Source organism: Pristis pectinata, chromosome 16, assembly GCF_009764475.1.
Source record: "Pristis pectinata isolate sPriPec2 chromosome 16, sPriPec2.1.pri, whole genome shotgun sequence".
NCBI lineage: Eukaryota > Metazoa > Chordata > Chondrichthyes > Rhinopristiformes > Pristidae > Pristis > Pristis pectinata.
The window spans coordinates 24281485-24425663 of record NC_067420.1 but is presented as its reverse complement, the minus strand read 5'-3'; the positions used below and the strand labels follow the sequence as shown (position 1 = coordinate 24425663).

At 40.0% G+C, this 144179-nt stretch overlaps 1 protein-coding gene across 4 annotated transcripts; it reads right to left on the bottom strand.

Annotated features, from left to right (window-relative positions):
* Window positions 1–37794: 37794 nt before the first annotated feature.
* On the bottom strand, window positions 37795–136554 carry LOC127578788 (uridine-cytidine kinase-like 1). Of its 4 annotated transcripts, none has more exons than XM_052031237.1 (15): window positions 136479–136554; window positions 95462–95655; window positions 88156–88262; window positions 87534–87704; window positions 85729–85800; window positions 82770–82959; window positions 78939–79000; window positions 65367–65383; window positions 53813–53911; window positions 49666–49759; window positions 45598–45660; window positions 43491–43613; window positions 43227–43334; window positions 41459–41615; window positions 37795–38731 (listed from the first exon to the last, which is right to left on the bottom strand). In XM_052031237.1, exons 1-15 carry the CDS (start codon window positions 136550–136552, stop codon window positions 38655–38657), a joined length of 1608 nt encoding a protein of 535 aa, XP_051887197.1. In that variant the 5' UTR covers window positions 136553–136554; the 3' UTR covers window positions 37795–38654. The 4 variants fall into 4 exon arrangements, with proteins under 4 accessions (XP_051887197.1, XP_051887196.1, XP_051887199.1 ...); XM_052031236.1 differs by lacking the exon at window positions 65367–65383 and adding an exon at window positions 64465–64484; XM_052031239.1 differs by lacking the exon at window positions 136479–136554 and adding an exon at window positions 108597–108703.
* Window positions 136555–144179: the final 7625 nt, after the last annotated feature.

The window sequence follows — 144179 nt, the reverse complement described above, 5'->3', positions numbered from 1 at the left end:
ATGAAACTATCGTTCTTTAAGCAGTGTTGAAATTACTGCACATGATGTTGATCCATGGTTTCCTCTACTCCCCCATTTGCTCTCATTTTACCCCTGTTTTAATTTCTCATTCCTTAATCTCCATGAAAAATGTGTAAAATTAGTACACTGAACTTGGTGTGAGGTTTATTACATAACTCTGAATAATTATGATATTATAACAAATGAATAATTCGTAATTAAACGGAATATTTTAACATGAAATCTAAGATTCATTTCACTGAATTAACTAGCTGGGCAGCAGAGAGGCAGAAAAATTAAAAGCAGTGCTTTGGTGCTAAGAACATAAGAATGTAAATAGAGACAATAATAGGCCATTTGGCTTCTTGTACCTGCTCTGCTGGTCAATAAAATCATGGCTGATCTTTGCCTTCAGCACCACTTTCTCAAACTAACTACATATCTCTTGAGCCACTTGGTATCTAAAAACCTATTGATCTGCATCTTGAATGTAGTCAGTTACTGGACTGTCCCAGCCCTCCTGGGTTTAAAAATAATCCAAAGCTTCATTATTGTCTGGTGGAAATTTCTCTCAGCTCTGCCCTCTGTGGCTGACCACTTATTTTGAGATTGGTCCCTGGTTCTAGCCACCTCAGCCAGAGAAAATATCAGCCCTACATCTACCCTGTCAAGCTCCTTTTTTAGAAAAACTGTAAACATTTCAATAAAATTGCCTCTCGTCCTTTTAAACTCAAATACGAGCCAAGTCTGCTTAAGCACTCCTCAAACAACAAATCTACCATCCAGGATTCGATAATTTTCATAACGTTTCATGATCACTTGGTGATCTTACATTGTTGTACCTCACCTCACCAAATATTCCAAGCCCTGTTGGTAACTCAGTTAAAGTTCCCTCTGAACTTTGAATCAATTTGCAATTGTGACTGAACCATTTTGTTCAATAGCCAGGACAAACATTGTCCAGAAAGCTAGAATCATCATGATACTAAGCCAGTCCCATGAACACAGATGGAACTCAAAAGGTTCTTTATCTTTCCAGAAAGGATGATCACTTTTTATATTTATTTCAAGTGATTCCAACTTTTGTTCCGAAATTTTTTTTTTGACACTCGATTCTAAAATTCTTTCATATATCTGGCAGAATAAAAACCCAAGGCTAAGTAAGAAATATTTACAAAAACTAAAAAAGGATGGTGGTATGGTCTTGCCTAACTTTAGATTATATTATTGGGCAATCAATATTAGATATTTAATTTTTTGGATACAAGATTCAGATGTAATTCAACGCCGCAAATGGGTACACCTTGAGCCCCAATCAGTACTTGAATTTTCATTAGTTTCTATTTTAGGAGCTCCACTCCCTTTTTCACTTACCAAATTAAGTAAACATATGATTAACCCAGTTGTTAAACATACAATATGAATATGGTTTCAATTTCATAAATTTTTTGGATTGAATAAATTTAATCTATCAAGTCCCATTCAATCTAATTTTTTCTTTCATCCTTCCAGAATTGACACAGCTTTTTCCATATGGAAAAGGAAGGGAATAGTATGTTTTCATGATTTATTCATTGATAACTGTTTTTCATCTTTTGAATAATTGTCTAACAAATACAATTTGCCTAGATCACACTTTTTTCGATATTTGCAAATTAGAAATTTTTATAAGCTACTATACCCTCTTTTCCCACACCTTACAAAACTGAAATTACGGAGAAAAATTTTGGTTTTAATCCCTGTCAGAAGGGCTTGATAGCAATAATTTATGATTTAATTACGAAAATTCATTCAGAACCACTGGACAAAATTAAGAATGAATGGGAAAGTGAACTCCAGACGTCTATACCTACAGAGACTTGGAAGAAAATTCTTCATTTAGTTAATACATCTTCAATGTGTGCCAGACATTCTTTGATACAGTTTAAGGTAGTTCACAGGACCCATATGTCAAAATATAAGCTAGCTCGTTTTTATCAGCATATAAATCCTATATGTGACAAATGTAAATCGAATGTGGCTTCTTTAACACATGTTTTGGTCCTGTCCTTTTTTGGAAAAATATTGGAAAGATATTTTTAACATTATTTCAAATATATTGAAGATTGATTTATAACCTCATCCTATCACTGCAATTTTTGGTTTACCAAGGATAGAATCTGGCCATCTATCTGCCTCCGCTAACCCTATGATTGCCTTTTACACATTAATGGCCAAATGATCCATTTTGCTTAAATGGAAGGATCCAATACCCCCTACTACTTTTCAATGGTTCTCTCAAACTATATCATGTTTAAACTTGGAAGAAATTAGGAGTGGTACTGTTGATCCTTCGCTTAAATTTGAGGAAGTTTGGAGTCCATTTATTCAATATTTTCACATGATATAGATCCACTTATAATAACCTTTCAATTTAGAGGAACGGAGTTGACGCCATAATATTGCTCTGTTTCTATTAAGAAATTTTAGTTCAGTTTATTTTTGGGTTTTTTTTGAATTTTTTTTCCTTAGCTTAGTTTGGTTTGATATATTGTTTATAATTTTTCTTATTGTTTTGGGGATTTTTTTCTTTCTTTTATATTTTATAATCTTTTTCCTTTATATTATATTCATTCACTAACAGATCGTTGGATCTACAGATTTTTATACTTTATTGTTCTTCTATGATTATCCATGTCATGATTGTTCTCCTGATCTCTTTGTATTACATGTATAAATATTGATATATTGATCTGTATTAATTTGAAAACTAATAAAAAGATTGAAAAAGAAAGAAAGGATGATCACAACTTGCAGTTACCTGAGCATAGATGCCTAAACTGATTGATTGCTCTGATCTGATCCAGTCAGCATTGAGTTACATTCAGTTTCTAACACAAAAAACAGTATTTGGCCCCAGTGATCTATACTGTATTAATTTTCCACCTAAACATCATTCCTCACAAATTAACTGACCACAACAACATATCTTTCTATTCCTTCACCCTTAATGTACTTCTCTAGCTTTCCCTATTGTGTATCTATTCTATTTGTCTCATCTTCTCCTTTATGGTAGCTAGTTTCAGCCTCTTCTTGCAAAATTAATTTCTCCTGAATTTGCAATTAAAATTATTAGTAATTTTCTATATTTATGACCCCCTGGTTTTGGGTTCTTTCACTATTTCTGGGCATAGAGGGCAGAAGCTGGATTGTTCTTTCAGAGCACAGAAAGTTGTAAGTTAATAGAAGAATTCAGAACCAACGGTTATTCAACATGGTGAATAATGAGAAATTATTTCTAGTTACTGCAAGTTCAAGAACCAAAAAAACACAAGTATAAGGTGATTGGCAAAAAGGTCAAGGGTAGCATAGTGAGGAGTCGTGATCTGAAATTCACTCCCTGGAAGGGGAGAGGAAATATGGAATGGTAGTCTGGGAATGCTCAAGCTGAGGTCCAGATCTCCTTGGCAATAATAAGGAAGTTGAAGGGACTTTTACCGGACAGTGATGGCCTGATCCCCCTTTTTAGGATTGCAGAAGTGACGATGTAATTATGAGATATGAGAATCTTATTTTGTGGGAAATATGACAGATAAGGTTGAATTGGATGCTTTTCCAGCTTGTGATTGCTTTGACAAGAGTTTCAACAACTGGAGAAGCAAGCAGTCTGATAACTGGGTCCAGATGGCACATCAGATAATATAGGTAAATTACTTTAAGAACATCGTTAGCTTGAGTAATTAGGTAAAGAGTTTTATTCCTTTTTAAATAGTCCAATTTCATCAGTGCCTTGCTTTTAAGAAAGCTATTCATCCCTCACGAAAGGCAATCTAGTCCTTTTAAAAATAAATCAGATGGACATTTGGAAGGAGAAAACAAACACAGAAAAGAATTGAGGCAGGGGACCATATGGATTACACTTACAGGGATCTCAATGGTCTCCTTCCATACCATTATACTGAAGAGAATTGTGGACTCAGCTCAGCACATTATGAAAACCAGCCTTCCCTCCATGGACTTCTCACTGCCTCTGTAAAGCAGCCAACGTAATCAAAGACCCCACCCACCCTGGACATTCTCCCTTTTCCCCCCTCCCATAGGGCAGAAGATAAAAAAAACCTGAAGGCATGTATCACCAGGCTCAAGGGCAGCTTCTATCTCGCAGTTATTAGACTATTGAACAGACTTCTTATACATTGAGGTGGACCTTTGACCTCGCAATCTACCTCATTATGGCTTTGTACCTTATTGTCTGCCTGCACTGTGCTTTCTCTTTAACTGTAACACTATATTCTGCATTCTGTTATTGCTTTTCCCTTGTACTACATTGATGTACTGATGGGATGAAATGATCTGTACGGATGGCATGCAAAACGCAGCTTCTCACTGTACCTTGGTACATGTGACCCTTATTTTTGTTCTCTAGTTTAGAATATTTAATTTTTCTTCTTAGTTAATGTGCTTAGTCAAAATTCCAGCAAGTACAAAAGATAAAGTTAACCCTAAGCAAAATCTAACACATTAATCACACCACAGTCCAAAACTTCTGGGCCATTAATTTAGTATTGTGGATTATACCCCAATGTGGCTTTTTATACTTCAACGTTATGGCAGTTCAAGGAATTTTGTTGTAGCTACTATGAAAAATTTTAAATGAGTTCAAATTGCAATCCAGTTCTTCAATACATAATCCTACACGTACTGAGGACGTGCTGCACCATCAAACCATCCTATTCTTGAAGGAGCTATTTAACAGAGGACCATTATTTCACCTGGGTATACATTTTAAATAAAAAAAACCTTGGCAGTTTTTGTAAAAGATGTCCACATTCAAGAGTGTGCAGGAATTTAAATCTGACTATTTTGTTTGGGACATGTTAAACCTTTTGTATATAGGGGAAAGTGTTGAATGATTGTTAGTTGTGGAGAGGGTCATATCCTTACTTCCCTCTATCCTGTGCTCTCACCCCTATCCATCCACATGAGCAGCACAACTATAAGTAGTAATATTGCCAATGTATGTGTGCACTTGATAAGAAACAAAACTTGCAAGGCATCAGCTATCACAACCATCGAGATCACTGTTTTATTGAGACTAACAATGATATGTTGGACATGGAATAAGTAACGAATAACAATTCTAATATTTCATTATCATGGAGAGAGATGACAGTATACTAACAAGACAGCTTATTTCTCAAATTGATGTTTTAATAAGGTTTTCAGATGGTATATTTAACAAGCTTTGCAAATAAGAATGATGAATGTACAGGTTTAAGATTAGAACTAATTTTCAAAACTTAGTAATCATGTACATTTTCAAAACAATGTCCAAAAATAAGACAAATTAGATAAAATGCATGAAAATGGAGTCCAGTAAACATTTAATTCCGCAGAACAATAAATTTAAAATATATAAACATAGACATTTGGATGCTGATGCATGCAGCGAGCAAATAAGAAGTGTTTCATGGGCTGACGAACCTGAGATTGACATTCTTCTTCACCATTCTCAGGTTAGACAGTCCTTGAGGCACGTCTCCACACTATCGTTCACATCTTGCTGTTCAAGGTTCCTTTGATCCTGCATGGAATTCATTACATGCTATACAGTTGGAATGAGAAAGCTTTTGTTCAGAAGTTTAAACCTTCAAAATTGTCAAATATTGGAGATACTCTTTCAATGGAGAATAAGATTATGTAATTAATGAAAAGGTTCACCCAGAAGACTTGTTCACATAAATGTCACCTCTGCAACTCCCCACCAACTTCATAATTGGTTTTGTAAGATATTGGGTAATGCTTTACAATATCTGAGCATTTTGGTTTTTAAAAAAGACACAGTAAAATTTTCTGACATGTTATTTCAAACTGTCAAAATTGAATCACACTACTGTTAGAATCCTGCTGCCAAATTTTGCTAGCATTACATAAAAATGTGGCAGTTTAATTCACTTAGTTTGAGGCCTCTATTAGGAAACGTTTGTTTCATCAAAAAGTTACTGCTAGTGGTAGCAGACAAGTACGCAAAACTTTACTACTTAATTAAGCCATTAATTTATTTTAAACTTGACACCTTTTGCTGAAATATCAAATGTACAGACCTAACAACATCAGTTGTGGAGACAATCTATTTGCTCAAATATTAAGCTGTTGAAGTGAATCAGCCTGGATCGGTGAAGCAGCCCTTAAGTCTAATTAATCTAATTGAAAGTATGCAGAAATCACCAGCGCAGAACTAGGAAAGCATTTGATTCTGAAGAGGCATAGCAACGTCTGAGGGAAGGGTAGCTCACCATACCTAGATTAAGGGTACTGGGTGGCTGTCCAGTAAGAAATAGTTTGTTCTCCACAATACTCCAGAATTGACCAAAAGCATGATACTCCTGTTGCCTGTGAGAACACCAAGGCTTTGTGAAATGTACCTATGAATCTGTATGACAGAGAGTGAGAGAGGTAGATGTATAGCTAACCCCATCCATTCCACCCCTTGTGGTTTGTGACTATCCTCAGAGCTATAATATTCACAGTACGATCTGAAAATAGGCTCCAAATAGTCAAGCCTATTAAGTCAGAAGCTATTATGTTGAAGCCTCATGTGAACAGAGACCAGATCCTGGAAAGATTTTAGTTTTTGCCCCCTTGGAATGTACCCTAACATGTATATGTAATTCTTTTAAAACTGCCTTGTCACCTGAAACCCTATTGAAGTGTATTCTATTTTAACTGTGGAAATTGTTAAATCACCTGGAATATAATTCAAAATTATGACTCTATAACAATAAAAATTACATCAAATGGGTGATACAATGTCAATATGGGATAGGGGAAGGAAGCTGAAGTTCTGCTGCTCAGGCTAGATGTGGAGGGGCAATGCAAAACTTAGTCTTAGATCAATGGGGAAGATGCAGTCACAATTGTTAATGACTGGTGGAATTTTTGTTAAAAATAAGAACTCTTAGCCAGGAAAGCACTGCAATCAGCCAGGTGGATGATTGAGATGAGGGCTGCAGTTGGGGAAGGGCGGCGTGGTCAGTTGTCAGAAGTTGTGTCAGAAGGGATTGGAAGCAGATTGACCCTTTGAATGGTGATGTGTTTACACTGGGTTCAGCCTGTAGCATGGAGGAATAATCCTTCAACCTCAAGTCAAGTATCTCACCACAGAATAAAGAGTTTTTTTTGTCATTTGCAATTCCCTTGTCAAAAATTCTGCCCAGCCACCAGTAATTAATTTACCAGTCTGCTGTAAATGTAGGTGGATTGGGCGAGTCACCAATCCTACAGAGACGTTATCAGCAGAACGTTTTGTGCTTTGTTTGAAATTCATAGTAACCTTGTGGACCTGATTGTTTTAAAGTACGAGTAAGGATAAAGTTTTTTTTCCACACTGGCAGAATATGACAGGTGGTTTTCTCTGGAGAACTATTGGTGCCACAGTTTTTCACCAGGGATATCAATAACTTAGATGTAAGAATAGAGAGTCATTTATTCCCATCTGTAGATGATGCTGTGTTGGGAAGTACAGTAAATTGTGCAGCTAGGGAGAGGAAGTTACAACTATGGAACCAATGAAACTATGATGGAGTCAAGTACGAGGCAATGTGGGATCATCCACTTTTAGATCTGTGAAAGCTGACATTAGATTTTGTTTTTGCTAATGAGAGTTGGAGCTGTGGAGAAAATGGATCTGGATAACTCAAAGCTAGTGCATAGGTGGAAAAAGTATACAACAAGACAAGTTGACTTTTACCTAAAGAAAGCTGGAATTTATAAAAGAGTAATGTTTTAGTTACACAGAACCTTGCACAGAACCCACTTGGAGTCCAACATCCAGTTTTGGGCAACGTAATGCAGCAGGACGGCACAGCAACACAGTGGATAATGCAGATGCCACAGAGTTCCAGTGACCAGGTTTGAATCCAACCTGGGTGCTGTCTGTGTGGAACTTGCACATTTACCTGTGACTGCATAGGTTTCTGCCAGGTGCTCCAGTTTTTCTCTCTCGTCCCAAACATGTACTGCTTGGTAGGTTAAGTTGGGTTATTTGGAATTGGTCCAAACAGCACTATATTCTATCCTTTAAAGCCTATGGTCAAAAAACCACATGGGCCCAGTGTCTGCCACATCTGTGCTCTCGGCTGACAAAAGTATTTGTTTTTGGTTTTGCAATTGTTAGGCATGATTTTACCAAGTGATATCAAATAATCAAGTTTAGAAATTAAATGTATATGTTGTGAGTGTTGGAATATATATTGAGAGGGTATTGAAATGGATGTTGGGATTTCAATGTTAGCAGCACAGAATCAGTTGGAAAAACGTATATTGTATATATCAATTGCTGAATTATTTGTTTTAGCAAAGCTCAACATTGATATTTGAGCTACTTTTTCTTGAATCACAAAGTACAATATTTGTGCCATAAGATTAGCTGTGATGTAACAATGGGGCCCGAACTATGGTTAAGATGAGAAAATAGTTAGCATTAGATTGGGTAGATAGTCAGAGGCTTTTCCCTAGGGCTGAAATGGTAGCCACAAGAGGACGTAGGCTTAAGGTGCTGGGGAGTAGGTATAGAAGAGATGTCAGGGGTAAGTTGTTTTATACTCAGAGAGTGGTGAGTGTGTGGAATGGGTTGCCGGCAACGGTGGTGGAAGCGGATATGATAGGGTCTTTTAAGAGACTTTTGGATAGGTACATGGAGCTGAGAAAAATAGAGGGTTATGGGTGATCCTAATAATTTCTAAGGTAAGGATATGTTCGGCACAGCTTTGTGGGCCAAAGGGCCTGAATTGTGCTGTAGCTGTTCTATGTTCTAGAATGTGCAGGAACTGTTTCATGTAATGCAATTTAATTCACTGGCAGTAGATACAGTACCCAAATTAAATTTGATACACTTATGGAGCTTTGCATGTTAATAGCATAAACATGGAATGGATTGAAAGCAAGTTGAGCTATCTTTGGTAACTAATGAGAAATACGTAACGTCTCCTTTATCTCAATTCCATTGTCAATGAAGTTCCATGAGGAACTGCCACAAAATATGAATTGTCTATGAGCAGATCATTCCTAATGTTGAAATCACCATAGGATACTACATTGTCAAAGGCTTGTACAAAAACATAAAATATCGGGAACATTTGGCAATTCAGGCACAGCACCTGTGGAGAGACGTGAAGAGTCAACAGTTCAGGCAATGCCCTTTATCAGAACCAGGACAAAATGATAACTTAACAACTGATAAGAAGGAACAAGGTTAAGGAAAGCGTTAGGAAAAATAATACACTCTCAAAAAAAATCAAATTATTAAATGAATTAATGAAATGTAGGTTGTGGATAAATTTCTAACATTTTAATTATCTGAGCTGCACAGAAATATGAGTGTGAACTAGAAAAAAGATGCACACAGAACAAGAGAATGTGCAGATGGACAAAGAAGGCTAATCAAACTAGAGAGGGAGCTTGTGTAACCTCAGCAAAGAGAGCGTGCACTAAAGGCCCAGGTGGTTCATAAAGGCAGGTCAGCAGAAGTCTTGTGATAACATTATTAACAGAATTTCGACTGCAATCTGCCAACACCTGCAAATAAACTAGAATTGTGCATGACATTCAAGGAGTTTGATAAAAAGCATAGAGTCAATCGAATGAAGAAATTCTGGTGAATCTTCATTACTTAAAGCAATCAATATCTATGCAAAATAATCCACAAATGTGCACAGTTTGCACACTCAACATTGAATTCTTAATATTGTTTAACTGAATGTAAAACTGCAAGCATGAACTGAGGTAACAGTATTTGATACAAATCTGGTAATCAATTAGTTCTTTGAGCAAAATAACCAAAGGGGAAAAAACAAGAACATTCTTTCACTAAATGCTCATTATGGGTCTGCAGTGACATGGAATAACTTTTATGGCTGTTATGACTTCTTTTCTTCAAGGATATATCCTTGATCCCTTTCCAGGTTACCGTGTTAGTAATATCATCCATAAACATCAGTTTCCGAATCTACGCTAATGATATGCCATCACAGCTCTCTCAATCCATCTGCCATCTCTGGTTTCAGACATCCTATCCAACATTCAGTAGTAGATAAGAAGTAAAAGCAGAAAATACTGGTAACACTCAGAAGGTCAGGCAGCATCTGTGGAGACAGAAACGGTTAACATTTCAGGTCCAGAACCCTTCATTGGAACTGGGAAAGAGAAAAACTCTTGCTTCGTGTTCCTTGCCATTTGTTTTTCTCTTCCCCAGTTCTGATGAAGGGTTCTGGACCTGAAATGTTAACTGTTTCTCTTTCCACAGATGCTGCCTGACCTGTGGAGTGTTTCCAGCACTTGTTTTTATTTCAGATTTCCAGCTTCTGCAGTTTTTTATATTTTGATTACCAGATAAGAAGTCTCTCCCAATAAAATACTGGGAACACCAATGTCACTGTCATTGCTCCCCACTTCAAATTTATATCCCCAGTCCCTACTTCATCTTCCACCTTTGCTGGAACCAGACTTTTCAAAGTCTTGTGTCCTGTTTGATCCCAAAATGAGCCTTACACCATGTATTCAAAAAGTCTAATCATTTCCGCTTCCAAAACTAAGCCCTAATCTTTCTTGGTTCATTTCGTCTGATGCTGAAACCCTTATTCATACTTCTGGTAACCTATCCACTACATCGTACTCCTAGCTGATCTTCCTTGTTCTATCTTCAATAAACTTGGGCAGAAGGTTTTTGGAAAAACCCTATGTTGGTACTCAACACAGGGGTTCCATGTAGCCTTGTCACATGTTTGCTAATGTATAGTGGGTTTTAGTTCAGCAATCTTTCTATTTTAAAACCCTCATTCTTGTGTGCAAATCCCTCAAATGTCCTTTCTTTCCTTCAAATCAACACCTCCCCAAGATAACTCTATTCCTCTAATTCAGCCTGTTGAACATCAGAGTTTAGTTGTCCCCCTCGAGCAAAGGTCTTAATTTATGGAGATCTTGCCCTAAATCATTCAACCTCTATGGATTACTTTTGATCCTTTAAATTTTGCCTCTTTGACATAGATTTTGTTATGTGGCTCAGTATTAAGTTTTGTTTCATAGTGCTCCAAGAAGCACCTTGAAATGTCTTGATATTATAAATATGGATGATTGATATTGAAATCAAACATCTTTTCAACTAATGGCAATCAATCGAGTTGGAATGTTCAGGCCTAAAATGGCATTTGCATCTGAACTATTGTGATTATTAACCAATCTTGCACTCATCAAACTTCATCTATTCAGCATTTTATAATGAGATTTTGTGTGTGTACTAATGTTCTTAAATTAAAACCATTTTAGTTAAATTAGTGGCAAACATGAAGGGCTATTTTACCAGAATTTATTTTATTATAATAATCAATTAAACACATCTAAAATAAGTTAATATGCATTGGAAGATATTGAAAAAGACATTGAAACTGAGGCAAATTGTGGTACCAGACTAATAAAGATCATTTCAGTAGAGATTCTGCATCCCTATGTTTGACTCAATTTCACTAGATATGTCAACTCACCCATGCTTTGGACTCAGTCTGTCAATTAATTTGATGGTAACTCACTGGCTGTAGTTGGCTGCTTTGAAGATGATGTTAAAACATTGTTAAAGCTCACTTCCCGGTCATATAACAATCATCAGGGAACATTATAAGAAAGCTTCACATAGGAGTGGCTTCAGCTTTGTATTATCTGTACCAGATATTTAAGTATAATGAATTCTAGGATAATTCCATGATTTCTAGAATCGCTCCCACAGATTGGAAGGTATCAAATGAAACTCCTTTACTTAAGAAAGGACAGAGGGAAAATTGTGAACTACAGTCCAATTAGGCTGACATCAGTCAAAAGGAAAATGCTAGAATCAATTATTAAGAAAGTGATAAAGCGGACCTGGGAAAATAATAATAATAGGATTGGGCGGAGTCAACAAGGTTTTATGAAAGAGGAACCACGTTTGAATGGTGCGCTTGTAATGTGCACACAGATATTACCATAGATGGATATCGACCTCAAGACCAGAAGGGGTTCATTAGAATAGGTTAACTCCTCCACAACTTGAAAATGAGAACACTGCAAATTACCCAGACAATAAGACTTACCTGTGCATTATCTCAAACAATACCACCAAACTCTACAATACTTTACAAATATTTTACGTGGAAATTTCAGAGCTTTTTTGAGTTGCTAACTGGCAAAATTGATAAGGAAGAATCAGAGGATGTGAAGCATTTGAACTTGCAGAAAGCCCTCTATAAAGTGCCACACAAGGTTATTAAGTAAAATTAGAGCATATGAGATTACATGTAATACACTGGCTAGGATTGAGAAATAGTTAATAAACAGGAAATGGAGTAGGAAAATTGGATCCCTTTTGGGTTGGAAACCTTGAGCAGTGGGGTGCTGCAATTATCGGTGCTAAGTTCCCAACTGCTACAAAATGGATGAGAGAATCAAGTGTAATATTTCCAAGTTTGCTGATGAAACAAAGCTGGGTGGTAGAGTAGGTTGTGACAAGGATGAGAACAGACTGAAGGGGATAAAGACAGGTTAAATGAAGGAAAAGAGCATTGTAGATGGAATATAATGTGGAAAAACATGAAGTCATTCAGTATTTTTGTTGAATGGTGAGAGAAAGAAAGAAGAACTATTGTGTTCTGGTACAGAAATCACTGAAAGTTAACATGCAAGTATTGCAAACATTTAGGGGACACGTATAAAGGCGTTTAATGCAAGAGGATGTACAGATGACAAGAGTAAAGATATTGTACTTAAATTTCTTACAAACCTTGGTGAGAGCACATCTGGAATAATGTGTAAAGATCTTGGCTGTCTACCAAAGGAAAGATATACTTGCAATAGAGGAAATGTGATGAAGATTCATTGGATTGATTCCTGGGATGGGGTGGTTTGTCCTTTGACAAAAGATTAATCAGACTGTGCTTATATTGTCTAGAGTTTAGAAGAAGGAGAGGGGATCTCATTGAAACAAACAAAATTCTTATTGGGCTTGACAGAGTTGATGCAGGGGTGATGTTTCCCTGGCTCGGATGTCTAGAGTCAAGGGTCATGGCCTTAAAGTAACGGATCTGCTTTTCAGAATTGAACTGAGAAGAAATTTAAGTCTGGGGGGCAGTGAATCTTTGGAATTCTCCATCCGAGAAGCCTGAGAGGTTCAAGAAAGATTTTTAAGGATTGAGTGAATCAAGGGTTATGAAGTTAATGGAAGGAAGTAGTGCTGCGGTAACCGATTCACCATGATCTTATTGAATGGCATGGCAAATAATTACTACTTATAACACAAGGAGCCTCTTCTGCCCATCAAGTCCACATGGCATCTCGCAAAGCAAATGCTATCAGTCCCATTCCCTTTTCTCTTGTATCCCTGTAGTCATGCAACAACTTCTCTCCCACATACACATCAACTCCCCTGTTGATTCTTTTCTTTCTTAATTACACTAGAAGTAGTTTTACAGTCAATTATGGACGTGGGAGAAAACTGGAACACCCGGCAAAAACCCACGTGATCATGGGGAGAATGTGCAAACTCCACATAGACAGCACCCCAGGTCAGGATCACACCTGTGTCCCTGGAGACAGCAGCACTAACCGCTGCACTATTCTGCTGCCCTCAAACAACAGCAGGCATTGGTGGCTGAATATTCAATTCCTGTTCGATTTATTATGTTCTTGGAAACACATTAAGACGATCTAATTTGTTTATTGATGGAACAGGAGAACCAAAGCATTTACAATGTGTAAGCAAAACTCCAAGCCTGCTTAAAAACCTTTTCCCACAAAACATGGAAGCATTTTTCACCACCTCAGTGTCCCAAATCACTTGACAATAAGATATTTTTAAAAAGTAGTCACTCTAGAACATAATCAAAACCATGGGGAGTGCCTTGGAATACTTAGCGTTAAAGGAACTAAGGAAATACAAGTTGTTGTTGTTGCAACATTAGGAATTTTAGCAGTCACTTTATGCTCGACAAGGTTCTTCAACTGGCACTGATCTAAGTACCGAGCTGAACTTCCTTAGTGATGCTTGTTGAGGGCTAATTTTTTGTCAGGACATCAGAAGTAGAGCTTGGAATCTTTAACATCCATCTGGATGTGCAGACTGGACCTCTGATTAATGTCATATTCAAAAAAAGGCACCTTAAACTCAGCTTTTATAGACTGTTGTGCAGTAAAATTGGAGATATCAAGTGGGGCTACAAACTCTGTCACTGCATTGAATATTCTGACTTGGAGGTGGCAGTTTTCAAGCTGTGCTAACTACAATTCTGTAGAGCCTTGGTAAGACCAGACCTGGAGTATTGTGTGGTTTTTGGTCTCCTTACCTAAGAATGGATATATTTGCATTAGAAAGAGTGCAAAGAAGGTTTACCAAACTGATTCCTGGCAAACAGCGAACCCAGGGACACAGAAGCGTAAAGTAGGAGCAGTTGCAGGCCAGATGGCCTTTTGAGCCTGTGCTGTCATTCAACACAATCAGGGATGATCCTTTATCTCAATATCATACCCCTACCCTTTCTTCACCCCCCCCCCCCTTCACCTTTGTATCTAGATAAATATCAATCTCCTTCTTAAATATACTCAGTGACTTAGCCACCACCGTCTTCTGTGCCAGAGAATTCCACAGATTCATCATGCCTCTGAGTGAAGACATTTTTCCTTATCTCTGTCTTAAATGCCTTGCCCTGCAGCCTGAGATGGTGATCCCTGTTTAGAGGCTCTCAGAATTTTGTGCATTTCAATGAGATCTCTTATTCTTCTGAACTCAAGTGAATACAAACCTTAGCTCCCCCCTTGTACGATAGTTACACCATCCTGAGAATCTGTCTGTCTGGTGATTCTTTGGTTGCACATTCCCCCAGTGCAGTATATCTAAAACTGTTTGCTGGAGGAACTCAGAGGGTCAAGCAGATAGGGGAGGGGGTGGGAATTGTTGACGTTTTGGGTTGAAACCGTGCATCAGGTCAGTTAACATGGCTTGAACATTGGTCTCACCACATTTTGAATATTTGTATCTACTGAGTCATTCAATGTATTTTTAACTCCCACTAAATTTAACATTATTTAGCAGACATGAAATCATTTTGTTAATATATCTCAGCAGTGGCAATCATTCAAAACTGAAAAAAAAATCATAGACTGCCCAGTACCCACATCGTTAGAAGAAAGTTCCTTTTACAATATATTTAACACATTTTGCATTACAGCTGCTACCCTGTCGATGCTGGTACTTGCTTTGACCTGAGCTGTGAATAATTAAAGCAAATTAAACCAAATGGATTTTTTCAGTCTGTTCTTAATTACTGCTAATACCCTCATTGTTGTATAGAGATAAAGAACTTACTGACATTTTACCTTGATATTTTAATTAATGTATGTGGGTTTACTTTAAATCACAAAAATATAATGTTCCTCACAGTACTGAGGTAATGAAAGCAGCAATGTTTATTGCAGCTCCCAGTTCATAACTAATATCATTCCCAGTCGGTCTGAAAAAAATCTGACCATTCTTAAACTTGTTATGCACTAACTCATTATGCACTAACCATAATGTAATAGACAGGGGTCTGGTAAGTGGATATTGGGTATTTAGAATGAATAAGAAAGTTCCTGAAAACAAAGTATTTTATGGTTGTTATGGAATTGGTCTAAGGGCAAACAAGGACAGACGATAAATGACAACGTTCCCAGCATATAGAAAGAAAAACTGAGTAGTTAACGATGTTTAAAATAAAACACCTCTGTAATGATCTCCAGGGTTCTTCTGATTCTGAAATATCCACAGCACAATTATCAGATGTTCCAAAGTTTGACAATTTGACAAGGCATATTATATTTGGAGCCTAAGTTTCATTAAAATCATCATTCTGGCTAAAAGAAAATGTGCTAATTACTTTAATTCATCTTTCATAATGTCAAAAATGTCCAACGTACTTATTGAAAATAGTATAAATCTGAGTTTTATTAACGTTATAATTAACAATCAAGTTCAAACTGAGTGTGTTAGGAAATCTTACGAGATATTTTTGATGTATAAATAGAGCAGTTTGTACGAGATGGCTCAATCTTGAGAACAAGTGTTTATTCTCATATGTCAGCTGTCGAAGACGGCCTTGACATCAGTTCAACAGTGCCTGACAACTCTGATCCACATTAAGTTCTTTTTGGCTTGCATTCTAAGTTAAGTAGATATCTGTATTTAATATGCTCTGCTCCAAGATGTTTTCATAACCCAGTTGCCAAAGATATTTTTAAAACTTCCTAGAATAATTTTGTAAAACGAAGGATCTTTGTTGGTTTTCTAATGAACATAGGAAATTTTAATCAATGAAAGTATATGATATAGTAATCCATAAACTAAATTTCAAAAAATGAAAATTAATCAAGTGCCATTCTATATTTGTATTACATCCACTTCAATTGCTCAGAACTTTGATTTTCTAGAATTTAGAATCTATGATTAGAATAAGCATTAGCGAATCTAGACAATATATACAAATTCACCTTACCTGTGTACCTGTGACTGTTGGAAGCTCAGGTGCCTAGTCTATAATGGAAGGATACTTAAAGGGCCTAGCAATATCTGCATAACAACCTTCCCAAAAGTGTAAAGTACTATAGTAAAATGTGCACACCAGAATGTCCTTCGCTTCATGTCTCCAAAAGGCCTAGTTGCTTTGAACTGGCTACTATATACCATCACACTGTAAACTCATTTCCTGTTTATCAATTGTACTCTGGTTTGTGGTGAATTTTCCATTACACCTAAGGAGACGACAGTTCATTTTTGACTATTTAATGTAATTAACAAACTACATATTTTCATAGTGAAAGATTAATGCACTGCACTGATAAATTAAAGAAACAGAAAAGCCCTCCAGAGCTAAAACATTTGTAAGCAGTACTTGTATTTTAAAAGCATAAAATAAGGTAAAAATGCTTAGTATGGCTCTCTCGTGGAGCTATCTTTTCATAGCTAATATCTGTTAATGGCACGTATTTTGCACATTTCTTGATGAGAAAAGTCCAGTTTACTTACCAGGCACACAGCCTCACAATATCTTGAACTGCAGTGAAGTTCAAATCGAATTAAAGGCATTCTGTACCATGGTCGCTTCTGACGCAAAATCTAACAGTTTTAATTTAAATTAGAGATGTTAGCTATGCCAAGTCAATAATTTATCTTAGCTAGGAATTAAAGTACACATGTTGCAATAATGGAAACTGATCACAGATATTGTTAGTTTCCATGTTGTGAGCTGAACCACAGTATCCTTCCTGTCGTTACTCTGAATAAAATCTTCAACGTTTTGAAGCCAAATATATTAACTAAGAATATTCAAAGATTAGCGCATCTGGAATAATTAAACTTCTTGGTCATTCAACCCACATTGATTTTTTTTCAAGTATAAAGTTTAAAGTGTTAAATACACTGCACACTGTTGCCTGATGTTAGAATGGATGGTCTGGAAGATGATTGTACTCTTAATGTAAGCACTGAGCTACTTGAGTTTGATCATCTGCAATTTAAAACTGGGTTTACTGGTGATGCACAAATAATGAGGGACATGTGTATTTCACAAGGCAATACTAAATTATTTAGCTGCATTCATTAGATCATGAGGGTTTATTGTGAATTTGAGTCATAAGACATGCCGGATATGGTTTTTGGAAAATTGAACCACTTGTGATACTAGCCACATGCTCACCAACGCCACAGTGTGAGTCGGTTATATTGGCCGCAGCACCAGGGCTGTGCTTTCCATAAGTTCTTTCAGCCTGATGTATATTCTATTCATAGACAGACATACTTAAAGAGCATTGTCATCTATTGTCATCTGTGAGCTGCAGAGCAAGAGAGAGCAGATTTTTAGTTTCATGACTCCAAATGTTTGATCATTAGTCCATGACCATATTCATGTCGACCCACAGTGTGGCATTTGGAAAACTAGGTAAATCAGGATCTAATGAGTCAGATTAAAGCGATGGGTTCAGGCAAGCTTGTGAGATGTAGACTAAATCATTAAGGTCTGTGTATACAAATGAAAGAAGTTTTCCAATACCTGCTGACTGTTGTCTTTAATGGGGAATTGGTTAGTACCAAAGGTACAAGTTCTCACTGCTGAGACATATACCATACCAACGTTGATATCAGCCATTTCATGTGTAAACTATGATTCCACTGAATGTCCTCTGAAGCTATGGCAGTAGAGTAGGAAATGCTCTGAGAATGCCCATCCTATAATATTTCCTTTTCCTTGGTGTTTCCACTGATCAGCTTCAGGAGAAAAGAAGCAAGCTCCTCTTAGCATGTGACAGGTTGCAGCAGCCCACTCAGCTGGCTGTCTTTGTAAGTGAGCATAGATTTTGAACAATGATGGTCCTTTCGGTCATGAGATAGGGAAAGGAAGGGGATGATGAAGCTATGTTTCTTGCTGCTTACCACGTTAATTAGGACCAAATCAAGAAATAGTTAATTTTCCCAGTCCAAGGGCAATCCACAACTCATATTTATACAGAACATTTCACATAGGAAAACATACATTATCAGACCATCTTGCACTAAGTTTTAGGAGATACTACGATGGATAAACAAAACCTTAGGCAATGAGAAATTTGATGAGAAGCATTAAAGAAGGGGATGGAAATAAAGAAGCAGATAGCTTTAGGGTTGGTTTGAACCCTATATGGGTGACATTTTTGAAATTAAATTATTAGTGGACTCCTGTCCAATTTAGGTTGGCAAGCACAAGAGTGATGGATGACTGGGATTGAGGTGATAAAGTTGGAAAGTTTGAATGCACTTGAGTTTATGGAAGGTGGAGATACGTAGCAGCCAGGATGGCAGTAGAATACCTAACAAATTTATTTAAAGATTTCCGTGAATGCCAGATACTATTCTGTGCCTTTTGTATGGGATTGCACCTTCTGCATAATATCCATTTTAAATGAATGTTAACGAACAATTGTATTTGATAGAGCCTTCAAAGGAAACAAGTTTTCTTTTTGAATGTTACAATGATTACGGCATCAACGATGTTTTCAAAAGTGCTTTACATTTGTTTTATAATTTTTTCAAGTTATATTTGGGAACCGTTTATATTTGGAGTTTTGCTGCAAATCGCTCCTTAAAGAAAAGCCAAGAGATGCATCTACATCTTTATTGGCAGGATGAAGAGCCATTGCAAGTCTGCCCATGGCTACTTCAGTTGTAAGCCCAACAAACAAAATCCTGAAACTTGAGGCTTAAGGGGTCAGGTGCTACTATTTGCCATGCGCCCTGTGGTGTACAAATATAAATGCAGTGAGTTTTGGCAGGATTCATGTCTGGGTATTGGGGAAGAGAAAGAGTTAATGGTTGGGGGCCTAATCAGGGGTTTATGGTGGGAGCAGGGTGCATGGAGATCAGGGCCTCTGGATTAAAGTGGAGTCCAGAGATTGAGGTAGGGTGTGCCCAATGTTTGAGGCTTGAGCAGCTGCCTGCAAACTGGGGCTCCTGAGGGGTTTGGGGATCAGGGCCTAGGTCCTGAGCTTGCGGCATTGTTGGAGAGGAGTGCAGTTACCCAGAGATCAGGACCCTGGGGAGAATGGTGTGTACCTGGAACTTGTTGGAGTGGAGTGGGTGTCTACTTTGTATGTTCACTTTAGGGGTCTTGCCAGGAAGCTCTGGATAGTGTAGTGGTTGGCACACTGGAAGACAGGGCCTAAGGCGTGCTGTTAAGTTTATTCAGAAAGCATTAATGGACTACCCTGACCCTGGTCCTCAGAAATGTGCTGGGACTACAACAGTTAAATGTCGCAACATTATGACCTAATTTCCCTGACTACAGAGAACACTAGGTGGGAAATTAGCTGGCATGTAAATCATATCATCAAATGCGATTCACAATCAGGAGTGAACAATTGAATTTCACCCAGAAACGGCTGTAATTGTTCTCTTTTTTTTTTCCCCTGGGTTTTGCTAAATTTCTGAGGGATATTGAGCCCAATTATTTAATCTGCATAACTGCAAAGTAGACTATCAGATTCTCATGTATGTGACTTCAATATAAATGGGAAAGTAAGGAAATGCAGAAATGCCAGGGATAATTTGGGTGCAATGCAATAAGTAAAGTTAATGAAAGGCGATCAGCTCTTTTCCTTAGTCATCAATTCCATCAGTATTTCTGGAAACCGTGCATGACTGAACCAAACAGTTTGTTATATTTTATCCTGAAATACACTTCCAACTATATAGCTGCAGCATCAGAAAATCTACCTATTTCCACCCTCTGTCTCAGCTGAATTACTGCTGAAACCTGCCCCCATACTTTTTTGACCTCTAGACCTGGCTATTTCAGCAGTTTCCTGGATCATTTCCCACCGTACGTAACCGTGATTTTTTTCACAACTTTGCTGCTTTTATCTTAGCTCCAAACTTTCCGTGAGTTCTGAACACCCACTGCCTGTCGCATACTGCCTCTGTGTACATTGACCTCGACTTTAATCACTCCACTCATAGCCCTGAAGCATGACTCAGTTATTTATACCTCGGTTGCATGTTTTGGATCTGTCTGCTTCTCTTTTTCTTGGTGGTATTTCTGCCAAATTCACATCAGTCACCTCTCCCTACCCCACCTTAATTTAAATGAATTTCCTAGACACCACAAACCAGAATGGAATGAGCTGAACCAGGAGAATTTGTGTGCAATCAGAAAACTACACTTGTGCCGGAATAAAGACACCCTGTACCAATCTTCACAGCAGCCTAAAATCTACTATCTTGGCTCATTGAGGAATATATTCTGCATTTGTTACATAATGTATCAAACATTTTGATATATATTGAATAGAGTTCTCTCTCATATATATATTATAATATGCAATATATATTGAATCCTTATCCATCTGAGGCAAATGGATAAGGATTCTGCAGAGCAATGGCAAGGCATCACTAACTTGGTTGAATTTCAACACATCCAATTACATCCAATTGATTCAGTGCCTCCTGGCAAGAAAAGATTATTTGTGCTGACCATAATCCTTAATGATGGAATATCATTAATACTGATTCTAGTTTCAGACATTGTTGGGCTCAGTAAATTATCATCAGCTATGCAGTGTGATCCATAATGGATACTTGAGGGCTATAACACTGTCATGCCTCTGGAACTTCACCCAAGTATGAGTCAATGAGTTCAGAAGTCAGTAATTAACAGTACCAAGAGGATAGAGAAGAGGGTTAAATGTGGATTAGGTACAATGTAGTACAGCTGCTTCCTAAACATCATGAGAGAGACAAGGCATGAGTGAAGCATCTAGACAGGGGTAGTCCTTTACTTTTTAAAAAAAAACAAACTTGAGAGGCCAGTCATCTGAGGATTGAATTATTGGACTTGCTGCAACCATTACTTTGGATGCAATTAACTAAAATAATTGGCAGCAAGCCATCTGTTTCTCAACACATCAGAACCTCTGCAACAGATTTAACTAAGTAACTGGTAAGTGTGGGTAGAGCGGCAAGCATTGATTTTTCACGTTTATCTGATTTGAAGATTAATGTTTGTTAGCCAAGCCTCAGGTAGTAACATATTGACCTCTGAGTCATAGAGTTGTGGGCTCCAATAAATCACCAGAGTATAGAAGTCCAGCCAGGCTGACAATACTGAGCATGTTCTATAGTGTTCCAGATGTCCTTCTGGGCAAGACAATAAAGCAAGGCCCTGACACCACTTTTAGGTGGATCCCAGGGCACTCTTTTGAAGAGGGATCAGTGAGTTCTCGATAGTGTCCTGGTCAATACTTATTCCTCAACAAACAATAGCATATACATTGCTATTTCCCTGAGCTTGCACAAGTTGACTGTTTTATTTTATAATAACAGATTACTCCAACAAGAGATAATCCACCTACTCCAACAAGAGATAATCCAACTACCTCCCCTTGACGTACAATGGCTTTGCAATCACTGGGGTCACCATTGGCCAGAAGGTCAACGGGATCAGCCACATTCCTGGTGTGCTTATAAGAGCAAGTTGGAGGTGTGGTATGCAGTGGCAAATGAGTCACTACCTAACACCCCAAAGCCTTTCCACCATCTACAAGGCAAAAGTCAGGAGTATGATGGTATACTCTCCATTTGCCTGGATGAATGTAGCTCCGATGCAGGAACTTTAACACCAGCCAGGACAAATCAGACTGCTTTATTGGTACCCGATCCACAGTGAACATACTGCACCACCAATGCACAATGGAGACAGTGTGATCACCTGCAAAATGCACTGCGGTTCCTTGACCCTATCTCCCAAACCTATGACCGCTACCACCAAAGTCTTTGGTGTAATGCAACCTGCCCACCTTCAGGTTCTCTCTCCAAGTTTGCGCAACACCTTGGCTTGGAAATATATTGCTGATCCTTCATCGTTGCTGGATCTAACTCCTTGAACTCCCTCCTCACCAATGTTATCACCAGCAGGACTGCAGCAGGTGAAGAAAGTGGCCCATCACCACCACCTAAGGGCAGTTAGGGATGGAATGTAAATTCTCGCCTTAATAGCAGTTCCCGCTTCCCAAAAAATAAGTATATAAAATAAGTACATCATAATCTGTAAAGTTTTTGAGGTCATGAAAGGGAAATGTATGTTTATTGGTTGCTTTATTCATAAAAAGAGTTGGGTAAGACTCCTGGTGAGACAATTATTAATGGAAGATGGGTTAAATGGAAGAAATAACTCAAATTGTGTTTAGGTGCATGCCTAGATTTGAAAATTTCCATTACATCTCAAATAGTGATTCAGGGGAAATTTCATGCAAAAACTGTATTGAAAGATATAGTTCTATGATTTTTTAAAAAAAAAAATTTAGAAAGTCCCTATCAAGTTAGCCTTTTGTATACTTGGCAATAATTTTATACCTATGTAGCGGCTGCTACCGCGATGTGAAAGCAAGACACTCGTCGGTGGGCTGCAGAACAAAAAACTGATTTATTTTCCCGCCTTGCGCCGGCCTTTTAAGAGGAACGGTTCCCGCCCACCGAAAACGGAAATGACGTATGTGCTACGTCATCAAACTTTTCCCGTGTGTGGGTTCTCCCCATCGCTTGGGGAAGATGAAGGTCCAACGCCATCTTGGGCCTCGCCGCTTCGATGCGCGACCCGACCGCCGAGCCAGTTCGCTTGCTCGGATGGTAAGTCACTACACAACCACCCCCCCCAGAACCAGTGATATGGTCCCCAAGGTTCACAGGCTGTGCTAGCTGTTGCTTAGGAGGTCAGCCTCTGCGTCGCAGTGTTGGGACCTCGACCGGTTGTTGTAGATCTAAATGGGCCGGTTTGAGGCGGTCCGTCATGAAGACCTCTTCCTTGCCTCCAATGTCCAAAATAAAGGTGGAACTATTACTCCTGATGACCCGGAAAGACCCCTCGTATGGTTGTTGCAACGGTGCCCGGGGTGTGCCCCTGCATACGAAAACGAACTTACAATCTCGTACTTCCTTGGGCTCACAGGATGGGGCTCAACCATGCCGCAAAGTGGGAATTGGTGCCAAGCTGCTGAGCCTCTCGCGCAGTCTTTCCAGGACTGTCGTGGGTTGTTCCTCTTGGCCCTGAAGTGCAGGTGTGAAATCCCCTGGGATGACCAGGGGCACCTCGTACACAAGTTCAGCTGACGAAACGTGGAGATCTTCCTTGGGGGCAGTGCGTATGCCGAGCAGGACCCAAGGCAGTTTGCTGACCCAGTTAGGATCCTTCAGGTGGGCCATCAGGGCTGATTTTAGATGGCGGTGGAAACGTTCCACCAACTCGTTTGATTGAGGGTGGTAGGCCGTGGTGGTGTGCAGCTGCGTCCCTAGCATGTTCGCTAATGCAGACCAGAGACTGGAGGTAAACTGGGTGCCCCTGCCTGAAGTGGTGCAGGCTAGAACACCAAAACGTGAGATCCAAGTTGTGAGCAGCGCCCGGGCACAGGAATCAGTTGTGATGTCGGACAGAGGGGTTGCCTCTGGCCACCTCGTGAACTGGTCCACAATGGTAAGGAGGTACCGGGCTCTTCTTGAAACTGGCAGAGGACCAACAAGGTCAACGTGGATGTGGTCGAACCTTCTAAGGGTAGGCTTGAACTGCTGTGGCGGGACCTTGGTGTGTCATTGGATTTTTGATGTCTGGCAGTGCGGACAAGTCCTGGCCCACTTACTGACCTGTTTGCGCAGGCCATGCTAGACGAACTTGCTGGCGACCAGTCGAACAGTTGATCTGATGGACGGGTGTGCCAACCCGTGTACCGAGTCGAAAATGCGTTTCCGCCAGGGGTTGACCTGTTGCGATGTCGCAAAGGAGGGTCTGCTGACCTGGACTGACCAAGAAATCTTGGAGCTGCAGGCCCGAGATTGCGGTTCTGTAGCTGGGCAGCTCGTCGTCCGCTTGCTGAGCGTCAGCCAGGGCCGTGTAGTCGACACCCAGGGACAGGCTGTGGATGGTGGGTCTAGAAAGCGTGTCAGCAATGACATTGTCCTTTCCGGAGACGTGTTGGATATCCGTTGTGAATTCGAAAATGTAGGACAAATGTCGCTGCTGACGAGCTGACCTGGGATCGGAGACCTTGGAGAAGGCAAAGGACAAAGGCTTATGGTCAGTGAAAGCAGTGAAAGGCCTGCCTTCTTAAGAAGTACCGGAAATGCCGGACCGCCAGGTACAGCGCTAGAAGTTCCCGATCAAAAGCGCTGTATTTCAGTTCGGGTGGTCTAAGGTGCCTGCTGAAAAATGCCAAGGGTTGCCAATGGCCTTCGATTAATTGTTCCAGTACTCCACCAAACGCAGTGTTGGATGTGTCCACCGTGAGGGCAGTTGGGACGTCTGTCCTAGGGTGTACCAGCATCACGGTGTTTGCCAGGGCGTCCTTGGCCTTAACAAAGGCAGCCGCAGCCTCGTCATTCCAGGCGATGCCCTTGCCAGACATCAGCGAGAACAAAGGGCGCAGGATACGGGCTGCTACAGGGATGAACCGATGGTAAAAGTTGACCATCCCCAGGAATTCCTGCAAGCCTTTGACCGTGTTGGGACGGGCAAAATAGCGGATAGCGTCTACCTCGGCGGGTAGGGGTTTTTCTCCTTCGCTGGTGATTCTGTGGCCGAGGAAATCGAAAGACTCAAGCCCGAATTGGCACTTGGCGGGGTTGATCGTGAGGCCGAAATCACGGAGACAGGAGTACAGTTGGCGGAGGTGGGAAAGGTGTTCTTGGCGGTCACGGCTGGCGATTAGAATGTCATCTAAGTAAATGAACACGAAGTCCAGGTCTCGGCCTACCGCATCCATCAGCTGCTGGAAAGTCTGTGCGGCGTTCTTAAGGCCAAACAGCATTCAAAAGAATTCGAAGAGGCCGAGTGGAGTGATAAGTGCAGTTTTGGGGGCGTCGTCAGGGTGGACCAGGATTTGGTGGTATCTCCGGACGAGGTCCACCTTGGAGAAGATGTGGGCCCCGTGTAGGTTCACCGCGAAGTCCTGGATGTGAGGGATGGGGTAGCGGTCTGGGGTGGTGGCGTCATTCAGCCTGTGGTAGTCGCCGCAGGGCCTCCACCCACCGGTGGCTTTGGGGACCATGTGCAGGGGGGAGGCCCAGGGGCTGTCTGACCTGCGAATGATCCCCAGCTCCTCCATGCGGTGGAACTCTTCCTTTGCCAGGTAGAGCTTGTCTGGAGGTCGTCGTCATGCTCGGGCATGAAGGGGTGGCCCTGTGGTAATGATGTGGTGCTGCACCCTGTGTTTGGGCATCGAATTTGTAAACTGAGGTCCAAGACCAATGGGAAGTCAGCTAGGAGCTTGGTGAACTCGTTGCCAGACAGGGAAACGGAGTCCAGGCGCGAAGCTGGTAGTCTGGCTTCTCCTAGAGGGTAGGTTTGTAAAGTTCTGGAGTGCACTAGCCGCTTCCCTCACAGGTCGACTAACAGGCTGTGGGCCCAAAGGAAATTGGCTCCCAGGAGTGGCGGAGCAACGGTGGCAAGGGTAAAGTTCCAGATAAAACGGCTGTTGCTGAATTGTAATTGAACTGTACGGGTACCGAAAGTCCGTATCATTGTGCCGTTTGCGGCATTGAGTACAGGACCTTGTTGCCTGTTACGAGTGTCACGGCCAGTCGGGGGCAAAATACTGACCTCTGCTCCAGTATCGACAAGGAAATAACGCCTGGACTGCTTGTCCCGAACGAATAGGAGGCTGCGTTGGCAGCCAGCCGCCGTAGCCATCAGCGGCAGCTGGCCCTGGCGTTTCCCTGAAACTTGCAGGGTGGGAGGCATCGACGGGCCTTTGCGCCCCACCTCTGATGGTAGAGATACAGCTGGTCGCTAGTCGTTGTCTGTGTTTCTGGGGTGTGGTTGCTGGGACTGGTTTACGTAGGCTTTGGGCTCACGGCCTGGCGATTTGGCCGACAGACGACCTGCTCTCGCATTTGGCCTTCCACAGGACATCTGCCCAGGCAGCTACCTCATGTGGGTTGCTGAAATCGGCATCAGCCAACAGCAGGTGAATGTCATCAGGTAGTTGTTTGAGGAAGGCTTTTTTGAACATTAGGCAAGTCTTGTGTCCATCAGCCAAGGCCAACATCTCGTTCATTAGGGCCGATGGGGATCTGTCCCCCAGGCCGTCGAGATGAAGCAGGCAGGCGGTGCGCTCGCGATGGAAGAGGCCGAAGGTCTGAATAAGAAGATCTTTGAAAGCTGGGTACTTATCCTCCTCCGGAGGAGACTGGATGAAGTCTCTGACCTGGGCGGCTGTCTCCTGGTTCAGAGAGCTGACCACATGGTAGTACTTTGTGGAGTCGGAGGTGATCTGCCATAGTTGGAATTGTGCTTCAGCCTGGTTGAACCAGACGCTGGGCTGAAGCGTCCAAAAGGTGGGCAGCTTGAGTGCCACTGCATTGGCTGCTGCGTTGTCATCCATTGTACGGGTCCAAAATCCGTTTGGACCGTCGGGGTCACCAATGTAGCGGCTGCGATGTGAAAGCAAGACACTAGTCGGTGGGCTGCAGAACAAAAAACTGATTTATTTTCCCGCCTTGCGCGGGCCTTTTAAGAGGAACGGTTCCCACCCACCGAAAACGGAAGTGATGTATGCGCTATGTCATCAAACTTCTCCCGTGCGCGGGTTCTCCCCATCACTCGGGGAAGATGAAGGCCCAATGCCATCTTGGGCCTCGCTGCTCCGACGACGCGCGACCCGACCACCAAGCCGGTTCACTTGCTTGGACGGTGAGTCACTACAGCTACATAAAAGAATAATGTATCCAACTGACAAATGAATACAAAAAAAAATTGGTTCAGTGGTGAAATAGCATTTTATAGTCTTATTATCTCTTCCTAACCTGGTCAATACCCTTCAATTCCCGGACCAAGTGGTAAATTGTCATTCTAAAATCCAGTTGGCTCCATGTTGCAAGTGCCTGGGTGACTGCCCCCTTGAACAAGCACCAATGTACCATCAATACCACAGTGTCCAAACCATGTAATTAGAATTGCTGCAGATGATATGGATGAGAATTTTAAAAGGAAATATTGAAGGTTAAGGAGATAATCAAAAGCTATTACAATAATTTGGGTGATTCTTAAAGCCACAAAACCGCATCCATGGCAGTTACACACATTTGACACATAATTGCATCAAAAGCTATACTGATGAGATTGTTAAGACATGGACAGTGTGCAGAGAAGATAGAGCATAAGATCAAACAACATAATTTGCTGCCTTCATATCAGCACTGCCATTTTCAACTGGTGCTTCATCTAAGACTGTTTCTCAACCTCACATGTTCAGTAGCAGGACTTCCCACCAGTGCAACTTTCGGATAAGAAAAGTGACCTTGGGTAAGCCAGCTTGGCTGATTTCTCTCAGCTGTTGTACAGTGTTTCCTGTTTTCTGTAGTTGCTTCTTGATGGGGAAAAAAGGATTGGTGTGACGTGGTGAAGGAAACCTTGCTGTTTTCTAAATTTTTCCACAAACTTGTTCCTCCCAGACACTGGGAAAACAGGAAAGGGAAGAGTCTGGTCTATTCAGGAAGAAATCATCCAAATACAACTCCAGAAGTAATCCCCATTCCTAATTCACCATCAATCCTTTTGACTATCTAATTGTCTGCTTAGTAACAACACAAGAATAAAATCCATTACAAGAAAATATTCCAGATATGCTAAATCATTGTACACTTCTTTCAAAAGCCATAAAATCACCTTTGTAAGTAGCTAGTCCTGACTGGCACACACCTTTGACTGTGCCAGTGATTTTCCATGCTGCAAACTGGTGGTTGATGCTTGACAACAGGCTTTCAGTGGAGGAGGCAGCAAGTGGTTTGAGTGAGCAGCTCTGGGGTCAGACTGTGTCATCATGGCAGCAGCTCAGGCTGACTCACAGCAGCAAGGCACTGGTGGGGTGGCATAGTAGCCTGAGAGAGGGCATTGGTACTATGGAGTCACTGCCACTCTCCCAAGGCAGGATCTTACTGATCCAAGTAACTTCTTGAAGGATGATTTGTTGCATAGTTTCAATACCTGGTAAGCCTCATTGCCGCACTGTACTCCACACCCATAAGGCCATCAGACTGGGGTTTGCCTGCAGCTCTTGGCCACTGGTGGACATTGTGATGTCAGCCATCAGGTGCTGCAATGTGGTTGGTTCCCCAAACGTGAGCAATATTGACCATCATTTCTACACAGGAAGGATGAGCACCATGCTCTCTCCAAAGTGCTTAGTTGGAGCTGCCCTCTTCCATTTCCCTTGATATTGAAGACCAGCCTTCTGAGCTTCCACTGCAGCACTCAGCCACTGTGTGGCTCCAGCTTTGGAGTGCATCCCCAATGCACCAACCTTTTGTGTTCCCAGAAAGAAATCCCATTAAATTTGTCATCTGGATCCTCTGCAGAAGAGCATTGCCCTCCGGCTAGCTGGCTTATCATCTGCCTGTGCCCCAAGCCCTGGCTGCAAGCCAAGGTCAGAAGTCTCACCAGTGGAAGATCCTTCCTCAATGCTGTCCTCAAAATTACACAGACTGTCATCAGCTTGGATACTGATAACCAGTGGGGCTCTGTGTCTTCATAATCACCGTCCTTGTTCCTCCACTGTCTGACCAAGTTGTAATTCTTGCATCTCAGAAAGGAGAAAGGAACAAGGAAGAGTTAGACTAGGGTAAGGGGGTAAAAGCAAGAGGACACACACCCACTGCAACTCGTAAATCAAAGGAGTGTGTGGATTAAGAGAAAGTGAGATGTGGGAAAGAACAATGGATGTGAGGATGCCAATACTTTTGGTTCTAGCCCTGCAGCCGCGCACATTTTGAGCGCCATCTCCTCCACGGGAGCTGGGGCAGGCATCCCAGCATTCCACTGGTTAGCTCCTGCTGTCTCTAGATGTGCAACCCACTGTTAGAAGCAAGTTTGTTCATCAGTGTGGTGCTATCTGTTTGCATAATATGGCTGTCCTGGTTGATAGCTGACATCATGAGTAGAGAGTGAGATGTATGAGAGTATCAGTAGCATTGAGTGTGTAAGGATGAAATGGAGCATTTGAATGATAAATTTAGATCCTTGGTGCATATTGGTGAGTGGTGTCTGAGGCTGTGGTGCAGTTGATGGGATCTGATATTTGAAGATGCATTCACTGACCTTAGCGACTTGTGAGATCATTGAACTTCTTGCTGCACTTATGGTGAGGGTCCTTAATGATGGATGCTGCCTTCTTGAGGCACCGCCTCCTGAAGATATCCTTGATGGTGGGGAGGGTTGTGCCCATGATGGGACTGGCTAAGTCCACAACCCTCTGCAGCCTCTTTCAATTTTGCACATTGGAACCTCCATACTAGGCAGTGATGCAACCAGTCAGAATGCTATCCACTGTACATCTATAGAAATAGGGTATCGATAGATCTGTCTATACATAGATAGATATATATATATATATCTATCTATAGATATAGGGTAGAAGAACCTACTCAGAGCCAGGATGATATCTTGGCCTCCTCAATAGAGGCTCAGGTAGGGCAGAGGTGTTTACCTCACACTGAATCAGTTGTCAATCCCCTGGTTGCAGCAGTCTTGGTGTTTGAGGCCTCTGTCATGCACAGACTCTGGATCTGTGTTACAGTTTCATGCAACTGACTTCAAAATGAGCATCATACACAGGTTAAAGCCATTGTGCATGCTCTGACTCTTCCGTGTTTTAAAACTGCAGAAGTCAACTAGTAATTTGACCTTGTAGCAAGCATGCATGCCAACTGTCAAGTTTAAAATCCTAACTGGCAAGTGTTTAATATTCATAAAATATTTAAAAGTTAAACAGCAGACACAGTGCTGTTAGGGATACAGGTATAAAAATAGAGGTGTACTTTCCGCTGTGGAATTAGTTTCTTTATAACATACCAGACTGAGATTAAAGCGCACTGTGTATTCTTAACATACCTTTTCATTTTTGAGGTGTGTCTCAAGGAAATTACTATGGAGTATATATCTTTATGCTGCAGAGGATGATTCCTGGAACACATAGAATTCTTCTGTTCTGAGTGATCATCCATGTTTAATGATTGATTAGCTTTGGATACAGTTTCTGTGCTCATTAATTTTGCAATAATTCAACATTTTTCCCTCGAGCAGTATTTTTCTTCAAGTACAATCATTGTCTCATTATTCATTGTATTAGAATAGAAGCTTGTAACCATGTGGCCATGATAAAAACATTGATTTGGCAACTATTTGAAGTAGTTTTAAAGTTTTGCTGAGTAACTGAAAGATTGATCTTGAATGAAGTCACTGCCAGGTATTTGATTAACTGATTAACTTTGAAAGATGCTGAAGTTGTTTTTAATCTTTGAACATTTGTGTGAAACGGGGATAGAAATAGATTGAAATAAGATAGATTGTGCTTACGGAGTTCTTGACATGTAAAACATTCAATTACAATTTACACCAGAACAACTCAAACATTTACTCTTCTCCAGCATCTGAACCACAAAGAAATGGACAATGTCTGGCACAAACAAACACCCTTAAAGGATGCAATACACAAAAAGTGCTGGAGGAACTCAGCAGGTCAGGCAGCATGCATGGGAGGGAAATAAACAGTCGACGTTTCGGGCCGAGACCCTTCATCGGGACTGGAAAGGAAGAGGGCAGAAGCCAGAAAAAGGTGAGGGGAGGGAAAGGAGCACACACAGGCAGAGGATAGGTGAGTCCAGGTGATAGGCAAGTCCAGGTGAGGGGTAAGGTAGGCGGGTGGGGGAGGGGGTAGAAGGACAAATGTGTGCCGCTCACGAGGGTGAAACTAATCTTTCCTGCCACCACAGTCCGGAGAGGTGATGCTGGATTTGACATGTCCCTTGACCTTTTTTACTGATGGTGTTAGTTTCAATCCTAGAGCCCAGGGCTCTTATGCAGGGCGGCCTCAACTGTCTTTGGCATGGTATGTGGAAAGTTGCTGATTTTTAGTGAAGAGAATGCTGATGGCTTTATAGGATGACCTAAAGCACCCATGGCTGTAGAAGACTGGATGCAGACCAACATTATATTGCACTTGACCATATTAAATCAAAAATTGGGACATCTTCAGAAAGAAATGTGAGAACCAAACCAGTTCATGCCTCAGAGGAATGGCTGATTGCCAAAAACAAAATGCCATGGATAACTAGATAACAGGCAATATAAAACTCTGAGGAAAATCACTCAAAAATACTAAGATACAAAGACCAGTTGAAGGTGACAAAACAGAAAGTGAGAGTTACAAAGAAGGATGTAAAGAACATTTCAAGAGACATTGAAGTTGACATAAAAAATATTTACAATTGCGTTAGGAAGAAGTGTGGTCAGGAGCAACGTAGACTTGTTGATACAGGTAATATTGTAAAATGTAATAAGAAATAGGAGATGTTTCTTTGCACCAGTATTTATAGCAGAGAAGTCAACCATCTGCTGGACATCCCTGGAATAAATTTTAAATCTGTCATAGAGACGCAGCAAAATGTAGGCAAGATGATGATGAAAATAAAAGGAGTGACAAATTCCCAGGACTTTAAGGGAAGTGGGTGAAAACAGTGTGGATAAGGCCAACTATAATCTTCCAAAGTCCCCTTGATTTGGGAACTGTTCACTTAGACTGGAATATTGTTCATGTCCCTCTGCTATTTAATAAAGGGCTGGGGGAACTGGACAAATAGAGACCATTTAGTTTAACATCAACTATTGGAAAATTACTAGAATCCATAAGTGAGGATAGAGGTGCAGGACACCTTGAATATTCTTGGTTGATCAGAAATGGTCAATAAGGATACATAAAGAGACAGTTGTACGTAATGAACCTGAGGATTTTTTTTTTTGAAGTGTTAAAAATAATGAATAGGAGAACATCCATAGTTATTTATTTGTATTTCCAGAAGGCATTTGATAAGTCCCTATAAGAGACTTCTTACAAAGGTTAAAACTTGTGGAAATGAAGACAAATTATTGACCTAATTAGGAAATTGGCTGAGAGCCAGGAGCCAGAGTTGAAATAATGGATTTGACTATTGTGCAATGCAAGGCTTGTACTGAGACAAAAGTATTTACTGTATTTATTAATGATAAGATGATAGAAATTCACAAATTCAATGTTTACAATGGTGCAAATAAAGGTGATATTTACTTGCAATGTAGCAGGAAGTCTAAAATTAAAAGGAGATGGGCGAGGTGTTATTTCTCATTGATATTTACCATGGAGAAGCTCATAAGAGCTAAGGGAAATGAATGGTGATGTATTGGAACATATTCATATTACAGCAGAGAAGGTGCTGGTGGTTTTAAGGCATATTAAGGTGGACATATCCCCGGGGTTTGATCAAGTGTATTCTTGGACATGAAGCTAGGAAAGAAATTGCTGGGGCTCTGGCAGAGATAGTTGCATCATCTTTTGCCATGAGTAAGGTATTGGAAGACCGGAGGATGACTAACAGTGTGCATTTATTAAGAAGGGCTGACAGGATAAGCCAGGGAACTACAGGCTGGTGGTGGGAAAGTTACTGGGAAGGGATTCTGAGGGGAGTAGGGTCTACCAGCATTTGGAAAGGCAAGGGCTGATGAGGGATAGTCAGCATTGCTTTATGTGTAGGAAATCATGTCTCACAAATTTGATTGATTTTTATGAAGAGGTTTGATGAGGATAGGGTGCTTATTACTTCAGAGTGCGTAAGCATGCACTCCAAAATCCCTCTGTTCCTCTACACTTGCCATTAATCGAATATTATCTTGTCTTCCCTTGATTATTTCCCTGATTTTCAGAACCTGAGTTATTTCCTTTTGAAGACAGGTTAGTGACTTGAAATGTTATCTCTGTTTCTCTGTCCGCAAATGCTGGCCGATCTGTGCATTTCCAGCATTTTCTGTTTTTATTTCAGGATTTCTAGCATATGAAGTTTTTGCTTTTCTGTAACCTTTCTTACTTTTAAAAGCTTTGAATATGTTTTGTCTGGATCTGTTTACAAGTCATCCCTTGATATGGGCATTGACATTAAGGAAGAATGTTAAGATGGATACAAAGTATTAATTTGGAATTCATGCACGTCTTCTTCCCCCACACTCTGACTACCTCTTTAGTCATACTGTTTCCTTTGTTATCTCTCTACCCTTCATGTATTTATAGAACACTACAGAGTCACATTATAGTTTACTTCATGTTCTTAAAACAATTTTTGCTCAATTGTCTTAAACCAGGGGCAATATTTGAAAGTTTGGAGAATGGCAGCAGGGACTGCAATGCAGAATTAATCCATTTCTGTTGCATCTAACATAGACTTCATGATAACTGTGCTGCCTGCAAATTATCAGGAGCCAGAGTTTACTGTGCCCACCTTGCTTGGGGGTTAATATTGTTTAAAACCGGGCTGTACTACTAAAAGGGGGTGTATTGTGACTGGACCAGATGATGGAAGTCTTGCAGAACACATTCTACTGTGGAAAAAGACATAATAATGGCACAATGGGTGCCATTTCAGAATGGGTGGCACTTCAGAATTTTTTTGATGATGCATTGGTAGCTTGGAGGGGGAGTGTGCCAAGGTGTTCTCCAAACACACAGAAACTAGAAAGACCCAGTAGCCATGGAGATGGATGCCAGAAGTGAAATCCCAATGCCATGAATGCTGTGCCACAGAATACTGAAGTGATTTCACACACATGATCAAGGTCGTGAACTTGTTTTTAAGTCCCATTTCCTACTAACTACACCAGGAGCCTCAGACATTACTTAATATTGCCACAACCCAACCACTTGCCTTATCGACAGCCTTTAAGCAATCAGAACTCAGAATTGACATTAATTTGTTAACCTTGCCCTTACAAATATTGACTGCTTCAAGGTTTGAAATGAACGGCTCACAGGTGGCATACTATCCATCAGAGCAACCACACCACCCAAACACAGTGTGTGACACTTGCTGTTACACTTCCCTCTACAGGACAGGGTGCCATACATCCCAAAGCAATACTGGTAGCCAACTTGCAGGAACAGGTGGCCACTATTGTTAGGCCAGCAAAAATGGGGTGCAGTCAGAGGCAGGGTTGAAATGATGGCATCTTCATGTCCAGTCCTCATTTTCCAATCCCACTTCCCCTTTATTCCTAGCCTCATTGTGTATTGGAAATTGTAAGTGGTGGAAACAAAGCCTTGTGCATCTCCCAACCTGTCCCTTCACCACAAGCCCACCTTTTTGCCATTGTCCTACTGGATTCCAAATCTCTGCACCCTAGCCATGCAAGCACAACGTGACGTTAAGTGGAGAAGAAATGCCATCATTTGATTTCATAACCACAGCCATCAGCTCAAATACAGATCCAGCACAATGTGGAAAGTCACATGGAGGGAGAAACCATATGTAACTAAACACCAGGCATGAGCAGCAAGTATCCAGGCCTAAGAACATAAAAACAGGAATATGTCATCGCCTCTCAAGCTTGTGCCACCTCTCCCTGAGATTATGGATGCTCTGTAAATGATTTTATATGTTGGCTTTTGCATCATAACTCTTAACGCCAACATGTATGTTCAGATTAAAATTAGCATCTGATCCAGCATCAAGCACTGTTAACAAAGAGAGTTCCAAACTTTTATATCCCCCTGCATTAAAAGTGATTCTGAAGTTTACCCCTGAAAAGACTGGCTGTATTTTTTCAGCAAAATCAGTGGAAGTAGCTTTTCCCCATCTTGTTGCTTCCCCTTAAAAATTTTAAACTTTGATCAAATCATCCCTGAACTTTTTAAGTTTTATGCCCTAGTTTGCATGATATATCCTAGTAACTTTGAAATACATTTCTTTAGCCTTTCGGATTCTGTTAATGACTTGTTAATGTGGAAGGAACCCCAGTCTTTTTGGACTTTCATTGCTTCTAGGTTTTTACCACATTCTTGGGAAGACAGAGACTAATGACCACTGGAAAGGCAGGGACTAATCAGAGATGGCCAGTAAGGGCAGATCTTGTGTGACCAATCTGAATTTTTTTTTAAGGAGGTGAAAAAGGGTATTGATGAGGGTAGTGCAGTAAATGTGGTTTGCATGGCCTTCAGTAAGGTCTTCAATGAGATCCCATACATGGGAGACTGATCCAAAATTCTAGGGCCCATGGGATCTAGGGCAAGTTGGCAAATTGGATCCAAAATTGGCTTGGCAATAGGAGACAGAAGGGTGATAGTAGAGGGTTATTTTTGTGATTGGATGCCTGTGACCAGTGGAATTCCACAGGAATCAGTACTGGGACCCTTGCTGTTTATAATATACTTGGATGTTGATGTACAGGGCACGGTCACTAAGTTTGCAGATCACACAAAGATTGGTTGAGTTGTTGATAGTAGGGAGAGTAGTCTTAGGCTACTGCAGTGTGATACTGATGTGTTGGTGAATTTGGCTGAGAAGTGACAGACAGAGTTTAATCCTGATAAATGTTAAGTGATACATTTTGGGAGTACTAATGAGGCTAGAACATACACCATGAATGGTAGGGTCCTAGGGAGTATTGACAAACAGAGGACCCCTAGTGTGCAGGTTCAAAGATGCTTGAAGGTGGCAGCACAGGTAGATGACATGGTTAAGGCAACATATGGGATAGTGGCCTTCATTAGTCAGGGCATTGAGTAAAAAAGCAGGGAGGTTGTGCTCCAACTTTATAAAACATTGCTCAGACTTCAGCTGGAATATTGTGAGCAATTGTGGTCACCGCACTATATGTATGATGTGATAGTGCTGGAGAGAGAGTGCAGAGGAAATTCACCAAGATGTTGCCTGAGATGGAATGTTTTAATTATGAGGACTGACTGGGTCAGTTTTCCCTGGAGTGGTCATGATTGAGGTATATAAAACTGACAGGTACAGATGGGAAAGTTTCCTGCAGTCTACCCTCTGTCAGAGGTAGATAAAACTAGAAGACACGGATTAAGTGTAAGGGACAAGAGATTTAGTGGTGGTGGGGGGGGGGGGGGGGGGGGGGGGGGGGAAGAATCTGATGGGGACCTTTTTCACCCAGAGAGTGATGAGAACTTGAAAAGCACTTCCGGAGAGAATGATAGAAGCAAACTCATGGACAGCATTTAAGTGTCCAGACGAATCATCTAGACATAGGTCATGGGCTGGAAGATGGGATTCATACAGATGGGTGCCCACTGGTTGGGGTGGGCATGATGGGCCAAATGGCAACCTTTTGTGCTGTATGACACTATGACTTTGATTATTTTCCAAAAGATGCAAAGAGGAGTACTTCACATCTGAGTACACTGCAATCTGTTTGCTAAGGTTTTGCCATTCACTTACTTGGTTAATAGAGTCAGAGTTAGACAACACGGAGACAGGCCCTTCGGCCCAACCTGTCCACGCTTACCAAGATCTTTCTTCCTCACCTGAACACTATTCCCTCTAGTTTAAGACCTCCCTCCCACCCCCCCCCCCCACAAGAAAAGTCTATCCAGCCTTTCCTTATAACTCAGTTCCCATAACATCCTTGTGAATCTTTTCTGCACCCTTTCTGGCTTAATTACATCCTTCCAATAGCTGAGTGACCAGAACTACACACAATATTCCAAGTGTGGTCTCACCAACAATTAGTACATTTAGAGTCATAGAGCACTGCAGCACAGAAACAGGCCCTTCGGCCCATCTAGTCCATGCCAGCCTGATTTTTCTGCCCAGTCCCATCTACCTGCACCTGGACCACTCATCCACGCACCTATCCAAACTTCTCTTAGATGTTACAATTGAACCTGAATCCACCACTTCCGCTGGCAGCTCGTTCCACACTCTGAGTGAAGAAGGTCAGTCTAACACACTGGTTGAGCCTCATCTTTGTTCTATTCTGGGGGATCCAGAAAACGTGAATAGGATGGACCTAATTCTCTAAATGCGTAGATTAGAAACTTCAACCTGGCGATCTGTGGTATTTGTGAGTGGTTGGCTCTTTAATTCCCATGGTGGAGAGATGATTTGCATCTCCTGAATTTTTTTTACCCACAGCAGTCTCACTGGTTCATGGCAAGAAAGATATTGGGAGTTGCTGTGATTTTCCTGCTAGTACTTTAATGGTTTAAAAATTCAGTCTGCAATTTTGCTACTTGTGTGCACTTAAACAGAAGTGGAGTATTTATGTCATACTTTCCCCAATAACCACACTCTGATCAGTGATTCAGAATTATTCATTTTATCTAAAATAATCTGATTGAAAAAAGATCAAAATATAAAGCTTTTTATTTTAAAATACATGAGATTTTCATTCATTAACAGATTTACAAGTATTACAGCTAATGTCTAGCAATGAGAAAGTGTTCATTGATCTCACTGTATAATAAGCTTCACAGTGCCCCTAATACCCACACAAAAATGGCTAGGGTTGGGGTGGTGATATTCCTTTTATAGTGAATATTTTCTCAGAATTACTATGCATTTAAATTCACACCGATCTCCTGGATAGGAATGATAAATTACACCATTTTAATTTCTAAAGTGCTCATGAACAATTTCCAAGAGTAATGCAATCATCATGTGATAAATGTTAATAAAAGAGTACAACAAAAGCACTCAGTAGTGATCTACCAACGTAAAACTAGCTGCAACACAGATACCCCATTTGAAGGGTATTCTGAGTCCAGGTAAAGTTTTTTCAAACAATAAGAGTGCTTAAGTATTTTTGAGAAATCTTACATTCATTTATTTTAAATTAAAAATATTATATTATCTAAAAAGTAACAATAAAAATAAGAATTTTCCACATTTTTGAAAAAAATGTTTTCATTATTTCTAATGTTGCAAGAAAATGTCACTGCTTCCCTTAGAAAAACCTCAGTTATTTTGTATATAAACTATTTATCTGATGCAGGATAGTACCAGCTGCATAGTAGGTACTGCACTTATTAAACCGTTGTACTTTTGAAGTAAAATAAACTAATAGGTTGTGCTAAAGAGAGGTGATGGGCTGAATTTGAATTGGCATTTCCTGTGCCAAACAAAGGTTAGTCCTTCCATTCCAAGGTGATAGGATATTCTGTCCAATGAAACTAAAGGATGCAGACTGCAACGAGGAGAAGCTGACCACTGCCACCAAATTCCATTGTGCAAGGCTTAAACAATCGATCTAATAGTCCATAAGGGACTTGACTACAATGGTGCTAAAAATATAAAAGGTGCATCACAATGCTGCGCAGTCATCATCTTCACACCAATCAGCAGGAGCGTCAGTTCCAAAGTAACGATCTCCAAAGTTGCCTGAAATATGAAAGAAGATTAATCATCTAGAATTTAGATTCCTCATGCTACACCAAATATCAACTGGAAGCTGATCTGGATAACATATCAGAGAAATCACTGCCATGATAACCATCAAGTTCTATGTGCTAAAATGGCAATAGTAGTTGCTACACTTTTGAGCATTTTCACTTGAACTGATTTGATTGGGTTAAGGATTAAACATTGCACAAAAGGGATAATATTAAAGGCCAAAGAAAACATGCTGCATATGTTGTTGTTAGGTTTTACTAGAGATGAGGAAAGTCTTGTGAAATCAGGGCATTTTTTATGGCATCCTAACACCATTCTTCAAGATAATGTAAAATTAGGCTAAAGTAAGGTGACGGCCAGAATTTACAGTTGGCATTGAAGCTTAATCATGAAGTTATTCGTAGAAACAATATTTTTGTCACTTACTTTAGGATGTCAATTCAAAGGAATTGCTGGAGCTGTAACATCATCAATCCTGCTCAGCAAGTTACCCAAATTTAATGGGATATTATTTATTGAGTTTGTATTTTTCCAAATATTTTAAATTAATAGTGAATTTGAATTTGTTTTAAAAATACATTTTGAATATTTCTGAATGTCAAAGGAATTCAGCAACATGTCAGGTTTGCACTTTGGTTTTCTAAGTTGAAGAACACTTGGGTGCAAATCCTAGAAATGCTGTTATTTCCACCAGGTAATACATAAAATAACTGATTTATTTCAGCAAAATCTGGGCCATAAAGAATTTTTTGTTCACGTACCAGTTGCTGTGCTGATGAGATGATTCATATTTTAAGGCAATGAAGAGGGAAGACAAACCAGGGTAAGATTTTCACAGTGAATGGCAGGGCCCTAGGGAGTGTTGCAGAACAGAGGGACCTAGGAGTACAAGTACATGGTTCCCTGAAAGTGGCATTGCAGGTAGACAGCATGGAGAAGGTGGCTTTTGACATACTGGCCTTCATCATTCAGGGCATTGAGTATAGAAGTTGGGATGTTATGTTGCAGTTGTACAAGACGTTGGTGAGGCTGCATTTGGAATACTGTGTTCAGTTTTATTCACCCTGCTATAGGATAGATGCCATTAAGCTGGAAAGAGTGCAAAGGAGATTTATGACTTTTCCAGGACTTGGGGGACTGAGTTATGGGGAGAGGTTGAGCAAGTTGGGACTTTTTTCACTGGTGCATAGGAGAATGAAGGGTGATTTCCCAGGGTTGGGGAGTCAAGAACTAGAGGATATACAGTAGGTTTAGGGTGAGAGGGGAGAGATTTAATAGAAACCCGAGGGGCAACATTTTCACCCAGAAAGTGATCAATAAATGGAATGAGCTGTCAGAGGAAGTGGTTTAGGCAGGTACGTTAACAACATTTAACTGGTACTTGCACAGGTACATGGGCCAAATGTGGGCAAATGGGACCAGCTTAGATGGGAATCTTGGTCAGCATAGACCAGTTGGGCTGAAGGGCCTGTTTCCGTGCCATCTGACTCTATGATAGAAAATTGTTTTGTCACAAGTAGGAATCAAAATGGGATGCTTGTTTTTTGAAACTGTTTTGTTCAACATACTCGTTTCCCAAAACTAGCTGCAGAACAGTCTTGGTAAGCAATGTTCATGCTTGCCATTGTGTTTGTACAATAAGTTGCCATTGTAGAATTTTTAACCAGCCCTTGTGTGGAACTCCAGCAGCAGATAAAAGGGAAGCTGGTAAATATTGTTTCCAGCTAAATTATTACTATTTTAATATCAGACTGAAGTATGAGTTGAGTTACATTAACATGTGAAGGTGATTAACAGACTGCATGAAGGAAAACATCTATAAAAAGAATCCATCCAAGGCGAGTAACCTGATAACTAAGTGTTATGTACACTTGTAAAAATGTCCCAAAATGGCATTACAGACGTGTATACTGGCAGCAGTGGGGTTGAGGTTGAGAGCAAAGTGAATTTTAAAGAGGGGAAGGATGAAAATTCCTTTATCATTTATTCTATACCTTTCCTGTCTGCCTATCTTTGTGTTGAACACATTTCGTAGAACTTTCAGCTAAAAGAGGCTGTTTTACTAGCAGGAGATTATCCACTTGACCATTTAGCTGTGAATGCTGGTTAAGCTCACACAATGGTCTAAAATAGATTGATGACTAGCTGGTAGGTCTGTAGAGAACTACAGGCTAACTACAGAGCACACAGCTGTGCATTCCAGATGGCCACATCTACATATTTCAGCATAGAAATCCGCGACATGCTGGATGTTCAGTGCAGGCGTACTCGACCTCTCATTCCGCCCCTGGACTTACCATTGAATTGAAAGATCTTCCATGGGTCGCTGAATTGAGGAGCCTGATATTCTGTGTGCATGTCCTCTTAGTTTTATCCTAGTCATAGCTAGTACCTCTGGTACAGTCCACTCATTTAAAAGGGTTCAATATTTTTGTTTTTTTCCCCCTTTATACCATTTTAAATGCATTAAATTGTTGAATTTTTAAACTTATTTAATTTTTTTTCATTTCCAAATGACTCTGATCAGAGATATTTGGAAACAGTGAAAACAAAGCTTTCTGCCATCAGGAACTGTCAGAAAACCATCAGGCAATCCAAGGGCAGGGTCTTGGTTGCCACCACCTGCATGTAGTCTGCTGCGTCTCATGGAAGAGCTGATGTTAATTTCCCTCAAAATTTATACAATCATAAAAACAGTTTATTTTGAACACTTGCCTATGCCGGGGATGATGTGGAACAAGTCATTGACTTTTTTGTCTACTGCCGTGGTGATAATTTTCACCTGTGGGAACGCGTATGCCACTGAGTGTACTCCCATCTCTGCCATCAGCAGGGAGATCAGGAAGATCTTATCCTCTTGTACATCATGATCCTGTGGCAGACAAGAATTAGGTACACACCAATTAGACAGCCTGTATCCATAGGATTACTCTTTTTCCTTATAAAACTGCATTCAGAAAAACTGCCAAGAAATGTCTTTTTTTAAATGATAACTTTATTAGTCACATGTACATCAAGACACAGTGAAATGCATCTTTATGTAGAATGTTCTAGGGGCAGCACACAAGTGTCACCACGCTTCTGGCACCAACATAACATGCCCACAACTTCCTAACCTGTATGTCTTTGGAATGTGGGAGGAAACTGGAGCACCCGGAGGAAACCCATGCAGACACAGGGAGAACATACAAACTCCTTACAGACAGTGGCCGAACTGCTGGTGCTGTAATAGCGTTATACTAACCGCTACACTACAGAATAATTACATCATTAAGATATTTCTTCCTGGTCCAATTTATTAGAAAGTGCTTTTGCAGTTAAGGTTATTACTAACATCTTAGAAAATTCAAGCCATGCATATTTTCAATTGATGATACGAAGGAGGAACGATTTTAATAAGTAGAGCCCTTTCCAACACACAAAAAAAGGAGCAATTGGTCTGCTTATACCATTAGAATATGAGGGGATGGTTATTATACAATGCTGAAAAAATCAAATAAGCATTGTGCTGGAGATAGTGGAATTGTAGCATCTATAAAGAGAGAGAAAAGTTAACATTTTCAGATGGAGATCCTTTGTCATGATGAAGTCCTGGTCCAAAACATTAATGATATGTATGTTAATTTCAGACAATTAGCTATGCTTGATTCAGTCAGTTTTGTTTTTACTTGAGGTCAATTAATTTAATCCACTGTATTATGGTGGACCAAGTCTCTGATTAAAGTAATTGTCATATTAGTAAATCACACTGTTTGAAAGTTAGGTTGCCAAAACACAGAACAATTCTGATCCAAAAACTTCAAGTAACATAATTAAAAGTGTCAACCCTTTCGTAATGTTCATCATTAGTATTCCACACAACTACTGACTGTTACGTTTCAGTGACCAGCACCACCAACCTACTATACATTGCAAAGAAAATTACTGATGTCTGTGGGCGAGTGTTAATGCCAGTCACTGTTGAATCAGTGATATCAAAAACAAATTGTTTTTAAGTCTTTAAAAAAAAACTATCTGCAAAATAAAACAATGAAGTATGTACACATAACTTCTCCTCACCATTTCCCATCCATAATTTACATGTTTTTGATTATACTTGAGGTTAAACATTTACCATACATCTGTCCAAAACAATTACAAATCAGGTCATTTCAGCCATTTGAGAGAAAAATTTTCTCTGACTTGACATTAGGCAATGTTCCCCATCTACTAATGTTTATCTGGAAAATTGTCCTCCTCTTCATGTTGTTTCGATAACTATATAGAATCTGATTCCGTGACAAAAATCTTAGCATTTTGATACTATTGCAGTTTCTGTAGACTGGCAATAGATTTCTCAGATACTGGTAGAACTGGCTGTACAGACTTGGTACTGAATTATGTTATTAACTATAACATATCAGCAGAATACCCAGTTGTTACTATAATTTGTCTTTAATTTTGAATGTGTCTTAATGTTACATACACCAAAACACTGTCTTACCAGTAAGACTCTGATTGCCATCAAAGCTGCAGCCCCTGTTGACACTGTACAGTCCATTAAAATGACATGATCCTCACTGATGTCCTTTGGCAGTCTCAAGTAGTGAAGCTGGAAATTGAGAGCGAACAATTTCGTAAGGGCCTACAATTATAGAGCACAGTAAATCAAAACACAGGTTCTTATTGGCATAGGTTGACTCCATTCTAATTGCTGTGGCAATCCAGTTTCCATACAATTAAGAGGAGGAATTTTTGTTGTTTTTACCTCTGGTTCTCCTGTAGTGTGGTTAGTTTGGATTAGGATTTTACCGACCCTCACATCTTTGCACACTGCTCGTAAGGCAGGTTCCATAGTCTCCCCCGCTCTTAGAATGGATACTCCTGTTATCTTCAAGCATGAAAAAAATGGAATTACAGCAGATAGAAGCAGCTTCATAACACTTGTCTTTATCAATAAATAAATAGCAAGCAATCCTGTAGGCTGTGTGTTATATTAGCAATTTCTTCAACGGCATTACTGGGGCATTGTTTATTAATAGTCATTCACATATTGGTGGAATACAGTAAATTTAGTAAATAGTCATTTAACCAACATCAGATTAAAAATACAACAAACCTTACTGAAAGCTATGGTGATCTTGTTTCCAATACTATTTACTTGAGTATCTACTTAATGTGTTTGGATTTAAATCATCTCTGATGAAAATCTTTTATTTCCATTTGTCTACATTCTAGATGTTATTTACTGATGTATCCATACAGTGTATTTGCAGAATTTGCTTATGATCCAAGGACATTGCCACTGATTTTGCTTTGTAAATACTGGGGAGTGTGCCACTGCTCACTGTTATTTATTGGTAAAATGGACAACTTCTGGTATTCTCGCACAAGAAGTTAAACTGGGAAATTTGAAAGCCGCTATTGGTAATATCTTGCTCCTTTCAAGACTGTGTGGTTGCGGTCTTTGCCAATGGAATCCAAGTGCGAATGACTGTCAATAACATGAACTTAAATTAATTATGCTCTCCTATTAACATGAAACTTGAGTCTTTTAAAGTGCATTGGAAGAGTCTTGTCAGCTTGTTTAAGGATTTCCTTCAGCTAGTGTGTGTGCATAGGAAGGTCATTGTTTATATGCCACCAGCCATTATGCTGCCTTCATTCTGCAGATGGATGTTGTGGCAGTTACAACCAAAGTCGCATGGTAATCAAAGGGTGGCTACTGGACAACTAGACCCATCTGTTGACAACTTGGCTGATATATCTATGCAAACCACTTGCTTGGACAGTGTGCATGACAATGAAAGCTGTGCTGTCAAAACCTGATGCAACAAGCCTCAAACAAAGCGGTATCAACATTCCCAATCCCCCCTCTATACTGCTCATACCACCTGTGTGGTAAGCAAAGGCATTAGGAGGGGGAGACGATAGAAAGAAGGAGATAACTTAGAGAGCGTTTTTCTGCCTGGACTGTCTATGAAAAAGCATATCCATATGTACTACTCAGAACTGCAACTCCAGTTCACTGTCAACAGACTCTGCCTCACCTCAACTTTCCTCTGACTGACCATCACACTCTTCTCTCCCAAAGTGCAAAAATAAAAACCATGAAGTAATCTTTCCAAATCCCATTTATAAATGGAATCGCATGCTATTGCACATCGATGTGAACTAAAGAACTTTGTTTCGCAAAAACAGTGTGCTGCAAAATTCAGCTGATCTGGCATGAGCAGAATAAAATACCGCAGATTCCGGAAACCTGAAATAAAAACATGCTGGAAATCCTCAGTAAGTCAAAAACTGGAGGGAGGCTAACAGAGTTAATGTTTCCGATTGATAACATTTTGAGTGAGTTCTGATGAAAATTTATCAACTTAATGTTAGCTTGGCTTCTCTACAGATCTGCCCTGACCTGCTGAGTAGTTCTGGCATATTCTGATTTCCAGTCTGCAGAATTATCTGCTACTCTAATAACTCGTTTCTCTTCTATTTATCCAATTTAACTTAGAACTATTAATTACCTACTTAATTTGGAAGTTACATTTCCTTTTTCCAGTCACTCTCACACTCATGAACGGGTAAGTTACAGAGTGCAGCAACTATACTGAAGTGCTGCGCCAGTGTCATTTATTGTTTAGAAGCACTCAAAACCATCAAGAATCAACTAATCCCACAATCACATTTAACGGTACTTCACACTTTATTGTCAAGCAATATGACTAAGCTAATTTATGCTTTATTTACTTTGTGCCCATATAATTATTAAGGCACAGGAGCTAATGGTTTAAGATTGGCAATATTTCTAACTGGATGGTAAATTAATATTTGGTGCCAAATGTTACTTCACAACACAAACTTTGTAACATACTTACTCTTGTGCCGGCAAATCTTCTCCCTTCATAGTCCTCTCCTTGTAGTGTCTGAACTGTGCATGTCTGTCGCAAAACACCGGATAACACAGTTAGTTAGCTAGGACGCATTCACTGATTACATCAACCTGCTTCCAACAGCATGAAATCTAGATTTGTTTCCTGAAAACTTAACATGCTCTGCCCAAGAAGTCCATGGGTCTCAGAAATGGGAATAGGAATAGTAGGTCACAGTTGAACATTGTATATGTAAGCAGAATTTTACTTGATTACTTTTGGTACCAAGTCGTATTTATGTTGAGGGGTCCACTCAGATAGTTGAATAGGGACAACAGAAATGATCTGGTGTTTAATTTGGCAACCAGTTTTTTTCTATATATATATATATAGGACCCATGTAGTTGTCTAATGGACTTTGGACAGGAGTTTATATCTGAAGTCATCCGAGGAGAGGTTGGCTCTGACTGACAAGGTGATTCAAATAAGGTCAGGTGGTGGTATTGCACAGATTCAAAATAATTATCCATTCTACTGCTTTGATCTCAATTTTCTCTATTGACTGTTGTCAGTTTTAAAAATTCAGCACAGAAACTAGATGGCAGTGATCAACATGTCAGACACTAGATACAATGTGGTGGCAGTGATGTTAAGTTGGATCACTTACTGTCCCATTTATACTGCAGGTTCAGCTGCCTTCACCTCTGCAGAAGGTATTTTAAAATCTATTTAGCAATCTGCATATAATGCTTCATGGATATCTCCATTTGTAAGTAGAATGTTTACGTGTTGCTGAGTAAGGTATTCCATCCCTACAAAACCAAACTCAACCTCAATGTTGCTGGACCAGATTTTACTGTCAAAACAGCAGTGAGGCAAATGTGGTTTTGCATGTTTATGCATGAATGGTACAATAATTTCAGATAATGACTGGAATGCAATTAAGCTCTCACGTCCAAGAGAGACTCTCAAAGTCAGACTGATCTACTGTGAGCCTGGCAAAAGAAAAAGGCATTTTCCTATCCACCCTTACCACTGAAAATCAAATAGTTATTGTATTTAGAAGGCAGATATAAACTAAACTGTTGCAGATATATAGGGTTTGGAAGAAGAGGTTTAAATAACTGTCAATTAAGTTCTTGCACTAATAATTTGCTGTTGTAAGCATGAAGTCTTATTTCTTCAAGTTGTGAATAGTTTCAGAATTTAAAAAGGGATTCAAATTTTGTATCACTTTCTTTCTGTTACTTTTTAATTTTAATCCAGTTTTATCCCCTTTTTATTGCCTTTCCAAAGCCAGTTGATGTTGCATTTTGTTCTCCTCCCCCCCCCCCCCCCCCCCCCCCCACTGTTTGTTTACTTCCTAAATCTTAAGTCTCATTGGGTAAGACCACAAGACAAAGGAGCAGAAGTAGGCCATTCAGCCCATCGAGTCTGCTCCATGAGCTACACTAAAACTATTCCTATCTAGCCCCAATTTCCGGCCTCATCCCCGTATCCCTTGATACCTTGACTAATTAGATACCTATCTATCTCCTCCTTAAACGCCCCCAATGACTGGGCCTCCACAGCCGTACGTGGCAAAGAATTCCACAATCTCACCACCCTCTGGCTAAAGAAATTTCTCCTCACTTCTGTTTTAAACCTGTACCCTCTAATTCTAAGATTGTGCCCTCTAGTCCTGGTCTCACCAATCAAGGGAAACAGCTTAACCACATCTACTCTGTCCAGTCCTTTCAACATTCAAAATGTTTCTAATGAAGTCCCCTCTCATTCTTCTGTACTCCAGTGAGTACAGTCCAAGAGCCGACAGGCTACCAGCTACGTTGTTCAAGGTCCGTTCACTCTGTTCCCTTTGCTCTGCCATTATCCAGCTCATACTTCTGCAACTTTGTGGGTCAGACTCTTCTGAGCTGAAGGATGGTAGGGCAAACTAACTTCTGCCAGATACTGTTGGATGCCTGTCTACACAAAATCAGCCTAATGTTTGCCCAAATGAGTTAATAATATCAAAAATTATCAAGCTACTGCATAAAACCATGGTTCATAATCTTGCAAAACTGGAGTGATAAAACTAAACATTTTCTTCTCAAAAGTCTGACTTTCAGCTCCAATTGCAAGACCCATCTCAATAATCACCAGAATCCACGACTCCTGAGCCGATTTCTGTTCTGGGACCCTCCCTCGATCTAAACCCGGCTCCTGTCCTAGCCCGTCCCAGTTCTTACCCATTTTCCTGTGAGTTCGTTCCTTGATATGGCCATTTTGCCAGTGATAGCCTGTTACACAGTGATTGGTTAGTGAGTCATTAAAAAATGCCAACAAATTTTCAGGGAATAACATCTGGAGGCTAAGACTTAAGAATTTGTCAATGACTTTAAGTATCTGCATGCAGAGTGGAAAGCAAACACCTGTGCCTGGACCAGCTCGGAGGGTGAACTCAGTAGCCTCTGGTCAATCCAGGCTGTAGTAGCCGATCTATGCCATGTATCAGAGTTTGCTGTTCATTGCAGTATTAGGGACATCATTGATCCTCTCTACTGAAGGAAATGGAGCAACAGCTATGCAGATATTGCAAGGACAGTGGGGTTCCTAGAGTTCCAGGAATGATGAGCTGCATTCTTGTGGCACATTGAGCTTCCTAGTGATTCAGGAATTCTAATGGTCTGTCACTCACTAAATATGCCTACAACCATGAGATATACGAAGGCAACTGAATGTGTGTGTTTGAGTGAGTAATATCCCTCCACTAATCTGAATACCTTTTCTTCCCACTTTGAATATTTACCCTCATTTGCTATTGTGACTTTACTGGCAACTTGGGAAACTAGTACTTGCACATTGTAAGCTGTGCCGTGCATGTGCAGCAGTAGAAAGGGTGTAATGGTGCAAGGCTGCGTTTGCTTGCTGGAGTTAGAAGGGTTAGAATAATAATGAAAACAGTTAGGAAATTATTTTCTGCACTGCTCCCAGTGTGCTCACTCCTGGCACTAATTACCCTGGCCATCTTCCTGTCAATGCTGCCTCACACTGGTGTTGAAATGCCTTCTTTGCAGCTTGATACATAGAATAAATTTCCCTCTTTCCATCTGTGTCATTAGGATAACCCCTCCCTGCCCAACTAAATATTGGGTCCAGAAGCTCCAGCTTCAACTACTTCAGGATAGGGCCAGTAAGTGTGTGTATTGGACTACTAATAAGTACACTATCAAGCTAAGTAATGTTTTGTTAACCAAAAAAAAACTTGAAGGCACAGAATACTGAAGCCCAATAGTATTGTATTGAACAGGAGCAGATTCTTATTCACCAGCTGTTTATGATCAGAAATATTTCTAGCCTGCAACATGCAGAAATAAATGATCATCTTATCAATTAATTCCACCAAATTTCTCCTGCAGAGGTTCCAGATTTCATAAATTGACAAGTGAAAATATAATCAAGAATAGGAAAATATTGCAGTACGTTTTTCTTATAATCAACCATCACTTCATAATTGATAATAATTCTCATTGGGCTCATAGGCATCAGTTGCATAAAATGCGAAACATGAAAGGAGCAGACAGAGGTACAAACATTGTCAGGGCTTGCAGGGGTCTGTCAAGCAGAGGACAAGATGGTCTTTGAACCTCTCTCTCAATTCCCAGTATGCTAAATGGGTGACAACCCAACCTTAATGATCATCTATTTTACGTTACTACTCCTCTAACACCAGCTTTCCCCAATGATTCCCATTCCCTCTGTGCATAGATAGCCACAACAATCCAGCACACTGACATTTTCTGCAGTTTCCTCTTTCTGTATTTTCAAAGCTCCTGTATATTTACCCATTTCCTTCGACAGTTATCATTTTGTTGGTCCTTTGATATGTCATTTGAAGAAGATTATGTAATTATTCATTAGGATGGTAATCAGAGATGTATAGAAGAGATGATTCTAAGGGGAAAGGAAGGACTTGAGGCAGCAGGTAGCAGAAAGGGATTGGACTCGAGTGGAGGGAAATAAAAGACACTGGAACAAACGGTCTGTTTCTGTGCAGCAACACTGAATAATGGATAACATTATTTCCATACATACCTTGAAAGGCAATAACGAAAGTGCGTGCTCTATCAATAGTCTCATCAGCCTCTTTGAATAGAATATAAACTCATCTCGACACGTGTCTTTATTTCTAAAAAGGAAATTGTGCTATCAGCTTTCAATACTTCATTTGGAAAATACACACAGCTATTACGAAAAATAAATTGCACCTCATTAACAAAGTCAAGTACAATAAAAGGTTTTCATGGCTCTAATATACCTCAAAATTTCCCAGTAATTTATGGTTTAAACACAAGTAAAAATTTCCTGACAACTTGTTTGTGATATCTTCCTTCAATTCTGGTTCTGTATCCCTTGTACTTCATTATTCTTTCACCTCCATGCTTTATTTGCAAGGGAACAATTTACTAAATTGTGAAGTTAACAACTTCTTGGTTATAACTTTCAAGAGTGTAGTTTAGATTCAGAGTTCTGATGGTCTCCATGAATTATTAAAAGGCTCATATTTTAACTGTAATACATCAAAGGTTGAAATAAGCAATTATTTCACAGTGGTTGAAAATAAAAGGGAGAAAAAATACTAGATACATCAATCATAACTAAGTTGATGGGCAAGCAAATTGCTTCATTGGATGGCAGAGCTGATTAGATGATATTAAAAGACAATTTCACTAAAGCATTCCAAAATATCTTTTGGAGGAGCGCGGCGGAAGTGGAATAAGCAAGGACACTGGTCAAAGTGATAAATGCACAGGTCAATATTAGAAATTGAATGGTCTATATTAGCTGGAATGCAAGAAAATGAGGGGAAACTAGGGAAGAGGGAATACCTGGTTTGAGTTGAAAACAGTTAATGCTGGAGATAGTGGTGCCACAAGTACAGGAAGAGCAAAATCTTTTACAGCAAACTCGTTTATTCAGTATTCATGCATCTGGAATTTTCATGCAAACAGTAAAAATGTCTAAGAATATTAAACTATTTCATATTGAATTTGCATTGTAAAACAGTTATTTAAAAGGTTAAGGAGATGATATATAGTTTGGCAATTTATTTAAAGGTTTACGCACAGAATAGAAGCTTGTGATTGACAGTAATATTTTTTGAGCAATTCTCATGCAACCAGCACCTCCCATTCCCCTGGATGGTAGACAGTATATGTAAATTGTTAATCTATCTTTGAACAGTGACAGGCCTCCTCAGCATTGGCAGCTTTTAGTTTTTGATTCAGATTCCCAGCTAAATTATTTTGCTTACCTAATTCTGCAGCTTCTGAACTATCTACTATGAGTCTAGCAGCTTTTCATGTGGAGTTCTAGCTGATGGCTTTTCAAACAGAACTTTATCAAACACCTTTTGGAAGTCAAGTGCACAATGGTTTTTACTGCAGTCCTGTCCAAGGGAAGCTTGGCAGGCAGAGTATTCCTCTTTAAAAAGCTGGGTTGATTGTTGTTTCTTGTTGTTGAAGAGATTACTGAAGTGTGTCAACAACTGGATTGTTGCCAACACAATTCAGGTTTGGCGATTAGTGGATCATTCTACAAGCATGACATTTACACGAGGATCTGCTTTTGTAACTGCATTGGTGCTGTAGCTTTCAGAATCACCAAGTTTGCATTCAGTTAAATGTATTACTTGCCACACTTAGGACAAGTACAAAATGTAGACTTGAAATAGTACTTTTCATAGCCTCTGGTCATCCCGAAGGATTCTCTGGCCAATGACATTGCATTCACACAAGAGATGGAAAAGCTAATCAAATAGTGACTCAGCTACTCGATCATATATTTTTCATTACAAATTCACTATTATTAATACAAATCCCACATTACTAAGAGATGGAGGAAATCTAAAAGGCACCATTAATTAATACAATAAAACCAATGAAGACTCATTGAAGACAGAGGTTTATTAAAAAAAGGCTAATGGGATTTTCAAAGAGTGTTGTGTCTAGTCACAGAACACTACAAACCTAATAACCTAACCTCAGTAATGTGTGAAATAATGAAATCAATTATCAGTAACACATTTAAAGGATTACCTCTAACAACAACAAACAATAATCAACACAGCTTCTAAAAGAAGATTCTGTCTGCCAAATTTCCCTTGGACAGGACTGCAATAAACACCATTACATACTTCCAAAAGGTGTTCAATAAAATTCTGCTTGAAAAGCCGTCAGCCAAAGTTCCACATGAAAAGCTGCTAGACTCAGAGCAGATGGCTCAGAAGCTGAGGAATTAGGCAAGTAAAATAATCAAGTCAAACAACAGTAGAGAAATAAAATACTGAAAACAAATGTATTACACTATAAATAGAAAGGCAAAGTAGCCCTGTGAACCGTGTTGAAATAGCTAAATTTGACAGATACAGGGAATAATCAAATCATCCATCCAATGAAGTGCAAAAAAAGCAACAAAGTCAACAGAATGTAAAAGTACATAGCTATAAAGGGCAGAATGCAGTTCAGGAGATATCACAAACTCTGTTCAACTCTAGTTATTCAAAACATTTTCTGACCAGTCTCCAAACATTTCTTCCGAAAGGCAATTTTATAGGGGAACACACATGGTATCAAACAAGCTGGTTTCAAATTAGTAAAAGGTGGGCCTATATCAGAAAATTTAGTTTGATTGGCTTGTGTTAACAATAAAATTCTTAAAATTATTTAAGAAACAATTTAAAAGAGTAGATTTAATGTCTTATCTGATTTGAAGCATCATCTATTGGATGACAAGCATAATATACAATTTTTTTTCTCAGTGGTATAAATATACATCCTTTAAACCATTGTCAGGTAGACGGGGTAGTGAAGAAGGTGTTTGGCACGCTGACATTCATCAGTCAGGATTTGGGAAGTTACGTTATAGTTGCACTTGAGGCCACATTTGGAGTATTGTGTACAGCCTTGGTCACCCCGTTATAGTAAAGACATCATTAAGCTGGAAAGAATGTAAAGAGCATTTACAAGAATGTTGCCAATACGCAAGGGCCTGAGTTATAGGGAGAGGTCGGGCAGGCTAGGACGTTATTTCCTTGGAATCTAGGAGACTGAGGGGTAACCTTACAGAGGTGTATAAAATCATGAGGGGCGTAGATAGGGTGAATGCACACAGCCTTTCTCCCAGGGAAAAGGAACCAAAAACTAAATGGCGTAGGTTAAAGGTGAGGGGAAAGATTTAAAAGGGATCCGAGGGGCAACTTCTTCACACAGAGGGTGGTGCATGTATGGAATGATCTGCCAGAGAAAGTAGTTGAGGCAAGCACAATAACAACATTTAAAAAAACATTTGGAGAAGTACATGGATAGGAAAGATTTGGAGGGATACGGGCCAAACATGAGCAAATGGGACTAGCTTAGACGGGCATGGATGGCGGTGAATTTGTGGAACTCCTTGCCACGTACAGCAGTGGAGGCCAGATCAGTGGGGGCGTTCAAGGAGGAGATAGATATCTAAATAGTCAGGATATCAAGGGATATGGGGATAAGGCCAGAAATTGGGATTAGAATAGTTTTGTTTTCTTCCCCCATTCCCCATTTCTCATTTCTATTTCCCTTTCCTTGGAGCAGACTCGATGGGCCGAATGGCCTGCTTCTGCTCCCTTGTGGATGAGTTGGGCTGAAGGGCCTGTTTCTGTGCTGCATTATTCTATAATTCTATTTCCTTTATTCATATTTAAAATTCAATGAGCAACATTTTACTCAAACTTATTCTTGATAAAGATTAAGTTAAGTTTATAGTTAAAGTGCAAGGTTTTGGCAATTTGAAAGAAAATGTCAATTAGTAGATGTACTAACAAAACAAACCAACATGTACATTAACCAACTCAATGTAATTATGTCCTGCTGGAAAATAGAAGGCTTTAGTTTTATTCCTTTCACTTTACTGAAAATACTTCATAGAGTAAAAGACTTTGTAATGTTTCATCATATCAATGAAAAGGGGATTGGGACTAGGGATTAAAAAAAAGTGACATAGCAAAGGAATGGAACTAATTCACCGGCATTTTCAGAGGGCCAGCTCTTATGGACTCAGTGGCCTTGATGTCCAACAGGTAATCATACTATGTTATAGAATTAAGGTGATCATAGGCTTGGATGAAGAGATGGATGTGCAGGTGCCTTTATTGGCAATATGAGGTGTTTCTAGACATTGCACCAAGATGGATAAATGGATACAGTACCTAATAAATGTGTGCATTCCCTGAACCTGTGGTGTGCTCTTCAACACACTCAGTGTCTCTGGCAATGGTTGTGCTTGGTGGGCAGATGCCAAGGTTGCCCTGAAGTAATACAATGAGGAAACGTGATGAATCTCAACTGTAGACAAAAATCAGAACTTTCAGATATTAAAGACATATTTGCTTTTTAGAATATGCAATTACCTGGAAAGCTGCAGAAATTTTAATTTTATACTTGAGTATTTTTTATTTGACTTTTTTGTAAAAGAAGTATTACATTTTTATTGAAATTTGTATTTGTTTGAAATAAAGAACATTCAAATTATTTGCACAATAACTAAAAAGCAAACAGAATTTCTCAAACAATCATTTACTGTATACTTCAGCTTAATCACTAAAAGCATAGCAACATATTGGGCAGTAGTTTAAATTTCTGGGCTTAAGTGATAACTGGCAATATCAGATTGGTTCTCTGTATATCATCCAATTCTGTTGTGGAAACAAACATTGTATGTGTATGTAATAGATGGACAATCTCATAAAACCAATTGTACACCACCGCCCAAAATTAAATGAGCCCCCATGTCAATAACAGCTTTTGTTGTCATTTGGACAAATCACCACTCAGACAGATCTTAATGCATTAGAAGTTGGATGGGGGTGAAAAAGGGTTGATGTGTGAGAGGAAGAGATTTAAAGTATCTTGGCCTTGTCCTCTTCTGAAAGATGTGCCTCTTTCTTTCCAGTGAAACTAACAATAAATGATCCAAACAATGACCTCACTGATCATCAGGTAAACTGAAACGCTCAGCAGTAATCCTAGACTGTTGGCCTAGTTATTTAAGTGTAAACATAGAGCGAGAATGTCCAACTTGCTTTTTGCAAGACTCCTACCAGAGAGTGATGATTCCAAAATGCGCTGCCAGTTGACACCTCAGAGGCCCTGCTAAACTCCTGGAGTCTGGCAATCTCATCTTCTGGCAAATCCAGTACTGCATTATTCTCAACAATGTGTGAGAGAGGTTACTTGGTCCTCACCCATGCTAATGATACTACTGTGAAAGGAATCCTCCATTCAAAGAACAGAACAAAACTGTTTAATCAATCTCTCAGGCAACCTCAGCACTCAAAATCCCCTGATTATTAAGAAACATGGCAACAGAAATATACCACGGTTAAGCAAGACAACACTATATTTCAACTTGGAGACTTGGGAACTAAACAACATCAAACTGTATTGAATTATAGAATAACTATATATTTCTCTGTATACTACTACTAGGTCTGCAGAATTGAAGTCCCTGTCAGACATTACTGCAGAACTTATCCTGTAAATCAAATAAGGCCAACTCTTGATGGTGCAAGGTAGACAGCGAGCAGATGGTTTCAATCAGTAAAACCACATTTGAAATTTTCACCCTCTGCGCCAGGCAGTGAGGCAGCCTTTGGTGTTGTTTCCACTCTCTGAATGAGAGTGAGTATGCTAAGGGCAATAGGGATGGAGACACCCAAGCTCAAGGGTCCCTTCCTGCCAGCCTTCCATTCAACTTGTAGCTGCACGTATCCCGAGTCAGTAATTGGACCGAAAATGTCTTACTGTCAATAAACTAAGTAATCAAACTTGTTGGCTTGAAGAAGCTTGTTCACATAATTATTTTGTAAACACTCAGGCTACAGTTGCTCTGTGACCCCGACCGTCCCCAAACCCAAATTCTCTACCCCCAATGAGTCCTAAACTGAGCCAACAACAATCTCCAGGACCTGAGTCAGCCAAATCCTATAGAATCCGACTCCGACTCTCCTTCATCTGTTGAACTGCTATCCCAAATGATCTAGCTGACACCCACTTTCCTCCCTGATCCCCTGCTTACCCGATCCCCATTCTGAATCTCCAAGTCCTCGAATCCTTTCAATGATCCCCTTCCCCCTCTTTGTCTCCAGCCCACAATAAATAAAATGTTTAGCTCCTAAGAATTTCAGATACTGGGATAAGCCACATACTACATAGAGACTATGAAGCATGTTTCATTTCTTAATAGCACAGAATGCTGCCTGTCTGATTTTCAAGCGCCCCATTCTTTTCTGAGACATAGGCATCTCAGCATTCAGTAGTCCCCAGGTGCACAGAAAGATCTCACTGGAGCCTGGATCACTGCATGGTTTAGTCTCGTACTGGCACAAGGACCAGGAGATTCCATGCTGCTGGCTGCACAGTAAGGGACTAGCAAGCACAGGATTGCTGGCTTGGTGACTGAGCACCTCCACCAGTCCAATTACCTTTCCATCTACAGTAGTCACGGCTGGCAGTTACAGTGGTGACTTCTGGTCAACAGTCAAACATCCTGGCCCAAAGTGGCCTTTGAGAAGCAGGTTGGTTTAAGAATTCTGAGAAATAGGCCTTCAAGTATTTCCCAACACCTTCCCACCTCTGTTTCTCATGAAGGTGCAACAGATGCAGCAGGTTTCTAAGCCAAACATCACAGGGTGAGATAACAGCTTCCTTTACTTCTACCTTTGTAGTAGGTTTGGCTGGGAGGAGGTAGTATACATTAGACTTCCTTTCTTTCACATCTTTTACCAGCAGATACAAACCCAGGGCAGCACGGTGGTGCAGCCAGTAAAGTTGCTGCCTCTCAGTGTCCGCCACCCAGGTTCAATCACGAATGTGGGTGCTGTCTGTGTAGAGTTTGCATGTTTTCCCTGTGGGTTACCTCCCACAACCAGGAGATGTGCAGGTTGGTGGGCTACTGTAATTTGCCCCGAGTATATAGGTGAGCGATAGGATCCGGAAGGAGTTGAGAAGAAAAAAAAATGGGTGGTTGATGGTTGGGGCAGACGCTGAGCTGATGGGCCTGTTTCCTTGCTGCATCTCTCTATTGATTCTAAAAGCCTTGACTTACTCCTCTACCAGCCTAAGAGATGCATGACAATGAGCCAAAGTGATCTATTTCTCTCTCACCGCTGTGGCTAAGACTCAAGCCTCTTCCTTTCTTCTGGTAATTTAAAAAAAATCTTATTTTCTGCATAGTGTGGAAACAAAGTAATGGTAATCAGGGGAGAGAAAAACTAAACTGGGAAGACTTTCATGTTGCTCATGCTTTCTGACAGTTCCACATGCAGCAATTGATGCTGAAGCAATTGTTGATTAGTACAGCTGCAGCTACACTCACCTCTCAAGCTAACTGTTGATGACTTTATGACAAAATTTTATGGAATGGCAAAGCTAAGAGCTGAAGTTCTTTATAGATTTCACGTCTCCACCTTATCCAGCCAGTCCACCCCATTCCCTTGCTTTTCTTGCACCTGGAAATTAATCTGTGGGTACAGAGTGCTAAACTTGAAATGTAGCAACACTTCCTCAGTTTACACAGTTTCGAAACTTCAATTCTACACATAGCATGTTGTGCAGACACTACCCGATTGCAATTTTAGTATTACTACTTGCAGGACAATTTCTCCCCCTGTTCAGTACTTAAAAATCCATTTTGAATATACTCTGAACATCCATGACCTCTGGGAGAGAGGATGCTACAGATTCCTAAGCTGCCAAGTGCAGAAATCTCAGCTCACATCAGAGCTAAGTGGTAAATACCTTATCTTCAGATGACAGCCTAGATTCCATTCCAGGAGAAGCAGTCTCTCATCACCTACTCTGTAGAGTCCCCTAAGAATTTTATACGTTTCTTTGAGATTTTTTCATTCTTCTAAAGTCCCAGAGGATGGACCAGTCTACTCCATCTCCTTTCAGTGGAAACCTTTTCATTCAGTGAACTCCCTGTGGCATAGTCTCAAGACAAAATATTGCTTGGGTAAGATGACTGCAGGTTTGCACTCTATTCCAGCAGATGCTCACAGCAAAAGCCTGATATAATTGTGCCAAGACTTTCATAGTATTACATTTCAACCCCCTTGCAATAAAGCCTAATGTATGATCTGCCTTCCTAATGGCTTGCGTTGCCCGTGTGTTCACTTCCTGTAATTCATTTACAAGGACATAAAAATATTTTTTCTACTTAGTCCTTCCACCCCCCCCCCCCCCCCCCCGCCCACCAAAAATTTTGCTTTTCTATTTGTATCCATTGTAACAATTCTCCGTAGTCAGGTAGAGCAAACCTTGGTAGAAAACCTTGGTCTAAAGGAATAGTGGGTGCCTGATAAGCTTGTCATTTTATCATTAGAATCTTATCTCAGAATCTTGTAACCTAGAAATAATTATAAGTTATGCTAAAGCATCAAATTTGTATTCACCTTACTTCATTTTAAATTGATTGCCACCTTTGCTGAGATGGAGTAGAAATCAGTCCAAGCATATTGGATTTTTTTAATACAACTCTCAAATATTTTCATGCTATTTATTCATCAGGAAATCTAATACACCACAATGGATTAAAGACAAACAACACTTAACTTTCTTACTGTCAATTTATAAATGTGGGCACAATTAAAACCCTAGAGACATTTTATAAACTCTTCTATAACACCGTAAATGATAAAACATGGTCAACAGAACCTAACTGCAGATTAAATTAATCCCTAACCATCTCTTAAATGAACTGTGGAATCCCTGACAGGAATGTCACCCTTAATTAAGTTAGATGTTGGCAGTTGCTGGGCAACTGTCTCAGAGTTCAGCATTGACGTTTATATTTTCAGTAGGTGAAACCAGGTGAAGCAGCAGTCATCTGCTCAGTTAGCATGCATGTTGTTGTTACTTAGTTAATGGATTTCCATTAAACTGCTGCAGAACAATAGATTCACAAAATAAGAGATCACAAATGCTTTGGTGCCTCTCTAAAATAATTTAACATCTTGACTTGTATCTCATCTAGCTATAGAATATGTTCTACTTTGTTGTAATATTGAATGTAGCTCCCTTGTAAACTCAGTGCCACTGTTGTCATCATCTCCATTTCAATATTTTTTCCATTCTGTTTAAAACAGAACAGTAACTGAGGAGCCAGTGAAATGGGCCAAGGTTGTGTGTAATTAGGGATAAACTAGACCAACAGATGCAAGAGACTGTAGATGTTGAAATCTGGAGCAACGCACAAAGCACTGGAGGAACTCAGTGGGTCAGGCAGCGTCTATGGAGGGAAATGGACAAATGATGTTTCGGGTCAAGACCCTTCATCTAGACTGGCAGAAACATCAACTGTCCATTTCCCTCCATAAATGCTCCCTGACCCACTGAGTTCCTCCAGCGCTTTGTGTGTTGTATCACTGTCCAAGTGAACACTGGCTAGTGCCAAGTTCACTGGGATAGCAAAATATCATTGTACATGTCTTCAGCACACTCATGTTGAGAAGACAGGGAAAATAATTATAATGCATTCTCACTCTTATTAGTTATCTCTTTCTCCCACCATCAGCATCAAGAAGTGTACCTATATGGTTGAAAACAAGTTGGGGTCAGCTCTGAAATCAGATATGGTTGAGTAATCATTTAGTTGGACTATGTTTGGACAATGGCCAACTCTAGCAGATACCACAATGATGTCAGAACATCAGCAAATTCCAATGCAAGTGAATACCTTGCAGAAAGCTGGAATAGGAAATAACTTTAGAGCTAAAACTCAATGGCATGTGGGTGATGATGGAGGGTTGATGTCACTATATCCACAGCACCAGAGAAGCTGGCCTTAACCACAAAGTCAGCTCCTTAGTGTCGTCTGATGGTCCTCACAGACCAACATTGTTGAGACTGAAATCATTTAGCAGAATTTGTGTGCCATCTCATTAATGTCTAATTTTAAAAAGGATTTTTGGTATTGTGGAAGAATTATGGATTTGTGTTGATTGGCTGCTTTCATACATTTGAGAGATTTCAAACTCAATGGATTACTTTAGAAAAGAGGCTACAATTTAAATGTAGGAAATGCAGCCATCAATTTGTGATCAGCAAGCTCCCACAAACTATAATGTGAAAATGACCAGATCTTATTTATTATTATTGTTTGGAGAAGTCACTAGGGATAGCCTCCCTGCTATTCTTCAAAATGGGAGTATGGGATGAGGCCATAGAGCTTTTGTTTGATATTCAAACCTGAAAGACACAGTACTATGCTAGACTATCAGCACAGATTGTGTTGTCAAGCCTAGAGCCAACAACTTTTTCACTGAGCAAGAGGCTTTCCAACTGAGCCAAAGCAAAGGAGGCTGATATCTAAAAGTCACTCGTTTAGGTACAAAGATAGGTCAGGTGTTATAAAATGTCAGGGCTACCTAGGGGAATTTTGTTTCCAAGACTGGAATTTCTTATCAATTCATGGCCCTGATTGCATAGTTACTTAATAGCTTCATTTGCATTGAGAGATTAGGTCTTTTGCGGAACTTTAACGAAACTGGTGCTTAGTTTGTGAATCATGTTAACTGAATCTTCACGTCATAATGAAGCACTTCAGTTTGTTCAGTGTAAGGGCAAATTAAGAGAAGGCTTTATTTTTAAGCTGGTATGTTCTGCCCTTGTGGTTACATTCTAGACCGCCCACGCACAATTAATGCAGTTTAAAATGCAGACGCTTTATTTTTTTTTACAAGTGATAAAGTTGGGGGAAGGGAGGAGAACAGAACTTTTTTTTAACAAAAGCACAAGTTGCTTAATAGTGATAGCTTTATACATTTTAATTAGTTTTAGTAATTGGGCATCTTTTTGTCATCCTTTAACTGTCACAAACTTTGGACAAAAATGTCAATGAAAATATTAATTAAAAACATGCTGGAAACACTCAGCAGGTTGGGTTGCATTTGTGGGAAGAGAAACAGGCAATATTTCATCAATTTTATTGAAGAACCTTCATAACTAGGAAAAAGAGAAAGCAAGTTAGCTTTAAGTAGTAGAGAGACTGGGGGAAGAAGAATCTCTCTGATAGGGTGAGGTCACGGTTGCTGTGGGGATACAACTTAAGAATTAACCTGGTGGTTGGATTAATGAAGGTAGTTGGAAAATACAAGCAAAGGAACACAAAAATTTAAAAATGCAAAGCTGAAGGGACTGTTAAGCCAGTTAGGCCGTGTTAATGAAGTGAAGAAAATTGAGCCAGTTATATAGATAAGGCAGCATTGGGCAGCTCTGACACAAATAGAGAAAGTACGTTACTAGAAGATGTTGAATTCAATACAGTGTCCAACATGCCCAGGCAGAGGTGAGGTGCAGTTCCTCAAGCTTACATTGGGCCTTGTTATAACAGTGCAGGAGGTAAGGTTAGAGTGGGAGTGAGAACTAAAGAGGCAGGGGACAGGAAACTCGTGGATGGCCTGAACAGAGGTGCATTACAAAGTGATCACCCAATCTGTATTTATTTTGACCATTGTAAAGGAGACCACATTGTGAGCACTGAATGTAGTACACTAGATTGGAAGAAGTGCAAGTGCATCACTGTTTCACCTGGAAAGATTGGTTGGGTCCCTGGATGGTGGGAAGAGGTAAATGGACAAGTCCTGCAGCTCCTACGATTGCAGGACAAAGTGCAGCAAGAAGTTGTTCACCAGGATGCTGCCTAGATTAGAGGGTACTACCTATAAGGAGAGGTTGGACAAATTTGGATTGTTTTCTCTGGAGTGTCGGGGACTAAGGGCAGACCTGATAGAGGTTTATAAAATTCATGAGAAGCATAGATAGGGTAGATCGAGTCTTTTTTCCAAGGGTAGAGATGTCAAATACAGGAGGCCATAGATTTAAGGTGAGAAGGGAAAGTTTAAAGGAGATATGTGGGGCAAGTTCTGCTTTACATAGAGAGGGATAGGTGCCTGGAATGCACTGTCAGGGATGGTGGTGGAAACAGACATGATAGTGGCATTTGAGAGGCATGTAGACAGGTACATGAACATGCAGAGAATTGGGGGGGGGGGCGGGGAGATATGGATCATGTGCAGGCAGATAGGTTTAGTTTAATTTGATATCATGGTCAGCACAGACATCATGGGCCTGTTCCTGTGCCGTACTGTTCTATGTTAGGAGAGGAGAGTGATTGGTGGAGACAAGGGAGCCTTGAAGGGAACAGTCTCTTAGGAATACTGGAAGGGAAAGGGATGGGAAGAAGTGTCTGCTGACAGAATATTGTTCAAAGCAGTGGAAAATGTGAAGGACATTTGAATATGTGGGTTGGTAGGCTGGAGGAGGACCACCAGTGGATCTCCATCCTCAGTCTGTCCAGAAAGAGATGTGCAAAATAGATGAGATGCAGTCAAGGGCTCTGGCAACTCTGGTGAGTGGAATCCATGGCTTGGAAGAAAGAAGATATCTCAGAGGCACCACACAGGTGAGATACATTTCACACTGTTACTTCAGAGATTGCTTCCTTTTTCTTAAGCTGACCCTGAACTACCCAGTGCTTGTCACTTTAATTCTATACCCCAATCTGTCTGCAGCTGCACGATTATAAACAAAACCCAACTTAAGTTTGAAAGCACCTCGCCTTCTGGACTTAATATTGATTACAACAGCTTCAAGTAACTCTCTCCCATCAGGACTGGCAAGCTCTGCCATTAGTCATCTATCAGATAGGATAAGATTTATCAGTCACGCGTACACAAACACAGTGAAATGCATCTTTTGCGTAGAGTGTTCTGGGGGCAGCCTTCAAGTGTCGCCACACTTCTGGTGCCAACTTAGCATGCCCACAACTTCCTAACCCACTCGTCTTTGGAATGTGGGAGGAAACTGGAGTACCCGGAGGAAACCCATGCGGACACAGGGAGAACGTACAAACTCCTTACAGACAGCGGTTGGAATTGAACCTGGGTCATTGGTGCTGTAATAGCATTACACTAACCGCTATGCTACTGTGCCTGCTCTACACTACTGTGCCTGTGCGCACAGTAGTTTTTGTCAGGTTTCTCTCTCTCCACTGGCATGGTCCGCTTAACTAGTCTCTAAAGTTCTGCAATCTACAGCTTTTACATTCCTTTGTTTGTATTCTCTCTCTGACTGCCCTCAATCAATTAACCAGGTTACTGAATCAATAGTTCATGCCTATTGATAACCCTGACCTCTCAATATCAGAGATTCTTTTTGTCTTATCCATCCCTCTCTCACCCTCTCTGCAACAAAACTAATTAGTTTTCTCATTTTCCCCTAGTTTTGACAGACTTCAATCTGAAACTGTTTCTCTTTCCATAGCTGCTGCCTAATGTGCTGAGTGTTTCCAGCATTTTGTGTTTCCATTTCAGACTTTCAGCATCTGCAGTTTTTTTGCTCTTCAATGAAAATATGAAGTTACAATCTCCATCAGCAATACGAGCATTCATCTTGGGAGCAAGATTACCACATCAGAGCAGCTCGTTCGAGTTGTGGAATCCACCCATTTTCAAGAGGTAATAATTTTAAAAACATTAAAATGGAGGGGAAGAGACTCACCATGACTGACACTTCCAATTAAAATATCTACATTAAATCCATCATCCACATATAGGCCATGCCCAGATAGCTATACCAGGGAGGTGCAAAGTGAAATAGTTGCTTTAACATTTAAACAGCAGACAATACTCACAGGCCAGGGTGAGATGCATCACTTCATGGGGAAGTATTCACTAGATTTTTCTTGTGTAACACTAATTAACTATTCTGTAATAACTTAATTTATAATTGAATACATACATGGGTGATTCAAGTGCACCTGTTGAGAAGCCAATGATGGTCGAGTGCTTCAGTGAGAAACAGGAATGACAAGCAACTTCAAAATTCTAGTTTCTCATCTGCACCCAATTAACACTTGTCTGTCATAGAGTGAAACACTGACAATGCATAATGATTTAAATTCAGTGATCTGTCTGCACTAAATTCTAAGAAATCTGGTTAATATTCAGACAATAAATATTGGACAGAAAGGGTGGAAGTTAGAGAAGACAAACAATGAATATTGTTTTTTCTGCTTGATGGCTTTGGTAACAATTTTAAGATTATCAGTGAAAGAAGGTGGGGGGGAAGGTTAGAAGGAATATTTTTGATTTTGTTATTAACACATGAAATAATTGTCACTTGTGATAGTGAGACAGTCCATCGCATCATTTAAAATGAAACTGCTCCAGGCACCTTTGCAATGATACCCAGAAATGCAGGGTTCAGCCTGGCTACCCGACCCGAGCCCAACTGTGTGCTGGGTTCATGCAAGACAAGCGGTTGCCGTCCATTCATAACTAAATATTGCCTGTGCTTATGGGTTGAGGACCAAGCAGTAGAAGTTGCAATCTAAAACTTACACTAAAATCACATCAGGAACAGAGCCACATTAAAGCTCAGATTTAGTTATGCATTTGTTATGATGGGGATTGCTAAAGCGCAGGTATTAACTACGGTCAAATCTCAAACCAAGACGAAGATAACTATTAGTTCAGCTGTTGTAATCAATTTGTTGCAAGCAAAGAACACACCAAGCAGTAGAGAATTATTAAACTTATAGACCCTCTCTCTATAAATCAGCCACTAAGTCTACTGCTGTAACAAAAAGGGAAATTGTATCAAGATGCAAGGAATTAGTTAAATTAAGCCACTTCAAAACATTCTAACTGTTGGCTGACTGCACTAACAGCAAATTATAGAAAACCATTGTAAGCAGTTGTATGCAATTATTTGTTTTATGCTTTCTAAAATAGTCATACACAGGCTTGAAATGCAAAAACAGCTAAGAAAACAAATGAAGTATGCAAATTCTGCTCACATATCCCAGCGCAGTTTCCTCTGTTCAGATGGGAATTATATTCGAAGCAGGACAATGAAGGAAAAGCAGATGGAGAGGAAAGAAGAGATTTCAACTCATTAATGCCTAACAACAAAAACAAATCACAACTGTCCCCAGTGTGTGACAGCAGGACATCAGTGTGCTATGTAGTGCATGATTATTCCTTCTGAAATTTTTAGGCTGCAAATTAATTTTATCAACACATTTAAATGTTAAACACAAATATGAGTTTTTACTTGACACAAAATAGCCAATTTTTCACATTTTATTCAATTTTTAACAAGCAGAAATTCTAGTGTAAATGATTTTCCAAAGAACTGCACTACAAACATGGTAGATGTCACACAATGTCGCTGTCAAATATGACATTAAGTTCTGAACCCTCTAACCTTCCTGTATCTAAAACAGAAAGTTAACTTCCTGTTGCATTTCCATTGTGGGTGACCATTGATGGAAACTTGACTTGAATAAGTTCAATCTTAAATCTTGGAAACTACTTTATCTGATCAAGAGGGTCAGCCTTTCTTTATCTCAGATTTCTAATTTTACTAACTTAAATACACCAGGAAGGTTAGAGAGTTGGTTCATAACCAGTTAACAAACTGCCAGTCAGCATGGAGACATTTTGAGTACTCACCTTGCTCCGTAACATAAACATTTTTTTTAAAAAATTGGTTAAGTGCTAGTTGAAAAAAGCAATTAAAATGCCCCCAATTAACAGGCATATCTTCATGAAATTACTTAATTTAGAAACATGGGGACAGGATGCCAGAAAACAATAGTTTTATATGGGACTCCATATATCGAAGCATGGGTCAGTATTCACAGTGCCTCTCACGTTTCATTGTATATGGTGCACTCCTACCGTTGTTTGTTCATACCTTACATTGAGTTCACGCTGAGTTGAAAACAGTAACAATTCGTTCAAGCATTTTTAATAGCACATACAAGAGGGAAAAGAAGGTTTTAAAACAATAATTTATTCACATTTTGCAGCATTTAACAACATTCAGATTCCAGTACCTTTTCTGAAAACTTTGCTCTGTGGAAACTACACCATTCATTACTTGGGCCATGGATGAGAGTTTTGGTTGATGAGAAAAATCTCAAAAGTTTAAGAAAATCTTCAGAATCAAGATAAAATGGAGTGCAAGAATACATTTAGTGGGTTAAAAGGCAATCTTCTGCTTGTTATATTGTAAACAAGCAAGCTTCAAAATATTATAGAGTGCCTTAACCATTTGAATGCTGAAAAGCTTTTAATGGATAATTTAGATTATATTCTAAATTTCAAATGTGGAAATTAAAGAACAGCACAAAATACAGGGTATTTAACCCTTCCAACTATTGGTAGTACTGGATAGATTCCATTTTCCATGCCTTTCTCCCATTCTCTGCCACACACACACACACCCCCCCCCATACCCTAAAAACCCTCTCAGCCACTTCTTTCCTCTCCCCTAACACTCCAAACTTCACTACTTATGGAAATGCTGGCATATTCTGAAGATAACAGGTAACTTTGAATTGTAACATCCAAATCAAATTATGTCTGCAAGTGAATGAAAATTAACAAGAATTATGTGGCAGAATAAAAGTACTGATCTGAAAAGATGAGGTTAACTTTAGTTGTAATTTTACAAGTAAAACTGTTCTGAGTTGGCAGTAAATAAGTCATTTAAGCCATGCATATCAGTAACTTGATTATATTGGGTAGTTAATTCCTTTGCAGCACAGGAAAGACTAAAAGATCTGAATAATTGTATTAACATTTGCAACCTTTATTTGATGCAGCTTTCAAACAGATACCAGTCTTCTAGAATATTTTGGCCTTATACACAAGTATCAGGAGTAGGCCATGTGAGTCTTCAATAAGATCATGGCCGTACCTACATCAACACCAATTCCAAAGATTTATCTCCAAGATCTTCATTTGGTATTCAAAAATCTCCATCTAGAATGAAATCAACTGTCATTCTTGAAAGAGTTCCTAAGTCTTCCATCCCTCTGCAAATTAAATTGTTTCACCGAGAAACAAAGGACTGCAGATGCTGGAATCTAGATGAAAAACACGATGATGCTGGAGGAACTCAGCAGGCCAGGCAGCATCCGTGGAGAAAAGCAGGTGGTCAACGTTTCGGGTCAGGACTGAAGATAGGAAAAGAGGAAGCCCAGTATATAGGAGGGAAAAGCAGAGCAGTGATAGGTGGACAAAAGAGGGGAGGCAAGGTGGGCACAGGGTGATGATAGGTAGATGTAGGTAAGAGATAGTGACAGGCAGGTGCGGGGGAGGAGGGGAGAGCAGATCCACCGGGGGATGGGTCACAAGAAAGGAGAGGAAACCCATTCCACCATGCTGCTTCTCCTCTTCTCTTTCCTAGCCTCCTTTCTTTCCCCCCCCCCTCTCTCTTTACTTTAAAGGTCCAAAATGGATAGGTTCTTGTCTGTATTCAAATCCAGATGCCACAGTTTGCTTACCAGCTTAATCCATTAATACCTCTTTATAATTTCCTTATATTGCTGACTATCTATTACTCACATATGCAGCTTTCTGTCCTATCATCTGCAAATATTATGTTTAGTTGTGATCCTAACACAGATCCCATGGCATAAAAACAGTGTGCTGGAAATCATTCTCAGATTCTTGTGGTAAATCACAAATGACATCCTGCTGATTTGAGTGCCTCTTCACTTTGTCACTAGATCACTAGATGCAGAGCTAATTTCTTAGTGAGGTCAATTATTTTGTTTAACCTTTAACTAATAGCTTCTTATGACAGACTTCATCTGGAACTCAGTGTAAATAACATCCATGGATATACTACTGTCCACTACCTGTCATCTCTTCAAAAAAAATATTAAGCTTATCAGGCCTTTTAGAAATACACGCAGAATCTTTCTGATAAACTGAAGATATTCAATGTCTTCAGTCACACTTGTTAATTATAAACACTAGTAAATCATCAACAACAGATGTTAGAATAAACAGTCCACAATTCCCTAGATGCCACCCCTCACCTCTCTTGAATAAGCAGTGTGACATGCAGAGTTTTCCATCTAAAAGGAAAGCTTCTCCAATTCATAGAACTTTGCAGATGTACCCAACCATGATCTCCTGCCATCCTCATCTCCTTCCTTTTAAATCATCTGGCATTGAGAACCTCTTACTCTTCATTGCTATTACAATAACTTTAGTGAATTCTTATATGACACAATATTATTTTGGGAACATTTGGAATGCAATTATTTTCTGCTATTGCAAATACTGATGCAAAGTACCTATTCAACATGCCCGTCATTTCCTTATTTCTATGTATAATGATGTTCTGTTTGCTTTTTTTATTCCAGCCTTTAACATTCAGAAGTATTTTAGACATTCTTTGTTGGTCTCAAGCCACAAATTTTCAGTCTGATTTTCATCTGAAGATTTGTAACATGCATTTTACACTTGGCACAAGGTCAAAGCACCATTACTGGACATTGTTTTTGAGCCACTTAAATATTATAGAGGGCTTCTGAAAAACTGCTTGCAAGGAAGTGGCAGATGTACCTGTGTATATGCTAAGTAACAGTTTGAATGGAACAAGTATTCACTGTTAGTGCATTTACCAGATGGCTTTGACCAAATATCACTGTTCATTTCACTGATAAGCAATTAAAAAATTGACTTTTCTTAGAGCGAGGAATAATAATGACCATTTCCAGGCTGTTTCACTTCACTCTGGAAATATAACCAGGTCCCATCTGCCTGAATCATGGCTGCACATCAGGTACAAATCAATAATATCATTCCCAAAAGTTTATCTTAGGATATACTCAAGTGTGTCAGCCATTCCCTTGTAAGCATCATTCACAATGCGGTGCTCCTGTCATGAGTGAGAGGATTAGTTCATGATTTACTGGGAATCATCATTGCTTGGGTACCCACCCCTTCCAATCAATCACATCCCCAATTGGCCAATGGCCTAACTCTCTGCATTTTCTGCCCCATCCCTATCCCCAATTGGGGCAATCTCTGCACCAAGGGCAATCTCCACATCAAACCCAGCTCTACCTCTACCTCCACCCCCACCAAGCAAGGTACTGATCAGTGGCCAACCAATCACCAACCTGCACAGGCCTTGATTGGATCTTCAACATCCCCATGACCCACCACGCCACTGATCAGACCACTGGCTGTTGGTCCGATTACTGTGCAACCTCTCGTGGTCCTAGACTCGCTGTGTTGGTAGAAAATGCAAAGGAAAATGGGTAATAGTGATTCAGTAGTGTCTGGGACCTAAAGTTTCCATCACTACTGAAGTTTACTGTGGCAGACACACAATCTGAAATTGTCATCAGTGCACAGGATGAAGACCAGTAGCACGACTTTTATAGCAATGTTTAGTTTCTAGGCCACCTTCTTTTTGAGTCATCTTCACTGAACTGTTGAAAGCTTCCTGCCTCACTCTGCCCACCTTCTATCCGATCGCTGCTTTGTTCGACATCTTTGACATTTTACAATGCTCTGGAATGTAAACTAAATGCTCTCACTTTCTCCTTTTTTGTTTAAAGTCCTATCTGCCACTTTGGTTACTTGATTTGCTAGGACCCCCATCCCAACATGGTTTAAGTAGAGCAAGTACCAATGGTACATCTCTCCCTTTCCCATGTTCTTAAACCTCTGTCCAATTAATTGAAAACCATGCCACCCACATCACTGTTTTGCTCACAGCTTTAACCTGATTTATCCCTATTCTATTTTACACATGACTTGGGTATTCTTTCAGAGTTTTTACTTGGGAGGTTCTTTGTTTTAATTTTTACCCTTACCTTCTCTAATACTCTCAGTTCTATCTATAGTGCTGATATGGTCAATGAAAACTGGATTCTCCCACCACAAGTTCTCCACAAGTTGTAAGGTAACAACCTCAACCATGTGACAGAACAGGGAATGACTTGAAAATCTGCCTGTAAATGAAAGAAACATATTGTTTCCCTGATTATGCAATCCAATACATGGTTCTTCTACCAACACTACAATCTTCCTTAGTGTAATGGTTTTAAATTAATAAACAAATTTTAAAAGCAATAATTAAATTGCACTATTATAGGCATTAGCTTAGATGCTGAATTTTTCCTGCTTGCTTAACATGTGCTGTTAACTATACAAGGTCCTATGTAGTTAAATTGGGATCAATGGGTGTTAGAGGATTGGCATCATAATCTATTGTCATGTGTAACCATTGCACCAAAATGGTAAATGGGTGACTCACTGTAAATATGCATTGGTCACAACATTAAAACCAAACTACAGGTGCAATAGAGCTGAATTTTGCAGCTCATATTTAATCAACATAATATTTAATGTGATGTGGGTATGAGGTTGGTTTAACAGTTACCTCATTCTTAACCCTTCTGCTCTTCCACATATAATGACGATCTTACTTTTCTTCCTATGGTGTTCACTGAATTAGATGCTCAACACCTCCTTTAAATTGTTTCTATACGCAAGAATTCCTGTTCTGTTTAAATCAGCTGATCCTTCCTTCTTTAAATTGCAACTCGATCGAGCAATTTCTCTGGAAGTACTATTAGCAGCGTTAATTCCCTACTGCTCAAGATGCTACTCTCATTCTTAGTCTCAATACCCTGTTGAAATTGTTCATCAGAAAACTGTACATTTCTGAGAAATGTAATTTGCAAAGAATTCAGCACCTGCTTGACAAGTTCTTTGGTATGCTATGCTTTCAATATTAACTTCTCCAGATACCAACCACATTTGACTGTGGATGGAATCTTGTGATAACCATTCTTTCTACTACTTTTAATTGGGCTAACCTCTTAAAATTTGTTATTTATTTTAAGACTGATTAAATAAGCAACTAAAGTTATTATTTTGTTGATATAACTTCTGAGCTGGTATCATTCTTAAGGCTACACATCCAATCTTAGATGAGGAAGATATTTAATCTTGTTAATTTTAAAACCATTCAAATATTTAGAAAGACCATAAATGGAGTTGATTAAATATTAGCTGCAAAATTCAGCTCTATTGAACTAGTGATTTGGTTTTAATGTAGTGACCAATGCATTGACATATTTACAGGAGTCACTCATGGTTACACATGTCAACTATAGGCAGATTATGATGCCAATCCTCAATCTGTTTAATTACATCTGCACAATTTATAATCCCTATTTTACACATCACTTACATGTCCCTTCAAAACCTATTTTGTTCCTAATGAAAACAAGGTTAACTATATAAATTCTGTATAATATGGAATCCCCGATCCTAGAATCATTCTTATTTCTCTTTCCTAAACACTCTCTTTAATGGGACAACGATAGGTACCCAAGAATATAAATTGTAGATCCCAACTACCCAATTTTTGCAGTTAATCTGTCAAAGGTTTGAATAAAATTCATCAACCTTGAGGTGGATCCTGTATGACCTCAGTTTAGTTGGTAACACATGCCTCTCTGCAAGTTGACTGTGTATTCAATTACCATTCTGAAATTTCAGCACAAAATTCAAGCTGACAATTCAGTGCAGCATAGGAGGAGTACTGGAGATGGTGATGAGGAAAGTTAAGGTGTGGGATCATATCCATGCATGAACAATTAGGGCCAGAGTTACTGGGAGAATACTCAGATGAATTATTCAAGAACACCTGGCTGGAAACTTATTACGTATTACACTTTCTTTCAGCATTATGTAATGTATGATCAAATTTTCCATAAACCAAGTAATGATAACAACTACTTCCGGGCTGACTTATATCACTTAGAACATTCTTCTAGGTACTTCCTGCAATGAATCACCCATGAAGTCTCATATCAGGGCTGCAAAAGTTCCACGTGCAATGTTTCTTTTGGAACGCTGCAGAGGAACTCTTGACCATATTGTTCCAGGAGTTGTTGGCAACATCCAGGACAACATAATTTTACCATCACAGCTGAGGAAAAGTCATCAACTTTAAAGTTTTAACTCTTTCCTTCTCTTCACAGACGCTGACTGACCTGCTGTGTTTCCTGTATTCCCTCTTATTTCAGATTTCCAATATTTATGGGATTTTAGCTTTTGGTTTACAGGTGCCTGACTGTCAGCCCTGCAAGGTAGATGAACTGCTTAGCCAAATCTTTCCCTCCTCCCACAATGCTTTAGACCCCACCCCTGTTATCCAGGCTGAACCCTAACCCCATGATCTCTCGCCGCCAAAACCATAAAGGACATCAAGGCCAGAAAGCAGCAACATCTAGTTACACACCAAGGGAATTATCTCCAGCAAAAAGATGGTGGCATTCAGTGACACTACCATTTCCAGTCATATTAGAAATGATTAAGCAATACCCTTATCAATCACTCCAGGGTAACCACCGTTGTAAGTGCGACTGATTTTACATCAGAGTTCTTGCAGTTTACAGTCACTTTAAAATTGACTATAAATAAGCCCTGTTTGCTTTGGTCTTTGCTGAAAAATGCACTGCTGGTCTTATCATACCACATCTCCAACCCATTGGCTAGCACACACTTATCAATAGATATTGACTACAAAGTAGATGAGACTGGAACAAGAGCTGAACCCTCAGCCACGCATTGCACCTTCCCACCTGTTCAGGCAACACCACTGCACACTTGTAACGCATAATGTTTCACTTCCTCCTAACTGCTCTGTTATTCGTAACATTGGGTGCAAAGAAATAAGATAACAAAATTAGCAAATATGCATAGCAAATAAACAAGAGGTAATGCAAGGAAACTCCTAATATTTGTATCTGACACTAGATGGTGCTGCACTGTTAAAAACCATTCAGCATCTAAACCTATACATGGTTCTTCAAACCAAAAATGCAACCTTCCTTGCTGTAAAGGTTTTAAATTAGTGAACAAACTAATCAATAAATAAACTGCATAGGCAGCAGCAGTCCAAAAGTGGCTACTCACACCAGTTCAAGGGCAAATAGGTAATAAAGATGGGCCTTATTGGTAAAGCCCATATCCCATGAATGCATTAAAGCAAAAATCCATGTCATTTTTATGACAATAATGCACAATTTAAAGTTCAATTAGTTTCCCTCAGGCCTAACAGAAGGATCAGGGTGGGCCAAAAATCTATTGTATTATTCAATTGGGGATATAGGATGTAAAGATTAGGCTAAGACATGACACTGGAGCTTTTTTTAAAGCAGCATTTCAATTATTAGGCAATAATTAAATATTACTAAACTGACTGAATAGGAAAATAAATTTATTAATCTCATGAAAGATAGGAAAAATGTCTCAGTTAATATATCTGCTCAAGAAGATGTCACTTTTTTTATTAACCCATTTTAAAGAGTAATGCTGGGATCTTTCACTTCTCAAAGCATGGCAGTGGAATCAGAAATAATCATTTATCTATTCCTCCTTAACTGATCATTGTGATGGACTGTGCCAGCATTCTCTGTGCATCACAAAATTCCACATAGCCTAATTGCCAATGGTCAAAGAACACTAAATTGCCTTCATTTTCATATCATTGTAAATCACATGAGTTATATTTGGGATATCCACATCTCCCACATATCTGTGACATCTGGCTGTGGACAAGGTGGGGTTGAGGGAGAATGTTTGAACTCTTTGCTCCAATACTACTCCCAAACGGCCACTCTTAATTCAATGCCAATAAATTGGGAACTTTTCAGGACCCAACCTTTGTTTGGGCAAGATACACTGTTCTGATATATTCCAAATGTAGTTATAAAGGGAGTCTGCTGAAATTGTTGTACAAGGATTTTTAGAAAGCTCTTGTTTAGTTGAAAAGTATCATCATATTTTGTTGAAATTCAAATGATGTACAGTAATTGGAGTTGAATTAAATTGCTAGATAGAAAAGGCTAACATTTAAAAGGAGACCTAGGTAATGTGGAAAAGGTGACAGAAAAATGTTTACTGCCAAGTAAATAAAGTAAAGCCTTCTCAGTATATGTTGTGACAGATCCCTCTCCCAAAATGGAATATGGGAAATTTTAAAAGAAAAAAAAAGCACTTTTTGTGCTCATCCCAAACCAATCTACACCTATTTCATAATATGTCTCTCTTTCTTTAAAAATACATAGAAGTATTGGACTCAATATTTTTGCTAGTAATAAGTTGCAAGTATACAAGAAAATAGAAAGGAGGAACGAATTGCTTCTCAGGGAGCTGGCATGGGCCCAATGAACTGAATGGCTGTTCTATGTTGTTACGTGTATGAAGTACATGTTGATTTGTTCTTGCTTCTACTGTCCGGTGTGTGAAATAACTGAGCTAAATTCCAAAGTTACTGATATTTTAAAACAGCTACCCTTAGTCTTTGGACCAACCATTAATTGGACTATTCAACAAACTTCAAAGTTCTGTGTCAATTTCCATTCATTGAATACCTGTAGTTTTCCAGTGACAGCAAGTAAATCTTCTTAACCTTTTTTCCCATTTCAATCAGGTCTCACTAAATTAAATAATATTAGCAGTGGGCTCTCAAGCTCAATACCACTCATGCATGTCAACACGTTGAGTGCTTAATCCTAACAATTGAAATAACTCAAAGTGCATACCATAGCAAAGCCAGGTATGATGACAATCCTGAGCTCGAGTTAGCTATCGCTTTAATTTTCTCTCCCACTCTTACTCTGACCTGTCTTCAACCTATATTACTCCAACACTACCCAGCAAAATCTCCCACCGAGGGATTTTGCAATCCTGGACACCTCATTGAGTTTAACAATTTCAGGTAAAACCCCCTTCTCCCCCGCAGATGTAGCTGTACATTTGTTTCAAATCATTACTTTTCAATTTATCTCTGTATCATTTTCTTCCAACTGCTAGTTTTTAAAAGTTACCGTTGCCATGACAACTTTGGTCTGCACCATATCACAGTCGTTCATCCGTTGTCTCCATCTCAGCCTCTCTGCAACTTAAAACATACTTCACCTCTCACTTTTCCAGTTCAAACGAGGTGGTTTTGACCTGAAACATTGACCCCTCTCACCCCCATATGCTTCCTGAGCTGCTCAGTAAATCCAGCGTTCTGTTTCTATTTCTGATTTCCAGCACTTGCTTTTTCTGGGCTCTGAGTAACAGGCAGCTCCTTTCTATTAAGACTGCATTGCAAATACAAACATTGACTGATTTCCAAGCACTATAATGGTCTTGTATATTAATTATTTTTAAAACCAGTAAATGTTTTGAATTAAAAATCTATTATAAGTAACTCCTATCAGCTTATCATATTCTATATGTAGACCAACAGGAAACTTTAATGTGTGTCACAATTTCAGAGTCATTGAGTCAGGTCGTAGAGCACAGAAGTGGCCTTTCATCCCAACACATCCATGCCTACCTTTTTGACCATCTACACTGATCCCTTTTGCCCACATTAGAACCATATCCTTCTATGCCTTGCCAGCTGTCTAAATGCCTCTTAAATGTAGTAATTGTATCTGATTCCACCACCTCCTCTGGCAGCGAGTTCCAGATATCAACCTGTGTAAAATCACTTACCCCTCATATCCCCTTTAAAACTCACCTCAAATCTATGCTCTCTTGTTTTATATACCGTAGATGCATACATTTCCACTATACATATTGATAGATAGAAAAGAGTAATATACAAGACTCTTAAAATTCTTCCACAACGTTAACGAGCTTATAGTTCCCCTCCATCTCATCCTCGCCGTGAAACCTCCACATCAGTTCTTCTCAGTATTGCCACAGTTGCCCACTTCAGAGTATTTCAATCTTCACAATTCTGGATATGCATAATTTTTTGTATGAATCAATCCGGAACTAATCTTTTAGCAGTCCAAACCCAAGCCCCTTGTTTTTTAAGCCTGTAGTAATGCCTTCTTCAGTAAACAGTATTCAGGATTTATCAATTCTATTTTGCACTGAACTTTATATTTCCTCACCTAGCCCCTTTCATCCTCTGCCTTTTAAGAGGAATTGTCCAATTGGCTGAATATTTTCCAAACATGTAATCTGCATAATTAGATGTAAAAAGATGATCTGCATAAATCTGCAAACTAATTAAAAAATAATGACTTGCTTTCTCAATAACTACATTGGTATAATTTGGGGAAATATCTAACCATCAGCTATGCATCGTAAAGAACCAGACCGTGACGATTATTGATGCACAAGGTGTTATACATTCTGCAATTCATCAATAACTTTACAATTCAACAGAACCAAAACGTGACAGAAAAGCTTCTCTGATATAAACTGCAATGGAAATTCAGTAGTCAAAAGGTCAAAGAAGGCACCTCTACAATGCAATGGAAATTTAAAGATCTACAATTGCTGAAATGGGTTGAACATGCAATGAGTTTAACATACAATGAGTTTATATTAGCGTCATTGGCACGAAGTAAACCACCTCAAGGATACCGTTTGTCTTTTACGTCTACCTGTATTTTCATTCAAAAGATGAGAATTAACATTGAAAACCTTGATGTGTTTTGGAAAATATAAAATTTTTAAAAAACCACGAAGTGAATGAAGGTTACCACGTAGCAAAGCTGTAGCTTCAAGGTACATACACATTAATGCATAAAGGTCAGCACATATTGAAATGAAAATTTAACACTACAAACCACATTTTATTCCACCGAACCCATCAACTGTTAATCTAGGCAGCATGCAGGCACTAGACTATCAGAGTGACACACTTTCTAGTTTTGTCAATACTTGACAATGATATTGAATCCTAAGAGCATGAAATAGACCAGGATGCCAATTTTAAGACCAATGTATAGAAGTTTGTATAGTTTTGGAAATTTGTGTAGTTTTATATTAGTTTGAGTTTGAAACAAATTAACAAAATAGGAATTCTAGCATTAACCAAGCTTTAGTATCCTCCACTTATTCCAACTGGTTATTAGATCATATTAAAGAAAATACTCCACATGTTTGTATTGACATGCATATCTTTTAAAAAAAAGACAGTTGGGCGAGTTAAGACAATAGTATGCAGAATAATCCAAGCACGAAACCAGAAATCCAGTACGTGGCTCATACATGTCAAATTATAACACAATTATAATATTAATACAAATACAAGGGTGTCAGCAATACCTTCCAAATGATCTATTTATTTTAGTGAATGCAAGAAGCCAAAATTCAACATCTAATGGAAAACCTAAGTCACTCATTCAAAGGCCACTTTCATTGTTTGCAACATGTTTTCTTGCACAGTTTCAGCAAATAAAAATCTATGATGGATATAATGTGACAATTTATTCATGTGTGAGAAATTAGCAAGTATTTCCCCACCATGGAATCAGTTAGGTGTCTTTTGTATGCTGTGTGCATCATAAATTGACACAAAAGAAATTGCATTTGGGAAGACAGCTTGTGACGTAGTTTGGGTTGTATGAAATCCCTCCCTATCCCTCTACACTGTCAGCATGGAAATTTATGACATGGGAGGGAGCTTTTCTCACAGTCACTGGAAGTGCAGAACTTTTAGGTAGTTTAACAATAAACGAGCCATCATCTGAATTGAATCAGAAGACGCAAACACAAATGATTCTCCATTAGGGGAAGCATACTGTCCAGTCTGTGGAAATCAAATGCTCTTTAACAACTGAATGATTTGGCTCCCATGAGGGACATTAACCAGAATTGATAGCAGCCTAATTTACATTGACTACCCAAGTAATCATTATGGACTACACGGGTTTCCCATTGTGTTTCTGTTGGCTGAGTTTTTAAAGAGTTTATTCCACAGCATTGATTTTCCTTGTATTTTATGAGAATAGTTTGAAGGACTCTGTCAAAAACTTTGGTCTCTTTCTGTGTAGCAGTTAGCATAACGCTATTACAGTGCCAGCAACCCCGGTTCAAATCCCACGCTGTCTGTAAGGAGGCAGCTGAGGACTGACATATTTGTGATGGAGTGGGAGGGGGAGATGAAGTGACTAGCAATGGGGAGATGCAGATTACGGATGGAACGCAGGTGTTCCGCGAAACGGTCACCTAGTCTGCGTTTGGTCTCGCCAACGTAGAGGAGGCCTCTGTCCATAACCACGATCTGCATCTCCACATCGCCAGTTGCTTTACCTCCCCCTCCCACTTCATCACAGATACGTCAGTCCTCGGCCTCCTCCAGTGCCAGGAGAATTCCAAGTGCAAACTGGAGGAACAGCACCTCATTTTTCATCTTGGAACCTTGCAACCTAATGGCATGAACATTGAATTCTCCCACTTTATGTAATCCCCACACCAATCCTGCCATGCCCCTTCTTTTCCCTATTCTCTTTCCACCCCCTTTTTTCCCTCTTTACCTTTGACCCATCCCCCGGTGGATCTGCTCTCCCCTCCTGCCCCGCACCTGCCTATCACTATTCCCACCCTGCCTCCCCTCTTTTGTCCACCTATCACTGCTCTGCTTTTCCCTCCTATATATTGGGCTTCCCCTTTTCCTATCTTCATCCTGAAGAAGGGTCCTGACCCAAAACATTGACCGCCTGCTTTTCTCCACTGATGCTGCCTGGCCTGCTGACTTCCTCCAGCATCATCGTGTTTTTCATCTAGATTCCAGCATCTGCAGTCCCTTGTTTCTCAAGTCATTGATTTGGTCTGTTTGGCCAGTTCAGAGTCTAAAAACTGCTTTCACAAGAATGTTCATGAGCAATAAACATATACTTGAAGGTAATTAACCAAACTCTGATCGCTCCCTCCTCCAAGCCAAGTTAGATGTTAGATTTCTGGGTCCATGTATTTTACATAAGCAACAAAGCTCATCTTAGAAATAAGTAGCACCTGTCTCTATATTAATATAAAAATAAATAAAAATTTGATTATTTATTAAATAATCAACCCCCAAAGTTGGACTATAAGTGAACCACTGCAGTGAACTATTCAAATTAGTCTGAAGTCACTTCTGTACAAGTTGTCAATGCTGTTACTCATTAAATGGGGCCATCTTGTACATTAATCCTGGGTCCTTTTTCCAGGACAAACACTATTCAAAATGTACATCTATGGATTTTGCAGATAGTGTAAAATATACTTCAGATTCCACCTTTACCAGCTTAAATTTACAGCAGGAAACAACAATCAACACATCAAGCTGTGAACAACAGTAAAAGAGGACATGCAAGACACCAGTAAAAATAAAAAAAATTGCTTTGTACTCAAAAACATGGCAGTGATAGGGTTACAGATTCCAGTGCATGCACAGGTAATGTATCAGTAAGTAAAGCCCTTCAGAATCGCACTGCATTATAGTTACTTGATTTCATTCTTAAAACTCCCCCTGCTAAATGCAAATCAGAAATCTTATTTTTATGCGAAACATTTCTGTGTAGTGATCTCCAGTTAAGGGGACCCAAGATCAGATTGTGGCCAGTTGTGTTACCTACAAATAGGTTCATTATCCACAATAAATTATTTCAGAGTACCTTTTGAACTTATGGAATGATTGCACTAAATATATTTTGCTTACCTCCTCCAGCTGACTATGGACATGTTGGACTATTAAGTCAATGGCCACCATGTTCCCTCCTCCTTAAGATAAAGCCAATAGATACAGCATTAAGTGCAAGGACAATGAAGGCATTGTGTTTTCAAAAGCAATCTTTGTCACTTTCCCAAAACTGCTTTTGACTGAAAGCTATATGCTCTGCACAGCCACAATACAGTGTATTCAAAGCCTCAAGTTGGTTTTTAACTGGTTAACAAGTAACATGCATTTTAACTTATTATATAATTAGACCTATATTATGTGGATGCAATTACCTCAGATGATTCACTATATGGGAAGAGTTTCACATAGGAATGGGGTAAAACCATTATATTAGTGCAATAATAACAATTTGTATTTATATGGCACCTTTGGCATAGCAAAGCATCCCACAATACTTCACAATACTGGTATCAAACAAAGCCTCAAAGCTGATGCCCAAAAGCTTAATCAAAAGTACTAGGTATTAAGGTGTCTTTCAGGAGGAAAGAGATTGGATGGAATGCCAGAAGTTAGAACCATGACAGCTGAAGCTATGGTACCATTAGTAGATTAATTTGGAGATGATCTGGAGGTCAGATTTGGAAGATGACTGATATCTTGGAGGGTAATAGAAAAAAAGATTGCAGGAAGGCAAGGAGCAAATGACAGAAAGATTTGAAGAGGTGAGAATCTTAAAAGGGATGTTATTTAAACCAGGGAGTGGGAGGGAAATGGTACTGTGCAATAAAGACACTAGTGGCTGGGTTTTGATGCTCCTAGGTTTATATGGATAATAAAAAAGAGAAAGGGTCAAGCCTAGATAACGGAAGTGTGGGTAAGGGTTTCAGCAGCAGATTATATGGAGGCAGAACTTCACAGGTTTACTTTGTTTGTATGAAATTACTCTCTCCATTTTAACAAAGCTAAAGATGAACATTGCAAGTTAGGACTCAAGCAGAAGAGTTTCTAAATAACTCCAATTTACAGAATAGAATGATGATGGCTATCCCGGAGCATCTTCAAACAGCAGGACCCCACTTGTGCCTCATTCATCCCTTTATTGCCTCCAGATGTAAGGGATGGATGAGGTACAAGTGGGATCAGGCAACATTATAGAGCCACAAATAAGCAGTCTTAAGGTTCACATTGATATGTGATTCAACAAGTCAAACTTAACAGCAATATTGAAGGCAGGCAGATTTAATTTTGGAAAGTAAATCAGGGATAGAGGTGAAATTGGACAAGAATCATGATTTATAATCACATGATTGTAGCTGTCAAAATACTCTAAATGCAACATTTACTTGAAATATGTCGATAATGAACAAGCATTCCCACCATTGGAAAATGTCTGCAACTCACGTTTGCCATTAACTATTTAGTATAGATCAAAATGTATTGAACAAAATAGATCAATATTGACCAAAAAGTATTGCTGAAGGCCAAATATACATTAGTGGCTTTACTTACATTTATCAAGTTTCCGTAGATTTTGCTAAATTCAATCCATTTAAAAAGGTTGTTGCAAGTGGATGTGAACTGACATAAATTGAGAATGAATTTTGCCATTTCTCCATGCATTTAAAATAGGAACATTCAATAACTGCACAGAGAGCAACAATTAAAAGCTTTTCGTAAAATGATCTCAGACCTCGAATTGATCTTTTGCTCCGGTTTTAATGATACAGGTGAATACCCTCTAACATATTCTTGACTAGAAAATTGTTATTCCAGATTCTTGACAACTTCCCCAATACTGAAAATTAAATTGGATGCAAACCAAATACAACATACAGGAAAATAAATAAAATGTGCTGTTCCCATAATAAAAAAGGGACGTATCATGGTTTATTCAATTATTCTGTAATCATCACTGGGGTTTTCAGGAGGTAGCAGAAATGCAGATTGGAGGATCACTTAGCCACATGTCTGATCTTCAGGTCTGCATGGCACAGCTCCCATCCAGAAGCACAAACTGCTAAATTTACCCTATAATCCAACAGCAGTGGCTCTCAAAAACAAAATAAACAAACAAGTCATTTTGAATTTGGGGTTAACCTTTACAATTTGACATTGAACGAGATTTTAGTTTGGCCTGGTGTTTTACTTTAACACACATACAAACAAAATTCTTCCTCATATTTGAATTGGCTTGCCTGTAGAAAGCAGAGGGTTGCCTCACAGGTGGATAGGGTAGTTAAGAAAGCTTATGGGACGTTAGCATTCATAAGTCGTGGGATCGAGTTTAAGAGCCGTGAGGTAATGATGCAGCTCTACAAAACTCTGGTTAGGCTATGCTTAAGGTACTGTGTCCAGTTCTGGTTGCCTCATTATAGGAAGGATGTGGAAGCATTGGAAAGGGTGCAGAGGAGATTTACCAGGCTGCTGCCTGGTTTAGAGAGTATGCATTATGAGGAGAGACTAAGGAAGCTAGGGCTTTACTCTTTGTAGAGGAGGAGGATGAGAGGAGACATGATAGAGGTGTACAAAATATTAAGAGGAATAGATAGAGTAGACAGCCAGTGCCAATGCTCAATACAAGAGGGTGGGAAGTTCAAGGGAGATATCGGAGGGAGGTTTTTTTACCCAGAGAGTGGTTAGGTATGGAATGTGTTGCCTGGGGTGGTGGTGGAGGCAGGTACATTGGTCAAATTCAAGAGTTTGCTAGATAAGCATATGGCGGAATTTAAAATAGAGGGATATGTGGGAGGAAGGGCTTAGATAGCCTTAGGCGAGGTTTAAAGGTCGGCACAACATTGTGGGCCAAAGGGCCTGTATGGTGCTGTACTGTTCTATGAATTCTATATACACCTTTCCTCAGGTAGTTCTAGTCTGGACTTCATTAGGTAGCAAAGTGAAGTTCAATTTAAAAAGGACTACACTCTTCCTGTTGACTAGAGTCAGGTTTTAAATATTTTAAAGGAAGAGTTCTGGAGAAAATACTCCTACCTCATTGCACTTCAAAACTTTCAGAAACCCTTTCCTGGGTTTTCCCAAGCTATGCCTTCAATGTGTTCATCCTTCACCAATCAGATAGTTATTTAAATATGAGAATTACTAATAACATCAAGATGAATTAATATAACAGTTGATACTTGCAATGTACAGTTGCTGGATATTTACCTTCTGCAGTATTACTGGATCAATATGGTAATCTTCCTATTACTTTAATTGTTCCCTTAAGGCTACTGCTTTAAGTCTAGATAATTAATTTTATTGCTCATGACCACACATCAAAAATTCTTAATCCTGCTCCAGTCCCTGTCCTCCACCAGCCTACTTCTTATTCTCCATCTTTCCTGCTCCACAATCATCAACCACTTGTTCCACCATGCTCTGCCTCAAAGCTTCCTAAATACCCTTTACTTAGACAATGACGTTGGCCTCCCTAACATCCCAGCCTTTCCTTCTCACTATCTAACATTTGGTAAAGTGATTTGTGACGTCACTATGTGTACAGCAACAACCTTTTTCAATGTTCTCATGTTGGTAAAGGAGATGATTTCCAACAGAGTATTATCAAAATCATTGTCAGTTTAACACCAGCATTAACCCACTTATTTTAAGTCTGTTAACACAGATAAAATAATACCAGAGAGTAGAACAAAGGAAGCCTGAATGAGATAGTGGACATCAACTATTTACTTGTAAATGGAAGAGGTCAACACACCAGGATTGTTAAAATATCATTCAAATATGGCTAATGGCATTCCTGAGTGATTAACTGAATTAGTATTTAATTTTATATGCTTTGAAAAGTGTATGGGCAGTTTTTAAACCAACATTAAAGAGGTTAATACATTAAAAAAAATTACATCTGTTAGGTTTTACCTCGTGGAACCACTATGTCTGCCAGGCGCATTGTTGGCTCAATGAACTGCTCAAATGATGGCTTGACAAATTTGTTGTACTGCTTGATAACTCCTTCAATGTCACGCCCCCGCTCGGCAATATCTCTGCGTAGGCGTCGTACCAATCGAATATCTGAATCCGTGTCTACAAAGATCTTCATGTCCAACAGCTGCAACCACAAAACATTTTGAGCGAATAGCCAATCTCAAGTTGTGCACACAAAAATCACCTTTTTAGAAAAAAAACTTCTTGCATGGAAAATAAAAATGTGACCTTTCAAGAAGTCTGAGAATTGTGGATAATACAAATATTGGTATTAATTCTTGGGTGCTGAGATAGCAAAAAAATTATGCTTGTGTGATTATTCTTTTATCACCACAAATGAAATCATCTTTTTCTTGTTTATTAATAGTGAGCTAACCACAATTTTTTGGGCTGGTTCTAAGTTTCAGTGAGATTGCAACATTTTCCAAACACTTTACATGCTTTCAACACAAAAACTTGATGGGTCAAATATGATGACAGTCGTTTATGGTCAGGCTCTTTCACAATATTAAACATGAACACTCAACTTAATAAATTTTATATTAATTAGATTATGGTTCCATGCACAGTGAACAACAGTTTTGTAAATGAATTAAACCAGATTTTAAAGCCTCTTTCCACAGGGTATTTGAACACTGAATCAGTTACAGTTTTTGGGTCCAATAAAGTTCTCTACTGTAACGAAGATGCATTTCAGTTTTTTGTAGAGAGTACCCCTTACCTTTATCTTCTTTAAAACAAAAAAACCTTTCTTGAAGTCACAAAGAAGTACACTTGCATAAACTGTTGATTTCAATTATGTAATTTTACAATAATTTTCTTAAATAAAGACATGATTTTTTTTCTTGCTGCTTTAGGAGGACTTGAGCCATGGTGAATTCATCCCTGAATCACAGGCTGCAATCCAATTTCCATTAGCGGGAATGAAAATATCCTCTTCCTGTTAGGTGTAATGATCTGATCTTAAATGAAATTATGCTTAAACTCAGGGCTTAAAGCATTACACTGCCCTCAGGTTGTGGGTATATTTGCCATTGTAGGCTTAAAAGATAAAAGATTTTGAAAATAGAGAATATGCCACCATGGTTTTTCCTCAGAAAGTCAGCAACATATAAAGTGAGCTTTGCTATATTTGACCAAATACAAATTGTGACCTCCAGCACTAGTCTTTAATGCTAATACTAACCTCCAATCCCCATGGGGATTCACCAACACATACCTGGGACATTACACTGCAAAATCTGGTCATTTATTCAATAAAACAGGCAAACCAAACTTCTGTAGACTAGTTGTGGGCTGATACTTCATCCAAGTTTGAGCTCCAGTTTTAGCTATTACACAACAGTAAAGAGTTAAATGAAACTAATTTGAATCCTTCCCAAAGCAGAATGGTACAGGTGCCATTTTTTCTATCATGCTACCCTTTAATAAAATTTTAGCAGATTGTCATTTTAGTTTTATGGGGAACATCAAATTATTAAGATTTATAGCATATAACACTGAACCGGGATACTGAGGTCAAGTGTAGTACCCAACAATAATCAGGCTTTTTGGCACAGGCTAAAAGTTGAACTCGGGTTTCACTAGTATTTGGGACTCAGGATGCAGGCAATGTAGTTTTCAGCTACCAGAGACATAGTATTTTTTTTTGAATGAGAAAGCTAAATTTACATGTTTTTAAAGGGGATAGCAGGTGGGGCTCACAATTGTTGAATTGCTTAAAATACTAGTAATGTGACTGAACAAATAGTTTGTTTCCCTCTTGTAATTTCTATTAATCTATTCTCAGTTTGAGGAATGGCTGATGACAACCTTGGTACAATAGATAGAAACTCTTAAATATCATGGCTGTGCATAACTTTTGTTTTTCTACAGTAACACATCTAACATATTCCAAAATCCTTATATTAACTGAAGATTATTACATTTCCCAACTTAGAAGTTCTGCATGCCACCTCCAATGACTTTGACAGTAGATGGTGCTGTGTTCAGCCTTTACAAAGTTAAATAAAACACCAATAAACCATTGAATTCTAAATTAGTGTCTGCTGTAGAATACCAATTGGTTTTATTAATCAGAATGTGTAGGATTCAAGACGGCGCCAGAGCATGGTGACTCATTGCAGGCTGCTCTCTGCAGATCTACTCATTACTTTTACTATAATCGTTCTACACTTTTAAATTTACCTCAGTGCACTGTGTAATGAATTGATCTGTACGAACAATACACAAGTTTTTCCACTGTACCTCATTACAAGTGACAATAATAAACCAACACCAATATTCACTCAGAATATGGCACTTGTGGGCCCCATGGCACAGTTACTTCCCGCAACCAATTCAAGATATGAAACAGAGTTGACTGGGATGACAGGGCAGGTGATGGGCTATAACTTGCTGCACATTCAAAGCTGACTCAAGTTTTGAAAATCCAGCCAAAATTAGAGTACAGAGATTTTAGAGGACACCAGGACTTGAGCACCCTCAGAGAGGCTAGAAGGGACTGAGGCTATGAAGGGGTTTGGACACAGACAAGAATTTTAAAGTTACATTTCTGTGAAGTGCTCTTGCTGATTCCACAACAATACTGGGTGTCACTTTTAGCGCACACACAAATGCACTCTACTTGACCTCACTTCTCCTCCCTGCCCCACCTGCTGGCCATGCTTTACATCAGGATCGGGTCAGAATCCTGCCCTGATTGTGAGCTGTTTTGGGATAACTGGATTTGCATAAACAGCTCCTCAGCTTCATGATAACGAAGCACAAGGTTTGAACTTTATAAGGCCTACAGGCTGATGTCTTTGAGCACTTACTGGGATCATGCTGTACATTTTGCACAGGAAATCAGAATGAGTTGTATTTTGCTGTCTTCCCAAATATTGACACTTACCTTCAATAATTCTTTATCAGCAAAAGCCATAATGCCTTCAAAAATGATCACACTAGCTCCATATAGTGTTTTCTGAGGAACAGATACAGAAAATGAATCAATTTGTAGCAGCAAAGAAATAATTATAATCAGGTGACAAGAGCAACTGCTTCATGTCATATCAAGGCTGGTTAAAAACATAATCGTCTGATTTGATTAGATTAATTGGACTTTCATTTTTACCTAATGAAGTTATCAATGGATACAAGATTCCAGTTGAGTAGGACTTTCCCCTCATTCCTACGATCTGCCCTCCACACCTAAATTACAAATCTATCTCGATAAGAGAAGATCAGCCAATGATACTCTTTGGTAACTCAGTGTTCACAATATCAGGACCAGCTGCTGATTCACCTTACCACACTGTGGATAGAACACCAACCATTAAACAAATTGCCCTTCAATTCCATAACCAAGATGATGAGAGGGTGTCACAAATCCAGAATTAGATTAGAGGTATTAGCATGCAAATTATTAACATTTTAATCTGAAATTCCCCTCCCAATTGAGGAAAGGGATAACAATTCTGCTGAAACAATGAATATAGGAGATGCATTAAGCTTCTGTACAACTGCACAATTCCAGATTCTCTCTCCTTTAAATATAAAAGTTGCAATGTAAGAGCCATCCATCGTAACCTATTTTGTTGGTCATATTTAACTGAACCAAAATGGCAAGATATTGGAATTATTTTGAAGGTCATGTTAAATATACTAATGCTACAGAAGGAGTTAATTATTTATCTATACTTTTCATTGACTTTACAGTAAACGTTTGGTATGGTGCAGAAGGAAGGAAATGCACTTTTTACATTTGAAGGATAATAATCCAAGAACCCCAAATAGTTTCTACAAAGCAGAACCAGTCAACTGAAAAGGTAATGACAGTGAATCATACATCAGGACAATGTAAATGCAAATTATAACCATAAAACTACTTTTGTGGCTGTTCATGACAATATGATACGATACAAGCCATCCTGGTTAAATTACTTTCAAAGTAATTCAAAGGTGAATTAAAATTAGAAACCAAAATCCTGGATTCATAGAAATGCCACAGATGGAAACCATGGTTTTATTGGTGCCAACTCTTCTGCTGAAAACATTTGCTTCAATGAATTTGCCCTGCTCATTTCCTGTATTCTCTCCTGTTACATTTTTTAAAAAATTAAAAATTTATCCAATTTCCATTCAATTTACATTACTGCAACTACCTCAATAACCAGAGTACAGAATTAAATGCTCCAAGAAACCCATGTGTAAATTATAATCTCCCTTTAATTCTTTCAGTGATAATCCCTTATTTATAAACCTTATTACTGATTAGTCCACCTACACAAAATCCTTCAAAGCTTTGAAATCTTTTATTTGACTTCCATTTTTTTTAACTTTTACTGTTCCAGTGGAAAAATACACTGTACTTCTAAGCCAATCATATTTTGTTTCACACAGAATGAATAACAGTCAATGTGAAGAATGGAGGAACTGCTCAGAACTTCAGTTTATTAAAGCCCAAGTAAATGAGAAGTAGAATATCTGTGTAACCAAATGGTCTCATTCCTGGTTACACACTGTTTTCCCATGACTGTAATAGGATGCATGGAAATAGTCTGGAACAAGATGGCTGTGGCTTAGTCTGTGTCTTGCAAAAATTATCAGTTTTATTTCCCTCTCTACATATTTGTCTAAATTCTCACGAAACTAGCAATGCTGCAATTAATTCTTAAATCCCTCTTGTCCATTGCTTCCATATTGCATTGAGCTTACCCATTCCTTCTTCCTGGAGTGTGATGTAAAATCATACACTGGGATTTTTACACTTTTTCCTTGTTTTAATTTCCTGAGAGTGGACACAATGAGATCAAAGTCAAAAGCATCGGGATGGTCAAAATTATACTCATTTTTGGCAGCTCTCTCTTGTTGTTCTTTAGTGAGAACCTAAGGGCAAAAATAAAATATATTTAATTACTCGACAGTTGTAGGAATAGGTAACAGCACACACAGAAAAGGGAAAAACATCATTTAGGATATTATGTGAGAACGTTAACAGGCATCATGATGGCATACTTGATTCATTTTCCACACAAACAAATTGGGATTCCAGTGCTTGAAGCTCAGTGCATGAATCACTAAATCTGTCCACTTCTGCACCATTAATGTTTTAACTATAATATAACTCTGAAAGGAAAGTACCCACAGAAAAAATATGAATCAAAAATTACAATAATTAAAAAGAACTCTGAAGACTGGATAAGAAAGTACAATCATCTGGAAAACTTCTCTTTTTGTTATTATGTTACTATCTGAAAGATTCACCAATTAATTGGTTCCTTCTTTGCAATTGCAACCGATGAATTAACTAGAATGTTAGAGTCATAAACATATGTACCTTGTAAAAGGAGTCCACAGAGAGAAGCACAACCCAGGGCACATCCAAAGCTTCTATTATTTTCCGGGCCACTGTAGTTTTCCCTGAAGCACTGCCTCCACACAATCCTTAAAAAAAGTAGCACAATACATAGCTGCCAGTTTTCTGAAACAGTGAAAAGAAGACAGTTTTCCTTATAACAACCTTCCTATCCCGTAGAGGAGACTTGAAGCAATAGGCAGCTTCGAATACTGATTGGAGATTTGGGGAAATGTTTGGTTTTCCTCTGTCATCTAATAGTACCACTGAGGTTGGGAATATGTAATTATAATTCTCAATCCTAAATACATGATAAGATATCTTTATTAATCACATGTACATCGAAACACACAGTGAAATGCATCTTTTGCGTAGAATGTTCTGGGGGTAGCCCACAAGTGTTGCTACACTTCCGGCACCAACATAGCATGCCCACAACTTCTTAATCCATATGTCTTTGGAATGTGGGAGGAAACTGGAGCACCCAGAGGAAATGCATGCAGACACAGGGAGAACATACAAACTCCTCACAGACGGTGGCCAGAAATGAACCCGGGTCTCTGGCGCTGTAATAGTGTTACGCTAACCGCTGCACTACCATGCTGCTATCATAATTATGATCATGATTAACTGATTGCTATTAATATTTCAACTTAGAAGCTTCTAGAAGTCATCTGGCTGTATGGTGGAAGCCACTGCTTTGCACAATTTTTAAAAAAAAAATTATAAACAAAATACCTTCATCTGCTAGTATTCAAGAATTTTCTTTCAATCACTGTCTAAAGACAAACTGCAGAGACTTTCACAATTTTATTATTGTGTTAAACAGAGGGTGCCTCACAAGAGACTGATTAATAAGATGAGAGGTCATGGAATTATGGGTAGGATAACAGAATGGGCGGAGCATTGGCTGGTTGACAGGAAGCAAAGAGTGGAAATAAAAGGATCTCGTTCTGGTTGGTTACCGGTTACTAGTGGTGTGCCGCAGGGGTTGGTGTTGGGACCGCTCCTTTTTACCTTGTACATTAACGATTTGGATGATGGAATAAATGGTTTCGTGGCGAAGTTTGCGGATGACATCAAGATAGGGGGAGGAGTAGGGAGTATTGAAGAGATAGGAAGGTTGCAGAGGGACCTAGACAGTTTAGGAGAATGGGCAAGGAAATGGCAGATGAGATTCAATGTAGGGAAATGTGCAGTTGTACACTTTGGAAGCAGAAATAAGCGGGCAGATTATTATCTAGGAGGAGAGAAAATCCAAAGCAGGGAAGTACAAAGGGACTTGGGGGTACTCGTGCAGGATACCTTAAAGGCTAACCACCAGGTTGGATCGGTGGTAAAGAAAGCGAATGCTATGTTGGCATTCATTTCGAGAGGTATAGTGTATAAAAGTAAGGAAGTGTTAATGAGGCTCTACGGGGCACTAGTGAGGCCTCATTTGGAATATTGTGCACCGTTTTGGGCCCCACATCTTAGGAAAGATGTTGACGTTGGAGAGGGTTCAGAGGAGATTTACAAGGATGATTCCAGGAATGAAAGGGCTTAAGTATGAGGAGCGTTTGTCGGCTCTTGGACTGTACTCACTGGAGTACAGAAGAATGAGAGGGGACCTCATAGCGACATTTAAAATATTGATAGGAAAGGACAGAGTAAATGTGGCTAGGCTGTTTCCCTTGGTGGGTGAGTCCAGGACCAGAGGGCACAATCTTAGAATTAGAGGGTACAGTTTCAAAACAGAGATGAGGAAAAATTTCTTCAGCCAGAGGGTGGTGAATTTGTGGAACTCCTTGCCACGTACAGCAGTGGAAGCCAGATCAGTGGGGGCGTTCAAGGAGTAGATAGATAGATATCTAAATAGTCAGGATATCAAGGGATATGGGGATAAGGCCGGTAATTGGGATTAGAAGAGTTTTTTTTTCTTCTTCCCCCATTCCCCATTTCTCATTTCTATTTCCCTTTCCTTGGAGCAGACTCGATGGGCCGAATGGCCTGCTTCTGCTCCCTTGTCTTGTGATCTTGTGATCGTGGGTGATTTTTGTCAATAGAAAAATATTACCCTAGTTACTGTTAATGATACCGTCTCCATTAATCCATCAGTAACAGCAACAGAAAACATTGTTAATATCACCATTTCTAGCTAAGAGACCAAAAACTATGAGATGAAGTCCATAATCATTAAGAAATTTGTTCTTTTGTTTGAAAGGAAGAATACATTTATTTCAAATTTCCTGAAATACCTTTGCAAATGTGTTTAAAGTGTAGTTGAAATCTTCTGATGCATATTTGCAAACATGTATACTGTCAAACAATTCAGACTTTATTTTTGAAGAATCCAGCATCCATCCCTTTTCAACTCAAAAGGTCAGAGGGGACTATATCTGAAGTTGCAAAGAAGTACAGGAAGACAAGAAGCTGCAGAGAATAGTGGACTCTGCCCAATACATCATGGGCACATCCTTCCCCACCACTGGTACCAATACCAATCTACAGGAGGCACTGCCTCAAGAAGGCAACATCTATTATCAACGATCCCCACCATCCAGGCCATTGCCATCTTCTTGCAGCTACCAACAGGGAAGAGGTACAGAAGCCTCAAGTCCCACACCATCAGGTTCAAGAACAGCTATTTCCCTTCAACCATTCGGTTCTTGAACCAACCAGCAAACCCTAATCACTGCAGTTTAGTAACACCTTGCACTAAAATGGACTGTTTTTTTGTTCTAATTGTGTTCTTTCTTGTAAAAATTGTGTATAATTTGTGTTTAATTTCTGTTTTTCTTGTGAATGCTGCTTATATGATGCTCTGTGCCTGTGATGCTGCTGCAAGTAAGTTTTTCACTGCATCTGTGCATACATAAGTACATGACAATACATGTATATGACAATAAACTCAACTTTGACTTTGTAAAAGTTTGGCTATCTTCTGCAATTTCATTAAAAAATCTGCAGTTAAGGTAGTTTAAAGCTCACATTTAATGCTCAACCCTGAGAAGTGTTTAATATTGTGGCTTGGCATGGAGATGACTATCCATTTATTTGTCAGATCTTCCCCAATAACTAAAAAAAATTTCTGATGTTCAGCTAATGCATTTGCATGTTATAAGCAATGTGTACTGTAGAGTGAAACTTGAACCTTCTGGTTTTTACATATAAAATTAAATTTTAAATTTTATTTACAGTGTGGTAACAGGCCTTTCTGGCCCAACGAGTCCGCGCCGCCTACTTTAAACCCAAATTAACCTACCCGTACGTCTTTGCAATGTGGGAGGAAACCGGAGCACCTGGAGGAAACGCACGCAGACACGGGAGAACGTACAAACTCCTTACAGACAGCGACGGGAATCGAATCCCGATCGCTGGCGCTGCAATAGCATTGCGCTAACCACTACGCTACCGTGTGTAGTGTAAAGTATAAAATTTATAGTTAAATTTTCTACATTCAAGTGAAAACAGGTAAAACCAATTGTAAAGAGATGTTCCTTTCTAATTAAATATTAAACTTGGGTATCAACCAGCAAAGCAACGTCAGAAGAAATAAAATCATATTTATAAATGAAAAAGGAGTTGCTGATTTATTATCCGCATATATCACATGATGCTAAACACTTACTTCTCGGGCAGCACACATTACAGGTAATCTCTGCTTTAATGTTGCCTAAAATTAGGAAGTGAAGGTAAAAGGGAAACGTTCAAATGCAGGTACTGTTACGGACTCAGTGAAAGTCCCTTTACGATAGAGAGTTTGTGTATGTGTGTGTGGGGCGTGCTTACGTCAATAGAAGATAAAGGACGTAATGACGTTGTTGGAGAAGTCAGAGAGAGAGAGAGAGAGAGCGAGAGAGAGCGAGAGAGAGCGAGAGAGAGCGAGAGAGAGCGAGAGAGAGAGAGAGAGAGAGAGAGAGAGAGAGAGAGAGAGAGAGAGAGAGACCTGCTTGTTTCCTCTATCGATGGATGAGAAACAATAACTGTGTTTGCCACTGAAATCCATGTATGGAAGTAGGAAGTAATCCGGTGGAGTTCACTTTGTTGCTGACCTGTAGAAGGAAACAGGTATTTGTGTGTGGACGACCACGATTCGGATGCTTTTCGGGGTGAGGGAGTCACTACCGAGTAAACACTGAAGTGTCGTTTGGGTTCCATCGTGGAACATTTGGATTTTGTATTTACTCTCTATGTTTCTCTACGTCTTATCTTCTGACAATGGTGGTTGTTGAAGAAGCCCTTGCTCATGTTTCACCTTATGGCTTGCGGAACTGAACTTTAAGAACCATTCCTGAACTGGGAGTTTTGGACTTTGTCACACACACACACGACGAGTTTAGTTTTGGGGTTAACGTTCGAGGTTTAACATTTTTGAATTCTAACATACTAACATTTTTACTTTTATTTTACGTATTATCATAAGTAGTGATTAAAATAGTTTGTAACACTGAATCATGCTCAGTGTGTTTCTTTTGTTGCTGGTTCGTGACAGTACTGTGAGGCTTTGTGCACTGGATGTGCCTAACAGGAAACTAAATGTCTTTCTGATTCACAGTCAACTTGAATGGGAGAAGCAAATGCCTTCAAAACTTTCTAATCATCTTCACAAGCCAAAGGAAATAAAAAAAACCTACAAGTGCTGTAAATCTTAAACACAAGGAGAAACTGCTGGAAACCCTCAGGAGGTCAGGCAACATTTGTAGAAGGAAAAAGACTTAACATTTCAGATCCAGGATCCTTTGTCAGAACCGGGAAAGGGGGAAAAGCAAGTTAGTTTTCAGTAGCAGAGAAGGCAAAAGGAAATATCGCTGATCAGAGGGATCCAAATGGGTTAATGAGGGTAATTACCAGCACATTAAGCTTCTTATTAATCCAATGAGGCTCAATGCATCTTTGAAGAAAAATACATCTTCTGCAGTCTTCTGGACTCAATATCAAATTCTCCACTTCTAGGTAGCTCACTTTTTTCTCGTTCTGCATCAGAATTGGCCATTTCTGTCTGGTACCACGTCAGCTCAATTTTTCTTACTCCATTTGCACACAGTCTGGTCTGCCACAGCCTCACAATTTACAACTCATCACACAGACAAAGCACCTTCATGTGCCAGTAACTGCCCCCATTAGGACTCACCCTATCAGAGATATTCCCTTTGTTCTATCCATCCCTACCCTACCCTTCTCTGCAATGGAAAACTGACTTGTCTCTCTCTCTTTCCCAATTCCTGCAAAGACCCCAATCCGAAACGTTAACCTGTGCTGCTTGACCTGATGAGTTTCCATCATTTGCTGTTTTGCTTCTTTTTAAACCATCCTCGATTCCAAGATGGCAACCCATCCAATTCTGTGGGTCCTAAGGTGGTGACTGAAGCCACAGGTGGGGCAGGATCCACAATGGACTGGGCACATAGTTGGACATTTTGAGAGGTGCAGTGCTCCTACAGCCACTTGTACTGGGCTAGTGTGTTCCTGAAGAATGCCGACCTTGATGCTGCTTCTCCATTTTCAGTGGTCATGGGCAAGGGAATCCCACAGCTCAGTAGGGATGTTACACTTTTCCCCAAGGAGGTTTTGAGGATATCCTCAATTCTTTTCCTCCGTCCACCTACTAATCCCTTGCCATGATGCAGTTCAGAATTAAGTGTCTCTTTCAAGGATCTTTTTTGCCAGCCTGCAAATGACATGGTTTGCCCACGTGAGCTCATAAACTGTAATTGTGACCTCATTCCCAGGGGCATTGGCCAGGGGAGCACACTGACCCTATTAGTAGATTTGGAGTATGTCCAGAGGTATGGTGCCCCTACTTCTTGCAGAGAGCACCACAAGTAATTAGTCAACACTCTTGTTATGGAGATCTAATAATTCTGGGAGTATATTAGAAGAAATTGAAAAGGCTATATTCAAGCTGAAAAACAACAAATTCTTGGGAGCAGACTGCATCTGCTGAAGTCTTGAAACTTAGCAGAGGAAGCTCGGTCACTAATTCACTGCTTCATCCTCCCATACCCAAGGAAATCAGGACTTGCCACAAGATGTCAAAAAACACAGTCGTCATACCATCCTCAACAAAAGGGCTGATTCTGGTGTTGCAAAACCTGCTGAAGTTAGTCCGCATCTCTGAAGAGTACAGGCGGGCAGGGATCACTGCAACCCGGTAGACTATGAGTACCGTGCTGGGTTTGAGGCTTTGATCTTCACACACTTCCTCAGATGAGCAAAGGGTGTGTTAAGAAACTGACGGCAAGTTTCATGAGAGATGGCTCCCACGATGTGTGAAGCTGTCCACATTTTACAAAGCCTCGCATAGATCTTTTTTTGTCAGGGAGTGGTGTTGCATTACATGGGCAAGTTGGAAAAGAGCCCTTACTATGTGAATACCAAGCGTTATCTCCATTCTCTTGCATCCTTCAGTGAATGAGTCTACTATTAATTTGGAGCTCAGCATCTGAATGTGCACACAGGTGTCTATCTTCTGCATACTGTAGCTCAATGACTGAAGTTGGGACAATATTGGTTCTGGTGTGAACAGTTTCCCATGTGCAGTGTTCATGTTCATTGTGCCTCTAATTGGATGGAATTTGCACTGCAATACATGGTGGAGCTAGTTAAGGAGGACCTTGTTGATGGATTCCCCTGTGGCAGAAACCAGGAAGACCCCTCTGGGGTTACCACAATCAGAACTGGCTTCTTTGTTGAAGATAGTATGACTACTGCATTTCTGACAATCTTCGTCAAGTGCTCATCTGTGACTGAAGTTCCTTTCTGCCAAATTTTAAATCTTCAGCAGGGATACAGTCTCCTCCGAAGAATTTATTATTTTCCAGATGGCAATGGGGACTTTTCAGTTTCTTTTTCCAATCTATACCCAGAATGGTCAAACCTCCATTACAAAAGGGCATTCACCAATTACTTGTGAAGTATTCCCTGCAATTATCAGAAGAGACCCCATACCTCCAGCCATAACTGTAGTACAGTAATATTTCTCCCAAGCATCTTCAAGTTGAGACACAAGAGACTGCAGATGCTGAAATATGGAGCAAAAAAAAACACCAAACTGCTGGAAGAACTAAGTGGGTCAAACAGCATCAAACAGGCTAAAGGGATGGCTGATGTTTCTGGTGACTACTTTTCTTCAAGTTTAAACCGATGTTGGGAAATTAGGTTTTTCTGTGCAGTGGCTATCAGGATCAAACCTATAATCAGGAGGATTGTAAATAGTATTCAGCAAGGACTATTACAGGTTAAGTGACAACAATTGCAAAATATTTTCAAACATAAATGTTATAAGCCCAATTCTGCAAGTCCTTACCAATAACAAATGCTTCTTTGGACTGTGTTCCATGCTCATTGTACCATGGAGGCCGTCCTGCAGTATAAATTGTCCGTTTGTTTGTTCTTAGAAGCGGTGGCTCAGATTTACATTGGCTTGTGGTTCGCTTTCTTGGTGACAAAGAATTAGTCACAGGAGGTAATAATCTGTCCAATGCCTCTTCACTGCTGCCACTACAAAGGAATAGTTACATTCGTTATTCCACAGTAAATATCCATAATTTATCAGTCAGAAACAATAAGAAGGCATGGGTTTATTCGTACAGGTCCTCCCCACATTATGGACGCTCGACTTATGTATAGCCCATATACATGAACGAGCATCTGGGAGACTGGCTGGATGGATTTATCAGCAGCTGCGGGGCTACAGGCATCTTCTGCCATGTAGGAACTCAGTTCATGGCTATATCATTTCATCTTGCAGAGAAATCCAAATGGTTGAGTTAAATGCCTTGGTTTAACTACATGTTGCCTTTGGTTGGCCTATGTTCTTACTTAAATATATATTGTTGGGCTGCAGCATTTCCGACTTGTGAACCGTTTGGGTTATGAACAGTCCTTAGGAATGGGACCCTGTCGTAACCTGGGATGGACTCTGTCATCATAGGTCAATGTCATTTCACCCATTTAAGCACTTTCATCTCTTCACCCCCCCCCCCCCCGTGTGTGTGTGTGTGTGTGTGTGTGTGTGTGTGTGTGTGTGTGTGTGTGTGTGTGTATATGCATGCGCATGTGAGAGGGGGGAGTACAGAAAGTGGAAGGGAGCAAGTTTGTGTGCAGGGAAAGAGGAAAAGTGTGCATATCAGTAAGGAAGAGGTAAGTGTGTACATGGGTGTGAATGCACATATTAATGCCTGCCTCTGCAGTCAGCTGCTCCAATAGTAGACCAGAAGTCACAAAATATGGTTGCACTTTCAAATCTTCCAGATTCCAAAACTAGTTACAGAAGGCCACAAATTTCTCACATCACCACTAGTACATAATCGCGAATGAAGATCAAGTTAGACACGACAGCACTCTTAAGTTTATTAAAGGGTTTGAAGGGGTAGATATATAAAAAAAATCATTCCACTTGCAGAGAAAATTAAAACTATTGATCATAAGAAAGTCACCAATAAATCCAGTGGGGAATTCAGGAGAAACTAGTGACCCAGAGAGGGCTAGAGTGTGGAACTTGCTGAAATGAGCAGATGTTGAGGTGATTGACATTTAAAAAGATGGATGTTAATAAGGTCATATAAACTAAGGTTGCAGGAAGCCCATGTGAAGGATAAATGTTGGCATGGATCTATTGGGCTGAATGGTCTATTTGCGTGATGGAAATAGTATGTAATCATGTAATACTATGTTAACCATTTGTGACAAAAATAGATTGCAAGTCAGAATGATAAACATGTTTGGCTCCTGAGATTAAATAGCACTGCAAATTTACACACCACCTGAAGCCGAGCACACACTACAGATGTATTTGTCAATGAATGGAAGCACATGAAAATACAAATGCAATCATGGCTCAATTTCTCTTCATCAAACCTTTGTCCCCCCATTTAATGAACAATTATTTATATTTGCTGAATATCGAGCTGCATTGAGTCTTTCTGATCAATGTTTCCGAATCATTCACTCAGCTGATACTCACTGAACTTCATGAAAGGGTAGTGCAATACATACAGGATTATTTTAATGAATCCACACTACTAACAAAAAGACTCACCTAGTGACACACATCCAGAGGGTTATCGATGTGCCAGAAGTATTTCATAATTTGAGGATTAAATATATCAATTGTTCTAAAAGCAAACTGGAGGCTGAATTTGATAACCTTGAGAACTGGAGTATGCACTGTAATGTGGAACTAATCCATGCCTTTTGCTTCCCATGCAGGTACACCATAACTTTGTGCTTTTTACTGAACTTGTTGTGGACTTTAGGAAGGGGAAGTCAAACAAACATGCACCAGGCCTCATTAAGGGGTCTGCGGTGGAAAAGGTGAGCAGCTTCAAGTTCCTGGGTGTCAACGTCTCGGAGGACCTATCCTGGGCTCAGCAGATAGATGCAATCACGAAGGCGGCGCCCCTGCATCTCTACCTTCTTAGAAGTTTAGGAGGTTCGGCATGTCATTGAAGACTGACAAACTTCTACAGGTGTACAGTGGAAAGCATTCTGACTGGTTGTATCACGGCCTGGTATGGAAACTCTAAGGCACAGGAATGCAAGAAGCTTCAGAGGGTAGTGCACTCTGCCAGTTCCATCACGGGTACAGCTCTCCCCACCACCGAGAACATCTATAAGAGGCAATGTCTCAGGAAGGTGGCATCTAACCTCAGGGACCCCCACCATCCGAGCCATGCCCTCTTCTTGATGGTGCCATCAGGTAGGACGTTCAGGAGCCTGAAGACCCACACCTCAAGGTTCAACAACAGCTTCTTCCCCACTGCCATCAGGTTCTTGAACGGATCTGGAAAACCCTAACACTATCTTGGACTATATTTTTTCTCTCCCTCCATCTTGTACTGGTGTCATTATGTTTATTTTTTTTTTCCCCCACATGTAAGTTATGTATAACTTATATTAATTTAAGTTTTGTTAACTTGTCATGTTTGTAATGTACTGAGCTGCTGCTGCAAAAAGCTCATTTTCATAGATTTATACCTTGTGTAACACAAGGACAACTTTGATCTAATTAATATGATTGCAGTGGGCATCCAGTGTTAACCAGACTTCATGTTAACTGTCCACTTGTTTTCTTCAAATGGAGACTTAATAGATTTCAGACAGCTTAATGAATCTCATTCCATTATTAGCAGTAACTTTCAGTGACTACAAGTACAAGCCAGTTATCCAGCCCAAGTCAACAGGAACTGGCTAAACATGTCACCTTCAGGTCAGATCGGGCAAGAAAATAATATTTAGTCTTCGGGCTGGGGACAGATTGGGCTGGGCCAGCTCTTCACATCTCAATGCACCGAGAACTCAGAACTTTACTCAGAGCCAGCTATCTGATCCAAACTCAGTGGGATCCCACAACATATCTGTGTGGCTTGGATACCAAACAAATTAGAAGCCCTTGCTTCCGAGTTGGGTTCAGAGTGACGGTGGTTGGATTGGGTTTTAGTTTTACGCCCAAGCAGATCTCTAACTGCAAATACAAATGCTGAACACAAAATGCAAAAGGATGATTAGATTTAAGGATTAATCTCCTCATTCTTCTGAATGTGTATTGAAAATGGTCCAAGTTGACAACAATGAAAGGTAGATCTTTGTTACAGAAAGACTTCATAATATGCAGATGTGATAACAGCAAAGCTTTCAATGCATACCACTGTTTATGGACAAATGGGATTAGTGCAGATGGCTAAAGAGGTCAGCATTAACATGGTGGGCCAAAGGGCCTGTTTCTGTGCTGTACGACTCCGACTTTATGAAAATTGACAGCAATCTCGAGTCCATTCATTGTCATTATGAAATCTTTGTTAGTGATATGCTGCTTCTTCACAAAGTGCACCGTCAGACTTGGCAGAAAAAGAAATCATTGACTCATTGAGACTTAACACCCAAAAATTATTCTTGCAATAAAAATGAAGTCATAATTCATTCAATGTCAAGGAACAGGGTTTTTAAAAACAGCACATTTACTCATAATTACTGTTGAACAACCTCTCTGGATTTAAAAATCTACTTTTATATAGGTCTCATTCCCTCAAAATAAAATATTACTTTTAAAAACTGGTAATGTTTTTACTTTAAACCCACGTGCCTGATCTAATCTTAATATTACTTTCTTTCCTGCTTCCTATCTGTGAGAATTTTTCAGTCTGATTGGCTGATCAGTGCATCTGTTGCCTGCAAAATGCCAGAGCTCCCTTACTGAAAGAGCCAAATTGAAACTGATATCAGAGTAGAGGAACTCTGCTTTCTCAGGTCTGCTAACCTTATGATAAGTTTTCACAAGACAAAGGTGGGTGCCATTCCTTTGCAGCTGACCCCAGTTCGTTACTTCTCTTAAATAATAGGGAATTGATGATCCCAATGGCCAATAACTAATGGAAATTGAATAAACTTTTAGTTTGTATTTCACAAAACTAAATTGTGGAGTTTCTTATTTGAAGTTGCCGTAATGTGCAACTTTACAGACTAGGTCTTAACAACTTATGTCAGGTCAGGAGACACCATCTTACACCAAAATAAGAATTTGTCAATATTTAGTAAAATTGGCATGAAGACTTAATTTTCTATATGCTTTATTGATTGGCAATCTATTCAACCTGTAAATATCAAACTCCGTGTTCTAAGAAATTCACAGTTGCTCATCTGTGCTATTTAGTTTTGTAACTTATAGTAATTTTTATGTCTTGCACTGTACTGCAGCCACAAAACAACAAAGTTCACAACATATGTCAGTAAAAACAAACCTGATTCTACTTTATGCCCTCAGCAACGTCATCCAAATAAGTGTGGTCAATTTACATGTGGAAGATAAATTCTCTCTGCCCCTCACCACCTTTACACACACACACGCACACCTAACCAGACTCCTCTACTGCCTTCATGTTGTCAGACTACTTCTTTTACACTCTGTACTGGATCAACCAAAATGTCCTTCTTCCAAGTGCTGAGAAGACGAAAGTCATTACCTTCAGCCCATTCCACAAACTCTGGTCTATCAATTTCAGGCTCCTCTTTGACAACTGGAGAAGGCAGAACCAAACACTTCACAAACTTGGGGTCATATCCAGCCCCAAAATAAGCACTTATCCACATAGCTTCACCATCACAATATCTCCACAATCATGTTCGTCTCCACCCTCACCCCAGTCCTTGAGCACAGGAGGCAGATTACCTGAACCGAATTTGAGCGAGGACATGGATGGCAGAGATTTGCATGACCTCCAGTTTATGAAAGTTACAATGTGAAGGCTGGTCGGGGCTACATTACAATTGTCAAGTTTGGATCCAACAAGAAGTTAAAAGGATTTTCATCAGTACCCTGGCTGTATCATGAAAAAAAAAATCACTTCTCTTTTCCCTGTGACAATCTCCAAGCTGCTCCAGATGCTCCAAACTATCCGCTTGCCTCCCATTCTGATGGCTTTGGCATTCCCAGTTTCAATCCCATCATCAATGGCAACTGGATCTTCAACCATCAAGGTCCATAGGTCTGGAATCGCTCTCTATTACTTTAAAATGATCTTTAGAACCTAGTTCTTTAACCAGTTTTCATTATCTGCCCCAAAATCTCTCTTGACTTGACATCAAAATTTGTTTGATAATGCTGCTACGAAAGCACTTTACTACATTAAAGGTGCAATTTAATACATGGGGCTAGAAATCACTCCAGTAATGATTTAAAACAATGTTGCGGATTATCCTAATATTGCTGTGAATATCACATAAAATGGAGATTTAAGTGTGAAGTTCACAGAACAACATTGTCGGGTTTCTCTGTGTAGTGACAGATTGAAACTCCATAATGCTAGTTCTCATAGCTGCCTGATTTAGCCCCACTGGTGAGATCTCTGTCACCAGCTCTTAAAAGGATATACCACAATACAGGCAACTTCCTTTCAGACAGTGGGAGTATTGCGATTGAATGAATGGATACTGCAATGTTGGGAAGGGTTATTGAAGTCAGAGAGTGCAGAAGCATCAAGACGGCATGGAGAACAATGCCTGCAAGAGGGGTATTCTTTGTGCAAGTGTCCACAGAGATCCTCCAAGGGTACAGCTAATCACTCCTGACAGGAAGTTGCACAAAGCTCTCTGGACAAACACGAATGTTCTGTATGAATGCCTGTACTTTGGGGAAGCCTAAATCCCAGTGCTCTCTCTGCTCCAGTAGGCTGAAGGAAAAGTAGATGAAGTCTCTCGAGTGAGAAATCTGGATGACCTTCCAGTGCAGCAGTGAGCAGCAAACTGTTAAATGTGGCAGAGATTGGGAACAGCAGCCTGGAACAATGCCAAGGCTTGGAAGCCAACAGTGACGATGACACCAACCTCCACCAGCAAGGCACGTTTGTCAGCTCATGGAGCTCAGCAAGGATAAAGAATCCAGTCTGAGGGTTGGCACTTTAAATAGAACAGTTTCAGGGGAAACAGTCATTAAAACTTGGTTGCTCTGAAAGTAAATAGGAATTGGTAATTTTCAATCCAATGAGAGTGAAAGTCATGCTGGAGATTAATTTTGCTTGTTGCACTGCTGTGGGCATTTTACACTGGAGAAGAGCTGCCAGGGCAAATGAATATCCTGCCAAATTACAAGGAGTTAGTTTTCCAGCAGGCACCTCAATAGCCCAAAATACAGACAGATTTGCAGCAATCTGGGTGAAGCGAATTTTCAACTGAGCAGCAAAGTTTTGATTTTTAAAGTCATGAAGGAAATTCTAGGCCATGTTGTTCTATATGCTATTGAATGCCAGCTTGGCTAAGCAGCGCTCCTCGCTGAGGTAGCCTGCTCCAGAACGTTGAGCATGCAATAAAAGACCGATATTCCACTGCAGTACTGAGAGACTTGGACTGTTGAATGTGTGGGAGCAATACCACTTAATGATCATCTTTATGCTTCACTTGTGTCCTTTAGGAAACTGGTTGTCTTTTCATGGTCTGATCTACAAGCAAGACAGACTTAAGAACATAAGTTGAAGAGTAGGAGGCCTGCCTGCCCTTTGAGCTTGCTCTACTATTGAGATCTCGGCTGATCTTCTACCTCAGTTCTATTTTCCAGCACCATCCAGCTGGTTGATTCCCTTCGTGTCCAGAAATCTATCAACTAGTTTGAATGAATACAACAACTTACCTCCAGGATACGGAATTCACCACCCTTTGAGTGAAGAAATTTCTCTTCACCGCAGTACTACAATCTCCTATCCCTTATTCTCAAACTGCGCCTCCTGGTTCTGGACTCCTCAATCAGGGGAAACATCCTCCCTACATCAAGCTGTCAAGCCTAAGCGTTTGCCCACTGAAAACAGACCACTTAGCCAATCAGTTCAAGAACAATTAGGCTTGGCTAATAACTGCTTACCTCTCCAGCAACTTTCACAGCTCATGATTGAATATAGTATGCCCCTAGGCATCAGAGACATGCAAGAATCAGGAAGTGCCTTAAGAATAGATTTTTACATTCAGCTTTCCAACAGAGAACTTCAAATACCAAGGACCCATATCAATAACCCTGGTTTGCAAAGCCATGCAAGGATCATTAAAATTGTGCCTTGGGTGACATACCATCCTATAATGAGGTAACTAATTATGATTACCTAATCATTCATTTCTTAACAGCTCTTGCCAGTGTGGACTTGCTCTTATAATTCTCTTTGCTATAATAATCACTGCTCTTCAAAGTGTTTCACTTAAATAGCAAACTCTGAAACTGCTACATAAATGAAAATGTCTCTTTAATAAATGTTAGTCAAGATATGTATATTCAGGAAATTAAACCACTATGCTAATTTATCCTGCTAAATGAGGTCAGCACTACAAAGGTATGGAATAACAAGCACTGTCAAAGGGTTTTCTTATCATACTATTTAGAATACCACCACCCACACTATCCTTCCTCTGTTATCAAATAATAGGCAGAAGCATGCCTCGACTTGATGTGCTTTTTCTTTGTTGCCACACCACATCAGTTGATGCAGAGGTGTTCTGTGTACTAGATTGATGTCCAATTGTGTGCAGCGTGCTGCCACTGTTATACTAACCAAACAAGCAAAAACTAGATCTTTGAATATATTTGGAAACTCAGTTTTACTGCACTGAGGAGGACACAAAGAGCTTGCTGTGGTCCACCAGAATTTGCTTAATAGTCGTATTCTATGTTTTCAAATGACAAAGCTCTTCACAAAACAGCCAATGGTAACCATATGTGAAACAGTTTTCAGGAGAGAATACTCATAAATCAGCCTGCTAGAAACTATTTTGGGGAGGTTAAATATGTCTGTCTTAAAGCTGAAAAAGTTCATGATCAAAGCAAGGAATATAAAACCCCTAGGAGGCTGAACGTGGGCTAAACTCCCCTCCCTCCTTTACACCATTCACCCACTGACCACACTCCCAACCAAAGGTTCATTCCCAGATCCTTGTGAATTGCATACTATCCTTGTGATTTCTACTCCATCAGTAATGGTATATTATTGTCACTTGTACCGAGGTACAGTGAAAAACTTGTCTTGCATACCTATCATACAGGTCAATTCATTACACAGTGCAGTTACATTGGGTTAGTACAGAGTGCATTGATGTAGTACAGGTAAAAACAATAACAGTACAGAGTAAAGTGTCACAGCTACAGAGAAAGTGCAGTGCAGTAAGGTGCAAGGTCACAACAAGGTAGATCGGTAGAATAGTAGATTCAGTCCACCATTTCAGGTTTAAATGTCATTTCCTACTTTGTAATATCAATGACATTTACAACAAAATAATTTCATTCTAAATCAAGGGTGGTGGTGCAGCAGGGTTTGGTGGTGGCACAGTCAGTAAGCTCCTGGATGAGTAATCCAGAGACCCAGCTTCAAATCCCACCATGGCAGCTGTGGTACTTAAATTTCAGATAAATAACCATATTAAAAAAAAACTAGCCAATGATGACAACAAAACCTGCAGGTTTATGATTAAAAACCTATCTGGTTCACTGAAGTCCCTCAGGCAACAAGACTTACCTTCCTTGCCCTTCAGGCAAATATGCAACTCCAGACTCACCAATGTGGTTGACTCTTTTGTGGTCAGCTATTTCTTCTGAAATATCCTGGAAAGCCACCTATTTGTATCATAACTTCTACGTTGAAACAGAGAAAGAATAAAACTGGATGGCTTCCTGACAGCAACCTAGGCACCAAATTCATTCCCAACCCAGTCAACTTTACAAAATCCTCCTGAGAAGCAACAGAGGGCTGGTGTTCAAACTGGGAGAACTGTCCCACAGACAAGTAAAGCAACACTTTGACTTGGTTAAATTCTGATAATCACGCCTTAGAGATAATGAGTCAGGTTCCTCCATTGCAATCCCTGGGTAGTCCCATCACAGGAAACTCCCAGAGGGGGGAGCGCAGTGATTTATGGATAGGAGGGAGCAGCTCTGGGAGCCATCAACATTGGATTCTAGATCACATGGGATCAGGTCAAACATGGCAAGAAAATCTCCTGATTACTACCTACCACCTCTCCTTGCTGATGAACTAATGCTCCTCTGTGTCAAACAATACTTGGAAGAAACACTGACAGTAAGAAGGGCTGAGGCAGCTGAGAGCTGAAGGACATACAATATCTACCAGATTGAGTCTGCAGCAGGATGCAAGTGAAACAAGGGATAAATCTACTTGACCCTGTCCTCATTAATTTAAAGCAGATGCATCTATTCACAATAGCAAATGTGACAACTGTAAAATCCTTGTGGAAACAAAGTTCTGTCTTCACACCCACAATCTTACTGTGTGGCAGCTGTCATGCAAAATGGGATTGATCTGGCAGCTCAAAATTGGACGTCCGTGAGGCATTATGGACCATCAGCAGCAGCAGAAATGTACATCACCACAATCTGCATGGTCTGGCCTATCCCTTACTGCAACCATTCTTATCAAGCCAGGGGACCTTCAAGTACAGAGCACAGGAGGGCATACTGGGAGCAGCACTAGGCTCAATAGAAATGAGGTGCCAACTTGGTGAAGCAGCAACAAGGAATACATGCATGTTCAGCAGCAAAAACAACAGGCAAGAGACAAATCCAAACAATGTCATAACCAACTGGTCAGATCAATGTTCTGCAGTCCTGCCACAGGTCACCTTGCATGTGTGTGGACAATCATATCTAACAGGAGGAGGAGGAAGAGGTTCTAAGAATATCCCCATGCTCAATGATGGCAGAGTTCAGAATGAGACCATCAAAGACTCAGCTGAAGTATTCATAACCAGAACCAGATAGAGGTGGTGAGTGGAGGATCCATTTCGACTACCTCCAGAGACGATCACAGAAACCAGCCAATTTGATTCACTCAAAACAGCTGACAGCACTGGATATAGCAAAGATTATGGGATCAGACGACACCTCAGCAGTGGTGCTGAAGATTGATGCTCCAGATCTAGCTGTGTTTCTAACAAAGCTGCACCAGTCAGGCACATCCTATACAGTTACCTTAGAAACACAGAAAACCTACAGCACAATACAGGCCCTTTGGCCCACTGAGTTGTGCCAAACATGTCCCTACCTTAGAAATTACTAGGCTTACCCATAGCCCTCTATTTTTCTAAGCTCCATGTACCTATCCAAAAATCTCTTAAACGACCCTACCACATCTGCCACCACCACCATTGCCGGCAGCCCATTCCACGCACTCACTACTCTCTGAGTAAAAAATTTACCCCTGACAGCTCCTCTGTACCTACTCCCCAGCACCTTAAACCTGTGTCCTCTTATGGCAACCATTTCAGCCCTGGGAAAAAGCCTCTGACTATCCACACGATCAATGCCTCTTATCATCTTATACACCTATCAGGTCACCTCTCATCCTCCGTCACTCCAAGGAGAAAAGGTAGAGTTCACTCAACCCGTTTTCATAAGGCATGCTCCCCAATCCAGAAAACGTAAGTCTCTTCTGCACCCTTTCTATGGCTTCCACATCCTTCCTGTAGTGAGGTGACCAGAACTGAGCAGGTACAGGGCAAAGGGCAGCAGATAACCTTTCTTTAAGGACAACAGTGAATCAGATGGGACTCCATCGCAGCAGCACAGATAATACGAGGAAAGAGGCCATTTGGCCTTCCAGCCCGTTCCGTCATTCAACAAGATCATGGCTGATCATCCCCCTCAGGGTCCATGCTCCTGCGCTATCCCCACCTCCCTCAGTACGGTAGTGTAGTGGTTAGCGTAATGCTATTACAGCACCAGCAACCCAGGGTTCAATTCCCGCCGCTGTCCGTAAGGAGTTTGTACATTTTCCCCATGTCTGCGTGGGTTTCCTCCGGGCGCTCCGGTTTCTTCCCATATTCCAAACACATAAGGGTTAGGAAGTTGTGGACATGCTATGTTGGCGCCGGAAGTGTGGCGACACTTGCGGGCTGCCCCCAGAACACTCTATGCAAAAGATGGATTTCACTGTGTGTTTCAATGTACATGTGACTAATAAATAAGTATCTAAATATCTAAATATCTCTAATCGAGCTCCTTCTTTGTCTGTTCAGATTGTACTGAGAGTCCAAGTTCCCTGGGTCAGGAATTCCAAAGATTCGCCACCCTCTGCATGAAGAGGTTTCTCCTCATCCCATTCCCAAATAGAGTCACAGAGCAATACAGCATGGATACAGGCCCTTTGGCCCAACCAGTCCATGCCGACCACTGTGCCCGCCCGGCTAGTCCCAATTTCCTGCATTCAGCCCATATCCTTCCAAACCCCGCCCCTCCATGTACCTATCCAAGTGCTTCTTAAATGACACCATTGTACTGTGGAACATTGCCCAGGTGTGTCCTCTTCAGGAAAAAAAAAGCACACCAAATCCCATCCAACTAATTATCACCCAATCAGTCTACATTCAATCGTCAGAAAAGCGATGGAAGGGGTGGTCAACTACGCTGTATCACGTGGCACTTACTGACCAAACAACCTGTTCGCTGTTACTAAGTTTGGGTTTTCCCAGGATTACTCAGAACAGTGTTTATCCAAATGTGGAGCAAAGAGCTGAATTTTTCTGGTGAGGTAAGAGTCACTGACCTTGACATTAACTGGATGACTTCATAAATTTTCCCCACATTACATTTCATGTCCTCGCCCATTCACTTTGTTTATCTATATCACCAACACCTTTTTGTTTGCTCCTCAAAGTCCACACCCATATTCTCACCCAATTTAGAATTATCAGCACAACTGGATAAATTATACTTGGCTCCCTGATCCAACTCACTGACATACATTGTGAACAGCTGTGCCCCCAGAAATGAAGAGACCCACACCCACATGCAACAAGACTGAGACAACATTAAATGGCAAGTAACATTCACACCGCACAAGTACCAGCCAATGACCATCTCCAATAAGAGATAGCCTAACCCCCATTCTTGGCATCCAATGGTACTACCCTTGCCTAGTCCCCTAACAGCATTACCCTGGGGATTAACTATTAACTTATTTGAACTGTGACAAATAATTTACCCCCTGACACCCCAAGCCTTTCCACCATCTACTACGTACAAGTCAGTAGGGTGGGAGAATACTCTGCACTATAACACCTACTAAATGTACCGCAGCTACTCACTTAGACTACACGAACACATTTCCCAAACACATCACCAGGCAGGACACATGGGAATGTTGCCTCCTGCACATTCCCCTCGAAATCACACACCATCCTTATTTAGAAATTTATCACTGTTCCTTCATCATTGGGGACGATGCAAGAATTATTAACACAGCAGGAGTGTCAATTTTGGAGCAGTCTGATGATTCAACTTCAGCAGCATACAAAAGTCCTTCAGAAGTGCCAAAGATAACGGCTTTGATCTTCCCAGAATCTAACTGCAGGAAGCAAGATGGTTAGTCCAAGCACTAAAACTCCAAGAGAAGTAATTGATTCACACCAGCTGCTCCTGTGCAAGACCACGTCACACCAGCTTCTCCACCAACAAGGATCACAATTCAAAAATCAATCTGCAGGAACCCCCAATGCCTTGTACACAGAATCTAATTTCTACCACTTTATCCGAGTCAAGATTGTGACATCAGGTAACAAATATAACATTATTCTGTAGTCATTTTCATTTCCCAGCACCACCAGCTGCTCCTCAACCCCTCACTGACTTAAGAACATGCAGAAGCTCATCAAAATCTCAGCTGTCAGTCTGTAACATCATCATAATTCTGGTCATGCTTTAGGTGTCTTGTTTTCCAGTCAGAATCTACTTACATTGACCACATGCTTGCACTGTCCATCTCTGTCCCACTCAAACCCCTCAGTAGATGTTTTTTTAAACTCACTGATGTGAAGACCCAATAGAAACACATTTCATTTAATTTTTGATTAAAATTACAAACTAGCACAAACCATTTGTTGGTGCAGGCAGGGCACAGTTGCATCCTCAAAATACAACAAAATGCAACGAAAGAAATGAAAGAAATGAAAGAAATGCTTACCTCCCATCTGACCTCAGAGACCAGCATCCAGATATCCTGGCACCAGAGTAAACAGGGAGAGAGCTCATACTAATTGTAACAGGGTTGCTTTCAGGAACTGTGTTGCATTGCACTGTACTGCTATGCACTGAATTCTGGACTTTTATTTCATTGCTCAATTCCCACACTGAGGCTGGTTTCTGGCTATGATTTCCATGAGCTTTATTTTAGGTGTCGTGTGAAACTGGGAAATGAAACCAAGAAAGAAACTGAAACTCACTAGTTTCCTTTCTCGTGAAAAGGAGTGAAAAGCAATGGCTCTCAATCCAACTGCAGTCAAACACATAAGAGGATAATGTTTCCCAGAGATTAAGTTCATTACCTGATATTAATAGCAATCTCTTCGTACAAGACCCTTGACACTCTGCCCATTCTGATGTAAGCAGTTATCTGCATATGACATTTGGCTGCAATGGGTCATTTGGGAAAGATATGTACTACAGCATAACCAAAATAAATAGACTAAATTTGCAAGATAATGCCTCAAATGTAGAGAATTCTTGCCACTTAATGTACATTCCACCATCAACTATTTGGCTTTAACTTCACCAAAAAAAGTGAACTACCAGGGATATGTTTTATTGCTTTGATTCAGGCAATCCCTTTAGGAGCCTCTTGCATGCAAAACTAAATTTATGGATACACTACCCTATAGCACAACATCTAATCATTCATCAGACCTCTGACTCCAAAACATCAAGAGCACACCACACTGAAAGGTTTGCCATTTAATGATAAAGTGACCTATCCACAACAATTGTTGTGTTGAAATGCAGGGCAACTAATCTGTCGTAATGCAAAATTGTTAGCATTTGTTGTCAATACTCCATGAAACTGACAGCAACTTCTGGCACATGCACAACTACAGCAAAAAGGGGAAATGTACAAGTCCACATCAGATGTAACCTGCTCCTCCACAAGGTGCATTGTTGCTGGCTGCAACAATGCAGTTAGTATAGAATTACCGATTGATGTGAACTTCAGGTTTTCTCTACACTTGTGTACTGTTTAAAAACTTAAAATGCTGCACCATGCTGAATGAAGTTTCTCAAGATGTACTGAGCCACAACTCTTCCTAAGCCACCTCTAATGGTCATGAAAAATAATTTGATAGCTTTCTCGGCAAAATTTTATAAATTCAAATACATAAAGTACTATTTTTATGTGCAGCATTATGGAATTACTTAGAAGTCCTGATCACATAGAACATTCTTAACATTTACTGACAGTTCCACAGAGAATGACCAGCCAGCAACCCAATGATCTGTTTTCAAACTCAGTCACCATTCCATCCCACAAGGATGCAAGGGTGAATGTGTCAGAGAGCCACATAGCATGGAAACAGGTCCTTCGGCTCACTGAGTCCACGTTGACCACCAAACACTCATTTATACTAATCCTTCTTTAATCCCATTTTTTTTATTCTCACCACATCAACTCCCCCAGAATCTACCACTCACCTACACACTAGCGGTAATTTACAATGGCCTGTTAACCAACCAACCCGCATTTCTTTGAGATGTGGGAGGAAACCAGAGCACCTGGAGGAAACCCATGTGATCACAGGGAGAACATGCAAATTTCACACAGACGGCACCCAAGGTCAGGATTGAATCCAAGTTCTCTGGCACTGTGAGGCAGCAGTTCTACTAGCTGTAAAGTTGAGTTTATTGTCATATGCACAAGTACATGTATGCACAGGTACAATGAAAAATTTACTTGCAGCAGCATCACAGGCACATAGCATCATATAAACAGCATTCACAACAAAACATAAATTGTACACAATTTTTAAAAGGAACATAATTAGAACAAAGAATCCATTTTAGCGCAAAATGATCAAAGTGGTCATAGTGTTGCTAAACTGTAGTGATTAGGATTTTGCCAGTTGGTTCAAGAACCGAATGGTTGAAGGGAAATAGCTGCTCTTGAACCTGGTGGTGTGGAACTTCAGGCCTGTGTACTTCCTGCCCGATGGTAGCTGTGAAAAGATGGTACGGCCACCACTGGCCATTTAAAAAAAACACAGGAAGCAATTCAGCTCATGCATGATCCAGTCCATTTACTGTGTTCCAGTCATGAACTTCTATAAATCAGATATCCATCCTTCGTGCAAATGGAAACTGCTGGGCACACACTGTGATGTCAATCAGCAGCTGATAGATTCTTTGATGTCCTTATGTTCCATTCACAATTCATCGGCAAAATAGCAGTCTCTGCTTGCATGTAGGAAGACCTGCTCAACATTCATGCATGGATTGACAAGTGGCAAGTAACACTTGCGCAACAAAAATGCCAGCCAATGACCACTTGCAGCAAGATAGAGTTTAATCACCACCCCTTAGCATTACCATCACCAAATCCTCCACCAACAACATTCTGCAGATTCCGAGGCTCTGGCCCCAAAATGTCCTGGAGGCCTCTGACAGCTTGGTGTCAAAATGCTTTAAACTATTTTCTGATTACAATCCAATAAGCAAAGATTCAAACTCTGTTCAAACAAGCTTTTAGAAGTAAAATAAAAACTAATAACAAACTAAATATACATAAAAATGCCTTAATGTACTAGAAATTAATTAAGCATCCCTTGGCACACAAGCAGATCAGAGGCTGGGTATCTTGGCACGTGACTCATCTCCTAACACCGCAAAGTCATGCAATCAACCAGCACAGTCAGTGGTATGGTGAATATTTTCCATTTACTTGGATGAGTACTGGTCTCACAACATACCAGAGGTTCAGCACTATCCAAGACAACTCAACCCACTAAATACTCATCCCTTCACATTGGACAGTGTGTATCAGCTACAAATTGCGCTGCAGTTCCCATCTCTACTATCCAAGAAGGACAACAGGTTCTGAGCACATTGGAACACCAATACTGTAGGTATTCCTGCAACATCCTGACAAGGAAATACACCACCGTTCCTTCATTGTCAGGAGCTCTGACACTCCCTACACAAAAACAATGTGGAAGGATCTTCACCAGGACTGCAATCAAAAAGGTCATTCACCACAACCTTCTCAAGAGTAATAAATGATAACCAGATACAATAGATACAAATTGTAAAACATCGTGTAAAATTGTTTAAAGCAGAGAGAGAACAATAGAAAGGAGGTGGGAGCTAATTTACTGAGGTGACGTTCTGCTTCACATTTATTTCCATTAGGTGTAGAGCCACAGAGTCAGCACAGAAACAGGCCCTTTGGTCCATTGTGTCGATGCCAACCATCAGGTACCCAACAATACTAATCCCATTTACCAGCACTTGGTCTATAGCTCTATATATTGACGATACAGGTACTTATCTTAGGTGCTTCTTAAATGCAGTGGGAATACCAGCCTCCACCACCCCCAAAGGCAGTGTGTTCCAGATTCTAACCGCCGTCTGGGTGAAAAGAAGTCTTCCTCAGATCTTCCCTAACCCTCCTACTTGGCACAGAAACAGGCCTTTCAGCCCACCTAGTCCATTCTGGCCTGGTTTTCTGCTTAGTTCCATCTATCTGCACCAGGACCACAGCCCTCCATACCTCTCATCCATGCACCTATCCAAACTTCTCTTAAAGGTTACGATTGAACCTGCATCTACCACTTCCACTGGCAGCTCGTTCCACACTCCCACCACCCTTTAAGTAGTCCCCCCTCCAATTCCCCTTAAATATTTCACCTTTCACCCTAAACCTGTGACCCCTAGTTCTAGTCTCACCCAACCTGGGAGGAAAAAGCCTGGATGCATTAGCCCTATCTATACTCCTCATAATTCTGTATACTTTTAAAAGATCTCCACTCATTCTCCTGCGCTCCAGGGAATAAAGTCCTGACCTATTCAAACTTTCCCTTGGCCTAAACCTACACCCTCCAGTTTAAGATACCTCTATTTTTCCTATTACTTTCCTATTATTTACCGTATCACCACACCTCATAAATTTTGGATACATTTATCTGGTCTCCCCTCACTATCTACCATTCCAGGATAACCAAACCTAACCTACCCAATCTCTCAAAACCAAAATGATCCGGCCCTGGCAACTTCCTGGTGAATCTCACTTGCACCTTCTCCAGTGCAATCATATCATTCCTATAGTGTGCAACCAGGATTGTACACAGTATTCCAGCTCTGATGTAACAAATGTTTTATAAAGTTGTACCATGACCTCTTACATTCATTGCCCCAGCTAATGTGGGCAAGTATCCCATATGTCTTCTTCAACACCTTCTCTGCCTAGGATGCTGCCTTCAGGGATCCTTGGACTTGTACAACAAGGTCCCACTGTTCCCCAATTCTTCCTCGGGATCTACCATTCATTGTGCTTGTCCTGGCCTTTAGTTCTTCCAAAATGTTCACCTTACACTCATCAGGTTTAAAATCCATCTGTCATTGCTCTACCCATTTTACCAACTCAAAATCATCCCACAGTGTAAGATTATGCTCCTCACAATCAACATCACCAATTTTTATGCCATCTGCAAACTTACAAATCATACCTCCTATATTTATATCCAAATCATTAATGAATATTATATCAACACCAATCCCTGTGATACACCACTAGTCATGAATTTACAATCACAAAAGCGATCCTCCACTATCACCCTCCTTCTATTACCAAGCCAATTTTGGATCCAGTTTGCCAACTTGACTTGGATCCAATGGGCTCTAACCTTTTGGATCAATTTCCCAAGTGGGACCTGGTCAAAGGTTTTACTGAAATCAGTATAGACTACATCAACTGCACTGTCCTCACCAATAACAGTTTGTTACCTCCGAAACATTCAATCAAATTAGTCAGGCAGGATCAACAGAATTATTCTGAAAACTGGTTGAAAATAAATAACCCAGCTCCAATATGCAGCACCCAAATTCTGTATTCCACTGATCATTGGATAAGGAATCATCCTCCTAAATCAACCCTGCTTTCAGATTCACTACTCTGTTCGGGACAGCTGATGCAGAGACATTTCACAATCAGTAGAGGGCCCTCTGACCTGCATGCTTGATCTTTATTTGCAACAGATTTAAATAAATATTGATTGAAGTTCTTTTATTTAAAATGACGTTTGCTGGAACAACCTTTTGCAAGGGGTGGCCTTTAGTTTTCACTTCACCAATAACACTAACAAAATGCTTTAAGACAAATTAGACAATTACTTGTTGATAATATTCTGCAGTTAGAGCACTGATGATTATTGTTACCACAGATATCTGTCAAGTTTAAATTGCATGCAAAAGAAAATGCCAGCTATAAGTTAGTCAACACATCACATGTGATTAGAGCAGCATGTAACCTGTTGTAAAGAACTACTACCATTTACTATTTATCTCTGAACTCATGTCAGGGCAAAAGGTCAGCACATTGCAGTTTAAAAAGTGATACAGCACTTATGTTCCAGTTTTTTTTTGCTACTTCAGCCTTTTAAATAATGAAATACATGACCCTGGCTGGAATCCAAATCAAACTCTGATGAGACAGCATTGACATGAACTATTCTTTATGTTTTTCTCTCTGCAGGTCTTATTTGACTCACTGAGTACATCCAGCATCTTATGTATTTTTCCCCCAAATTATGTCAGATTCTGCCTACCAGGACTAATTTGGTTAAAGCTGTTTACACTGGAGAGTAAAAGTCATAAATAAACAGACTACAGCCAGATCTTCTTCAGTTTATCTGACTTCATTGTGACAATGTGTGTGCTAATTTTCAGCAGAAGCTTCACAGACAGATGCACACAAAACAGAAATGGGTCATCTGGTCCACACAAAGCTCCTTTCACTTCTTCACATAATCCTCTAATCTTTTATTCCCTTCACCCTCACCTTAATTGAATCAATACTCCTTGCTTCAACTACTCTTTGTGGTCGTGGGGCCTACATTCTAGTCACTGGAATTGTGCCTTTGGGTTGGTGAATCTTATATATTTATGATGCCCAGTTTTGGCCTACCCCACAAATCCAAACATCTTTTCTAAGTCCTGTCAAATCCTTTCATAATCGTAAAGACCTCTATCAAGTCACCCTTCCTTTTCTAGAGATAAAAGCCCCAGCTAGTCAAATCTTTCCTAATATTTATAACCTCTCAGTTCTGATATAATCATAGTAAAATCTTTGGTATCATCTGGTATAATTCTTTGTTCTTTTGCCTGTTCCTCTACATCCTTTTCCAAATATGGAAATCAAAGCTTTCCACTGTCCTGAATATGTTCAGCCAAAGATTTTATACTTCTCCACAATTCTAGCCCACTAGAAATAAACTCCAGTGAACACAAGAAAATAGGAGCAGGAGTAGACCACCCAGCCCCTTAAACCTGCCCCACCATTCAATATGACCACCGTCTCCTCTGGCCTCAGTTCCTCTTCTGCGTCAATGCCTCGATCTTTCAAAAATGTTTTGACCTCCACCTGGAATACTTCTAATGATCTAGCCATTGTAGTTTGGTTTTGCCTGGCATTAATTTGCATTGGTCCTTTCAATGAGTTGTAAATCTATAGTACTAGATCCCTTAACTCCTCCCCCCAATTTAGACTCTTACTTCCTATAAGCAGGTAGCCACTTTATCTTTCTAACCAAAATATGCAAAGGAGACATTGTTTAATCATTTGATGGCAAATTATATGATTTAATTTATTCAGAAGCATGAGTCCTAAAAGACTATTTTACTGCAATATTCAGATATATGGCTCTTTCCATCATCCTTGCAATTGTTTCCTCTCCAAATATTCATCAAATTTCTTTAAAAAGTTTGTACATTTCTTTCTTATGATATAAAATCTCTCTCAAAACTTGGCTTGAAATACTTGGCTCCTCAGCATGGTGCTTGGAGGAATCAGAATTCAGGGGCCACTCCCCACCACATACAGGACAGATGTGTAAAGACCATGGCATCCCTGGCATTTGTCAATGCAAGGTGCAGTTTTAATTCAGACCAAATGGCTGTTTGCAGTCACCGACTTCTGCTAGGAGCATAATTACAGTCCTCAGTCCTTAACACTTAAAAAGATCCCTTTATATTAGCCAAAAGTGATGACTATTAGTCTATAGCAGTGACACCAAAACTACCAATTACAGTTACATAAAGCATTTAGTTTATTTTGAGTCAAGTCACCCCGTGATCTATTATCAGTGAAGTACTTATGAAAAATGTACTTTTTTTGCATGTTTGACAAATTTCATTGCTCGTATTGGGTTCGAATGTTGTTCCCAAAAGGAGTTAAGATTTTTATATATTCTCTCCTCTCTGGATCTTGCTGAGGTTCTCCAAGAATGGCTTGTTTGAGAGCCCCGATTCTGCAATTTCCCTATTACCCAAAGTGAGATTGCTGATGTGGAGGTTAGTGTCAGGCCTGGGGTCCAGCATTTCATTCAGGTAGCAGTTCAGGGAGCTGAAAGTGCTGATGAGCAGCAATATTTCTGTAAAACAGCATTAGCACATTACACAGGCCCTTGAAAATCATGGGAACACTACAGTCACAGGAGCTCATCCACTGCAAGTTGTGGGAGCTGTTTTTGGAGAATACCTCGAATCATCCCATCTCTTTATAACTTATTCCTTTCCATTATTCCCACCAAGAGGAACAGCTGACCCTTACACAGGTTCTCTGACAGAGTAGGTTTTCCAAACATCCTAAGGAGCAGCTTCAAACAAAATGATGTCATGGTGCCTTATGAAATACTGAAACAAGTGTGCAAGGAACTTGGTCAAATACCTAGGTTAGGTGAAGGAAGATACCAAAAAAGTGCAAATCAAACTTTTGAATAATGGCTAATCAATTTAATAATACATCCTCTGCCTCTCAGTTTGATAAGAATGTTAGTACAGCAAGACGTCGTAATCCAGCATCCAACTATTCGGAACTTCCGACAGCCCGGCATCTGGCTCATCCAATAGTCTGAAATGTGAGTCAGAGGTCCAGGTGCACACAGGATGTTTGACCAGAGCCGGTGGTCTGGAACGTGGCCGGGCCCAGACTACTGGAGGTAAGGAATGTTGCTGGTTTGCACCCAGAGCCAGGGTTGGGTGTGCTTGCATACTTCCTGCTCCCTTTAAACTAACTGGGTTCACCAGAAAAGTTATACTACGGTGTAACATGTTCCTGGGTTGAGAGGGAAAAATAAATCAGCCATGATTGAATGGTGGAGCAGACTTGATGGGCCGAATGGCCTACTTCTGCTCCTTTATCTCATGGTCTTTAAAAAGTGAAATAAAAGTATGTTTGGTTATCAATAGGATTAATGTCTACTAGTCCAGGAAATCTGCTTGGTCTGTGATTAACATTGTCCGGGGGTGCTGGATTATTGAAGTTTTACTGGAAATGGCAGGACATCTGTTTGCAACTTTCACCCAAAATCCCCAATTTAAACTCTACTTATCCAACAGTGCGGGTGAGGTAAAAGAGAATTAGATTGCATTGCTTCCTGCCATTGTAACTGAATACGTTCTAGATGTACTTAGTTAAGATGTGAGCTTTCAGATGTATTTAAATCTGGATCTGATTATGCATTTAACAACCAAGCTCCATTTTAACATCAAATTCCCTGGGCCTCCAGCAGCAGAGATCTGGACAGATTTCTGCAGAGTTCAACACCAGTCATTGGGACCCCCACCACATTCTGAAATCAGGACATCTAAATTCTATCATCATTGAGAGCCAGGCACTTTTCAATAAGGATGGGGATGAAATGCGAGGAGAATCACCTGATCTACTTTAAGAACTCTGTTACTGAACTCTCATCAAAAACTATCTTCACCCTCAGTTGGGGGAAAGAGATAGTATAGAGAAAAGACTATAATAAGTTCTGAATAAATGAGAAATTAGAATTAATTATTCTTGTATATTATCATTTCCTTAGATGATATTTTATTTGATCTTGAAGTTACATAAAGAACTTAGCAGGTTCATTGATTTCGCAAGTAACCTTTGTACAGTAGTTACAATGAATGAGAGAGGATTTCATTTTAAGTTTACAAACATTCATTACTTAATCAGGGCATCAATGCAATTTATTCCAGAAATGTGTCATGTTTTTCTCATTTCTTCACAAAATTTTATTCATTTCACTATCAGGATAAACCATGGTACTTGACGGTCAAGTTAACATTTACTGTAAAACACAAGGTGCGTGGTATGATCATTCAAAGAGAAAGTCTAGACAACGTCATAATAGCTTAACTTTTTAAATCTCCCTTGCCAACAGATTCATAGTGTCACAGCATATGGATTAATATTTAATAGATCCTAAACAATTGCAAAATAAAAGTTGAAAGTTAATGCCCTGTGTATTTTGATTATTGGGGAAAAATACTACAGTGGGCCAAACAATAATACTTTTCAGAAAAGATAAGCAATAAAACAAATAAAATGCTCAAAATACTCAGCAGGTCAGGCATCAATGATGGACAGAGAAGCAAAGTTAACACAAGGCCAATTATCATTTACTTAATGCAAGTTCGTGTGTTCCATACAGTACCTTAAGTTAATTAATGGAATCATCATATGTTTTTATTGCATGATGTTGTGAGTGTTAGTGGTATTTACAGTACTAAAACCCATAATTATGCAGGGGTAAGGACTTTAAATCTCAGTCCTGATAATGTAGTTAAAAGGAGGTTTGATTATTCTGGAGGTTCTTTCCCCAGGCAGCGAACAGGAAGAATGCAGCAATGGGTACATCATATTTGTCCAACCCTAAAGTTGATACTGCACCCCATCCCACAAAAATGTCACAAACATACTCCACTGGAAAGACCAGTCAGGCATGTGGATGCCTTTCCAGCCTAAATAACCGGGATCATCTGCCCATGAATGGACATCAGCAATCAGAACTGCAACCCTCTTGGACATGAACCAATAAAAATAAGAAGCATTAGAGAATCGCGTCACAGGATTTGCAAACAAAAGTGCAGCAAGAGATGTTTTCCAGTGGGTGGACTAATCCTGGGGGCGGGGCAGGGGGGGTGGAGAGGAAAGAGCCAATTACAAGAGAGAAATTAATTCTTGCCTTCGAGGTTCAGAGCATTGAGGGCCAGTAAGAGAGATTAGGGAAGTGTAGATACACAGGGCGAGAGCTGCAAAGGGGAAGGGGGAATGAAGGAGATTTAATTGGATTCATTCTGGGAAAAAGCATCATCATTGTACAAGCCAGAACATACATGTATTATTTGAAATAAAAACAGTGTTAAATGTTTTGTTCCAAATATTTTGGATTTCCCCATCACTTCTGGGAAACGTCCTCACTCTCCTGTTGTGACCTACTTAATTTAAGTAGATGGTCTCCTGTGATTGTCTATTTGGGTAGTCAGAGGCAGCAGCTGGGGGCTGGGGCAGGGGGCTGGCAGAGGAGGGAGGAACAGTCTGCTCGGGGTTGGGAACAGTTTGCTTGAAGTGTCACCCTGAGTGGACTCTTGCCCCACCATCACAAGCAGACGGTCCCCAGACCCATTCTAACCCCCAAAGGCATTAGTTTGTTGGCAGATCCTAGTTTAAAAGTTAACCGAGAAGAAATGAGCCATTGCTGAAAGTTGTTGCCCAGTTATAGGTCTAACGCATCAGAGAGCTGGACTGTTTGATAGGAGGTCTGAGCAAAAAAAAAAGTCTGTTTTTCTTCCTACTGATCTTTAGCCAGAAAGGAAGAGGGGCGTGCATGCCTTTAAAGGAAAGGATCAAAATGTCTCCAAACCACATGGGCAGTTTGAAAATACACCAAGCAAATTTCCAAAGCACCGTTATCATTTCCTCCTTAAACAATGCACACATTAACAATGGGAAAGTATTTCCAGTTTATAACTAATATTATACATTGACTTTTACAAACTGTCAATTACTTGAAGAACTGACAGTGAATATGGTGCAATCGTTGATTCTCTACAGTCAAAGACATCAGGTGCTAATTGCCTCTTTCGTGGCTGCTGCTATGAGGAAAAGTAACCCAAAAACAATAGGAACTTCCATATATATAGAACCTATAATGTAGAAAAATATTCTGAAATGCCCTACAAGGACACAACCAAATAAAATTTGACACATCCCATGCGAGATACTGAGGGCAGCGGACCAAATGCTAGGTCAAAGAATAGGTTTTAAAGATCACATTAAAAGGAGCAAAAAGGCATAGAGAGGTTTAGAAAGGAGATGCTAGGGCTTAATGCCTTGGCAATGAAGACCAGCAGTGGTAGAGCTCTTGAACTCAGTGGTGATCAAGGGGTAGAAAGTGAGGAAAGCAGAGATAGCTTGGAAGTTTGTGGAAGTGAAGGAGAATACAGATAAAAGGGAAGCTGAGATCATAAGGATGAGAAAACAAAGTTGAGTGAGGATAAGTTGTTGCTTAACAGGAAAATACAGGTTAGTGGGTAGAAAGGGGATGGATAAATGCAACATCATATACAAATTAAAAATGGTACACAGATACGAATGGAGGTTCACAAACTATACATCAGAAGTAGACAAAATTAGATACAAATCTGATCTCCTCTCAGAGCAACGTGCAATGTAGCAAACTGCTGAGCTTTGTTTTCATAGTTTATGCCCTTCAAGTTAGATTGCTGTCTTGTAAATGTACTCGGATATCCATGACTTAATTTGGTTTCCTTCTGTTGTTGATTCCCACAAGGGTTATACTGCAACACAGGTGCTACCATCTGTCAGGGGAAGTACCTCTATTGAAATAACATCCTCATATCACAGGCGGTATGCGTATCGAGACTGAAAACAAGGAGCAAGAAGGTAAAAGCGAAGCCTCTTGTTCATCATGAGCAACTAACCAGTACCTGAACTAGTGATAAACTAATTGGTAAAACTATGAGATTGGGCCAGAATCAAAGTAGAAAAGCTGTGTTCCAAACTGAAATCGTCAATATCTGTGAATAATTAAAATTAGTAATTTTCCTCCCTTCTTTGTGGTACAAGGAGGGGTCATTTTGTGCCAAAAGTACTGCCTTTTGCCTTCATGCCCACAAAATGGTCTCTTTTAAAGTCTCATCAGTTAATAATCTAAACTCTTACAATTTATTCAAAGTTCACCTTTACAAGAACAAGATCAAAACAGCAGCAGCAACAATATCCATATTCATGATGATAGAAAGTCTTCTCTCTTCCAGCCTTCCTTGCCAGTGTGTATTCTAAACATGACAAGAGGAACAACATGCCCAAATCCCTCCTGAGGAGAAAAAGTACTAAAGAAATAATCTGTCCATTTCCCCTAATTTGTTTCAGAGACTGTCAATGAGCTTCCACCCCAATGATTTGGAGAACTTGGAAAACTCCTGTGCAGAAGCAAAAAAGCATAAATATCAGTCACAAGCCTGCAGCTCCACAAGTACGAAGGCAAGCTCGGCTTTCTATGTACATAATGTCAGAGTATGGAAGCAGGCCTTTCGGTCCACTGAGTCCATACTGACCATCAAGCAGCATTTACACTAATACTACATTAATCACGTTTTATTCTCCCTATATTCCTATCAGATTCTACTATTCACCTACACACAAAGGACAATTTATGGTACCAATTAACCTCCCGACCCACAGGTCTTTGGGATGTGGGAGGAAACCAGAAAAATAAAAGCACACGTGGTCACAGGGAGAACATGCAAACTCCACACAGACAGCACCGGAGGTCAGGATTGAACTCGGGTCATTGTAGCTGAGAGGGAGTAGCTCCACCAGCTGCACCACTGTGCCACCCAGTGGCAAATCTCCATTCAGTTATGGTCTGGAAACGCACATTGTGGTTACGCCCACACAGAGAGTCGTCTAGTTAGCAGAGAGCGCAGCAAATACAAGGCAGCCTGCAGTTGCTACTAGACCAGGCCTGGGCCTACCCATTGTGGAAAGAATATTCCTGGCAATCAGTAACCTAAAATACATGGCCCAGAACAGGCATTAGTCCCCATCTCTCAAAGGAGTGCAACCCTCATCAGTGCAAACTGCTGGTGGTGAAACTTACTCCAGTTAAAGTGAGTAATACAAGGGCTTCACCTGGATTTCTGGAAGTATCAGGCATTCTGGAGCCCTTTCATTGGAAACTTCAGTCCAATATCCAACCTACGCACCCGGCTTATGCAAAATGACAGTGAGAATGGCAAATGGGATTGCAGCCACAACCATTCAAGGATTTTCATCCAGTTGACCAGGCTATGGAAGACCACACAAGGCATTCCAAACGTTGAGACTCAAACGCTCTCTAAATCAACTGAACCTGAAGAATTCCACAAAATTACTATGATCTAGAATATAGAAGCAAGGATGTACTGCTGAGGCTTTAATCAGACTGCATTTTGAATATTGTGAGCAATCTTGGGCCCTGTATCTAAGGAAAGATGCGCTGGCCTGGAGAGGGTCCAGAGGAGGTTCACAAGGATGATCTAGGGAATGAAAGACTAAACATGTGAGTATTTGATGGCTCTGGGCCTGCACTTGATGTTCAGAAGGATGAGGGGAGGGGGGAATCTCATTGAAACCTACCAAATACCGAAAGGCCTAGATCAAGTGGACAAGGAGAGGATGTTTCAGTTAGTAGGAGAATCTAGGATCTGAGGGCACGGCCTCAGAATAAGAAGATGTTCCTTTAGAACTGAGACGAGGAGGAATTTGTTACCACAAAGGGCTGTGAAGGCCAAGTCATTGTGTGTATTGAAGGGAGACTGATAGGTTCTTGATTGGTTAAGAGTTACAGGGAAAAGGCAGGAGAATGGAGTTTAAAAAAATCAGGCATGATTGAATGGTGGAGCAGACTCGGTGGACCAAATGGCCTAATTCTGCTCCTCTACCTTATGATCTTATCTTTAGAACAGCCAGCTCCCAACTTACTTTGTATTGTGTCAACAGGCTCAAACTCCAGGTCATTTCATTGTGTTTAAACTTCTGTGTATAAAGGCTTAGAGTGGCATGGGGTGTTCCCTTGGGTCCACAGCAGCCCCACATCACCCGAAATTCCTCTCACCAAACAAGCCTTCTCTTTGCTCCTGCTAAGTTCAGGCTGCAGCCTCTCTTGGAAATATGGAGCGAAGACCCAGTATTTTAAATGAATGGAGCCAGCTGTTGGTGCCAATGTGAGAGCTCAACACTTGCCCTGCTTCACTGGTGTCATGAGCCAAGATCAGCAGTTCTATGCATCAATAAAGAAAACGGCATCCAGAATGGACTGTGCAAAAACCACAAAGTTACATCTATATTCTAATCTATGTCTTATTTCAAATTAACTCATTTCCACCTTTCATTCCAGGTTATGGATCTGTGAAAGCACAATCAGTGCATGAAGATGGACTTGTCGTAATGAGAAACATCTTAGCAAACTGGTACCAAGGGGTGTGCAGTAATCACTAAATTTCCTTTCAAATCTTTCATAGACATTGCGTGGTTAATCTAATACCCTATTTTTGATCTTTGCAGAAGTACTAGGCAGGTTTCTGCATTCCGTTAAGTCACCTTAAAGCAACAAATAATTAGAAAATGCACATTTGTTCTGAGGAGATAGGAATACAAAGGTCAGTCAGTTAGCTTGTTCATTGTATCGCATCAATTTTGTACTTTAAAAAAAATCTAAGTAACCCGTGTGTGTCATTGGAACGGCATGCAATGAGGCAGGTGACATTGTGCAGGGAGCTAATTCCACACCTTGTAGCAGCTTGCTCAATAGCAGCATGAACTATGAGTAGACCACCCCAGTCAACAGATCATGGTAATGGGGTTTTAAACAAATTTTAAAAGAACACAAGATCAAAAGATACAGAACTACTGGCAGAATATAATGTATATTACTTTTCACTACCTGAAAGGGTAATGGAAGCAGATTCAAAGGTAATTTTCAAAGGTGAATTGCATGAATACTTAGTGAAGAAATAAATTGTAGAGCAATAGGAAAAGAGATGGGAAATATGCCAGCAAAGGTCCAGCACAAGATTGATGGGCTGAATGTTCCAGGGAGGAAGGGCACCAATTCTATTATTATATCCATACAATTCTTTCTAACACTGCTCAAACCAGTGCCAATGACTGCATCATTTTGAATGCAAATCATTTCCTTAATTGCTTGAATTATCTTCAAAAACTTTAAGTTAGAACCTGATCCTAACTGCAAAAATTACCACACCTCAGAACAATCACTGTTTCTACAAATTGTAGCTATTTGTTGGTCTTTGGGGGCAGTTCTAAAAATTAAGCTGACCGTTTGGGCACAAGGCCACTAACATACACGTTTAAAAAGCCTCGACCAATGTGCAACACTGAAATGAGAAGTTGGTTCAGTATGGCTTTTTAAAGTCACTTTCTGTTATTTAAAATCATTACTCAGGTAATGGATCAGATACTCATTAATTAAACTAAAGGTGTGTTTTTAAACCAAACTGTAACAAGTAGAATATTTTTAATAGAAAAAAAGTCACTCAGAATATACTACCAGTAATGAGCTGCCCAATAATTTGCTGAGAGGCCTCACCTTTCACAGTAAAGATGCCGCAACAGGTATTCTCCAATATACATGGCATCCCTGGTATTCAGGGAGAAAAGAACCTTGCCCACAAGACACCTGAAAGATCCTTTGACAGCCAGCTAAACACATCATTTCTGACATTCAGAATCTATTAAGTACTATTTAAGCTATTTTTAAAAAAAGGCATTAAAAGAAACCCCACCAAACTACTTAAAAGCATTTAATAAATAAATTCAAACAATGAAAAACTCTGAATTAATTTTTATTGAATTAATTTATATTTGCCTTAGTCCCTAGCAGCCAATCCACTCCACCAAAATCGATGAAAAAGCTGTTGCTGTGCAGGGTCCAACCCGACTCTGGTTGTTCAAGCAGATTTGCCACTGTGAACATTCACACTCCATTACAGGACTGCAGAAGGAGTCCAGCATCAGAACACGGTTGGCAAAATTGACACAAGCAGCTGAACACAATGTCAGGACTCCTGGGTTCACGTGGAAACTCCGAAGTCGCAGACAGTTAAGTCAGGAAATGTTGGCAGATTTATGGAAAACCACCAACAGTTCCCCAAAATATCCAGACCGATAAAATCCTGCCTGATTACACTGGTTTATGGTAGATTTCCTGAAAAATTTATCCTGGAACTAAGAAAAGCCAACTCCCTCCACACAAATAGGAAATAGTTCACCCTAGTGTCAGCTGTATACCCAGAATTTTACAACTAGCACCCTCCAGTGGCTCAATCTATGTACCATGCAAAATATTTGCTGCCACAACAGTTTCATTCTTTCATATTATTTAAGAAGAATTTAATGTGTCAACATGTTAAAATGTCCTTAATTGGTATATTCAAAAAGTAAGTATTTTTTTCATTAATAAGATTGTGTATACTTCACTGCATTGCAGGTAAGTTACTCTCTGGTTGACCTTTTTGGTCTTTATGATGAAGGGTCCCAGACCTGAGAAGTTAACCACGTTTCTCTTTCCACAGATGCTGCCTGACCTTCCAAGTGTTTCCAGCATTTTCTATTTTTATTTCTGGTCTTCTTGCTTGGATAAGTGTTTTTTTTAAAAAAAGAAAGTGGGTATAGCCTGGGGGGGATTAGTGATAAAAGAACTCTAGGCATACCCAGTTTGGTGATTAAAAGCAAAATCCATTTCCGATATGTTTAAAAAAAACATTGGGAAAAAAAAAACATCTGTAGAGCTCCAGTCAGAAAGAGGTTGGATATGAAACATCTGCTCTGCAAGTCCTCAGGTTAATGGTATCATCCTATCAATATCCAACATGCAATTGAGTTCTCCAACATTTACTACTAGAGATTATTTTTGGTCTGATGTGTAGCAGGGAGTTAGATGCTCTCCCGCTGCAACACAAAGGAGGCTCTCAGGCTTTTAATTACCTCAGAGATAGTTTTCCCCTACCAATTCACCAAACAATGGCCTAGAATTTGCTGAATTTTGACAAAAGTTCAGCATTGCAATCAGCATTTACCCTATTCCTGAACATGCTCTGTTACTGTATTCTTCATGGAGTCCAACTGCACATTAACAGCTTGCTTAATACTGGAAATCACTTTTGGTCTTCTTTACTATAGGGAGTTAGAAGCAAAATCTGAGCCAATGGAAAATCAACCTGCTTCCATAGCTCAAGCCCTGGCCTGGGATGTATTGAAAGCAGTAATGCACAGCAATAAAATATTTCATTCCTTCAGCAAAATTTTGCACTGGGGAATCAGAGATAGAAACTGCTTCTTCAGGAATCACAGGTAAGTCCCCTGGTTCTCTTGAATATTCCTGGAGGGCCAGCTGGAAGAGGCCTGGCCAAGGAGATGAATTCTCTTTCCAGTCAGTGGACTGATGTAAAGGTCTCAATTCGCGTGGTTCTGCTTTTCAAGTTCTAGACAAGTCAAAACTAAATGAACACCATGCAAGCTCAAAGGTTAATAACCAAATGTACAATGTTCAGCCTTGTCCTGGCTGTGTACTTGCTAATAAAATCTGTCAACCTTTACCTTCTTCCAGTTCTCATGAAAGGTAAACTTTGACCTGAAATGTTAACTTTGTTTCTCAACAAATCAATGTTAAACAGCCTCTTATCTGTTTGTACTGAATTTGCATAAACGTTTACTATTTAAAATTTACCAACAAAAAAATACTACTGCAGACCATTTTCCCCATAATCTGTCAGTTCAATGCAAGGAGAATGTGATAAATCTGGATATTTGCTCATTGTGGTATTGAAACAGCATTCACAACTGCTAATGTGCTTAGAAAAAGCATAATAAAATCAATCAGACCAAGTGTCAACAAAAAAAAGAAAAACTTTAGCCTTCATCCTGATGGGTTACAAAACTCACCATCTGAGAAACCACATTGGTTTCATTATTTCTATAACATTCTGGAGGTAAGAGAGTTTCATTTCGAGCAGTTTTCACTAAGTAATTGACTGTCTGCATTTACTGGATTTCCACCTGAGAGTCATTTCAACTACTCATTGTTTTCTGAGAATTAAAGATGCACAACCACACAAATTTTTGTACATTTTAAAGGAATAGCCTGAATTAGTACATCTCACAACTTCATGGCTTTGGGGCATTCTGAAGTAAATCAGAAGTGCAATCATTGTTGAAATGGAGGAAATTTACAAACTAATTCAACAGTTGCCTGCAGCAGTCCCTTTCACAGAGGCGTCGTCAATCAAGACAAATGAGCAAAGAATGAAATCGACACAAACTCAGTGAGCCAAATTTTGGGCAAGAGGACAAATGAAATTAGGCAAAGCAGACTGCAGTCTAACAAACACATCCATGGAATGGAACAGAGGACACCTTCAATCTAATGCAAGCAAATGTGAAAAGGAAATCGTAGGGAGAAAGAGCAGTGAATGGACCTCGACATAAACGAGAATTGTCCAATCATTGAAGCAGGGCAGGGCAATGTGCTTCAGCAACTGAATGGAATATGTACGATTTGAATGTTTTGCAATCATGGACATCTTTCCTTTGATGTTTAAACATTTTTTTTAAAAAAGCCGCATACATAGTGGCAACACTATTCCCAGCCAGAGTGGAGATAATGGGGTAATTTTCTAGACAATCAGGCTGTAAATGACCGAGATTAATTTTATCTGCAGTTTGGATGGAATGATCCTTCTCTCACGTATTTTGCTGGAGAAATTGCTCTGCATTTACTGTGAGAAGTCATTATGGTTTCTTTCAGAAGTTCTGCTCTCTAATCTCTTTAAATAGACCTATTTTCTGAATAAATTGACTTTGTTTGTTGTACAAGTTGTTATTTACTGTTAACCCAGATGTACACCCTGCCTGGGCTCCAACTCACTGGCAGATACATTGGGGCTGCTTCGTCTGACCTGCCAGTTGGCAGATACTAGAATAAGCCCTGAATTTACCCCTTGTTCAAGTCAGAAGGTGGGCTTCTCAGACGGGGCGCCCACTAGTCACTAATGCCCCAGCCTTCTAACTGTTCTTTGCACTGTTCATGCCAGTCCCTTGCAGCTGCTGAGCTTCCATGGAGTTTGGTATCTCCCATCCTTTGTACTGGGTGGTGGTGGGAATTTTCAGTGTGCCTGGGCCACTGAAAGGCAGTAAGCAGCTGGCCAAGTTAGGCAACAGAAAGATTAGTCCAAAAAAAAAAGTTAAAAGACACAGATGGATAGAAAAGAATAAAATATTCCATGGATTCATATTGCAAAACACCTCATACCTGAAATCATATAATCAAAATGTAAAAAGGCCTCACCAGCAATGCCTTGCTTGGTGAACAAACTAAATCATTTAGTGTGATGCTTATCATTTTTATTTGGATATCCAACTGCTTGAATTTAGTCAGTTTAATAGTTAAAAAGAAACTTACTTTTGGTTCTTTTGCCAATCACGTCTCCAGGTTCATGCCAAAGGGAACAATTTCTCAGTATCTACTTCCTTTCTATTTCCTCCATGATTATAAATACCTTTATCTACTTCTTTGCAACCTCCTCTGATCCAGAGATCAAACCCAGTTTCTCCTCTCCTTCCACATAGCCGAAGTTCCTCACCCCGGAATAATTTTGGTAAATCTCTTCTGCACTGTCTCCAAGGTCTTCACATCTTTCCTGAAGTGTAGCACCCAGAAAAGGACACAATTCTCCAGTGGTGGCCAAACAAGTGTTTTATAGAAGTTCATTATGTCTTCCTTGTTCTTTTAATCTATTCCTCAATTTGTAAAGTCCAAGATCCTCAATGTCTTCTTCGCCATTTTCTAAACCTGACCTGGCACTTTCAAATGAATGATGCACACTCACCTGCAGATCTTTGTTCTTGTGCCCCTTTTAGAATGGGGTCCGTTAGTATATACCACCTCCTCTCATTCTACCTACCAAAATGTAACACTTCAAATATCTCAGCGTTAAATGTCACTTGCCAGCTATTTACCCATCTTTCCTAAACATCTCACATCCAGAAATATTTATAACCAAATCCTGCCCTTTTTAAAGCTGAGTCTCTGTGAAAGGGCTGGATGGCTTGGAGTTTGTCAAATGTGTTCAGGAACGTTTTCTAAATCAATATATAGAGATACCAATGAAAGAGAATGCAATACTTGATCTCCTATTAGGGAACCAGACAGGTCAGGTGACAGAAGTATGTGTAGGTGAACATTTTGGGTCCAGTGACCATAATGTCATTAGTTTCAAGTTAGTTATGGATAAGGATAGGTCTGGTCCTCGAGTTGAGGTTCTAAATTGGAGAAAGGCCAATTTTGTGGAAATGAGAAAGGATCTAGGAAGAGTGGATTGGTTTAAGTTGATTTCTGGCAAGGATGTGTTCAGTAATTGGAAGGCCTTCAAAGGCGAAATTTTGAGAGTGCAGAGTTTGCATGTTCCTGCCAGGATTAAAGGCAAAGTTAACAGGCATAGGGGACCCTTGGTGTTCAAGGGATATTTGCGATCTGGTTAAGAAAACGAAAGAGGTGTATAGCAGGTATAGGCAACTAGGAACAAATGAGGTACTTGAAGAGTATAGAAAATGTAAGAAAATACTAAAGGAGGAAATCAGGAAGGCAAAAAGAAGACATGAGGTTGCTTTGGCAGATAATGTGAAGGTAAACCCGAAGGGTTTCTACAAGTATATTAAAAGGATAGTAAGGGACAAAATTGGTCCCCTAGAAGATCAGAGTAGTCATCTATGTGTAGAGCCTCAGGAGATGGGGGAGATCTTAAACAGTTTTTTTGCATCAGTAATTACTCATGAAACTGGAATAGTGTATATGGAAGGAAGGGAAACCAGCAGTAGTGTCATGGAACATATAGAGATTAAACAGGAGGAGGTGCTTGCTGCCTTACAGCGAATAAAGGTAGATAAATCCCCCGGGCCTGACATGATACTTCCTTGGACCCTGAGAGAGACCAGTGTAGAAATTGCAAGGCCCTGGCAGATATATTTAAAATGTCCTTAGCCACGGGTGCGGTGCCAGAGGACTGGAGGGTAGCTCATGTTGTTCCATTGTTTATAAAAGGCTCTAAAAGTAAACCAGGTAATTACAGGCTGGTGAGCCTGACATCAGTAATAGGTAAATTATTGGAAGATATTCTGAGAGATCGGATATACAAGCATTTGGACAGCCAAAGGCTGATTAAGGATAATCAGCATGGCTTTGTGCATGGTAGACCGTGTTTAACGAATCTTGTAGAGTTTTTCGAGGAGTTTACCAAGAAAGTAGATGAAGAAAAGGCTGTGGATGTTGTCCACATGGACTTTAGTAAGGGAGGTTAGTTCAGAAGGTTCAGACACTAGGTATCCATGGAGAGGTCGTAAACTGGATTCGAAATTGGCTGTGTGGGAGAAAACAGAGAGTGGTAGTGGATGATTGTTTCTCAGACTGGAGGTCTGTGACTAATGGTGTGCCTCAGGGATCGGTGCTGGGACCATTGCCGTTTGTTGTCTATGTCAATGATCTAGATGATAATGTGGTAAATTGGATCAGCAAGTTTGCTGATGACACCAAGATGAGGCATTGTGGACAGCGAGGAAGGCTTTCAAAGCTTGCAGAGGGATCTGGACCAACTGGAAAAATGGGCCAGAAAATGGCAGATGTTGTTTAATGCAGACAAGTGTGAGGTGTTGCATTTTGGAAGGACAAGTCAAGGTAGGATATACACAGTAAATGGCAAAGCACTGAGGAGTGTGGAGGAACAAAGGGATCTGGGAGTTCAGATACATAGTTCCCTAAAAGTGGCTCACAAGTAGACAGGGTTGTAAAGGCAGCTTTTGGCATCCTGGCATTCATAAATCATAGTATTGAGTATAGGAATTGGGATGTTATGGTGTGGTTGTATAAGACATTGGTGAGGTCAAATTTGGAGTATTGTGTGCAGTTCTGGTCACCTAACTATAGGAAGGATATCAGTAAGATTGAAAGAGTGCAGAGAAGATTTACTAGAACGATGCTGGGTCTTCAGGAGTTGAGTTACAGGGAAAGATTGAACAGGTTAGGACTTTATTCCTTGGAGCATAGAAGAATGAGGGGAGATTTGATAGAGGTTTACAAAATTATGAGGGGTATAGACAGAGTAAATGCGAGTAAACTCTTTCCACTTAGATTAGGAGAGATAAGTACAAGAGCACATGACTTTAGGGTGAAAGGGGAAAGGTTTAGGGGGAACATTGGGGGAACTTCACTCAGAGTGGTGGGAGCGTGAAACGAGCTGCTATCTGACGTGGTAAATGCGGGCTCATTCTTAAGTTTTAAGAATAAATTGGATAGATACATGGATGGGAGAGGTCTGGAGGGTTATGGACTGGGTGCAGGTCAATGGGACTAGCGGAATAAAGTGTCGGCACGGACTAGAAGGGACGAATGGCCTGTTTCCTGTGCTGTAGTGTTCTATAGTTCTAAATTCATGACTGCAACTGTGGGATTTTGCACAGGAGTATGGTTTTGCGGCCAGCAGTCTTACACAACAATAGAGAAGGCTGACAGTTTCACTGCCTTTACAATAACAAATCGTGAAACCTCATAGCATAAAATTGAGCAATCCCTTGGGAGCTTTGTTAAAAAGTAATTGTGAAAAGAAAATTGTCTAATTTAATTTAGAGGACAGCTAAGATTACTACCCAGTTTTATCAGAATATCAAACTCAACGATGTTGAGTTAATTATGGGAAAATCAATGAGGCAAAGACTGTGGTAAAGATATGCTTCAGGTACTGTACACGAGTAATGTTGTACCAATGGACAAACCATAAAAACACGTTTATGAAAACACGTGTAAATTGCTATAAAACTAGGTAGAATATCACGTGGTCCAGTTAATCCCAGGATTTATTCTTTTCTCACAGGAATCGACGATGGTCCTTTCATTGATGGCGCTACATTAATCACAGATCATCCGACCAGAGACATACAATCCTTTCTGTAGTGTGTCAATATAGCCTTTCAAAGACACATGCCATTGCGAAGAACCTTTGAATGAAGCACTGAGTCTAAGTGTTGGGTAGGTCAGAAAGTGTGCTAATTTAAGCTTCGTTTAAAAACAAATGATGACACTATCTGAAGGAATGTTTCAAGGCACTGAGTCAGCAACACTCCAAAAATTACAACTAGTGGCTTGAACGAAGTGGATGAATACCTCATAGCAACTGTGCTCGTTCTTATTCATCCACATCCAGGCGTTTGAGGGTTGTGAAGAAACTCAGGAATTGCAACACCAGATATCCATTACCTGAAATTAATCCTTTTAGAAACTTCCTAAAATCATTTCCACTTAAATGGTACACACACTGTTGATGGCAAAAGTAAATTAAACATTTAAACACATCTTTCATTTGAGATGTTGTAGCAAAGTTTCATCCATTCTTTCAGCTGGACAGAAAAGTTCACATCGTTACTATTTCACATTACAGCAGGTCAGTTATTTGCGGTGGCATGGCCAATATTCATCCCTCAGTATTGCCGTAGAAACAGATTATCTGGTCATTATCAGATTACTGTTTTGTGGGAGCTTATTTCATTAGTTGTAGAGCACTTTGGGACATCCTGAAAGTACATTAAAAGTGAAATACAAATTCAAATCCAAGTATAATTGTACTGAAATTAATACATTTATTTATACAATCCTTGATTACTCAGAGTCTTGGGTTTCAAGACATGATTTTCAGGTATAATTATCTTGTAGAGTCATACACCGATATTGCTGCATTTAACCAGTCCTACCCTTGGCCATTTGATCTCAGTAGGTCTACTGGCAGTAGAATGATCAAGGTATATTGGCAGAAGGAATTTCAATGCAGAAATTGAGGCGAATAGCTTTTTGACAGAAATTCAGCCTACGGATACTAACACTCAAATACTGTCAGCAAAACTAAAGAGCTGATTGTTGACTTCAGGAAGGGGAAGGAAGGCGAACATGCGCCAGTCTACATTGGGGGATTGGCGGTGGAGAGAGTCAGCAGCTTTAAATTCCTGGGCATTAACATATCAGATGACATATCCTGGGCCCAGCATATAAATGCAATCACAAGGAAGGCACACCAGCGTCTTTACTTCCTTAGGAGGTTAAAGAGGTTCGGCTTGTCACCAAACACTCTAACAAACTTCTACAGATGTACGGTTGAAAGTGTCCTGACTGATTGCATTATGGTCTAGTACGGCAATTCAAATGTGCAGAAACACAAGAAGCTGCAGAGAGTAGTAGACTCTGCCCAATACCTCATGGACAAATCCTCCCCACCATCATTAGTATCTACAGGAGGTGCTGCCTCAAAGCGGCAACATCCATCATCAAAGATCCCCACCATCCAGGCCATCCCATCTTCTCACAGCTACCATTGGGCAGGAGGTACAGAAGCCTGAAGTCCTACACCACCAGGTTCAAGAACAGCTATTTTCCTTCAACCATTTGTTTCTTGAACCAACCTGCACAACCCTAAACACTAGAGCAACACTATGACCACTTTGCACTAAAATGGACTTTGTTTTGTTTTAGTTGTGTTCTTTCTTGTAAAAGTTGTGTATAATTTATGTTTTACTTGTGAATGCTACTTATATGATGCCATGTGTCTGTGATGCTGCTGCAGGTAAGTTTTTCATTGCACTTGTGCACACGTGCACATGACAATAGACTTGACTTTGACTTGCCAAATCAACACCAGGCCTGCCAGGAACGGTTGTTTTACAAGAAAACCTGAGCCTACATCAGGAGGAAGTTGTGATCAAATTAGGGGGGTTATGTCAGGACTACCCCATGCAACTTCAGTCTCAAGGCAGAAGAAAGTCACTCACCATACTGATCCCACCACATCAGAGCCACAGCACCCATCATTAGTGTATGACAAAAGTTAATAGGGATGCTAAGAAATCATTTTTCCACACAAAGGGTCAATACTTAATTCAGGGTAGGCCATGCCACCCTGCTTATCCATATCACTTTCCCAGCCCTTTTCTTTGAACATGGAACAAAGGTATTATAGTTGGAGGATGAGCAGAACTTATGAAGCACAAGATTATAGAAAACAAGTCACTGTCCAGTTTAAATTGGCTGTGATCTCCAACAGCTATTGCCTTTCTTGTGAAGATGCTGTGGTAGAAATTCATTATTGCTCTTGTATGCTATGTAACAATGGACAGGGAAGGCAAATTTTGGAAGTAGAGTTCAATATGCAGATGCTACTACACCATATGTATAGCTCATGCAACCAAGGACAAATTTCTTCCCCGTTTTCTTCAACTGTGGAGATGTGGCAGGAGCTCAGGAGTATTGGCATTGTGCATTGATGGGATTAATGGGGACACGGTGTGTTGTACAGAGTAATAGTCCTCTACACCAGCTGAGTGTAGAGTACATGCCAGACAATTGTTCTTCTTGTGTTTGTTAATCTTCTCTCTCAAGATTCTCAGTTTTACCATTAACAGCCACCTTGGCGCAAACTCTTCATTGCTATTTGTTCAAGTTTACCTCCTACTTGCAGTTCTGATAGGATCAAATCACATATTTTGATCAGAATGCTGGGTGACTGGTGACCAATTACATTACCCATTTGCTCCCATTACCTGTAGACCTGTATACTAAAAAGCACAATAGATACTTCCTTCTACTTCTTGCTTACATTTCTTCAGCCAATTATTTAATCGTGAAACCTCCCTAAATTGCATCCCGTACAACTTCGGAATTCACAGTTTATAATTTAGCAGAGACTCAATGTAAAATAAGGAGCACTACAAAAAAACCCAAACATGGATCAGATTAAGATTTCTGTTTCTGACTCAGTACCTTCCAGGTCTCATTTATATCCTATCAATTAAAAGTGAGTGTGCGCAAATCATAGGTAGGAGATTGCAAGAGCAAAAAAATGCTATTTGTCCAGCAGAGTAGGCATTAATGCTGCAATGCAATGATAATAGCCATAGAAGAGATGTTCATTGTTCATCAAGCTAATGAGCAGGCTTTAAAAAGACCCCAACGATAAACCCGCAGATTTAACTACATTTACATTGGTGACAGTATGCTTCCCAAGGTGTTGTTCACACCATATTTGTTTTATAAGGCCTGGGACATTCTATCACACAAAAAAAATATTATTCCACTGCTAGTTCGAATGTCCCTTTGATGCACAAGTTTTGATCGCTGGAAGCAGACCCACCTCAAAGACAGTGATAGGTTAACTATTGCAAATATACATCTGGAAGTCAATTAGCAGATTGGAGTTGCTAAGACTGAGAATCCTTTGTAAATTCTTCCCACTTCCTTCCTCTCAGAGACAGATTAATTCAACAGGTTATGATTAGCTTTATTTTCTCATGCATACTTTCATATAACAAATGGTATATGCAAAAATAGCATGAAAAACATAACCTAAACACATGGGCTTGGAACATGAGCCTGGATTTGCAATTAGCAGCAAGGCCTCGACACAGACCTCAAAAAGCCCTGTGCACTGAAATCTAGTTATCTCTGTAGTGAGGATTTTCTGACATCAGTTGATATCAGGTATCAGAGGCAGGGTATCTAACATGTTCCAGTAATTGTATGATCATCAAGCAAATTGAGTAACCAATCACATTGAAGAATGGTCACAGGCATAAACCAGGAAGTAAAAACATAATTTTTAGACTGATCTTGTAAACGTTTTACAGAGTGCAAATTAAAAATTGAAATGTACAAAGAATAAGACAGAAATTGTAAGCAAATGGGAAAAAAGTAGATTTTTAGTATTTTAAACATGGAATTTTTATATTTTTTTGAAGGACAACAAGTTAGATATTTTGGGACCAGACAATTTGTTTAGCAGCAGTTATGCTTTAACATAAAATTTAGAAACTCAGAGCCTACTCACAAAATGATAAAAAAAATATGGTTCTTAAGCAGTAGAGTAACAGGTTCTCATGAGTTCACTTGATTCCTGCATATTATATCAGAGAAAGCTGCAAAAATCATGCTCTTTGGGAAGAGCAGTTAATCATGGGAACACCTTCTGGATTTCTGAATCTGTAATACATTCCAGAACAGTTTTCCTCCATTCCAACAGCAAGCACTGATATCATCATCAGTCTCCGCAAATTCCAAGATTTTAAAATGATAGCCTGGAATTCAGAAAAAAAAAATCTGTTCTTTTCCTTTCTTCAAGCTTTTAGCTCCTTGGATCATTTTACTGCATTAATGGCAGCTTTATTCCAAAATAAACAAACTTTTGCATTAAGAATCTACAAGCAAAATCCACAGGAGTGAGCTCATTGGATGAATGGCCCATTCTCATGTTATTTTCCTAGTTATACAATTTCCATGCATTCTGTTCCCTCAGTTGAGTAAGTAACTATGATAATGTGCATACTTCCAAACAGATTAAACAATAAGCATACATTGCGCTGCTTTAAATGCCACACATTCTTGTTTCTCAGCCCTCAACCGAAGATACAAGAACAGTCCACACGTGTAACACCCAGACAGCAAACTATAAATAATCCTCCACCTACTATGTATATACAATGCTTTAAGACTGTCACCCTCTCTTTCCCCGGTTATTTAGCTGCTGCGGCAAACCACCTGTCAGAAGGATAAAATTAACCAACAGAAGGGAAAAAACAACTTCCTTCCCAATCCCCAAAAGGGCAATGGCAAATTACAGGGGGCGAGCAACTGTCGTGAAAGGCAGAAACTCCGGACAACTTTTATCCACTTATCTCAATGCTGCAACTTCAATAATCAACATCAGACAGAATAAGTCACATTTCACGAAGTATCGCGGTGAGGTTCAACAGCGGCGTTACAAACATTTGTGCAACAAGAAAAAAAAAGGTGTCAGAATTGCAGTTAGAAGGACATGCTCTGCCCCGAGCTTCCGGGGCTTTCACAGCTGAGTGAAACATCCAGGCTCACCCCGTGGCTCCGAAAGGAGGACCCTGTCTGAGACACCCTCGGTGACTGCTTACCTGCGGGACCTGGCGGCTACCATCTCCGCACCCTGGGCATCCTTGGCAGCACTCCCCAGCTCAGTCTCTGCCATTGTTCTTTCCTGCACTGGGGACGTCAGGCGCGCTGGGTTCTGTAGTTCGGCAAGCAGGAGGAGCCTATCACACAGCCCAACACCAGAAGCGTATAAGACTACAACACCCCGAAGCCTCGGCGCCAGCTGGACGCTTGGTTGAAATAGCAACGCTAAGTAAACATCCCAGCAACTGTGAGAAGCCCCACCTCCTCTGTCAGCCTTGCAAATGTTAAACAATCCATTGCATCCATCAAAGCGCCCCCCCCCCCCCTCTCCCCACTACACCCGGAGATCGCAATCTGCTATTCAGAGTGCGGAGCAGAGAAAAAAAAACCGCAGGAGTCCATTCTTGGGAAATGAACTATTTCATCTCATTTTGTCCAGCAGCTTTTGCCTGAAATTATTTGTAGTAATATTGCAAGCTAACTGTAGGACAAAATTCAGCTCAGTTTTTAAATGGTGCAGCAGTTTAAAATTGTTAACACAACTATTGCTAATCTTGCTAGAAAATAAATTTCTGAGTTTGGGTCAGGTACTTTATGCATTTCCTCACTGATCTGGGTGCAGATTTGGGTGGGTATGTGCCAGAAAACAGTGTGTGTGGGAAATTTGGTAGGAAATTACCAAGCTTAAGACACTAAGAGGACATTTGAGATATTGGGACCACGTAGAACCAGAAGAAACAGAATTTGCCATAGATTTTAGAAGTTACTGTCAAAACAATAGTAAGTCAAATGATATTTGATGGAGCAAATTCAAGCAGGGAATGGCTGCCTGGTTAAATGTGGTTCTCAGAGAACAGATTAATTCAACAGGTTAATTTTATCTTCTTATGCATACCTTCCCATAGCCAATGGTATGTGCAAAAAAAACATGAAAAACATGACCTCAGCACATGAGCTTAGAACACAGGACCTTCCCCTGCCTTTGTATATGCAGCAGTTTTACCTGTCTCACTCTTACCATGTATTTCAAAGGCTTGAAGTTTCTACAGTTGCATAATAGATATGACCCAAACACACCATATATATTTATAAGGAGACGAAAAATAGGAGCAGGTGCAAGTTGTAAGGTCCCTTGAGCTGTTCCAACACTCGATACACATTTGTTTTTTTTGAAGACTGGATAAGAGCATTAAGAAAACCACCCAGTCTGTAATCTAAGCCGATACTCGATACATTATTTACAAGAGCAAACAATTGGTTTATTTTCCCCAATGAGTAAGAAGCAACAACAGAGGAGAACTGTGTGATTTTTATTTGCCAATTGACCGGATTCCACAAAATGAAGGATGTAAATTGTTCTACATGTAACTCAGGCAATCAACAGAATGCCACTGGCAAACATCAAGGTTAGTGTCTGTGCAGGCTACTTGCATAATCTAATTGAGAAGCATAATGGTAATTTTGAGGGTTACTGATGAATCAAAAGCTTAAATTAAAATATAGATTTATAAACCTAATATTTACTTCAGTGACTTCAGAGATCACTGGTTATGGAAGGCCTCAGGCATGCAAAGACCCTCCACTCCTCCCTGTCCGGGGCTTGCCACAGACAGAGCCATGGCAGATGGGCAGGCAGTCAGAATGAATGAATGGATTCCTCCAGAACTGTTAGGACCTCATAATAGGCTTCTTGGCCCAACCCAGGGCAGCCCAACAAGGCAATCCCATGGGCCTTTATGTTGTCACCCGGACTTGGTGTCCAAGGATCAGAGGGTGGGCTGAAGTGTAGCCAGAAACTGTGGAGCAAACTTTCAGTGATAGAAGCAAGGAGATAAGCTTTCATAATCCATTTAAACATAGAACATGGAGCCCTGTGCCACAAGATGGGCAAAGGCAAGGAAACTGTTCAGAGTAAAATGTACAGATGAAACTAAGAAACAGCCCAGGGATTACTCATGAACAGGGTTTCTCATGTAAGAAATCCCACCTATTTGGGGATCAGCTCAGATAACTTCATCCACACTCAAACTCCCTTAACATATCCATTAGTGTCAGGGCCCAGTGCTTTGGATGCAGGTCTTGAAACACAGTAGAATCCCTTCAAAAATCTGGCCCCATCTAACTCACCCATCCAGTGTCCAGAAATCTCCCAACATCACCCCGCCAGCCAGACTTATCTCTTCCAAATGTGGGGAGAGTTCCATCTGGAGGCCGGCACATACTCCAGAGTCACCAGCTTCAGTTTAGCAGCTGCTGTGAGTGCCAGTAACACAATGAAAGTTCTTTGCCCAAGGACTATAGGGTATATTTTCCCTTTGATTCCAAATAGACCATCTGTATTTGAGAAATAAATAGTGAGTAAGAACTTCTTTTCAACTGCTTCATGGGAGTTCAGAACAAAGTAACTATAAATATATAAAAGTATAGGGTGTGCACATTTTCAGCTCTCACATGTACTGGGTAGTGACAAAGTAAACCATGAAAGTAAATAACTTGTACACAATTTTAAGTCACATTCCAACATTCTAATTATCAGTGCCCATTGAGAGGTCTAAAATTAACAACACTTGAAGTTTTCTTGAATTGCTTATTAGTTATATTTTAATCTAGGTATGATCTAGTTACGAGAAGGATATAACTAGACTTTAGGAGACCACAGACAGACTGGTTAGAGGCACGTTGTGGGTACCCGAGGTTTTGTTAGTATTGAAACTTCATTCAGGGAAGTGCCAAATGAAACAATTTGGTCAGAAGGATGAGAAGAGATAATATGATCTAAATGAAATAGCTTTAAAGGAAGTGTTGAAACAAAGAGATCTTGGAGTATATGTACAAAAATCTTTAAGAATGGGCTACACATGGGAACCTTGACTTTATTTATGGAGAGTACAAAAGTGAAAAGGCCTTTACAAAGTGCTGCTGAGGAATCAGCTGGAATAATTCTTTTCTGGGCACTGAGAAGGTGATCAAGGTTTTGAAAAGGGTGGAGAAAAGAGTTAAGAAAAAGGTTCCATTGCAAGGATGTGGGTTAATGTTTTCCTTAGAGCAGAGAAGCTTATGAAGAGATTTGTTAGACGGACGTAAAATCCATTCCCAGGAGGAATGGTGAGATAGCAGCAGTGTGGGCCTAGGAGAAGCTGTGAGCTGGTAGCAGAGAAGACCTAGGAGGTGTGGCAGTGGGAGAACAGACCCAGGTGGAGTGGTGGTGGCAGGGTGGACATAGGTAGAATGGTGAGGAAGCAGTAGAACAGACCTAGGTGGAATGGCAAAGCAGTTTAGAAAATGCAGGTAGAGAGGAAATAGGTCACCACCAGACTCATGAGGAGGACCAAGCAGGTGGAACAGGACTCATCTTGCTCACCAACCAGTGTTCACTACTGAGTACATTGAGGATGATGGTTTCCCTTGTGAGTGCAGTCAGAGATATTCTAACAAAATACTCTAATAAACTTCTACAGATGCACTGTTGAAGGTATCCTTGTTGCATCATGGTCTGGTACAGCAATTCAATGCACAGGAACACAAACAGCTGCAGAGAGTAGTGGACACAGCTCAGCCCATCATAGGCACAGTCCTACCCACCACTGACAGCATCTACAAGAGGTGCTGCCTCAAGAAGGTGGCATCTATCATCAAGGATCCCTTCTATGTGAGTCATCCCCTCTTCTTGCTGCTACCATCAGGCAGGTGGTACAGAAGCCTGAAGTCCCACACCACCAGGTTCTGGAACAGTTACTTTCCTACAGCCATCAGGATCTTGAACTGACCTGCACAACCCTAACCCTACCTCAGCAATGGAACACAATGGACCACCTCTTACACTACCATGGCTTGTCTCTGATTGTGTCTTTTTTTTGCACTAATGTCTTGTTTTTGCACAGCCTTTTTTCTCTCTCTTTCCACTGTCTTGTACAACTGATGTATAATTTATATTCTGTGTGTTGTCAGTACCTATGTGCCCGTGATGCTGCTGCAGGCGTGTTTTTCATTGCACTGTACCTCACCATACTTGTGCACATGTCAATAAACTCAACTTGAACTTGAACTTGAGATAAGTTCAGATCAAAGGAGAGGGAGAATGATAGTTGTGAGCAATTTGATTGTTGGGGATTAAAGACAAAAATGCAGTCTTCTTCTCGAAACCTCAAAGGCTCATCTTCGGAGTGACCCTGGTGCAGGATTCTTCCTCTTGCTGTATCCTGTTGACTACAGGTCCTCTTCTATCTGGTTGCACTAGCATCAGTTGTCAAGGGGTTAAAACCAACCATCCCAGAATAGAAGAACGGACAGTGGGATGATCTAACCAATAAAGCCCGTAGACAAATGACACATGTATGGGAAAATGACCAGATAGGTTTCATGGGACTTGGTCTTATGAAGCATGATTATTGTAGAATGAAAGTGAATTTAGATCCAAGGATAAACGTTAATCAGGATGCCTGTTAGTGTGTGTGTGCGTGCGTGTGTGTCAGACAAGAGAGGTTGAGCAATTGAAGTATTTCATACTAGTTTATGTAAAAGTGTGTTTGAATGTTTGCCGTGTTAACTCTTTGTGGCAGAGTATGTAAAAGTATCTGAAGTTTGTCCGGCATCAGTGACTTATGCGGAGAGTTGGAAATGATTGACCTTTTGTAGTTTATCTGATTACTTGTTGATTTCTCTAAGTTTGTAACCCATCTTAAAGATGGAATTTTGAATGAAAGACTAAAAATTAAAGTTTTAATTGCAGACATTTGTATGTTTTAACTGTTATATGAAATTTGAGTCTGCTGAAGTTTTGGTTCATGGGGGGATGTATGAATGTATGTCTGTATGATTGTTGCCTTCCAGCATTCCATTGTGTTAAGGCCTTTAAATTTTGAAGCATTTTGCGTGCAATTGTATTTTATGCTGCCCTGTGTTTGGCTTTTGAGAGTAAGTCATATTCTGTTTGAAGTATGTGACTGTTCTGTAAGTTTTGAGATGTTGCATGAGGCTTGGCAAATTTGAAGTTACATGCCAGAAATAACAGTTTAATAGATTTTGGTTGGCAGAGTTCAGGACTGAGGTGAGGTAGTAACTGATCACCCATGGAATGGAGATGTTAGGAATTAGAGCTAAGATGGAGTCTTCAAGTCAAAACTTGAAGCTCCACTAATGCTCCATTAACTTCATTTATGAAATCAATTCCTAAATCAAAGGAGCTTCTAAAAATTTTGCCTTAATTTGGTTCCAGTAAGAACTGGCTTTTGATTCATCCAATCTAAATTTGAATGAATGGTACTGTTTAGTTTTAATTCAATTATACATTTAAGTATAACTTTAATTCGGTTACTGCATGTCTGAAAGCTAGTTTTGAGGATTAGCTCTTTGCGCACAGAAGGTTTTTTAGATAAGAAGAAACCATAAACTTGATTGATTAAGGATGTTAGTTATGGTTTTAAATGTTCTATTTGATTTTGAGTCCTCAAGGTAGATTTTGTGTAAGTTTCTAAAAGACAAAAGACAGTGTGGAGGAATTAGTTTATTATACGATCAGACTCACACCACATTGCCTGAAATGCTACGTATTGATGTGCAGAGAAGTTAACCCTTTCCTCCTGCAGGTCTTTTATTCTGCATACCAGGGAATGGTGTTTTAATTTGGGAAACTGGGACAAACTTTTGACAAAATCCCTGCCTGACCAACAACGGGGTTTATTTCTAGTTAAGTAAAGGGAAAAGAACAAACTCACAATATATTGAGAAATATTGGAACATTTCTGGGATTAAATTCACCAACTCTTCAATGAAAACTAATGATACAGGAGACACAAGAGACTGCAGATGCTGGAATCTGGAGCAACACATAAAGAACTATGGAGGAACTATGCAGGTCAGGCAGCATCTATGGAGGCAAATGGACAGTCGAAGTTTTGGGTCGAGACCCTTCCTCTGGACTGCTGGCAGTGGACACAGGTACCCAAGAAGGCTGTAGTAGCAGGTCTGGGTGAGAGTGTGGTCAAAGAGCAGGAGAGCAGTAGAGATCACAGAGAGGGAGCAGTGAGAGAGGGTCTCACAGAACTCCCATCAAAGAGAGGAGGCAAGCTTCTTCAAAGTGGGCGAACCTTGAAGAGACTTTACAGTGGAGTAGCAAACTGGTGACACAAGAGACTGCAGATGATGGAATCTGGAGCAACACACAAAGAGCTGGAGGAACTCTACGGGTCAGGCAGCATCTATGGAGAGAGATGTACAATCGATGTTTCGGGTCAAGACCCAAAACATCTACTGTACATCTCCCTCCATAGATGCTGCCTGGCCTGCTGAGTTCCTCCAGCTCTTTGCATGACACAGGAACTAATTGGCTAAGGACACAGAGCCTTATAAGGAATACACTGGACAATTACATGGGTGTGATTCTTTTGCATTGTAAAGAGGGAGTTCGGTGGCATACTGGACAGTTTACAAATTGAGGCAATTAGTAAGGATATCACGTCAGGCACCATAACATTCCCATACAGGATATGGTTAAAGGATTTGATGGGGTATTTTGGGGAAAACAGCAGGGAGGAACGCAGTTTTCGCTCAACAATAATACTGTATTTTTACCCTATTACTTCCTTCAAGATTTGGACAAATGTGGTGTTGATGGACATATACCAATGAGAAGAGTTGGGTTGTTAACATTGGGGAAAATTTGAAAGAGAATCTAGGGTAGGTCAATTTTCCTACTCTACTTCCCTTACCAGAATACTTAACGTAAACTAAACAGGGGTTAGATTGGGTACAGAGATATTATTTACCTTGCAGTAGAAAAGTAGAAAAGTACAACAAGGCATTACTAACAGAAAAATAAGACTTAGTAGAACAATATTTAGTATTGGGGAATGAATATAAGTATCTATCCCTGGATGATGATTATATTACTATTAATAATGCTGTTTATCCTGTTAGTAATGATGTGCATGAATTGTAAAACGTGGAAGATAAAGGAAATGGTCAAAGAACAATCAGAATTAGATTTATTATCACTGACTTATATGACGTGAAATTTGTTGATTTGCAGCAGCAGTACAGTGTAAGGACATAAAATGACTGCAAATTACAAAAATAAATAAATAGTGCAAACAAAGAGGAAAAACAAGGTAGTATTCATGGATTCGTGGACCTCTCAGAAATCTAATGGTGGAGGGGAAGAAGCTGTTTCTGAATCATTGAGTGTGGTCAAGAATAACAAGCCAAGTGCAAAAACAATTATTATACTAGTCACAGAATTAATAAATAGTGAAAGAGTTGATGGGTATACCAATATAATCTATAGTCTGCTACAGCACTGATGGTAATAATATAGTGAATGTATTTTATTTAAATACATGTATAATCAAGGTAATCAATTGACTGTAGAACAGCATGCACCAGTCTATTACCAGAAGAGATACATGAGTGTGATGTGATCCTTTCAGGAACAGCCCTCAGGATCAAAGAGGGGACTGTGGTAGTCAAAGGGTTAAAACAATCATCCTAGAACAGAAGAATGGACTGTGTTTTCAGTTTGAATTAATATTTGCATTTTACTATATACAAGGATGGTTACTATTTTATGAATTTCTCTGGGAATGTTGAGAAACTGTAGCATGGGGATCCATAATGAAGGAATTGAATGTCTAGGACTGATTAATCAGAGGATGAACTTGTCTGACAGGAGATAAGGGACAATAATCAGAGTAACTTCCTCTCAG

Coding starts and splice junctions, on each gene's coding strand:
- LOC127578788 (XM_052031236.1), bottom strand. CDS start 136,552: ATGGCAGAGACTGAGCTGGGGAGTGCTGCCAAGGATGCCCAGGGTGCG. Junction 85,801..87,533: donor ACTCCAGGAAGAAGGAATGG/GTAAGCTCAATG, acceptor TCTGTTCCTCAG/AAAACACTATATGGAGCTAG. Junction 53,912..64,464: donor AGGAAACTGCGCTGGGATAT/GTGAGCAGAATT, acceptor GTATTACTTCAG/GGCAACCTTGGCATCTGCCC.